This window comes from Colias eurytheme, chromosome 8 (assembly GCF_061535395.1).
Source record: "Colias eurytheme isolate Ceu_HAF_F1 chromosome 8, ilColEury1 Martin Lab GWU primary, whole genome shotgun sequence".
NCBI classification, from domain to species: Eukaryota; Metazoa; Arthropoda; class Insecta; order Lepidoptera; family Pieridae; genus Colias; species Colias eurytheme.
In genome coordinates, this window is record NC_142987.1 from 11,824,834 (window position 1) to 11,969,012 (window position 144,179).

The following is a 144,179-nucleotide window of genomic DNA, read 5'->3' on the forward strand; positions in this document are numbered from 1 at the left end:
TATAACTAGAGCAAATGTCCTTTTTGAGCTTGCATTCTTAACCTTACACAGGAACTCTACAATTAACTGTTTATTTACAAAAACCTTTGCCATTGTCACATTCAATTTGTAAGGTTACGATCTTTTGTATGGTCACAATCAGATCAATATCTTCTGTGATATTGATAGGGTTCTATGAATTATTAACTGATTGATTAAAAACCTACGTAATTATGTTTCTCTACATCTATTATTTGTACGTAATCGCATCTTTGTGCTTTAAAAACATGTACATTACTTCTGAGTGACGTTTTACCTATCCTATTTATTTACATTTAGAGAACACCTGTATCGTAATATCGAAGTACGCGAGAGAAAACACCAGCAGTTCTAGTTGATTATAAACGCATGTTATTCTTAATTCTACATAATATTTAAGTCACACCTCATTCGATTAATGCCACCTAATATTGCTTGAAAATCACGAATATCTAATTCCAAACCATGTTTTGTACACACCCTGCTCAAGCTCTGAATACAAGTTATATTTATCACCTATATGACCTCCTTTGTACATATCGATGTTGATTTTAATATATCTCGAAGACAATAGAAGGAGGTGCGTATGGTAATTGAAAGCCAGCAGTGTTATATCCAAGGATATGTTTATAGTTTAATTATAATCCGTTTTCATTTGCATTAAGCTTATGTACTCTCTTGCATATCTAAAATACTAATTATCTAAAGTCTATGCTATTTGCCCGGCTTAAAGATAAACAAATCTTCATACACAAGGTATTGATTTGAAAAGTTTATCTAGATATCAAATTTAGAAATTAAAGATTTTAACGGATTTTAAACGCCATTTTTGCCAATTTCGCCACTTTGCAGCGAGCGCGCGTGGTCACAGGTCTGACGTCTCCCCGTGAATCTTTAATTTCTAAATGTATAATACTCGTGTAGAAGTGTACACAAGCAAATACTATATAGAAATTATCAAAAACATAGCTCAGATATGCTTAGGTACTGCATTAATATAGAGCAGACACCTGAAAATATTTATTTTCATTAATCTGCTAGTGATCAGTGAAACAAGGAAACACGAAACATTTCTTTTCCACTTCTACATTTTTTTTGTGTGGTGTCTCTCAATGTTGGCCAGAAGGGCTTCTGTGGGTGAACTGAAGGTTCACCTTGGTAGCGACATGCGCAAGGGCGTCTCTCCTTGACGGGGATCTCGAACCTCAGCTTGGGCTGTCGCTTGAGTGGACGAGGCCGGAAGGGCCGTAGTCGGACCAGACACTTCTACAAGTTATTAAGAGTCACTAGCACTTACCATGACTAAAAATTGCATACGAATTCCAACCAACAAAGGCATGATGTCATTACCTTATCAAAATCAATGAATGCACAGCTCATATTATAAGGTACACTATTATTATGCTAAATCTCAGATTAATACCGCCACATGTCACCTAAGGGCTGGTTGAGTAACACTTACGTCACTGAGTATGATCTAATCGTTTGAGTTTGAGTGCGACGCCCGCGGTTACTCCAAATTTAACACTTGATAATCTACTTATATGAAAAGAGTTTAAAGTCAGCAGTTATCGATTTCAAATTAATCTTGGTCTAATGCGTTTGTACGTAATTTAAGGTTGGCTATATTGCAGTGAACTAAATTGTAAACTATTGTTAGATAATTCACATTGGGATTTTTTTATATTCTTCTATACAAGCTTTCCGCCTGCAACTTCGCTCGTCGTGTCTAAAACTTAACAAAGTATATACCTACTCTTGAATCACTTTATCTAATATAAAAACCGCATATGGACATAGGTACAGATATAGACGACTTTTTATACTATGTAGTGATTGAAATGACTTTGTTTTTCACGTCTTGCCCGCTGTTTACATTTGACTGAATTTCATGAAAACAGATGAAACCTTGCAGAAGGATTGGATAGGATGCTACTTTTTTTTTTAAATAGTAGCATTCTATCAACAAGGAGAATATTAAGAATTTTATAGCATATAAAACTGCGGGTGGATGCGTGGAATGTTAATTTATTCAAGAATCCACTTAAATATGTTATAATTAAATTAAAACCATATCCATCGAAGTAATAAAATATACATCAAAACCCCGCTAAAATGAGTGGCACTTTTTATTATTATTACCATAAACATAAATATACATACAAATGATCTATATTACACTAATCATATGGAAATAATACAATGTCAAAGGATTGAGCAATCCCACTTAGTGTTGCCAATGTGGATAATCCTGTTGCACTAAATAAGTTAATTTTATATTTTGTAACTAAGCACTTTCGAATTATTAATAAACTCGATCTTTGATACACGAAGATAAAAAAATATCCTACTTATATTATTATAAATGCGAAACTTTGTGAGGATGTGTGTGTGTGTGTTTGTAACTCTTTCACGCAAATTCTACTGAACCGATTACAATGAAATTTAGCACACATATAGAGGGTAACTTGAGTTAAGACATACGATAGGTTTTATCCCGGAAATCCCACGGGAACGGGAACTATGCGGGTTTTCCTTTGAAAACGCAGGCGAAGCCGCGGGCTCAAATCTAGTTAACTTATATGCTTTTAAGTAATGCAATTAATATATAATTTTTTAAGCATGCGTCGTTTCGATAAAAAAATATTAGCTCTACTTTTTAAAAATAATTCGAATACCTTTAAAATTATCTCTTATATATAAAAATGAATCGCAAAATGTGTTGGTAAGCGCATAACTCGAGAACGGCTGAACCGATTTCGATAATTCTTTTTTTATTATATTCCTTGAAGTATGAGGATGGTTTTTATGTAGAGAAAACGTAAATATGTACCACGGGCGAAGCCGGGGCGGACCGCTAGTTTAGTATAAAAACATGTTCACTATCATCTCAGATTATCATGACTCTATATTTATAATCTTTAAGGATATCAACGAAATGAAACAACATGTACATAAATTAAAAAATATATTTTATTTCATACATTTTAGCAATACTCGATAACTTACAACACAGTCTTATAATACATGTACCAAACTAAAATTTTGCGTGATTTTAATGTACATAGTAAAATATTAATTTGGATTTAAAGCGGGTTAAAAACCCAAAATGTAAGTCTTATATCACAGAAGATCACGGAACTTGCTCGTAGTATATAGTTGCGGTGTGAGGCGTGTCGTCTAATGTCACAGTCTGGAATCAAAGAAAATGTTATATTATCGTAAATATCTACGAAAATTTATTTTATAATGTAAATAAACAAAATACAAATACTAGCTTTACCCGTGGTTTCGTCTGCGGACTATATTACAATTTTGGTCTATAAGAGGTAACCATGTTCTGATTTTTAGAAACAAATATAATCTGTACTGCAATTTAAGATTAATCTTATGGTTAGGGAGCCAGGTGCAAATTTGGTTAACTATTTCCTCTCAAGAGATAATTCGTCAGACGCATGAGAGTATAGTATTATAAAGCCTCGTGAACGTCAGCTGGCGCTCGGTTGGGGGGGTGATTGGTTGTAGCCTCCCACGCACATAGGAAAAAAAATACATTCATTCATTCATTTCCTCTCAGCTAAAAATTTGTCAAATTGTAGCTAACCCAATATCTCAACGAAAAAAAATAGTCAGCTGGTTACAACATGGTGTATTATACGTCAGCTGGTGTCTCGAACATGAAAGTTAAATTTAAAGAAAAATTTATTTTCCGTTATTTCCTCTCAAACAAAAATTTACCTGATGATAGCTTATATGTAACTGTGGATATATATATATGTCAGCTGGCTGTATCTTGGTGGAAAAACCGTCAGCTGATACGGGAGGCTACAACCGCTCTTCCCCCCAACCGAGCTCTAGCTGACGTTCACGAGGCTTCATAATACTATAATTTGATGCATTTTACTAATTACCGCTTGAGAGGAACTTGGTCATAAAATCTGCTGCTGGCTCCCGGACCATTATATATAAAAATGAATCGCAAAATGTGTTGGTAAGCGCATAACTCGAGAACGGCTGAACCGATTTCGATAATTCTTTTTTTATTATATTCCTTGAAGTACGAGGATGGTTTTTATGTAGAGAAAACGTAAATATGTACCACGGGCGAAGCCGGGGCGGACCGCTAGTAACTACATAATATAATCTTTTTCATAATCTAAGTCTAAAATCTATGTTAAATAATATATAATAAAGTACACGTACAAGTGTATAACGGAAAGTGAACTCGTTTATTTTGCAAAAAATCTGCAAATTGTAGTAAATAGTGTTACTGAGTCAAGGTTATGTTTTAGAAATAATGTCAACCGGAAAAATGGCTATTAATAAAGGTTTTTTGAATACTTTTACGTAGTTATGTAGAAATTTAATATGTATTTACTATAATTAATGTAATGGTAGTAATTTATTAGGTATTTAATTTGATTATGTTATGTCTTTCATTATGTCTTATTAAGTTATTGCGAGTATTATAGATAATATTAAGGTTGGTACATATTTTTATTGATTTCTCATACTTTTAAACAATATTTAAATATGTAATTTTAAATTTTTAAATTTAATTTATACACAGAGAAATTTTATCACAATAAATTTATTACATAAAAATAACAAAAAATAAACTATACCACGAAATACAAAAAAAAAGGGATTTATTATAAAAAAAAATACCATAATACATTCTCTATCAGTGAAAAGTCGCCTGAAGTAAGCCGTCTTGCCGTCAGGTAGCTTGATGATCTGATGTAGCACGTTGTCGGATTCCAGCAGATATGTTATTCGTAACTGGAAATTAGGAAAAAATAATGCTATAGTTTTGGGATTAAAATTATTAGAGCCTGGAAAAAGAGTCTGTTTTTAAAGGACTTAGAATCATTAAATACGTAGGTCAATTTGCCCTCGAAATCTGTATATTTATTTTCAGTAAAAAAAGAGAGCTGTTTTCGAGATTCGGATTATAAGAAGAATTAGTAAGTAATAAATTACTAGATTGGTCGTTATAAGGTTAAAGGTATTAGATTAGATATATTTGATGAATGTATGTAATGTAATAGTTTTTAAATTTTTTTAATATTTCTGAATCAGATTAAATAGTTTGATACTAGATTAAGGTGAAGGTGAAGAAAATCATATCCGTACTATCCCTACTATTAATATTATAAATGTAAAAGTAACTGTCTGTCTGTCTGTTACGCTTTTCCGCTTAAACCTCTCAACCGATTTTGATGAAATTTGGCACAGACAATCTTTAGACCCTGAGAAAGAACATAGGCTACCTTTTATCAAAACACCACGCGGGCAAAGCCGCGGATGGAAACTAGTATTGAATAAGCTTCAAATTAAAAACAAGGATTAGGTTTACAGTTTTTTATTGGTATCCCATTATATAATTTGATAATTCAAATTGCATGTTTATCGTAGATATCGAATTTGATTATTCTCCGTAAAAATGACATTCAGTTTTAGATGTTTGATAAAAAAATGCATAAACTCCGTGTGTGTACGTGATCACCTCTTGTGTGTACAAATCTTTATCTAATATATAATCCTTTTGTATTTCTAGTTTCGTGCAGAAAGTAATCATAACTTAATATTATGATATACAAAATTCATCAAATCTCCAAGTTGTAAATACATACAGCCCTTATACCTAAATCCAGGGAGTGTTCTAGGAATGACAATCAAGGGTGGCCCAGAGCTAGATTGCATGACCTATCCGAAACACCCCTACGTGTGTCACGTTTGTATTTCTTTCACGTCGCAAAGGAGCAATTTTATGATATTATGATATTATTTCTATCTAGGTAGAAATAGTAAGGACGCTAAGAAGTGACAGATCATCATCAGTGAAAGCTCCATTTCCAATGAAGCTTCCTATAAAGGCCGAAGTAGCGGGCGAAAAGCTAGTTCTTTTCAATAAGCTTTTTATAAGCTGTAAAAGTCCGTGGGAATTAAGGATTTTGTTTCTCAGTCGAAAATCCAGTCTACCACACCTACATATTGTAATAAACAGTATGTTACATAACATCACCTGTCGTTAAGAACTGTTTACGACAGGCTCCATAATTAATTGAACAATATATATTTAAAATACAATGAGTACGCGGATTATACGTTTTGGGTCAGCGTAATGTATGGCGGTGGTCGGCGTTTTATTTATACGAGGTTTTTATGCTTAATAAATATAAATAAAATAGTATGCATTTTTTTAAATTTATATTTATTATTTATGCTTTGCGATTATCATTGGGTATTGTTAGTTCGTATATATTTTTTTGTAAAATATTGTTTGCTTCAACGCGCTAATCTCAGGCACTACTGGTCCGATTTGAAAAAATATTTGGGAAGGTAATCATCACGATAGGACCAATAAGAGCGAAGAAATGTGGGTAAAACCGCGGGGCACAGCTAGTGGGTAATTTTAGTAAAGCCACAGGAAAATAGTTATAATCAAAATAAAATACGTACAATTTTGAAGAGATTTTTCGTCTTTCAACACTATGAATTACCAGCGTGTGGGTGTGAAATTGTTTTGAAAACTAACCACTTCATTATAAAAGGTTCCATTAGTGGGAGTAATACAATATACACACAGTAAAACAAAGACATATGTCGCAAAGTAGCACTTGCTACGCATAAATTATTTTATTATGTTCATGTGCGTAGGATTCACTTAAATATAATCTATACATATAATAAATCTGTAGAAGGGTCAATTCTGTACATTGAAAATATTGAAAAAATAAATAGCAGGGGGTGTTACTGGATCGATACCAAACCCAAATATGTGATTAAAAAAATTTTTGTCTGTCTGTCTGTCTGTATGTGAAGGCATCTCGTAAAAACTAACGGTTCGATTTCGATGAAACTTGGTATAATTATACCTTATTATCCTGGGCATAAAATAGGATACTTTTTATCCCGGAAAAATACGTAGAAATAAATAAATCTTAATTTTTCCGCGCGGACGGAGTCGCGGGCGGAAGCTAGTCTATAATAATATTATAAAGCTGAAGAGTTTGTTTGTTTGAACGCGCTAATCTCGGGAACTACTGGTCCGATTTGAAAAATTCTTTCGGTGTTAGAAAGCTCATTTATCAATAAAGGCTATGGGGTGAAACCGCGCAGAGCAGCTAGTCTCAAATATTTTGTTATTACTTGTGTAATTGTGTATTTTGAACATTCTTCTCATATTTTAGTGTTAAGTTAATTACTATTTAATTTGGTGATTGGTTTACATTATGTATATGGAGCAAAATTTCCCACGTACTCTTGCGCTTCATTTAAGTAATTTTGTACTTTCAAAAAATTTAGAAATATCTGCAATAATTTTTGTCAGTACTAACAGGTTTGTATTAGCATTTTTTAATCTTAGACATGAGTATTTTTGTAAGAGTAGCGTAAACAGTTGTAAAGGAATTGCAGCACATAAAAATAAAATTACACACAAGGTCTTGGCATTGCGCATCTGATGTTCTAGATTATAAATTTTCATAGATCATCAGAAAGAGCTCATCACACTAAACTACTTTTTCCAAACATATATGAACGCTATGAAATATGTTATTTATATTGTTTATTTTAATGAGAAAATCAGTTTCATCAAAGTTCGTTATGTAGTTTTCGTATAAAATTCGAAATAACACAGGAAGACATACAGACAAAATATCCATATTTTTGGTTTCTGTTTTTTGTATGAAAATTCTACATGAATCCTTTTGCATGCATTACTTTTTATTTATCGGCAAGTTTGAGTAATTTTAATTGCATTTAAAACACACAATCTAAGTTTATTCCATGCAATATTGTATTATCAGTTAGGTAACATTTTGCACCAGTTCATGATGACAGTGAAATTCGATTATCTCGATTGGGGAATGTTTTCGCTTATATCCGAAAATTAATGAAAATATTTTAAAGTTAGTTAAGTAAAATGTTTTCCATTATTATACATAGTATAAGTTAAAAGGTATAGTATCAGAAATAACATTATTCTATATAATATATATATTATTCTATAATTATATAGAAATATTGAAAGCTAAGACAAACCGTCACTTATGTATTTTCGACTCAACCACAAGTGCATACATTATTAAGTTAACTACCGGTACTTACAATTGTCTACTTAATAGTTAGTGAAGTAATAGATACGTCATAACTCATAACATATCAGACCGGGCCTGTACAATAATCTGCATTTCCATTTAACAACTTTTAAAGGAATTTGAAGTCCACCCCTAATATATATTCTTCCATCCTCACCTTGCTGCCGTCCCTCCTCTCCCACTCCTGCTCCTCGCCCAGCTTGAAGCTGTACGAGAGATGGCGCGCCTCTATCCGCAGGTCCACCTGGAACGTGTGCTCGTCCAGCCGGGTGAAGCACACGGTTGGTGCGTACCTCCGAACGTGGCTATGTGGTGACATCCTCACCTTGCTGCCGTCCTTCCTCTCCCACTCCTGCTCCTCGCCCAGCTTGAAGCTGTACGAGAGATGGCGCGCCTCTATCCGCAGGTCCACCTGGAACGTGTGCTCGTCCAGCCGGGTGAAGCACACGGTTGGTGCGTACCTCCGAACGTGGCTATGTGGTGACATCCTCACCTTGCTGCCGTCCTTCCTCTCCCACTCCTGCTCCTCGCCCAGCTTGAAGCTGTACGAGAGATGGCGCGCCTCTATCCGCAGGTCCACCTGGAACGTGTGCTCGTTCAGCCGGGTGAAGCACACGGTTGGTGCGTACCTCCGAACGTGGCTATGTGGTGACATCCTCACCTTGCTGCCGTCCTTCCTCTCCCACTCCTGCTCCTCGCCCAGCTTGAAGCTGTACGAGAGATGGCGCGCCTCTATCCGCAGGTCCACCTGGAACGTGTGCTCGTTCAGCCGGGTGAAGCACACGGTTGGTGCGTACCTCCGAACGTGGCTATGTGGTGACATCCTCACCTTGCTGCCGTCCTTCCTCTCCCACTCCTGCTCCTCGCCCAGCTTGAAGCTGTACGAGAGATGGCGCGCCTCTATCCGCAGGTCCACCTGGAACGTGTGCTCGTCCAGCCGGGTGAAGCACACGGTTGGTGCGTACCTCCGAACGTGGCTATGTGGTGACATCCTCACCTTGCTGCCGTCCTTCCTCTCCCACTCCTGCTCCTCGCCCAGCTTGAAGCTGTACGAGAGATGGCGCGCCTCTATCCGCAGGTCCACCTGGAACGTGTGCTCGTCCAGCCGGGTGAAGCACACGGTTGGTGCGTACCTCCGAACGTGGCTATGTGGTGACATCCTCACCTTGCTGCCGTCCTTCCTCTCCCACTCCTGCTCCTCGCCCAGCTTGAAGCTGTACGAGAGATGGCGCGCCTCTATCCGCAGGTCCACCTGGAACGTGTGCTCGTCCAGCCGGGTGAAGCACACGGTTGGTGCGTACCGCTCGAACATGGTTATGATCTCTTTGGTACCTGTAAACAACTGGGGTTTAGTTATTAATAGTAAGTACCTGAATAAGAATAATGTCTTACTAGAGGCGAATGCCATGTAAATGTATGTCTTTCGCTGTTTTAAATTGTAGGGCTTGTCACAAGTTTTGCTTATGTATTTTTTTTCTTCATTATTTTACTTTTTGTGGTCGTATAATTTTTTCTTAATGCGATACAACATACGAAGTAAATCTAAATGTTGGAGAAATAACTCCCGAGTCACAGTTAAAACTAGTTCGGGAGTCCGGCTCTATTGTAAGTTTGCAAAAATAATTTTATTTATTTATTTGTCTTAGAAATATTCCCTTTCATAACATATTTGATATTTTGAAGGCCTAATACAACATATTACCAAATAGTTACTACGTAACTTATACATAAAAACGTCCAAAACATTAATTGAACAGTCATCATTATTTATTTTTATTCTTAACACTGAAACGTCTGCTATGTTTATTTTATAGTCTGACGTGGTTTGAATTTATTCCTCAATATAGGTGATTCTAGTCACGCGTTGTTATACAAATGAATCATTTCAAGTTAACTATCTTACGAAACAAGAAAATTATGGCTCTTGTAGTTAGTCATGTGTTTTGTTTTTGTTCTCAACACAATGTCCATTTTCATTGTTATCATTAAATGTAAATATTTAAATTAGTTTAGAAATTAAAAGTATTAAAATTACGGATGTTTATATTTATTTATTAATTACATAAGTTATAACTATTGTGTTTTTATATGAATCATGTGAAGTCAATAAAATTGCATATTTTATGAATCAATAGATATCAACAAATAATAGATTACCTAAGTATATTGGTAGATTTTCGGCATCGCTAACGAAACAAGACAACTTTTATGTCATAAGCATATTATGGTCATAAGTAAATAATTGATTAAAAACATCATCAGATATTAAGTATTTCGTTTACCACTAATTATAAAAATAATAACAAAACACACACAAATAAAATTTGTTCCAAATAAATAATTTTTGCATCCTTATTTTTTATGTTTAAAGGTACAACGTCTGAATTTGTCAAATGTAAGCAGGTACGCGAGGAATTTCCAATCATATACATATACGTACGAATACAAAACAAAAATCACTCACTAGATTCCTTCACTAGCTCTTCTATGTTTTCACATCGCGTACGTTTATAGTTTTTGCCGGAAAACGACATTTTCAGCAACAACAATTGCTGCGTGGTCGAGCGCAAGTCGCGCAATACCAATCATGTGTATTTAAGATTACAGTATAGCAGCGTCACTTTATTAACACAATGAGTCGGCACGTTTTTCACACTGATATTTTATCTATTTTCATCAATATCTCCCTTTTGATTATCGGAGGTGGGCCTCTTGCACGCTACCACTCGCTATCTGATAAGGACGCCGTTATTCACTTTGCCGTGAAGTTGGAGCGAGATGCTTATATCGGTTTGCAGGAAAAAGCGTGTGCACTGGACTTATATTAACTCTACTCTCTTAAAGTACATATATGAAGATTAAAAATAGGTATAATATAATCGTGTCGTTTTCCTCAAAGTGATGTGGCATTAATTAAAAATATTCAAAATAAAGCCGGCGTAATATGTGTTTTGTTTTTACTTTCATAAAGAAAAATTATCACGGATATATTATGTTATCGTAGTAGTTTTTATGTGAATAAAAATGTGTTATCAAAATTCAATTAATTAATTTTATCTTGTATACGTTACGTTACGGATTATACGTTTAAATAGCTTGATAGCTTGACTCTTATTCATAGAATACTGCATCGTCTATTGCTTATTAGACTGCAGATGTTTAAAATTGACATCATCATCAGCCCATATATTATGTCCCATACCTACAGGTTCAGACAACAGTCCACCACGCTGGCCAAATGCAGAGATTTGCAGATGTCACATGTCGCATGATAAACTTTTGATTTTTTGACATACCTCACGATGTTTTCCTTCACGTATTCGAGTAGTGGTGATGTTATCCACATGTGCAGATTAATCGAAAAAATTAAATTATTCTCTGCACGTTTGCCGGTCTTGAACCTTCGACTTATCGATTTTAAGTCCGAGGTCCTCACCACTGAGCCTCTCAAATCTCAATGCTCGATAATAGGATATTTGCGATTTAAATAATAGGTGAAAATATTAATAGAAGTTGTTGGCACCGTCCATCTTCTTATTCGACTATGATATTTAGGGAACAGGAAAGGTACTTTTTAATGCATAGTTGTTCATTTCACTGATTCATGTTTCTTGTTGGCAAGCCTCTGAGGAATAGAGCTTTTATCGAAATAAGGTCACATCACAGACATATAATAAATATTTTTTAATAACAATAAATAAGATTTAAATATTATAATAGAGTCAGAGAGTTTAAATCACGTTTAAATATTACATATTCGCTGTGAAACTTAAGCTGCGTGTGCCATACTCAATCGCTCCGGTGTGAATGATATCGAGGTGATATCTTCTTGCATAATAGTATTATGAGGAATTAAGAATTAGTAATATGCAGTAATTGCAAAGCCTATGTGAATATCACAAATAGAAATCCATGATTTTATCCCTGGAGAGAATATGAATATAGATATAGACAGGTATCCTGCTGAAAGGTCATTTTTATTTAAACTGCTAGGCTTTGAGGCCTAGCAGTTTAAATAAAAATGACCGTTAGTACTTATAAGTTATACTTATACTTAAATTGTTGAAAATTATCGTATTTTTTTAGCCTTTTCACTAATCCCAGGTTCACCAAAGTTAAAAAGGACTATAATTTAAACCTAATGTAACAATCAAAACAATAAGTTTTTTTTCATTGTATGTGACATGTGACGTGGTCACTACCTAAAGCATTAGCAACATAAGTACCTTTCTAGCGATGAAATTTTTTTGCAATCGATTCATTACTTCCAGAGGTTACTTCATACAAACAAACTTTACCCCATTACCCTACAAATTGAGACATATCTAAAATACATGTTTATCCATCGGCGGAAGCAGGTAAGGCGTGATTCATTACAATCGTCGATATTATATTCCGGATCTTATTCACAACTTGATCTATTAGCGTATGATGTAAGACGTAACTGATAACCATGTCGGTATCGATAGAACTATGTTTGTAGATAAAGTTGGTGCATATGACGAATCCTAATATCCTATTGACGTTATAAACGCGAAAGTTTGTAAGGATGAATTGAAAATATTTGCTCAATCTCATGTCAGCTGAAGGCATCTGTACAAAATTTGGTACAAAGATAGATTAAAGTATTTATCTAAGATAGTTTTCACTTTTTCAAGCGCGTTATCTGCAATCTTTGGTATGCATTTTGCTTCATATGCAAATATGTAAGTCTATAATATTATGAATACGTCTGTATATAGCGATGGAAGATCTACGACCAAATTTTGTTAGGAAATGTAAAAATATCCAAAAAGCTTTATTTTTTTTAAAGTATGTTTTTTAATTGAAGTTGGCAATTAACGCTTGCGGTGCGAAATACATTTTTTTCTCTTAAAAGTAGCTTGTTTTTTCAAATTCTGAAACGGCAATAAATACCATTGCATTTCGCAAACGTTAATTGATTTTCAGAGTAAATTCTTTAAATGTCCAAGTCGAGATTTATTGCGTGCAAAAAGTTCGCTGTCAGAAAAAAATAACGTCAAAGGATTACGACATATGCGTAAGAGTGACATGAAAGCATGCAAGCTCCAGTTACGAGTTACGGTGAGCGCGCGGCCTTCAGCGGCCACCACCGTGAGGGCGGGGGCGCCTATGAGTGTGACCGGCCGCGGCCAACCCGCCACTCGTACTGCGCTGTTCAAACAACCAACGCGCTTCCAAAATCAAAATATAGAATTCGCGTCCGGAATGACAGATTGATTTTTTTTAAACATGTGGCTATGGTTCTTGTTGGGTTTCGCCGCGGTGTGGTCGGCGGACGGTGCAGGCGCGGGCGCCGCGCGGCTCGCCTGCTACGTGGAAAGCGCGCGAAATTCTGACTTTACGGAGTGCACACACCTCGTTTACGCGGGAACGGCCAGAGGAGACAAACTCGACGCTCTTCTGAAGGACTACAGAAAACATAATCCCAAATTGAAAATTATTGTGCGCGTCACAAACGAGGATAAGGTAAGCTTTTTGAGATATTCCAGAGATATTGGTTATATACTGCACTTTTTACTGCTCTAAAATTGCATTGAGAACGTTCCTAAAATTTCTTCTTTCAAATAAAAAACAGAACAAAGACTGTGCTACGCATCTTGGAAAAGCTGAAATTTCAGTTTAATTCCAAAATAAATATCAGATACTAAAGAAATTTATTTTTAATTTATAATATTATTCTCTCATCGAAACTAAAAAAAAAGTCCTCTTTTGGAAAACTAAGAGCATGGTTTCTACCGTAGTATATTATTATTAGTCTGTGGTTTCTACTATGATAAATAATTAAGACCAATCTAACGAGCCCAAACTTTATGTGTTTACTACTATGTACTGTGTGTAATACAGGGTTTTGCCATCTACCTATCGTCAGCTCGATTGTACCATATTCCTTATTGTAATATCACCTGATCTACATCATCATATTTTAGAATGGAAGTGCGTGGTATTAAGTTAAATGTTAAAGCTAATCTACTTATTTATAAATCCTTAAATAGAGCGGCTAAAAATTATGCTTATGTTTATAATCAATTTCGACTAAGATCGCCAACAGATTGTCCTAAGATACCAATAATAATAGATAATCACAACCGGATAATGGGTACTTGCTCTCAGAGCTATTAAGGTTAACAGCCATTTCAAATTATGTAATATTTACTTACACCTAATCTCTTTTAAAATGACAGGTCGGTGGTCCACAATTCTAAACTAACTGTCACTGTAAACCAGTCTTTACTACCTATTGTTAGCGTCCAAATTCGTGTATGGAGGTGTGAAGAAAGTTCGGACGAACCCTGGACTAATGCACTCATTGTTTCCATTGATATGTTAATTAGTTACAAGGTGCGATTGGCGTAACATCTTGTTAAGAAACGTTTTTTTTTTCAGTAAACAAGAGCATCTCTGTAATTGTTATAGTATGTACTTGCACCAATAAAATTTAAGGATGAAAAATTGGAGCAGTGCGAGGCGCATTTTCGCATATTATACTTTGTAAAGACACCAGAAACAAATAGTTTTTATGGGGATTAAATCTTATGAAGTTAAATCTAGCATATCAATCAAAGAAAGCACGTATAAGGATGACGAACTACTGGTTTTTATAAACGTAAATGCTACGAGTATCAAACTTTAATCATATGCTTAATGTATATTATCAGCTTGATCTGAAATATCGTCTTACTTCTTTTCGTATTTGCAAATTATCGTTAACGTGCCAGCGATATGACACTCGGATAAAAGCCTCCAAATTAAACAGATTTCAAACCTTAAGGTCCGGATCCTCGATACTTATCCTTAATCGGATCCTTATCCGGACATTTTTCATTTATCATGTCTCGCTGATGAATATTTGTTTTTATTTATTTACATTAAAATTGTGGCACTGTTTTATAATCTTACAGACGATCAGTTGTTGAAGTGGTTCTTAAATTTCTCACAACTCCTTTACGACAAGTTTCTTTAATTGTTTACTTATGCAAGTAAAATTCTTGTGTCACTTGTACAAGTAACGTTTTTAAAATACTGATGAATCAACATAATGTTAAAGTCACTTTCTGACTGCAATTTTGACAGCTCCACCTGGTGTTCGAGGTCATATATTTGGTATGCGATTGTGACGTCATTCATATAATTAAGTTAATCTGATCATTTGACATATGATAAATTATTGATTTATACATATGTGTCAACGCTTTTCAGTACCGAAATCTCGTTTAAATTAAAAGCGGTTGGTATATTTAGACTACAAATGTGTTATTATTTCAATTTCCTCGTGGTATATGTAGGTATATGAATATGATAATCTCGGGTAGCGTACAATTTACATAGGTCGATCTTTACATCTCTACAGCTTATAAAAAACAGTTGTGACATTCCTTCAACCTTTACCAAGTTATATCTCCGATGTTTGTTCTTTCCTCTGAATCCTGTCAGAAACAATTCATGGAAATCAGAGTCAGCTTATTGTCTTTATATATAAAAATGAATCCCTATTTCCCTTGGTCACGGCATCACGCGTGAACGGGTGGACCGATTTCGATAATTATTTTTTTATTATATTCCTTGAAGTACGAGGATGGTTCTCATGGAGAGAAAACGTAAATATGTACCACGGGCGAAGCCGGGGCGGACCGCTAGTATAAAAATACATTCTCAGAGTTCGGCAATTCTTGCCTTTTCTCTTTTCTTGCGTGCTCGTGCAAATATCAATGAAGAAAACATATTAATCGGTAAAAACATAAACATGTGTTTTAAGATAATTTTCATGTTTTTCAGTAGGAAAAGTGAACTATAAGTAGAACGAGGCAAAACATAAGATTGCCAAAACAAGCCAATCGATTCATTAACCATTTATGGAATGTAACTTTAATATTGTTTGGTTTTTGTTCATACTGGATATCCGTTTCAATATAATATTGACATTTTTTTAATTGCTGTGATCTGATTTATGTACTGTTGTAATTTTATTGATATCTCGTAAACGCAATGTTTTTATACAGGTTTAACTTGTCGGTATTTTTTTGTGTAGTGTATAAATGTCGTAAGTTTGGTATAGACCACTTAATAGTACTTTTTGTTAATATGTGGTAGATTCAACAAAGAACAAGGTTTAACTAAAATGTCTAGAAAAATTATTCATCGAAGTTATTTCAATATTATTTTACATTGCGACTATTATAACGAAGGACTTTACGATTATCTTATCTTAAGCTGACAGCTTAAGTATTGCTTGGCTCCTTAATTTTGGACTCTCTCCGTTTCGCAACTTGCATCTTCGGTACATCGGAGTTAAAGTAAAGGTTGACAGTTGTGGGTATTTCAGTCTAGAGAACTTTTTTAATTGGAACCTGGCACCTGGTATTATGTTATTATCTGTGCTGTCTCTCTTACATATTTTATGGGTTTGGTGTTTTGATTTTGAATTCATGTTTTTTGAATTGACAAATACCTACTAACTCTCTCTCTCTCTATCTCTCTATCTTCAGCATTTTTCCGTCCACTGTTGGACATAGGCCTTTCCTAAGGCACGCCATAGAGCTCGGTCTTCAGCTTTACTACTAACTGGAACTAGTTAAAATATTGTGAGAAATATTATTGAAGTGAAACTTCTTTTTCGGGGTTGGAAAAAATTTAGTGTAACATTTTTTCGTTACGCGTGACATTTTTCCGTTATCTTTTTCTTATCCTTACCACGCGTGATTCGACGTATTTCTGTAAAGTTGCATATAGTAAATTATTTTTTTAAAAATAAGGTCATAAAGAAGTTCCCCTTCTTACGTGTGTACCTACACTAGTACACGCACACATTTTTTTATTTGATAATTTTCTTACGCAACCTGCATTTTTAATGTCTTTATTGGTACTTCAATAAGCTTTAGTTACGTTATTACAGATCTTTTATCGTACTTCTTCAAATATTGTGTACGATTAGTATCAATGTTAAACTTTCCCATTTCGCTTTATAATTGTGTATTAACAATAGCTTTGGGAATGTTAAACTTACGCAATTATTATGTAGGCCATTTAATTATTTGTTTGTAACTATTCTTGTACACTAATCTTGATGTAATTTATTTGATTAACAACCTACTCCCACATCTATTATATTTATATAAAATATAAAGTTGAGTTAGTTATACCACTTATAAACTCAAAATAATAGTACTCTGTATTTTAATTTTAAAACAAACATTACAACTAAATAAGACGTTCTATCTGAGAGAAGTCGGGGTAAGCATCTAGTTCATCTTTAATTTTGATCTAAATCAGTTTCCCGCTTTTTGATTATTAAGTATAGCGATTGCTCCATCACATAGTAAAACAAGTTTAACATTTAATATTAAAACATATTTTATATCAAGGTTCATATAATTTACCATATCACGTATCTGGGAGTGGAAATGACTTGTTTAAAATATACGATACATTTCGAAATATTTCAAGTTAAATAGTTTTCAACGTGAAGTTAAGATTACCTTGTCTTTTATAACACGAGTTATTTTGCACTATGTAGGTAATTAAAGGTTAGACAAAAACCTACATATTAAAAGTATAATTTATTATTAAGGTTCACCAACAACCCTAATTCAAAATCTTTAGAGTTACAATTCAAAGTAGGTACTCCTAGGGAATCTTCTCATGGAGAAAATGACACGTATTAAACAATGTAGTAAATTAACCATAATTAAATATGTAACTTGATGAAGACCTTATATAAATTAGCATTGAATTACTCATAAGCACTCATACTTCTTTTAGTAAAATTCTGCTCTCACAGAGGAAGGAACGGTTCTTATGCTAATTTCAATTCGTCCATAATCTTATCTCCATATCTGCTGATTTAATAAGCAGATCAATTTTAAAGAATGACAGATAGAATCTTTGACAGTCCAATTCAACTGCTACAGATAATAAATAGGCGTGATCTTGACCCAGCTTCCAAATTGCCAAGGTTAGCTTGAGTAACGATGGCAAATTAATCTTATAGACTACTTGATACAGATATGACAGTTTTTTAATAGCTTACTTAAGGAAGATTAGTGCAGCATTAAGAATTTAGACAAGGTAATAAACGCTAATGTGAACAAGACGCTTTTCTATTATATTTGCGAAAACGTGACAAGTAATATATTGCCATGCGGAGGCATATTACATGCATATCATTAGAAGTAAAAAGTTTGCCTCCTGTTCTTCAATAGTATAATCATATTATCTATTTAATCAATAGCTTTTCTAAAAACGAAGAAATTTCTCTCTTTTTTCATCTTTTCCTTAGGTAATCATATTTCAGCCACAGTACGTAGAATAAACTTCTAACAACGATAGCAACTACATACATAAATGAACACAAACACAAGTGGCGCTAGATGCCATTGATCCAGTTCAGTAATTAGTGCTATAAAAAGCAAGTAGTTACTGCGACGTGAGACGGGTTCCGGGTTACGGGTATACCTTACAATGCCGTCAGATGTATCAGGTTTGTCACATTGCTGACTGTCTGTTGCTTAGAAATTAAACTCAAAACTTAAACTCAAATATTTGTTTATTAAATTAGACTTCTTCGAGAAGCTTTTGAAACGTCATTACATATTTGGTCGCGCCAATATAAAATATACGTAAATATATTCTCGATATGAAAGTGGACTGTATTCAGATCTACGTGGTGTTAGCAAAGAGGGATAGACAGGATACACACGGCACGTACCTCGTCGGAGGGAGTAGCGTCCAGAACACACGCGCCGCCACGCGGTCAGGGTCCTCCAGCTCGCGGCGGGCAAGAACGGCGTCCAGTCCCACACTCCACACAAACACACACGCGGCGGTGAGCGCGACCAAGGGCCGGGGCACGGGATACCCCGGTGGTGTTACAAGGGCACAATGCCTGATGATCTAGAGAGCCTCGTGGAAGCTCTCCGGCGGTGGCCGAGTCCCGAACCTCGCGAAGGCACGGAGCGAACCCGACTGACTGCAGCGACAAACACGTCGCGTTCACGTCTTATTGGACGTGTCACGTGGTTAGTGACCACGCGATGATTGGTTGTGCTCGTATGTAGGGAAGGATGAAGGATCAAGGAACACACCACAAACAATAAATGTTTAATTTCTACATTTACTATTTTAATTATATTGGCGTTACCATATCCACCCGCCCTAAATGGGTCACCATTTAAAACCAATCATAAGATACAGCGAAAAACTATGACTCTAGGATCGCATAATGCGCGCGGGTTAATCAAAGTCCTAAGAGCCACGGCGGTAATATAAATAACAAGTTCTATGGCTCTAGGAGCGCAAAATGCGAGCGGGATAATAAAAAATCCTAAAGTCACGGCGGAAATATAACTAACAAATTCTATGACTCTAGGATCGCGTAATGCAAGCGGGGTATATAAATTCCTAAAGTCACGGCGGTATTACAACTAACAAATTCTATGACTCTAGGATCGCGTAAAGCGAGCGGGGTATAAAAAATTCCTAAAGTCACGGCGGTATTACAACTAACAAATTCTATGACTCTAGGATCGCGTAAAGCGAGCGGGGTGTATAAAATTCCTAAAGTCACGGCGGTATTATAACTAAGAAATTATAAACGAAAGCGGTGCAAAACTTAAAATTAAACTTAACTAACTGCGGTAATATACTAATGCGATATAACTATTGTCTTGGAAGCGGACATAAACGAACGACCGGGCGAAGGTAAGTTCCCTTGACGGTTCTAACTGTAAAAACGCGCGCGACGTCGTCCTTTGAAGGATGTACTTTCTCTACGACGGCTAAAGGCCAGGTTAGGGGCGGTGCATTATCATTTATTACAACCACGACCGTTCCAGGAGTAATAGGTGTGGAAGGCGTATTCCATTTCTGCCTAACCTGCAAACCGTGTAAGTATTCCAATCTCCAACGTTTCCAAAAGGACTGGACTAACTTGTCCAGTAGCGAATGCCTATCAAGCAAACTGACGTGATCAGATTTGACTTGAGGCGCGGGTAATGCTAGTAAAAGCGCGGTAATTAAAATAACAAGAAACAAATGCGTTATAATATTCATATGTTTAATATGATAATAATCAATGATCATGATAATTATGTGATCATTGCGCGGTGATATCACTGGATGCTTATGTGCATATTCCAGGGCGGAATCGCTTAGACGTCCAATAAGGATAAGTCTGTTGCGAATAAAAGGCCTCAAGTGATTGAAAGCCTGCGAATAAAATTTATAAAAGAGTATATTATAATACTCCTCTGCAAAATATTTATTTTGCAGGGCGGGAATAATTTTATTCTCAGCGAAATTAGGTTCCTCTACGGTCATCATAACACCGCGGCGGGTTAATAATATAAGGAACCTATAAATATAAAATACACGACGCGACGAGACGCGAAGGGCGGTATCGTATAAAGCGCAATGCTTTATAGGCGGGCACACAGTGTGTGCTAATAATTTTCGTTCGGGAATGTCTGCAATAGACTCACCATCGAGACTCCTAAGAGGCCATTCAGATGGGTCCGAACGAGCCCACTGGGGTCCGTGGAACCACAGAGGGTGCGAGACGAGATTTTGTGGCATAATGCCACGCGAAAGAACATCAGCGGGATTTTCAATACCAGAAACATGGTAGAAATTATCTGATGGGATGTTATACACGACTGTGGGAGCAACGAAGCCCATCATGTCCCACAGACGGGCGGTAATTGACAAGATGGAGTGCTTAGTGCACATCACATCGGCGGATGCGGTTATTTTAAAATAAAAACAATAATCAACAGTAGACCAATGCAGACCAAGTAATTTATGTTGCACGGTCTTATCAAACTCCACCGCGGAGGGTAAAAGTTTGTGCGAAGCGGGAAGATTATCTAACACATTTTTGCTATTACTATTCCATTTAATAAGATCCCACTGAGCTCCCTTAAACAAATCGATGAGCTGCTGCGACGCGGAAACTGCTTCACATTCCGTGGGAATAGAGAAGGCGATATCATCCATATACAACGAGGAAGACGCAATGCCACTCGCGAGCGGATATTTCGCGCCGTCATCTTCTACGAGCTGTCTTACCGTGCGCAGTGCATGATAAGGACTAGACTTGATGCCGAAGCAAACTCGATTAAATTGATCAAGAAGTAGCGGATCCTGCGGGCTGAAACGATATAAAAAACATTGAAAACGACGATCAAACTCACGCACGAATATCTGCAGAAATTGTTGGCGGCAATCGGCGGTCATGGCAATCGCGTGGAGACGAAAACCTAAAATTATTGTAAACAAATTGCCTTGTAAATTCGGCCCAACATGCAGAAGGTCATTGAATGAACGCTGGCTTCCAGAAGTTGCATGCTAGCATCTAAAACCATGCGCAGCTTAGTCGACGATTTATCCTCGCGCAGAACAGCGTGATGCGGTATAATATAAATAGGTGTAGGGTCACGCGGATCATACGGAGGCGCGGGTGATATATAATTTTTCGTTAGATAATCTTTTATAACGTCATCATATGCCAACCTTAATTTAGGTGAAGCTTGAAGCTTTCTTTCGAGGCACATGAAACGTTTTGCGGGCAATATTAAATGAGTCACCGAGAGTGTAGAAATCATCCTTAAATGGAAGCGAAACAATATATCTACCACTCACGGGATCGCGGGTTGTAGTTAATTTATAATATTCTTCACATTCAACATCATCGGGATGTTGAACGGGCGGTGCGGTAGGAAGCTCCTCGAGCTCCCAGAAACGCCTGACTAATGAGTCAATAGCGGCGGTCTCTTGAACGTGACAACACGTCAAGGGCGGTTTATGTATGTTAGGTATGGTGGGTACTGAACCCATTATTACATAGCCTAACACCGTGCGCAATGCAGCGGGCGCCGACGAGTCACGAGATGCATGAACTACGTCGGGGAGAAGCAGATGAGGGAACAGAGAAGCACCGATTAATAAATCGATTTTATTTGGCGTACCAAAACTCTCATCTGCGAGCGGTAAATGCGAAATATGCGATAAGACAGAAGTGTCTATAACAGCGGTAGGTAGTAAATCCGTAACATGATCAACAACTAGCGGTGAAATATTAAAAGATATGTTGTTGTCAAGACGTGAATAAAATTTTATATTTACGGAATTACTATTTACAATTTTTTCTGAACCACCGAACCCCTTAATAATAGTACGTTCGGTTTTCTGCGGTTTAATACCTAAACGTTCACAACATTCATTCGTAATGAAGTGACTTTGCGAAGCGGAATCTAAAAGCGCGCGAATAACAAGCCGTTCGCCTTTACAATTATAAGATACGACTTCAGCGGTTGATAATAAAATAGTACATTGTTTATTCGCGGGCGCGTTGCATTGAAATGCGTTATCAGTATCAGCTGTATAGCTAGCGGTACATAGCGCAATGTCGGAGCGGACGCACTCGCCCGACGGCGGTGACGGCGCAGGCAACGGCGGTGTGCTGCGCGGCGGGGGGTGAGACGCAGGCGCGGGAATGGAAGATTCGCGTTTCAAATGTAACATCGTATGATGTTTTAATTTACAAATGCGGCAATTAGAATTAGACGAACAACTAGAAACTCGATGTTTTATACTGAGACAATTTATACACGCGTTTCTATCCTTTACGTATTTCAAACGTTCCTGCGGACTCATTTTATGAAAACTCGAACATTTATATAAATTTTGATGCGTAATATTTGTACAAAGACAACTATATGCGGAATCAGCGGTTGTTACGTAAGACTGATACTTAGGCGGAGCAGACGAGATATTATTTGAACTGCGGTTATAATTATTATACTTTCGAGGCGGTTTATTTATTCCCGAATTTGTGGAAGGATGAATGCGTTCTAATACCTTCGCACGAGTTTTAATAAATTGAACTAAGTTATCAAAAGTAGGCATTTCACTACCAAACTTTGTCTCGAAAGCGCGAACAGTATCTGAATCTAACTTCTTCAACGCGATATGAACAATCATTAAATCTGTAATATTATCTAACTTTACATTCTGTAAGGCGCGCACTGCGCTAATAAAGTTATCAGTAAATAAATCAAAGTTTGTTGCGGACGGAGAAAGCAAAGGTTTAAAATCAAACATTTGATTTAAATACGCGGAAACTAACATACGTTTATCATCATATTTATTTTTTAAAGTTTGTAAAATTAAATTATAATTTTCAGCGGAGGGGGTTATACCAGCTATAACAGTTGTGGCCTTCCCCGTTAATTTACCTAGTAAATAATATAAACGCTCGGCATCTGTAAGGCCGGGATTGTTGTGAACAATTGATTCAAAATTCGAAAGAAACAGCGGAAATGAGCGAATATCACCCGAAAATGGTACCAACTCGATAGGCGGCAATTTAGGCCTATTTTTATGCAAATTATTAATATCTCCGTGTGACGGACTTGGTTGCGAATATTGCGATTTAATTCTTATAACTCTGCTATATAAAGACTCGAATGCAACGAGGCTTTTATAATCAGGTTTCGCGGTAGGTGTTAATAATAATAAGCGAGTATTGTATTCGTCTAAACACTTTTCAAATCTTTCACGTAATGATTCTATCTGCGCGGACTCGTCAAGGAAACTTTCCATAAGCGAGGCGTTGTTATGAACGTTTAAAGACAAATCATACATTTGTTGCACCATTTCGAATATAACTTCGCGTTTAGCTAATAACATGGATAACTGCGAATCATTTATATCTTCCGAATCATTAACATCCGAAGCGTCACTATCAGGTAACTTAGTCATTTTCTTAGGCGGCATTTTTAATAACAAAAGTATATATTCAAACAGAGAATGTTACAATACAAGTTACAATAACAAGTAATACGACTAAATAAAGTAGGTCAGCGACGCAAGCGTAATATGAACCGAGTATGAATTTTCAATATGGTCGGATTATAACAGCGGATCGCGGAATGACCTAGATAACGTTATAAATTTCGAACGCGGGTAGCGGATAAATAAATATGATGAAATATGTTCGATTTATAATGATTTTAGCGTTATAACTGCGGATAAACGATATGAATATAGTTTTAATTAACTATTTTAATAATAATATACGCGTAACTTAATGTTACGGGCGGAATAAAATATATTTTAAGCAAAAATAATAGATGACGCAATGTCGATCTATGCGGTTATAGTTATTTCACAATGAATGTACTATTAAATCACTTATTAGGGCCTACAATGAGTATCCTAATAAGGGCGGGTTTAAAATATATTTTATATGAATAGTAGAAGACGCATTGTCGTTCTATTATATGCGGTATATTAAATAGTATTTCGCATTGAAGATACTACTAATCGCTTATTAGGGCCTACACAATGAGTATCCTAACAAGGGCGGTGGAATCATCAGGTATTTATACGGAATGACCAAACAATGGTTACTATCCGGGTCGAAGGTACCACTCAATGGTCGCGCCAATATAAAATATACGTAAATATATTCTCGATATGAAAGTGGACTGTATTCAGATCTACGTGGTGTTAGCAAAGAGGGATAGACAGGATACACACGGCACGTACCTCGTCGGAGGGAGTAGCGTCCAGAACACACGCGCCGCCACGCGGTCAGGGTCCTCCAGCTCGCGGCGGGCAAGAACGGCGTCCAGTCCCACACTCCACACAAACACACACGCGGCGGTGAGCGCGACCAAGGGCCGGGGCACGGGATACCCCGGTGGTGTTACAAGGGCACAATGCCTGATGATCTAGAGAGCCTCGTGGAAGCTCTCCGGCGGTGGCCGAGTCCCGAACCTCGCGAAGGCACGGAGCGAACCCGACTGACTGCAGCGACAAACACGTCGCGTTCACGTCTTATTGGACGTGTCACGTGGTTAGTGACCACGCGATGATTGGTTGTGCTCGTATGTAGGGAAGGATGAAGGATCAAGGAACACACCACAAACAATAAATGTTTAATTTCTACATTTACTATTTTAATTATATTGGCGTTACCAATATTTTTAACATTTACCACCGATTCGGAAAGCAATATCTACGGAGATGAACCGGCAAGAAACTCCATAGTTGCTCTTTTAAATCATGTCAGTATACAATTTAATTTTACAAAATATGTAACTGCATATAAAGACTCTAACTGATTTTAAACGCGATTTATCAAACGATACGTCAAGTCAAACACAAGAAAAAGTTGTTGCTTGTTGAAAGGGGCGTCTCAATGATTATTTACTAGCTTTCCACCCTGTCTTCGCACGCGTCTTCAAAGAAAAACAGGCATAGTGCTAATCCAAGTTACTCTATGTGTGTTAAATTTAAATGTAATCGGTTCAGTAGTATTTGCGTAAAAGAGTAACAAACATACACACACACACATCCCTCCTCACAAACTTTCGCATTTATAATATTAGTAGGATGTGGGAGTTTTTCCTTTTCAAAGATTTGTGGAGGAAGGAAGGTGGAATTCCTCCATCGAAAAAGGGAGGATCCTCTGTAGCAAAAACATTTCGCTTCCGCGATTCAGAGCGAGGTGTCGCTACAGATTATAAAAGTAGTAATCTTTTATTATTTCTAGCTAATTATAGCGCAGAAGATTAGAAATTAGAGATTAGATATCAATTTCGCAATAAAGATCTACGGAAGCAGTATTATTTGATTTAAATGTCACGTAAATAAGCATTACAAATATGACGTAATCAAAGTAATTGAGGAAAATTAAAATGCTGTAAAAAAGAAAGTTAAGGACAGTTAGGTAATATCGCGTTTAAGACAGAAATTACGATATTTTAAAAAGCTAAAATATCGTAATTTCTGTGCTATGGAAATAAATATTTTTTTCGTATTTAATTCGAACTTTCATTTTTCTGTTCATATTATAAACTATAATTTACTCTAATGATAAGATTATTTTACGAAGTACACTTGATAACTGCATTTATTTCCCAGGCTGTGTTAAGTCATCGTTACATATAGTTTACATATTTACATACAAATAAGTTCTTGTATATAATAACAAAATTATATAGAACAACTATTATGCCCTAGTAGGTACATAAGTTAATATGTTTTAAAGGGCACTAGTATAGGTGTGGCTGATATAAATATATACATGTATCTGGATCAACGATGTCTGTCACACACTCATATGTAATGTATGGCATGTCAAGCCAAGGTGCTTTGCCCTTTGGGTCAAGGTTATGATCGAAATGTTGATTTGATGATCGCTTTTCTTCCGATTGCAAACAGTGTTTGGTTTTTCCAATGTCTTTGTAATAAAAAAAATGTAGTGGGATTCTTAAGCATTTGAAAATAAGAAAGTATCTAGTGGGGACTTGATATTGATAAACTTATTTCAGATGCCTAAGTTACAATTGGAATAATATTGTTAAATTAAGTAATAAATGAAAACAAATATTACGACGCGACGGTAAAAACAAAAACGCTTTTTTCGTTTGTGTTATTTTAATCCAATAATTTTATTCCTTCAACAGAACTTGTTTGCATAACAAATGATGTAGAGTTTAATGAATGAAGTTATTTTTAAATTAATTAAGCTATTAGACTAAAAACATTAATAAGTTTTATTTATTTATTGATTTTATTATGAAGTTACAATATATTACACAGATATCTGACACATTAAATTTAAAACGAAACAGACGTGATAAACTAAAATGCTCTGCATATTTCAAAAATTAACATTGAATTTAAACAGGGTCACATAAAACACATAAAAATATTACGCAACAGTGCACATTTAATAAAAAATCGGAAATAAAATTCAAAGCGTCACATGTAACATTATACCCATACAGAGGTCAGGTTAATATTCCTCATTATATAACCAGATATCTGATGAAAGTCCTTTAAAATAAAACATCTATATTAAGGTCAAGTTGGTCAAGCATTTTTAAATGTTTTCTTACAATGGTAACATGTGCCTGACAAACCTGCTGCATGGCCTAGATACCATCAAGGGCGGTGAGACCTAGATGATTTGGCTAGTGTCGTACGGACTGCCTAGCTTTTTTGGTATATACCGTTTTATATAGTGCTATATACTAGCGTTATTTTTCCGTGGTTGTATATGTATAAACTATTGTAGTGGTTATAATTACTTCAATAGCAAGAAATTTCAAATTATAAAAGTAATCAACATTGTATTACGTTATAGGTATCTAATATTAAAGAGCATTCTATAATTAAAAACACAAACAGATATATTTCAGTAATGTTTGCCACTCGAACTCGAAAATATTACAGTACTTAATAACTTAAATCAACATTCATTATACAAAATTATTATCTATAGGTAATATATAAAAATTTTAATAACATACCCGTCTATAAATCTTCATTTGGACTAAGTATCTTCATTAAAAGTAATTTCGCAAAATTTGACAGTTACCTCCTTGATAACAGTGATGGACTATGTGAATTAAATTATATGTAAAGGTATGGCAAATTTTAAAAGTTCAAATACCCATATTTAAGAATATTGCAATATTTTAAGTACGTATTTCCAAAGGTCAAGTAATTTAACGCACTGAAAAACTGACGCATCACGCACGCCAGCATGTTTCGAGTTTCGCGCGCTTTCGTTTTTTTTTTTAATTATCATCGCAATTCGCATGACACAGGTCACGTTCGACAACAGATAAAACATGCATTTTGTTTTATTTTTTTTAATTATTTTTTATTGTGAATCTTTTTAATATAGGTAACAAATAATAAGTGGATAATAATTAACATCAATCCTATTAAAATTTATAGACAATAACTACCTAGTACCTACATCCTGTAATTAAGATTCTATAAATAATTTTTAGAAACATCTTAATTGTATAGGAACGATAAATAAATGCTAACTAACCAGTTCATATAATACCTTGTACGTAATTAAATGTCATGCGTGTATTTAATCAATGTTGCCCTATATTATACACATTTTATTATCTGTATGTAGCCGCACGTGCGCAAATTTCGCAAAACGATTTTATCGATACAAAGCTAAACAGGCTGTCTATAATTAATTATCTGTGGGCACAATATATGGAACCTGTATTACTAATTTTTTAAATTTAAATTAAGAATAATGCATTCATTCTTAATTTAAATTTAAACAATTAATTCAAGTTTACAAAAAAATCCTGGCATTCCATAAAGAAAAGAAAATATATAATATTGTAACATCTTCTTGCCATCATGACAAGCAAAAAAAAAATATTCTCGGCTTTGGCGCGCTTTTATGCAAGTTAAAAAAAATATCGATCAGTCGAATTGTTACTTTTTATAGGAATGTCACTTAAATGGAAATCATTACGTGAGAACTAATTAAATATGCGCATAAACAATTAAAACCGCAACTGCACACTTATTGCAAGCAAGGAGTAATAATAAGAACAAATTATTATTTTGTAAGTTCACTTTAAAATATTTTTATTTGATACATTATTACATACGTACTAAATTAATAGTTATAAATTTTGCAATTTCCTCTTCTTACGAATCGATACTTTTTATGTAGGTAACGATGTGTAAAACAAATATTTATATATTTTCTCGTTAAAGTTAATTATTTGTGATTTTTAATTTAATCTTAAACGAAATAGGTAATCCCAACGTCAATGTTATCAATTTAAATTTTAAAACTTGTATATGAGTCAGTCATTACCATTCGGTCTAATTACCTAATATGGTGTGATGTAAAATGTATTGCTATAAGAAATCTTTTTAATTGAATTTATAGGTTAATGTTCGATTACTAATGAAAGGCCACCAATAACTATTATTTGCTTTGATTTTGTGAGATATCAACAGATTTTTATGAATGTTGTTACTTCTAAAATTTCCCACGTGTGTAAAAAATATTACAACGGAATATTTTTTTCATCTGAAACATTTTTTTTTCATTTATACCGTCGCATTATATGAAAATACGGTTGAATTGATAACCCAGAATTTCAAAAATATTTTTATAGTTATAAACTTTTCGACTTTTATTTGATAAAAAAATAAGAGTAGGTAAGAACGTTCTTATATAATTTAATTTTGACTACTACCCAAACAATATACAGGGTGTCCCGCTCTTGGTATACTAAGCGCGAAGGAACTTGTAGTTTTGCATATACTGATCACGTAAAAAATACTTAAAAAAAAATTACGTCCAAAATTTTTTGCTAAATTTTTCCTGAAAATCCATGTTTTCTTCTCTAGCTTCGCGCAGCCGGCATATACCGCTTCTCTAATATGATCATTTTATCTATGAAAACATCACGTGCTGGTGGCAAAGTTGGGCGGCTCGCTTGTTATGGGTGTACACATAGAGTTTTAAGAATTCATCTATTTGAAAAAAAAATGCGTCTGGAATTTTTTAATTATTTTTTACGTACTCAGCGTATGCAAAACTATAACCTCCTTTGAGCTTAGTATACCAACAGTGGGACACCCTGTATATTCGTTTAGTTAGACATGATTGATAGCGGCTAATCGAACCGATCTTATTGCTTTCGTAATACGCTCAATGAATCAAGAAGTTATGAGATATAGTGATACATTAATTTGTTTGAAGGTTTGAAATTACGCTAGCGAGGAAGTGTAGCAAAGATTGTATTAGGTAAATAAAAATTATATACCGGCCGAATAAACCTCCTCCTTTTTTTTAAGTAGATTAACAAATATCTGAAATTAGTGTTAATTCATAAGGCAGGTAATTTGAACTTATGTTGTAGATCTTATTTATACCCTAAATTTGTTATGATATCTACTGATAAAAGCACCACTCAAATAATCCCACCCCAATGCCCTGACTTTGCCTTTTGTTTCTGACGTGTTTTCTTCCTTTTTCAAATAGTTTAATCGTGTTCTAATCCTTATTCACTCTATGGGAGCCTAAGAGCTAGCGCGCAAGAGCAACTTTTGTCTCCGCAACTATTTTATCTCTCCCATCAAATCTATGGGCTAGTAAGAAAGTGCGCGCACGTAGCGACGCAACTCCCCATAGCTCTAAAATCATTTTCAAGACTAGCCTAATATGCATGTCTAATTACTCAATAGTTACATACTGGGAAAACCACATTGCAAAAACAAAACAAATGGGTCACTTCAATCACTGTATGACTGACTATGGAATAAATTGCCGTACTTCTAATTGAATGTGGTCAGTTTTTTAGTGTAATAAATACGCTAGGCGACATGTGAGATCTGTGACACGACGGGTTTTTTGTGAGCAAAAAGTATATTGTGTTGATTTCATTCTGCTGTGTATTTTATGGTGCATTGTTTTATTTTGAACCGACTTCAAGATAACTAGTAACTCGTATGTTTTCAATAGACTACTTATACGTCAAATAGAAAACATTTATGTTCTTTTTATTGGATAGGTAAAATTTTAGAGATTGTATTTAAACCATCACTTATCACTTAAATTATTTGAACGTGCATTTATTTTACAAAATCAAGTGTTGGTTGTCTGTCTGAAGATGGAGGAAACAAACTTAGTTATTAACAAAAAATATACAAAACGACAAAAAAGTAAATCTTTGCTGCATATTATATTCGATTGCTTAGTGCACAAAACGTGATTGATTTATCTCTATAGTTAACGGAAAACTAGTACGTATATTATTTCAAAGTAAAACCCACATTTTCCTCTTGAGCTTAACCGCTAGCTATAAATTGTCTAATCAAGTGCAACCGAAAAGGCAATTTAATGAAGCCGAACCGTTTTTTTCGACAGGATGTCCTGTATTTTATTCAGTTCGTTTATTTATAATTTATCTTTGGATCTGTTGCACAAGAAACGTAATAAATTATGAAAAAGAGGTCGCGTATGGCGGTGCGTGTTTGTTTGTTTTTGTGTCTTATGTATAATACTATATTATGTTTACTAGTAACTTTGAATTATGACAAATGATTATTTCTTGAAGCGCTTTTGTTTTGAGGTGGGTTTAATATCCAAGATCAATGTCAAATAGTGTCTTCTCGCTTGTCTGGTTATCCTGGAACTACATCAATCTATATGGCATGGCCTTCTGCGTTCTGGACACAACTAGATAGTTGATAAACATTAGTTATAAATCTTACATAACAGATGTCTTAGATTTTAGAATAATTAAGGTTTATTTATGTCTAATAATAAACAATAATTTTCTTGTCTAGCAGTAGACGTCCTATGGCTGAGATGAGGACATAGGTACATACTTGTATTAGAAGTACATAATAGGTAGACAAAATAAATTTGAATGAATAGTAGGTATTTAATTCATAAATAAAAATTATGATTAATTATAAGCCCGCTTATTATGATACATCGTGTCATATTATGAAACTTGAGTGGATAATAATTTAAGGAAAAATAGTAACAATTAAAGGAAAATCATTTAAATCGTGTTAATAATTTTAAGCGAAAGTACAAAGGTACAAAAACAACAACAAACGTAATATTTAAAAAAATAATACAGATAAGAAAGTCAATTGATTACACTTTTGGTAATCTGTTGTGACGTTAAAGATAATAATATTCAACAGGAAATTTATGAATTAAAATAAAACACAATTTGAATTACTTACTAATTTTCATTAGTCATTTGCGCTAATTTATATCATTCATAATTTTAATATCCAGCCTATTAATCAATCAAAACATAAAATATAATAAAGTAAATTCATCTTAATAATGAAATAAAATGGTCATTAAAATAAATGCCATATATTTTACACATATTTATTACATTTGAAGTGTTGAAATGGGCATAATTTGAATAACGTAGTCGTAAAATTAGATGTATCGTTACGATCCATGATTTTTGGTCTATCGCAATGTGGCAGAAATTGTGTTTTGAAATATATATTTCGTTGGGTACTAATTTATATGTAGCGATTTGAAATACGGTTTTGAATTTTTAATTGGTATATTTTTTTACTTTCAAAATTTAAAGAATATCATCAAAATTCGTTTTATGGCGTTAAAAATGCTTTGTGATAAATTTTTAAAGAATGGAAATAAATCGACCATGAAGCATGATTCCAAACCGCTCGTTTGTATTTTTTAAAGTGTAAATAAATAAATTAATTAAATAAACAGGACAAATTTCACACACGGCACGATCTGATCCCATACTAAGTTTTCGCTTGTGTTATGGAAACCAGATGGCTGATAAAAATACATATATATAATTTTAAATAAATACTTATGTGTGTGTGCTAAATTTCATTGTAATCGGTTCAGTAGTTTTTACGTGAAAGAGTAACAAACATCCATACATCCTCACAAACTTTCGCCTTTATAATATACTAGCTTTACGCCCGCGGCTTCGCCCGCATTTTTAAAGAAAAACCCGTTCCCGTAGGATTTCCGGGATAAAACCTATCCTATGTCCTTTCTCGGGTATCAGAATATCTCTATACCAAATTTCATGCAAATTGGTTAAGCAGTTAAGGCGTGATTGAGTAACAGACAGACAGACAGAGTTACTTTCGCATTTATAATATTAGTATGGATTTCCATAACTACACCATAACTCATCAACAACTATTTCATTTGATTCCACGACAGTTTACCCAATGTTTATCAAAAACCAGCTCCATAAATATGTCCATAATAACTGTACCTACCAGTGTCAATATGTAACAGTTACATGATGTAAGGTTTTAGATAAGACGCAACCTTGTGAAGCTTGCGAAACTGTCTCTAATGCTTTATCGGATTTGTTACGATACATATCTATCAGTTGGCAAGGTCAGTGGGGTTAGGTGACAAATTTATTTTATGGTAATGAGATAAGTGGTTCAGCGTTGCGAAGAAATATAGTTGAAAGTGTAGATTGCGCCTCGGGGTGCCTCAAGGAGCCGTTGTTGGTCCTTACTATTATTGAATGAAAACAACATTCATTGAAAAACAGTTTGAAAATAAAATTTTATACTTTGTAACAAAGTGATGTAAGTAATTGGCTATAACATAACATAAAAGAGGAAAACTAGCAAAAGCTCGAATGACACATATCTGTTGAAGATAAGGCCGTTTACAATCTGATAAATGATACAATACAATTTCTTTTTGTATTTTATAATTGGAATTGATTCCACATAACATTGTATAAACCGGTTAAAAACTGTAGCAAATTCCAATACTACAATTGATTAATTAAGAAAAATATGTGACCTTTATCAAAGACTACTTTTTATATCAAACACATTTTAATCTAAATATTTATTTGCAGGACTTCAAGGAAATCTTGAAATCGAAGTACATCCAAGGTCTCGAGATCCACGATGCCCACCGGACTTTCAATAGGACGAAAGTCTCCGAGTTGGTCGGAGAAGCGAGGTCCGCTGTCTCATCAGTCAACAAGGGACCACTTCTACTGGCTTTGCCTGCTCATCCAGAGCTATTGGCCAAATACTATGACCTGAGGACGCTGATCAAGAAGGCAGATCTGATGATGGTGCAGACCCATGCTTTGGGAATGGTGAAGAAGATGACGTATCATCCGAGTAGATTGAGCGGCTTGTGGGATATGATGAACACGGTAAGTGAATTGGTTTTTGGTACAGTAGAACGTAAGCATGGAAGATTGATAAACTTATTAATATTGTTATTGATATGATTTAAAACATAAGTGATTTATGATATTAGAAAAGTACATAAAAATTTAATAGTAATTATTATGCAATGAATTAATTATGTAGTGGAAATTATTTTACATTTCTTCTGCTTATTTTTAAATTCTGCTGTATTAATGTTTTGAATTTGAAATATTATCTTTTATTTTACAAAAGGCGGTTAAATCAAAGATTTTATTGATAAAGCATTTATAAAATGTAACATCATTAACATTGGATTTTGATTACTATATAATATGATATGTTTTATAATAATTATTAATGCTACACTTAATGTATCGAATTTTACGAGCATAGGAAGCCGGCACCCGGATTCCATCTGGCCATATTTAGATGTTTCCTTGACTTTTAAAATGATCCGATAAAATATAGATTTGCTCATTTGTTTCGATTACTATGTTTTTGTTTTAATTATAGAGGTGATTTATAAATCATGTCTAACAAACATACCGTAAAACGGACAACTTCGTTATTCCTATGTTCTATTTTCTAAGATCAGGGGCCGTATTTTGACCCCTTATTTCCAGAGAGATTACGCTGTGAATTGAACTGACTGGAAAATTCATAGATGGTTAATTATTATGGTATTATATGAATTTGCGAGTCAGTTCAATTCACGGTGTAAACTGACTGGGAATATGAGGTCATAATACGGCCCCTGATAATCCTTTGCGTGCCTTCTGTTAAATAATTATCTTTATAATAAATGCATATAATAATGCAAATAATTTTTTACTCACAATAATATAATAAACAAGTTTTCTTATAGTTAAAACATAACATAATTTATTTTGTACATCATAATTTACGTACAAATTACAATCCTGCTGCTCAAACGTCGAGAAGGTAAACGGGTTTTAAGAAAAATTAAATTAGCTTTTGCTCTCTATTTGTGGGAAAATATACCTTATTGCTAATGGAATAAGATTTAATAGGGTTGCAAATGTTATGTTGGTTATATGTCTACGTTTTAGGATATCTAGGCCACACATAACAGGTGCATCTGCTATTTGTAATCCATGTCAGGTTTATGTCTAGTAAGTTATTTTGTAATAAGTTATGTATGAAAGACTGCGGTGTAATTTTTAAAGAAAAGTAATGGTTTGATGTCATTGCTAATGTAAAAACTGCAGGGGTTCATTTTATTAATTTTCATGTTAATATGATTTTCTTTTGCGATTATTTTACAGTAATATCATAGACAAATATATGTTAAAGATTATGCGTATTAAAATTTGTCGGATTTGTGTAAAACATAACCCGTTGCGCATCTAGGTTCTGCCAGGATTAATTTAAAAAGTCTTTATTTCACTAAAAAATAATGTAGATCTTTCTATTGAAATAAATTCTGATACAATTCTAGCAGAAATTACTTCCTAAAAACAAACTCACAAACACTTTTAACTTATTTAGCTTTTATTAAATTCTACTTTCCAACATTCCAGGATTCCGTAGTAGACCTGGTAATAGGTCTCGGAGTACCACCCTCCAAGATCGTCATATCCTTACCAGCGACCGCCCGCCAGTTCACCCTCCAGAACGAAACCCTCAGTACTCCGGGAAGCCCAACCCTGGAGGAGCAGCCCAGGGAGATAGACCAAGGGGAACTGTGCAGACAGCTGCAGAAGGGAAGGTGGACCCTGGAGAGAGACCAGGATCTGTCCGCGCCTTATGCTTTTAAGTAAGTTTTTTGGGTTATATAGTAGTGCTAATTATTGACGAAGTAGTTGTGATTCATCATGCCTGTGCATTTTATTAGTTTTTTTAATGTTAAAGATTTCCAGCCTTTATAGTTTATACAATGACTAGCTTTTTGTAAAAAAATGTGTGCGTGTACTCGTGTACACATGTAAGAAGTGAAACTTCTTTATTTACTACATATATGAAACTTTACAGAAATACGTCAATCACGCGTGGTAGGGATTAAAACAAGATGGCGCGTAACGAAAAAATGTCACGCGTAACGAAAAAATGTTACACTAAATTTTTTTTTCAACCCCGATAAAGAAGTTTCACTTCAAAAAATTACCAAATATTTGGTTTCGTTTGTTTTGTAGTTTATCGTCGAGATATTAGCTATATAGCTAACATAAAAATAGAAACCTATGAAAAAACAATTAAAAAATGTACATACTTGGTTTATTTTAGTTATTACATTATTTATATATGGAAGTGATAAAGGAAAACCTAAGAAAATTCTTAGGAATTTGATTTCTGTGAAACCAGTTTTTGCAACCTTTTGCGTGCAGCTTGTAGAATTTGCCTAGTTGCATAAGGATGCCTAGACATTGAACTCAAAAATCAGTAGATCCTGTGTAACTTGATATGTATAGGAAATAGACATAGACATAGACATAAATAAACACATCATAATATAGACGAAATTAATTGGCTTTATGTTATAATTTTGATTTTTTTAATAAAAAATTAGAATCGGACCAGTAGTTCCCGAGATAAGCGCGTTCAAACAAACAAACAAACTCTTCAGCTTTATAATATTAGTATAGATTATTAGGCTTAAATAACATTCTCAAATTCATTTGTCTTATTTTTGCTCATCTACCAGACTGTTTTATCTCCTTATTGTTAGGGTTGCCTGGTAGAGATCACTAGCTAGCTATAAGGCCATTTTTTGGTGTTTTATGTTAAGGTTTTTATTTATTTTGACTAACCGGTTGGCTTGGTTGGTACTTGGTAGTGACCCTGCCTTCCAAGTTCCAAGCCAGGGGTCTTGGGTTCGATTCCCACCCAGGGCAAATATTTGTGTGATGAACAAATGTTAGCTCTGTGTCTTTATTACCTATTTATATAAAATTATATATGTTTATCAGCCATGTTTTCCATAACACAAGCGAAAGCTTAGTATGGGATCAGAGTTCAGACCGTGCCGTGCCAAAATTGTCCTGGAATATTTATTTATTTATTTTTTTATTTACGCGGTTTCACCCGCATTGCTCCGCTCCTGTAGGTCTTAGCGTAACCTATAGCCTTCCTCGATAAGTGGGCTATCTAACACCGAAAAAATTTTTCAAACCGGACCAGTAGTTCCTGAGATTAGCGCGTTCAAACAAACAAACTTCAGCTTTATAATATATATATAATATAGTATAGATTTATGTATTTTTATTCATTCATTCACCCAGGAATTCCACCTGGATATCCTTCGAGGACTCGTCCTCCGTGGACGTGAAGGGCAAGTACGCTCGAGTGCGAGGTCTGGCGGGACTTGCGCTGTTTGCCGCTGATAGGGACTTGGACTCGCCGTGTGGGAACACGCTGAGATATGCGCTGAATAAAGTGCTGAATCAGCAGAGCAGGGCGCCGAGGGCTGCTGTCTTGAGGTAAGTTTATAGGTATTGTTGTTTATATAAGTAGGGTTTTGTCACAGAATACATAATAGTAGCTAAACGCTACAGAACGGACACTCTCCGCCTCCCGCCAAAATTAAACACTTACCTCACCCCGCACGATCACGCTACAGATGGCCTGCATTTATCTGCAAGGACGATACGCAACGAAGATTGACAACATTATTCAGATTGACTTAAAGTAATTTTATTATTTTGGTATGTATTTGTGATTATCGTTTCTCGTAGAAAATTGTTACATATTGTGCTGTTTACGGATGTATTTCATCAGAAAAACGCGAATTTCTTTACGCTATTCATAAATGTACCAACCATAAACCGTTAACACACACATTTGCACTCTCTACAGTGTGACTGTCAAAACGATAATTTTGTATGGAGTGTCCGGGGTGTGGTTTTGTTGAAAGAAAGAAGGTTATGTTTTTCGAGTATAAATCGCTAGATGGATTTTGACTTAAAAAGTGTGATTATAAGTGTCAGTGGTAATGATATAGGCTACATAAATTAGTCATCTGGATTTTGTTTTCATAATATTTATTAATTAGGAAATACCTACATCTATAATTACAATAAAGAACTTAAAAGAAGCTGGTTGTTCTTCAATGTCTGTCAAACACTTTCTACTTTTCATGCTTCTCTCATTGAAGAAAAATAGAGAAAAGGGTGGAAAGTGAACGAGTAGACACGGAAATATATTATTTTTTCTTCGTAAAAAGTTTACGTTTATGTTTTTTTCTTACTTCATTAATTGAGAAATAGTAATAATAAAGAATTGTTTTAAAAAATATTTCGCTTGTAGGTCCCTCGAGAACGAGATCCTCCAGCCGATAGCTGGTCGAGCGTTAGATGCTCTGCAAGTGTCGCCCTACAGAATTACACAGGTTGTGGACGCGGATGGAGTTATACATAATATTAGAGAGGTACGTGTGTTGATGTTATTAATATTTATTGTTCATAATTTTATTTTTTCGTTAGATAAGTTTGTTTAGAAAATAAATTTTAAGAAAAAAAATATTTTAGCTTGAACCATAACATACTTTCATAAACATTTGAAAATTTTTGACAAAACATGTACATTCATTTGGTTGATGTTCAAAAACGTATATGTAATAAAAAGATTGGCAAACCGCCTAAGAAAAAGGAAGGAAATCCTATAATATGAGATCCTTTGTAAATAATTTCTCTCCTTTATGACCAATTCTAAAATTCTGATTTTTATAGCATGCAAATGTTTTATAAATATAGAATTTTCGCGATTATTATACGCGCCTTTGAATTCCGCATATAATTTTTCAATTTTTTTAAAGTTTAATATTTATCAATATAATTCATACATTATTAAATAATTCAAATACAGATTTTATTTATTTATTATAAAATAATAATACTTATTCCAGGACACCCGCACGGAGTTCTCCTGCTCCCGTCAGGGCTACTTCGTGCACCCGCGCTCGTGTGCGCGCTTCTACCGCTGCGTCAAGTTCGACCAGTACTCGCCCGACTATACTGTGAGTTGGTTGATTGGTTTTGTGAGTTTAGGGTTTGGTGTGAGTTGAGGGTTAGTGGTGTTGATTGATTGGTTGTGAGTTGAGTGTGAGATTGTAAGTGGGTGTGAGGTGTGAGTTTTTGTTTTATTCTGAGTTTTTTTGTTAATAATTATTACTAACTATAAATAATATGATATGTAAGAAATTGTCTGTTCATTATTTCGTTAAATTTTAATTGTATGATTAATTACCGGTAAAATGTTATTATGCAACTTTTTAGTTTTTAGACATTTTTGATTATTAGTTTAAATTGAAAATCTTACTTCAAAAGTTTCAAAATAGTTTTTGGAACATTTTTTTCAATAAAACGAGAATACTACAAATACCACCATATTATGTCATTCTGTAGACATTTAAAGATTACGATAACTATTTACTATTATTATGCGGTACAATTTGGTTCAGATACAATAACTGGTTTCCATGGCAGGTGTTCGAGTTCGACTGTCCCGCGGGTCTGGAGTTCGACCCCCGGGTGGAAGTGTGTGTGTGGCCCGGGAGCAGAGCCGGGGCTGGAGCTTGTGCGGGATCTGCGGAGATCGCACCTGTGCCGGCGAGTCGCTTTGTGTGTCCCAGTGTTGAAGGTTTGTATTTATTTATTTTATTTATGTGGAGATGGTTTGTGTGTGTTTGTGTACTGTGAGATAGGTGTTGGGAGTTTTAGTGTTGAAGGTACTGTGAGATAGCTGCTGTGTGTGTGTGGAGTGTTGAAATTATGTTGTAAGTGTTCTAATGTTTTGTAAATAAATAAATTATTTTTAAAAAATGTTGGAGGTGTGTACTGGAAGATAGGTTTTTTATTGTTTTTTATGTTACAGTATTGAATCATGAAACAATGTTTGAACATGAAATGAAACAATGAAACATGTTTCGAAGTGCTGACGCTTTTTTCATGACTTGAATGATATTGATAATAAAAAGAAATAAAAAGAATTACAATTATTGAATGGTTATAACCATTATAATATATTATTTATATTATTATATTATTTTCAATATTTATATTTTAAATGACGATTCAAAAGTGCTTCTGGAAGAAGTCTAATTGAATAAATAAATGTTTGAGTTTGAGTTTGAAATATGTAATTCATGTGATGTTTTGATTAATTTTTGGTATCTTTTCAACTACCTACCTATTGTGTGTGTGTAAAATGATTTAACTCTTCCAATTTGCAATACTTTTTAACAAAATACTTCCAAACTTATCATTAATGAAATGACCAAAAATAATGATATCCAGGTTTCTACGCGGACCCCGAGAACTGCCGCTGGTTCTTCGCGTGTTTGGACCACGGCACTTCCCCACTCGTGGCCTACGAGTTCCGCTGTCCTTTCGGTCTCGGGTTCGATGCCGAGCGACGCAAATGTGACTGGCCCTGGCTCGTGCCCGCTTGTAGGAACTTGGGCAGATATGAAGCGGAGGCCTTTGGGTTCTCTAATGCTGTGTTGAGTGGTAAGTTTGTTAGGAACTAGGAATAGCGGTGTTTATGGTATTTTTTAATAGTATTGTTTTAGAAGTGAAACTTCTTTATCGGGGTAGGAAAAAAATTTAGTGTAAGTAACATTTTTTCGTTACGCGTGATATTTTTCCGTTACGCGCCATCTTTTTCTTATCCCTACCACGCGTGATTCGACGTATTTCTGTAAAGTTGCACATAGTAAATTATTTTTTGATGAAAAATATTGTCATAAAGAAGTTTCACTTCTTACGTGTGTACACTAGTACACGCTAAATGAAATAATTTATACACAAATTATACTTTTAACTAGGAACTGTAAATATTTTCACATGTGTATAGAATCTGTCTAGATTAATTATTTTTTTACAATTTAAAGTCAATCTTTGTTCCGATTTACTTTCATTAATACGCAAAATCCATTTTTCTGTAGAAATTGTGAAATTGTATTCTAAAGTTTAACTACGTACCTACATATCGTAGTCGAGGTAGATCAAGAAGGAATAATAAATACGTACTATCGTTGTCAAACAATTATGTTGAAATAAACTAAGCTTTGTTAATTAATAAGTTAATCTAAAAAATTCAGACTCACGTTTTCAAAATAAAACTACACATATTAGTTCGGTATAATATATCAAAAATAATAATAAAAAAAAACTGTTTATTAACGCATTATCTTGTCATTTTGCAGGTGCGAACGGTTTCCAAGGAAGAACAGCAGACTCAGTGAACATCGCGGCTCACCAGAGTCTCCTATCCGGAGCCTCTCTTGACAACCTCGTGGGCTTACAGACCGGATTCCTTTCACAAAACGACGCACTTGACAACAACTTCATCGCATCACAAGAACTAGAAAACGCAAACTATGACGACTATTCAGCTCTTGGAAGTCAAGGAGAATACAGTGGACTTTCATACAAGGTCGTCGCAGCTGACGCTATCAACAGAGGACTAGTTCAAGCCACGAATTACCAGGACGAAGACAAATACACGAGTGGTTCTCTCATTCTTGACGAATACAGACTGCCCAGTAAAGCAAAGGCTACGGGCAAATACGTTCCAGTTGGAAACTCTGGAAAATATGACCCCGGAAAGTACCAAGTGAAAGCCAAGTACCAAGGCACAGCTAACAGCGGACAAAGATTCCAAAGTGGGGTCTATCGGAAAGACTTTTCCGGCGCTTATGTACACAATCCCATCGGAGATAGAGCTAAACCTTACGAGCATACTGAGGTTCCTCCCGTGCCATACAAACATACAGTCGCTCAATACACAGTTAACAATAACTTCGATAGAGGAACTTATTCGGGAACTTACGATACTGGGTCTTATAGCCAGGATGTGACAAAGACTACTGGTTACGACTATCCCAGACCAAGTGTGCAATTTAGTGAAGGTCTTTACCAAAACAACGCATATACTAATGACGCAGGTACTACTAGTGCTCAATCGACAAGTACTTTCCACGGCTCTTATGGAGGCAGTGAAGCTAATTATGTTAGTGATGACAAAGTATATCCAGGAGCCGCTCATACTCTTACTGCAGGAGCAGTTAATGTCGATTTAGTTGGAAAGACTACCCTTGTCGATGAATCTAATTACGGCTACCAATATAATCAGGGTTCTACTCAACAAGGGGGTATATCTCAATCTGGTGTGACTGTAACCCACGTGGGTACTAACAATCAAAATCTCGACGGTTTCTCATATCTGACCACTCCTACGTCTTCCGGTGTACCAACAACGGCCACTTCTTACGCGGTCACGACTTCTTTACCACCTACTTATAAAACTACGTATGTCCCTGAAGCTCCAAGAACTAGTATCAAACAAATATTCGGATACACACAACCCGCCGTTACATACGTTCAACCAACAGTTGTTTCTGTTACACCTAGTGTTACCGTTAATGGTTACAAAGAAAGTAATACACAAAATACAGGATATTCCACATTTAACACTGGTTCAACAAAATCGGCATCAACTGGATACGATTATTCGAAACCCAGCGTCAGTTTTGAAGAAGGCATTTCCTATTCTACGCCCGCGACAGTTACAGTGACTAAACAGAGGCCACAAAGCTTTTCACACAACCAACAAACATTCCACGGTCAATCTAGCTTTGATTACGCTTCCGCTACTCCGGTTACCGAAGAGTCATTTAAGAAAATAGTAGCATATACAACGGGAGAACCTGTATCTTATGAACAGCCGACAGCTCAATCATTCAGTCAGCAAACAATTCATAAAGTCGAATCTGGTAATGTTTACACGCAATCGCTGGATAACGGTGAAAGGTATACCAATACAGCCGTTTATGAAACTTCGACACCTCAATCAATTGCATCCGTAGAAACTCAATCCCAATTTGGACAACAAGCCGTTCACACAGTAGATGCGAATAACGTAAATAATTTACAAAGTCAGTCAGGCTATGAGTACACACGCCCCAGTGTTAGTGTGTCTCAATCAAGCGGATACGAATACAGACAACCGAGCGTTCAGTATGAAACACAGAGAGTAGTTCAATACTCAACTCCATCTACATATACTTATTCAACTACCGCCGCTCCGTCTGTTTCTACAGCGAAAACTGTTTACGAAAATCCATTATTGAAATACACCGTTAAAGCCACCCCGATTACATTCCAACAAACATATGTCCCACAAGTTTTCAGACAAAACCTTAATAGAGGAAGCGGATATCGCTACCAATCCACCGCTCAGCCTATCGTATCAGTGCAACCAACTGCATCGACTTATCAAGTATACAATACACAGAATTCGCAAGGAAATTACGAATCTGGTTATGAATACTCTCAGCCCTCAGTTACCGGTACAGTTTCAACTGTCGCGCCCGTTGTCGTCTCAACTGAAAGGCCGCAAGCTTACAGCCAACAAACCATTCACAGAGGTTCAGGCAGAACTAACTTTGGCTCGGGATACGAATACAAATCTCCAGCGCAACAAGTAGTCGCCGTTCAACCAGATGACGCATATCAATCACAGGAATATAACCAACAAAGTGAATCTGGATATGAATATTCACAACCAGCTGTTGTATTCAAGGAAACTGTATCAACAGCGGCACCGATCGTCGTATCTACCGAAAGACCTCAAGCCTACAGCCAACAAACTATCAATAGAGGTTCTTCCCGAAACAACTACCAGTATCAATCGACAGCTCAGACAACCGCTTCGACTTATCAAACACAGGCATACGAACAGAATGGTCAAGCAAACTATGAATCAGGATATGAGTACTCACAACCTTCGATAACTTTCAAAGAGACGAGACCAGTATCGACAGTTGCTCCTGTCGTTGTGTCCACTGAACGACCACAGTCGTTCGGTCAACAGACTGTACATAGAGTAGAACAACCCCGAGTTGAATTGAATTACCAAAAACCTGCAGTAACTGTATTCGAAAATCCCCTTTTAAAATACACACAAAATAATAAAGAAGAAGTAAAGCAACCTATTCAATATCAAATAGGACAACAATCATTCACACAAAATGTGCTATACAATCAAGGATATTCATATGACCAGCCCGAGATACAGCGGAATGTGGAAGTATCCAACGCTCCCGCTTACTCTGACGCAAGTCTCGTATCTCATCAAGTATTCCACCTTTCACAAGGATCTGCTAATTCCGAAAACAACGGCAACAGAGCAGTTTTCGTTTCGACGACTCCAGCCAACCTCGTCTATGAAGCTCATTACTCGGAATACGAAGCGCCCAAACAAATCTCTACGCTTAAATCAGATTATAACGATCAAAGAGGTCAAGAATACTACAGAGTTTCGTCTACCGCTGCTCCTCGGTATGAGCAAAGACAAACAGTGAGCCAAGCCTCCGTTGACATTCCCAGTAGAGTAGAATCAGTACATTTCTCATCCGTACCAAATACACAGTTCAAACAAACTAGATATGAATCGCCTGAAATACAAGTCGCATACAAAGCTGAGGAGTATCTGCCACCTGTAGTTTCGACATCTGCTCCAGTGGTTACTTCGACGTACAGACCGCGTACATACTCCACCACCGTTAGGGAATACTTGCCACCGTCTACTGAAGGATACACTGCGCCTGAATACTTACCACCACGTACTGAAAAGGTCGCTACATTAGAATACTTACCTCCTACACAACAATCTCGCGTAACTTACGATAACTACAACTATAACACCGGATCACAATCAGAAGGTTTTGATTACCAGCAAAGCTATTCGGTTTCATCAGAAGTACCGGTTTCGACAACAGCTGCACCCGTTACGAGAAAACAAAATATTGTCGTAGAGACTGCAAAGTCTCAATTATTAGGTTTCGGCGCAGTCGGACCCGACGCTGGTCTAGTTACTACCTTCAGCACCGCACGTCCGACCATCTCCACCGAAGGAACTTATTTCGTGCGCAATGAAGTATCGTCGACGGCCACTCCTGAGGTCGTCGAAGTGACTCCAGCACCCAGAAGATCACGGCCGAAATACTTCAGACCGGTGACAACGACAACCGAAGCGCCAGTATACGTAGAGAGCACTTCATATCAAGCACCAGAATATTTGCCTCCAGACGAAGGTCAAAAACAAAATATTTTCAACTACAATTCTGAGTCCTCACAAATTAAATACAACCCATACCAAAGTACAGAAAACACTGTGACCGTATCGTCGACGCCCACATATGGTAGAAAGCAAAACATCGTAGTGGAAAACGCAAAGTCTAATCTATTAGGTTTCGGCACGGTCGGACCCGACGCTGGATTGATTTCGCCCGCAACGTACTCTACATCAGCACCCATCGACGTGTCGAGCACGATCGGCGTCACATCCACATACGTACCGATAAGACAAGAACTGGTCGAAGTTACATCGGCGCGCGCTCCTCAACGTAGAACGAAACCAAAAGTAGCGGTCGTAACCAAGATCAACGATTTCAACCCGCTTCTTGTAAGGAAACTGGGAGCCGTGTGCAGTTGCCAGTCGCCCGTTTTAGTTCTAAGAGGCAAAAGGCCCAACGTGCAATCGCAGATCATCGACGATTATAGTGACGACGACGCGAGCGTAGATATCGACGAAGGATATACACAGAGAACATCCTACAGATCTTCTACTACGCCAGGAATCAACACGGTCACGACGGCCGCGCCAGTCGCGTCATCCACGTTCAACCCGATCATAGTGCCCGAGGACTCGTACTACCAAGACTACCCGGAGGCGAGCAACGACAACATCGTGATCACCCAAACGGGCAGAGGCCGCTCAGAAAACTACGTATCGAGCACCCCAGCCGTGTCGACGACGGAGCGCGTCACTAGAATTAGACCGAGAGTTAAATCCGTCACAATCGCGCCCACCTACAAAACCGTCATTTTGAATCAAGAGGTGGCACCAGCAGCGGAAAGCCTAGAGACAGTAAACGTGGAGACACAAACGTTCGACCGCTACGGGCCCGGCGGCTTGAGAAGCAGAGACGAAACATTGCAAGGGTCGATAGACTGCAAGAAGGCGGGTCTGTTCCGGCACCCGCGGCAGTGCAACAAGTTCTACGCGTGCCGCTGGGACTGCACGAAGCAGCGCTTCACCTTGCACGTGTTCAACTGCCCCGTGCAGCTCAGCTTCGACCCGTCGCTGGGCGCCTGCAACTGGCCCAGCCAGGGGCCCGCCTGCCAGCACGACACGCTGCTCGCCAACACGCTCTAATGTCCCACGAACATTGCTCTCCACGTGCCATCGACATTGTGATAACGTGTCCGCGAAACGAAAAACGATCTAATTGTAAAGGAATATTGTTTAAGTCGAATCGAGTCTCTCTCCCCTGTTTACCTTTAGGCTTATTTATTTGTTTTATTGTGTTAATGTTAATTCATGTTTATTTATTACTCATGGTCTTTTTAAGCTTTTTTAAATCACGTTTCGGTATTGTCAATTCTAGTTACCTTTGTCTAGTTCATTTAGATGTATATTTTATATTAAGGAAGTCATATTTTGTATGTTTATAAAAGCGCTGTAATGTAAATAAATCATTTTATTCATAAAAACGTATTTTTATTTATTACACGATTACATGATTCGAGTTAACAATGATGGAAAACAGTAATTAAATGCTTAAAGCTACCGGCTTCGCAACGTGGGCCAAAGAATCCTTGTATTTAGAGATGATAGGATCGACCTCCTCCTCTATGAACTCGGTGACTTGTTCCGGAGCTCTGCCGATAAACGTAGAAGCGTCCAAAATTTTATCCAATTGCGGTATGATCGGCTTGAAGTAGCCGTCGTTCTTGACGCGCTCGATCAAGTCATTGTCCTTGCCCTCTTGTTTAACCACGGCTCCGGCCTGATGAGACAATACTCTTATCTTCTCGTGGCACACTTGACGATCGCCTCCAGCCTGTACCATAGCCATGATGATGTTTTCAGTTGCCATGAACGGCAGCTCTTGCGCGATGTGGCGGGCGATCACTTTCGGATATACAACTAAACCTTGAGTAACGTTAAGCAGTGTCAATAGAGTAGCATCTGCAGTTAGGAAAGCTTCAGCAAGAGTGATGCGACGGTTCGCTGAGTCGTCCAGGGTACGCTCCAACCACTGAACCGCATGAGTATTAGCAGCATTCGCGTGTAAGGTTATGAGGTGACGCGCCAAAGCGCAGCAACGCTCCGACCTCATAGGGTTACGTTTGTAGGGCATAGCACTGGATCCAATCTGTGAAGCTTCAAACGGCTCTTCCAACTCCTTGCGGGAAGCCAAAATACGAATATCAGAACACATTTTATGCACCGTAGCTCCAAGTCCAGAAAGAGCAGAAATAACTTCTAAATCGACTTTTCGAGAATATGTTTGTCCGGTGACGATATATCTCTTGTCGAAGCCGGCGAGTTCAGCTACTCTTTTGTCTAGGGCGCGTACTTTTGCGCCGTCTCCTTTAAAAAGCTGAAGGAAAGAGGCTTGAGTGCCCGTAGTGCCTTTTACTCCTCTGAATCTGAGGTCATCTCTTGCGCGTGAGAGAGCGCGCTCGTCCATCAGCAGGTCGCTCAGCCAGAGAGATGCTCGCTTGCCGACTGTCGTCAATTGTGCGGGCTGCAGATGCGTGAACCCAAGGATAGGTTGAGACCTGGAAATATTAAATATTTAATTATTACGCATCCTTACTTCATTTGCTAAAGACATACATTGTTTTCAATAGGAAAGCAAGCTTTAAAGATAAATATCTAAATAACACGTTAAACTGTGATGTGACTTTACAGTAACACTTATTATTTAAAGTACCTAAACCTATATTATGACGATTTGAATAACATTCATATCACATCATATTTTCTTGGTGACTAGTTACGTAATTGAAAAACATTTTGTTCTTTTAGATTATTTCTCTTAACCAGGAATTGAACCCAGGACTGTAATGCTCAATGACAATGGCAATACATACAAATAGATACCTACAAGTAAGAATAATTTCTTCGCGTGTAGGAAATAGGAAACAATTCTTTTTTTAACAAACCATACACAATTCTATTCTATAACAGGCCTAATCTGAAAAAAAAAATAATCACACATTATAAAAAAATACTCACTTAAACTCATCAGCAAATTGCGCCAAGCGGCTGATCACAGCAGCTAGCCTCGGCAGCAGCAGGTCCAGACCATGTCGCAGTACAATCAGATCAGTATTATCTCCCACATAGCACGAGGTAGCTCCCAGGTGTATAATGGGAGCTGCTTTCGGGCAGCGCTCTGCTAGCGTGTGCACATGAGCCATGACGTCATGGCGGACTTGTTTCTCATGTTGGGCGGCGGATACGAAGTCTATGTCGTGTATCGCTGATTCTAGCTCAGCGATCTGCTCGTCGGTGATGTCTAGACCGAGCTCCTGGAAGGTAATGGGATATTATGTAGATATTTTGGTTGTAATGTGTCAAAATCGTGCATTTATGGGCCTGTGCCCTGCACATGATTATGCAAAATATTTTGATCACATAAATAATTATAGAGCGCAACAATTTCCCGCTATTATTATTAAGAAATATTTTTTTTAAGTCTACCTGGGCATCTAATTATTAAAGTACATATATCGAAAGTGGCGAAAATAGGTATTGTAAATTCTTATTTCGTTTAAAACAAAGCCGTAACAAATAACCGTCAAATCTGATCAGCTATTGAGTCTCCATGACACCAAACTTCCTTTAATTTCACATTCATTACATAAGTTAATTCGACGACTATAAAATTAGTTGCTATTGCATTAGTATCGAAATATTTTATGATACCACACGGAAGGAAAGTCTTAAAACATCATTAAGCAAACTACGTGTGTATCATACTTTACAACTCTTGAGTATATTTTATTACTAACGTCGTGAAATAAATGTACGCATTTAGTGTGGGTGTAAAAGTGAAGAAAATAAAACATTTTGTAGACTAACGACTTCACGAAATCTCGTTTACACTTGGAAATAAAACTTTTTGTATGTTAATGGTCAATAAAGACACTGTACATTTTTCGTCTCTGCTTTAGAATTGGTAAAATTAAATATGAAAATTTTTTCGACTTAAAATTATATTTAATTATAAAGTGACATTTAAATATAAACTGGTAAACACAACTATAATTGTTACATTTGAGGATACCTAACTATTAACCGTATTTGTATTTTCAGTGTAAAGCTTATAAATTGCGAAAAATTTAATTCTATTGTTATTTGATTTGACTCTGTTACGATGACTCGCTCTATATTAGATAAAAGTTTGTATAAACGACGAAGATTTGGTTATACTAATGTAAAAGTAAATCCTCCTGCTTCAATAACTATTTCTGCTCAGAATCTATTTGAGAGATCTATCTTATCTCATTTCATTGATACGTTTGACTAAAACCCAGCTACGTCATGTCGCTATTTTATTTTCTATGGAAATAAATATAAATTCTTCGAAATTTCATAACGATAACTTGTATCATCGCGAATGAATGTAACTCTAAACCTGTAGCTGATAGCTAACATTGTGAAGATAAAATACCATAACCAACTCTAATTGCGAACGAAAAACTCAAAGGACAATGCAAGCTGCCCTACTAATTCGCCGAAGCTGATAAGATAACAACAGTACCGCTGATAACAGCAAATGATAAAGCAAACGAACCAGTGACGACCCACCTGCTAACAAAAACGGACAAAAAGATTGTCAGTGAAAACTAAATAGATAAGTAAAGTGTTTTTTAAGGACTAAAGTGATTTAGTGACAATGGTCTCCGTTCAGACGATCGCCACTATCGTGGTGAAAGTATTCAAAATTGTGAGTAAAAACTGATACGTCATATTTCAGAAAATCTTCAAGAATAGGTTATACTTAGGTAAAAAATATGTTGTTCAAAGATAATAACGGAATGTTGATAAATTTAAACATTAAAATACAAAAGTAAAAGAATAAGTTAGGAATTGAGATAAAAAATCACTGTGGTGTATTGCTATTTGCTATCAGTACATTGACTTCGTACAAATATTGAATTATAATAAAATAAAATAGGTCAGAGAAATAAAGGTACAAAGTATGAAGGTTTGATTCCCTAAAAATACTTCTTGAAACACTTTATTTCACAATTTATTAGCATTATGCAGTTTCAGAACATCGAAATTAAACGAACGATGGTAATAATCAATTAATATTAGAATTAACATCGTAAACATTGCCTCTAGGTGGTCCACTAGCATTTAATAGTATGATACATAGCATAAAGATGACTAATGGCATGATTCATCTAATATAGGCCATATAGGATAGTGTTGAATGGATTGCGGTGAACCGGCGCTAACAGTTCTAATCAATTATTATTGATTAATATAATTAGCTTTATGATGAGCTAACATTCCTCTGTTTGTCATAATTCATGACTAATTAATTTATGAGGTTTAATAAAGGAATACAGTCATTTTGGACAAACAGGTCCATGGTTTCTTCAACGTTGTCTAACTTAGGTAAGTACCTATAGGTTAAATCAATGAACACATATTTAAAATATTGGCAACAAATAGTTGTGAATTACAATTACATTCGGTTATTAATTAAAAATTGTAACACTATCTGTACCTAGGATAATATTTATATTGGTTTCAATGACACACGGCGTCCCATTTTTTTGTTTTCCTACGACGAAGGTTGCTATCGCGGCCTCAATCACTATCAACTGATAACGCCACTCCTCTCATATAGGGCTTTATTTTCATAAAATTTTCAGCAGATTAAAGTGCTATATTATATTTAAGAGACTAGAAGTATATATAGGTAATTAACAAGTCGCATAAACCTGTTAGCTGCTGTTTATTTATTTATTTTATTTATACTGTTGATGTTTTAAGTCATCTAAACTATCGATGCATGTAATTAGCCATTGTTTAAAAAAATAAAATCGGTTTGATACAAGTCAATGTACGTTCATAGCTTTTTTTAATCTTAGTTTAAAGTTAATTTAACCAACAAATTGTTTAACTATATGGCTAGTTTAGTCATATCAGCGATAATTAAGTATCCAAAATGGATTTCGCAGTTAAAGCTCACTTATGAATAACTCTAAGATTTTTACACATTCTTAACTGTAAGGTAGGTATCTATAGTGTTCATTATTGCAAAACAAAGCTGATAACTTATCAGATACGAATGGGCCAGAACCGTGAGTAACTACAAGTTATGAGTTCACCAGAGACTTACGACACGAGTCAATATTTGCGTACGCATTATTTTCATTGAGATTCATAGTAGCAAACAGTTTCAGGACGCTATCGTGATAATATTTTATTTTAATCCCACACACAATATTTTTATGGTAGCTGTATTTATTTATAACTAGCTGCTCCGCGCGGTTTCACCCCCGTGGCTCCACTCCTGTTGGTCGTAGCGTGATAATATAGCCTATAACCTTCCTCGATAAATGGGCTATCTAAAACCGAAAGAATTTTTCAAATCGGACCAGTAGTTCCTGAGATTAAATATGCAACGTGTTTTTTATTATTTTGCGCTGATTTCTGTAAGAACGTTTGAGCAAACAGACTAAACATCAACATGAATGAAACACCCTGACTCTTGACCCATTGTTTTGCTATCCGAATGCCTTGCACAAAGGATATAAATAAATGAATCATAATTCTTATGCAATTGTAATTCTTATAAATGCAATATCTGAATATAAATTTCTTGTACCTATAAGAGTTATAATTGGAGGTTTTGACCTGCAGGTGTAATTGGTAATCAAAACTGTTAATTCTTCACTTATAAGAATTAATCATACGTTTATTTGCGTATTGATATATGTACCTACCTTAAACTATTCCAATCACGTACCTAGCTGTTTTATTTACTGTATTATTTTCAACTGTCATCAAAAAAGGAAGAGATTTATTGGAAGATACAATTTTTTTGATAATTTTCACATTTACGATTGTATAAGCAAATATCTTTGTACCATTACAGCGGCATTTGGAAAGTATGCTAATACAAACAATAGTAACATAAACAAATATACGCTGTCTGAATGCATCACACGTGATCCGCACGGAAGTGCTCGCCCGTAATTGTTACAATCTTGCCTTCATGCGAGATGCTAATTAACTCGATTATTACTGCACAGATAATTGTCAGCTGTCCAGTGCCCACCATAGAGTAGATCCACAACGGAACGAAACATATTTTCATATTATAAATTACAAAATAAAAATGAAATCTTTAAGGTTGTAAAAAAATAACAACAATATGAAACATAAAAAGAGTTTCAGTTAATAACTGCGCAAACCGTGTAGATATATAATTATTTCTACAGTTTGATTCTCGCTTAAACATACCCAAAGAAACAAAAAAGTTTGCAATTGGAATTAGAATGCCGCCTTTTGGCTCATGGTAATATTTTAGAACTTCATCTCAAGTAAAAGCTCATATTTCAGTTCAATAACGCTTCTCCTGCTATTATTATTAATTATAACAGCTAACGAAGCATAAATGTACAGACATGGTACAGGTCTGGCACAGTTCTGTCTGTACATAATCTGTGGCTCACCCAGGGGCGAGGAATATTGACTTTTGACTCTGGAGCTTGCGAGTGGCGGATGAGTCGCAGTCGGTCAATTGTTTTCAAGACGTACTAATTACATTCATACGTGTCTTGGCCAATAAACTTAAATGATTATAAAGTCAGTAATAGTTTGAAAATACTCACAATAACTATGATTCAATTTAGATACCTACATATTATTATACTTATTAAGCTAACTTTTTATAATGTTAGAATTTGTTGTTTGTTAATGTGTTATATGTAATTTTTTCATGCACATTATTAAACTGCGGATAACGAATTCATTATAGCTTTTTGCGTTAATATAACAACGGATTTAATTCATATCTAAAATTTACTGGTAAAACCTTAATTCCCACACTTCAATGCTGGATATATGTATTATAAACATTTTTAAAAGTTAGTTTATCATAGTTAGCAGTTACACATTCGTCAATATGATCTTCCAAATCTCACAAATCAATCAAACGTCACCAACGACTGTGAAACGGACAAATTATAGGTATAGCTTTTGATTTATTATTCTATGTTATATGTCATAAGTTCATAGTACCTATGTACCTATATTTATAATAAATTGTAATGAATTAATACAACGGATGAGTAAATAGTTGTGTCTTGTAAATAAGTGTTAATTTTCCTTTCGTTTGTTACGGCTTTCCTCAACAAGGTATGAAAATAGAAGTCATTGTGTATGATGAAATAGACAATAGTTTTATGAAAATTAATACTACCGTTAATGTGAATATCTTTATTGCTTTATTGAAATAGATTATATTGTATTGTATTTGATTGTATTGCTAACTATAATATAGAGTTAACTATAAAATATAAAATAACCAATATACAAACAAACAAACAAACAAAAATACTTTATTGTGCACCAATAAATAAAAATTACAAAAGTAAATATATAAAATAAATAGACACAGTTGAGCACAACAGGCGGTCTTATCGCTAAGACAGCGATCTCTTCCAGACAACCTGGTGGTCAAGGAAAAACAGTGTAAGTATTAGTTTATGGGCAAGAGGTGCATTAATAGTTTAATATACATATTATTATGTTATTGTAATTTACGAATGCACAACAATAGATACAATAAAATGTTGTATAGTTAGATAGAGTAGTAATATACAAATCTATATATTATAATAGTGATGCACTGTACTTCAAATTAATTAAAAACTAATAATCCGTCATTTTACAAATACTATATCTAACATCCGGTAAATTATGAGTCAACGTGAAGTTATTCAACTAGGTAATTAGAGAAAATTTTATCAGCACTCCTTCCGCGTAAACAGGTAGATAGGATATAAGATAATCAAAAATTCAAATACAAGTGCTTTGGGTGAAGTAGAAATATAAGAATATCTCCCAATACTTTCTCATATATTCAATAACTGACATAAATATATAAATGCTTTCTTTAAATGGTTAAACTATGTTATAGCAATACAAAATGATTCTATAATATTCTAATTGATGAAATTTCTAAGAAGGATCGATTTTTCTTTACTTAAACTAACCAATTCTTCTTATTCTTCAGGTTTTAAATATAATCATCGTAGTGCTATATCGTACGGGGTACAATGGCGAGTTCCTGGGAGTGGGGGGGACGTGGAACCTCAACGAGGAGAAGAACCCGGATGCTGAGATCGTGGCTTCTGGCGTGATTGTGGGGTACCTCATATATACCCTGGTGCAGGTCGTCACGTATCTGTTTGGTACTACTGAGCATAAGAGGTGAGTGCTCTTTTGTTTATGTTTATTATATGTTTATGTATAGGTTGTCTGTATAAATATAGTAGAAAGTATTATTAAGCTTATAGGATGTCGTAAGTGAAATGTAGGTAAATATGGCAATAGGCGAGCGAGATATTTAAAAAAAATAGATTTTCAAAAGCTTAGATAATAAAACAAAATTTATCTATTTTCCAAATATGCTAGAAACTTCCGATTTTATAAATTATCACGTAGCAAAATAATAGTGGATACGTATAAAATCTGTAATTTAACAATATGTATGATCTACACTTCCTCTAAACGTGTAAAATGTAAAAGTGTATGACGGAAGATATTTATATATGATTGATTTCTTCCCGCCTCTAGACACCGGTTCTGCGATACTTTTACCCTGTTTATGGATAGGTATGCTAGTTCACATTTTTCTTTTATTACTCGTGAGTAAAAAGCTATCGTTTTCTACGTCTTTAACGTTTTTATGCTTGTGAATAAACATGTATGTACTAACTAATTTTATTATTAAAATTAGATTTGAACTATCAACTATTTTCTTTTCAAGCAATTATCAGAATTTCAAGGGCATTTTCGCAAGTTCAAGACAAATTTTAAAAACAATTTTTACCGTATAATAATTTTATTAAGTTTTCCTATTTCTATCTAAAACAAAAATTAGAAATAATAGAACTACAATTATAAAGTCATTGTTAATATTGAGGTTTCTGTTGCTTAAAACATGCTGCCACGAAAAATCTCAACAACACTATAATATGTTCGTTCATAAACTCATCACTATATAATTCAAAAATTCTATATAATAAATCTGTACATTCCAGGGCGCTCTCCGAGATAGTGATGAACTTCGTGGGCGTGTTCCTGTGGCTGGCCGTGGGCGCCGTGGCGCTGCACTACTGGGGCGGATACCAGGGGGAGCACCAGTTCCAATTCGTCTTCGCAGAGAAACAAGTACGTAGCATTTGTTTCAAAAACCATCTTTACGAATAATAAATAAACCATCTTTAAGCAGAAGAGTTTGTTTGTATGCGAGTATCTCAGAAACTACGGGTTCATTCTTTCAGTGTTAGGTCCATTTATCGATTAAGTCCAAAAAAGCGCCGCTGAGCGGGTAAAACCGCGGGGCCAGTACTTATTATTCATCAATGTGGAGGGATTACAAAAACGAAAAAAAATATAGAGACCATTATTTAAAAAAGCTCTAAAATTATTAAAAAATTCACACATTATTTACATACTGCATACGGCCTAACTGAATATTAATTTCGCGATCTAAGTTACGTACTTCTTTTAAAAAGCAATAATTAAAAAAAAAATACTTGAATGGTATATACTCAAAAGAAGCAAACTTATTGAAGGAACAATTTTAACAAAATAACAATATTTTTTTCAGGTCGGTTTAGCAGTTGGAGCTCTATGTGTGATCCAGGGAGCAGTCTACCTCCTGGACACGGCTCTATCCGTCATACACTTCTCTAAAGAGATGTAACTTAAGCCTTAGTTAGTTCTAAGTTAAGTAACAGTTATGTTTCACCAGCTCTCAGTTGAAGACATGAGAGGAATAAACGATATAAATGAGACCAATATTTTGGGAATTATTACATTTATAATAATTTATTCCCAAAATATTGTCACAGACACAACGATAATAAATCGATAGAATAAAAATGTTTTTATATAAATAGGTATAATTAACTTATTTATGAAATTTTATTTTGAAATAATTTGAAGACAAAAATATAAATTATTAAGATTATTCTTCATTTAAAATTATCTTTATGAACTCACGTCTTCCTTTGGTCTTCAGTGTCTCCCACCTTAATTATTTTTTATTTAATTAGTGCAGTTTGTAAAATAATGACAGTTTAAATGTTTTATAACGATATGATTAAATAAATAATTTTAATGTTTTTTTATTTGTGTTATTTTTTCAAACCTTGTCAACCCAAATTCATCCATTTACAAAGTTTACTTAATTTTAAGCCGTATTACAAACATATTTACTGAAAAATGAAAAATAAATTCGTATATGAAGTAACCGTTAAGTTATCTTTAAATAATGTAACTAAACAATTTTGTAATGGTTTTGTTATTTGTCATCTTTATACGACCTTAACAAGGAATATTATATGGTTTGATAAGCGTCTTTTGTGTACAATAACTGAACTTGGTGTGTATGATATAATAATATGCTATTTACTAACACTTTTATTCTATAAAATTATTTCTTGTCAAATATATACTATATTTCAAATTCAAAAGACACAATATTATCTATCTACATCTACATTATATTATATACACGTAATAAAACCAAAAAAAACATATACAATTTATTTAATTATTATCAACTTTTTGAAGTACCTACTAATATATATAGAAAATAAATACATTTCAAAAATCTCTCATACTTACAATAGCGTATACATTTATAAGGTATCAATGTCTTGTATTACAAATAATTATCACTATTTATTATTTTTGGTGTAGTTAGCAAGTTAAAAATTGGTTTTCTAAACCCCGGATCGCTGGGAAATAAACATGACGAGTTTCTAGCCGCAATCATGCGCCACGCTGTAGATATTATGGCCATTAATGAGACCTGGCTCCGCGCCGGCGAAGAGGGACGTGCGCCAGCGGTGCCTGGTTACCGCTTGCGCCACCGCCCACGCCCGCCTGATGTCCGCTCACGAGGTGGTGGAGTAGGGTTTTATGTCCGAGATGGTCTGACGATTCATGTTTTAAAACATCCTGAGGTAAACACGGTTGAACAGATGTGGCTCAAATTAATTTCCCGGGGTAAAAAAATTGTTATCGGAACCGCTTATAGACCGCCCTGGCTAGATATTGATACCTTCTTCGCGGCCCTCACAGAATCTATCAGCTCTTTTGTATGGAGTGATTATATGATATTGGTAGGCGATTTTAATATTAATATACTAAGTGAAAAAACTACTGGTTTTATAAAATTTAACAATTTCTTAATAACTACAAACTTGAAACAACATGTGACTAAGCCCACACATTTTAAAAGCGATAGTGAGACCTTGTTAGATCTAATATGTTCAGACTGTTCAGTATCTCGGGTAGAAGTAGATTACATAAGTGACTTAAGCAATCATGCGTTTGTAACTTGTATTTTAAATATTATAAAGGAAAAACCTAAACCTAAATGGATGTCAAGGCGCTCTCTCAAAAATATTAATATAACTGATTTCAACCAATCTTTAATCTCCTATGACTGGGACGCGATACTTTCAATTGATAATGTGGACGAAGCTTTAACTACCTTCACTGCCAGTGTTCTAGCTCTGTATGATATTCACGCACCGAAAAAAACATTCAAAGTTAAGTCAGAACAATATCCGTGGATAACGCACAATATTAAACTAATCATGAAGAATAGGGACGAGGCACAAATTCGGGCGAGATTAACCAAAAAAATGTCCCATATACGCTATTACAACGAGCTCAGAAATTATGTTAAAGGTGCTCTCAACCGAGAAAAAAAAGCCTATTTTGATATTTATATTAATGCTAACACAAGCAACCCTAAGGTCCTTTGGAAGCATTTAAAAAAACATATACGGATAAAGCCGCAAAGAGAACCGCTCTTACCGCCCCATTTGCGTGATCCTGATAGTATTAATATGCATTTTCTGAACACTCCAGGTCCTAGATACTCACCAGCGTCATACATATCGTATTACAAATCACATCGATACAATAATGATACTGTCCTTGGTTTGAAGCCAGTTACTGACCAAGACGTATGGAAGGCTATTCGAGAACTAACATCCCAAGCTGTAGGTAGCGATGATATCTCGCTTGATATGCTAAAATTAACCACACCTACAACTTTAAAAATAATAACACATATAATTAACATATCAATATCCTCGAACACCTTTCCTGCGTTATGGCGGAATGCTCTAGTACAGCCGATACCAAAAAAAGATCATCCTGATTCATATAAAGATCTAAGGCCAATCAGCATTCTCCCGTGCATGTCAAAAATACTGGAAAAAATTGTATACAAACAAGTCGTTGAATACCTTGAGATGAATCAAATCTTACCGGATTTACAATCGGGCTTTCGACGGCAACGTGGAACTGCTACAGCGCTAACGGATGTAGTGGATAACATTATTAGAGCACAGGATAGAGGTATGAGCACAATCCTTGTATACCTCGATTATTCGCGCGCATTCGATACGCTGAACATACCTCTATTGCTGGCTAAACTATCCTATTATGGTTTTACACAAAATGCAGTCTCATGGTTCGGCAGTTATCTTAGCAATCGAACTCAAACTGTTATGATAACTGGGGAAAACGGCGCGGGGTTGTTTTCACAGTGCAGATCTATTGAACGAGGTATTCCCCAAGGCTCAATTCTGGGGCCGCTATTATTTATCTTATACACTGCAGACATTATTGATAATATTCAATGTTGTAAATTTCATTCCTACGCTGATGATATACAACTTTATCTATCTTTCAAGCCCGATGATACACAGAATAGCTTAGTAAAACTAAATGGTGACCTAGATCGAATTTCTACGTGGTCAGCAAATAATACCTTGCAGCTAAACGCTGACAAAACTAAATTCATGATACTAGGTACACCAAAACAGGTAAAAAGTGTCGAGCAGCAAAATCCTGTACTTAACATTCAAGGCACTGTCATCGAGCGTGTACGTGAGGCTCGTAACTTAGGGGTCATATTCGACGAACAACTTAGATTCGAAAAACATATTAATTCAATAATTTCAAACTGCTTTTACCGCCTGAAAGTGTTGTATAATATTAGGTCATATTTGAACACAGACCTACGTTTAAAGCTTTGTGAATCACTCATACTATCAAAATTCAACTATGGCGATGTGATGTATGGTCCTAGATTGCTGGTACGCACTAAAAACTCCATACAGCGAATACAAAACGCCTGCGCTCGTTTTTGTTGGGACATACCAGCTCGGACCCATATATCACCCATCCTAAAGTCCAACAAAGTTTTAAATATGGAGAGTCGTAGGCGACTGCACCTAGCCTCCCTACTTTTCAACGTGGTCATGACCAAGGCACCCGCCTACCTCTACAGTAAACTCACATGGATGGATGATGGCAATCGCATGTATGATACACGGGCGTCCATGTATAAGCTTTCAACCCCCAGAAACTATACAGCGGCTTTCAGGGGAAGCTTTACGTACAGCGCTACTAGGTGCTGGAATAACTTACCTCCGCCAATAAGAAATTGCAAAACACTGCACAGTTTTAAACATCAGTACAAAAAAGTTATACTTGCTGAATTTCTTAACCAGCCCTAGTAGCGTTGAATGTATAGCCGTATCTATTTTATTTTATTATGTATATATTCACTCTTATACTTATCTATACGTATAAATTACTTCATTACATCTATTCCTTAACCCTTTATATTTAAATAACAAGTACGTACAAGTAAGTTTATATTATGTATTGACAATTTTATTTAAACACTTCAATATATTTATATTCTCCTATTTTTTTAAATTTGAAATATTTATTTTATCAGCTTTTTATTTTACATCACAAAAGACCGTTCTGGTGCTCCAAGCGTAGCAAGTCGAGGGGACTACTGAAAACCGGCGCCTCTCCTCTAACACGGAGAGGCAAATGCTGAGTAGTCCACCTAATCACGAATACCGACTAATATTTGAATGTATTTATTGTATTTTAAGGTTTAAAATTTATTAATGTGTATTGTTCTCAAAAGTGTATTTAGTTATAAGTGAAAAATTGTAATTAAGTATTTGTGATTAAATGTATTTTCTTTCTTTCTTTCTTTCTATATAGATACCATGCACATCGAGTCATGGAATCTCTCAATTCTTGCAATTAATTTTGATATATTATAATTCATCTTCTTTTTAATAATGGCAACTATTAAATTACCCCTGGGATTAAAACACTTGACAAAAATTAATTAATAACGCTAATAAAGCTAAGAAACTAGAGGTCAATATGAGTGTCAAATTATAAGGATCAGGGGTCAAGTAGCACATCCTACGTGAGGTCAGACACTGTTGTGTTAGGTTCAGTTCTGCCACATCTACTAGACTTGACGAACATTTTGCGAACTTATTACAAGTAAATTAAAAATTGTAACCTAATTTTTGGTTGAATAAGGCAAGACAATTCTTAAATATCGCCCTTTCTGCAGGAATTATTGCTGATAACGTTTAAGCTTTTTTCAAGGCAAAATTAATTTCCTTTTGCGTTGTAAAGTGACGGTAAAAGTGAATTGTGTAAAAACTGGAGTTCATATACTCCGGCAGCCTGGTCACCATCTCGCCCGGCTCTAAGGAGTTCCTTTGCGTCGATCTGTACGCCGTCAAAATTGCGCCTCTCACGGAAAACGTAAGTTATATTTTTTTGTACATAGTGCGATTTTTTTATTAAATTTATTTTCATTATAGCACGTGAAAAAAATATCTATGAACCTTATCGAAAAAATTTGCCCAATTTTTTACATTTTATAAGAGAAGCGTTCCTTTCAAAACTCATATTATGTAGTAATAATTAACGTACCCTCTAATTTTAGAAGCAATTTTTACAAAATGCTGTATTTACTCTTTCATTACAATGTGCCACATCTAATAAATTTGTAGTAGTATTTCAAAATAAACATTAACGTTGCACAAGGTATTGGGAACATGTATCGCATTACACGGCCCAGCGAGCTTGGACTGAGGTGCAATTATATTATGGGATTCAGTTCATCCATACAGTAATATGTATGTTAAGTCAATACTTGTGTAGCTACTAGACAATAAGGGAGTGAATAGACTTTGTCGATTGTATTTGAACTGCGAGTTACAACTAGGTTTTATAGAAATTTAGTTTTTAAGCTATTGCATAGCTTCTATCGCGGGCCTTGAGCGCGGCGACCGTATGAAAAATTCCGTAACGAAAAAACCTAACGCCCTAACCTATTTTTTTAGAAACGTACTTCTTTCAATTTAACTTGGATTTGAATAATATATCGATCGTTATACTACTAACAAAATATACTAGCTATATGAACTAAATTTTATCCGAGAAATATTATGGAAATAAATTACTTTCTCAATTATATCAAGAAAAATATGATTTTCCACTATGGCGTGATGACAACGAGTCTAAAATAAATATGTATAGCGTATTTAATGAGTATGCAAATAGGTTATATTTTGCGTGCATGGCTATTGGCTTTGCATTTAATTATAGAACTTGCATGTATGAGATTTGTAATAACATTAAGCATAGATATTAATGTTATTACACATCTAAAAAAAATTCATATAATAAATCACACTCATCAACACTACTGCATATTATAATTTACACAAATTTAATATTCAAAGTTCAAACACTGAAAAAATACGCATAAATTCATCTAGACTCTAGAGTGAAATAATATAGAGTTCAGGATATAATATAGAGAAGACATGTCTCATATTCATTAAAAAAAAACTTGTTTTAAGTTTTTATGCTTTAAAACATTTCTATCTATTCCTTAATGAATAATAGGACACCTTAGAATCACTAGAACCTGTGCTAGAACTCTAAACAAATAATTTTATTTTAAACAAAAACAAATAAAAATCGTGCGCACATTGGTCACATGGTCAAATTTCAATCGCTCGTTACAAATTACAATAAACTAATGAAACATGTAAATCCACGGTAGCAGTGTATAGGCGAGGCGTGCTGGCGAACAATGCTGCGCACACGACGCGTTATTGCTTATGAGCTATTGTTGCCGTTGCCATGCACTCACCGATTTTGAGGTCAAAAACTGATATAAGTAAATCGTGGAATTAATAAACATAGGGTAATTTCTTTGTGGACATGACTTTTTTGAAAAAAATTAAGCATTCACATACTTATGTGTTGAATACGCATATATTGTGAATAATTTTGTTGATTTTGTTTGATCTCGCTGCTAGATCGTAAAAATAATTCGCTTTCTGATAACGAAAGTTATAATTAAACTTACGTTACATTTGTTTTGAGAATTTTGTTGTCATACAATTTTACAATTAACGACGAATTTAATTTTTATGGAAAATTATCTTACATATTTTTAAATAGCAAATTTTTAAATATGTGTAGTTACAACTGCATTTACATTATATTCTCGCGTTTATTTCTATGGTTTCCACGTACCTAATAAGGTTGGTACTTGGTACGTATGATTCGGAATACATTTCAATCTAGTAGAATGGTTTGTTTATTAAATTAATTTAATTAAAGAGAATCATTGTATTATGAAAATACGAACCTACCTAATTAAGTAATATTTTATTCGTCGATGACGAGTAGTGAACTTAAATAGTAGGTATCTACCTACCTGTTTAACACTTGAAATATAAATTCTTAAAAATCAATCTTATCCAGCTTTATAAATTATTAAAAATATATTATTAATTTCATGTTAACATTAAAATAATTCTAGTAGGCACTATACTCGTATCGTATCCCTCATCGATCGCCCTCTCCCGCCAGGCCGCCATCTTGTCGCCGAATTGGCGCCAAAATTCCCGGCGGGGTGCGTTCGTGAAGGTGACCCGCTTTGCAATCCTTGTCCCCTTGTGTTATGGCAACATTGACTTAGATTATTGTTCTTGCACACATATTTTTAACTAGCTTTCCGCCCGCGGCTTCGCCCGCGTTTTCAGAGAAAAACCCGTTCCCGTAGGATTTCCGGGATAAAACCTATCCTATGTCCTTTCTCGGGTATCAAAATATATCTATACCAAATTTCATGCAAATTGGTTCAGTAGTTCAGGCGTGATTGAGTAACAGACAGACAGACAGAGTTATACTTTCGCATTTATAAAATGAAGTATGGATTTGTCGTTTTTTTAAATTTTGTAAATTTTCTTCTATTCATTTTTGACAATGAGCACAAATTTTGTTTTTCGAATTTACCTACTTTGACATAACTAATGATTTCTCGTTTTATTTTTGTGACAATTTCATACCAATAAGTAATAATTAAGAAATAGGCTGTTAGATTAACGCATTCTGCAATAAATTTTCTAATTCAAATTCAAATAAACAAATTGACACTATTTACGCTGACTTTAGCAAAGCTTTTGACAGAGTTCCACATCACATCTTGCTGCAGAAATTATGTAGATATGGACTCTCACCTTTGTTTTTGAAGTGGATAAAGTCCTATCTAAGCGATCGTTCATTTTTTGTAGCTGTTAACGGGTTTGATGCTTTGCCACACAATGTTACTTCGGGAGTTCCTCAAGGTTCACACCTAGGTCCTGTTCTTTTTAACTTCTTCGTTAATGACATTCCAGAAATATTAGTTAATTCACGTTGTTTCATGTATGCTGATGACCTCAAGTTCTGTAGAATTATTGATTGCTTTGAAGATGCACTGAAACTACAAGAGGACCTTGATAAGTTAGCCTTATGGTGCTGTAGGAATGGTATGGAATTGAACACTGAAAAATGTTTTTCCATCCGCTATGCTAGAAAGTCTAAAACTATTCCTTTCAAATATCACATAAACAATATGGAAATCCAGGAGAATTCTGTTACTAAAGACTTGGGAGTGCTATTTGACAGTAAACTAACTTTTGTTAATCACCTTGAATATGTTACGAATCGTGCTTCAAAGATGTTGGGTTTTATTGTAAGAAATTCTAAAGGATTTCATAACTCCAAAACTAAGATTATGTTATACAACAGTCTCGTACGTAGTATTCTTGAATATTGCTCGGTTGTCTGGAGACCACATTACGCGACTCACGTTTTAAGACTGGAACGCATACAAAAGAAATTCTTATGGCACCTGAGTTACTCCAGCAGGTTATCTCATAAAAGGCTCACCTCTTACCAAAGGCGCTTGTCGCATTTTGACATTTCATCCCTCGAAAATCGTTACATATTTTCAGATATTGTTTTTGTAGCCAACATTTTTCAGAATAAAATTGATTGTCCGCAATTGTTAAATAAATTTAATCTCAGAGTTCCTTCTAGATACCCGCGCAATAAAATTACACCTTTGGTTCCTCCTCTGCGTAGGACCGTTTTTGGCCGAAATTCCCCCGTCTGTAGATTAAGTAAACTAGTCAATGAGTATGCCAATTGTATTGATATTTTTCACGACAACTGTCATAGAATACGTAAATATTTCAAAGATTTGTCTTGATTTGGTTTGTATTCTTTTCCTTTTGTGACGTGACTTGACTCAAACGTAATTATTAGATATTATTTTTTTTTTCCATGTTGTGTTGTCCTATAATTGTTTGTCACAATTGTCAAAATTTTTTATTGTAACTTGTACCTATATAATATGTATTGTTGTGACAAGTGTTGGATGACCTCAATAAATAAAAATAAAATAAAATAAAATAATTGATTTTTTGCTGGTGAAAAATCGAATCATTACATATGACGTCATTATTATGTTCTTTTACAAGCGATTTCCAAGACTTTCAAGCTTCATTTACTTAGGATAAGGAAATTATATTTTTGTTTCTTCGTTTTCAAATAAGTTACTCTTCTGATTTTGAAAATAATTTGACCTGTTGATAGGTAGGATAAAAGTTAATTCTTAGCAATTTTAATCCTTAGTTTTAGAGCATTCAAATGCATTATAAATGAGATTTTTTTAAATAATAGAGAATTTCACACTTTCTCAATATTTCCTCTTGGTAGCTAAGTCTAAAGGCAATTTATATTAACACCAAAGAATGTGTTAAGCAAACGCCAGCAAACCTACAAATTTAATATATGCTAATATTATGTCCCTAAGTGCGTCTCTCATTTGGTGAGGTGCCGTTAGCTGCACACACCACACTGCTGTTCTAATAACGACCACCATATTTATATTTGGACAAACGGACAAGACTAGACTCAAAAGAAATAATATGTCGGGGTACCTCGGAAATAAATTATTTATTTTTATTTAAGTACCTATGAATTTATTTTTATTGTTTTTATGAGGGCAGACGAAAATAGGCTCTACATTAATTGTATGAAATAATTTAATTTTTGTTTTCCCCGACATGTACATATTTCTAAATTTACCCTAGCCTAGCTGTAATATGTGCATAATCTCGTAAATGCATATTTTATGAATAAGACGATCGATTAATGCAACGATTAAAGCCTTGAACAGATGCTATCTTAAGAGACTAAAAACTTCAGCAAGCACTATACTAATAAGTTGTTATAATAATAACATACCAATGAATTATATTTTACAAAATACGATTAAAACAGCATAATATTTTGAAAATATTTAATTAAATGTACTGTAATATGAGTAATAGCCACATATTGACGCAAACAATATTTCATTGTAGTGTTGAAGCAAACGCTATCAACGGGAGGAAAACTGAATTTCATGATGTTTTCAAAGAAGTCGCGGTTTACTTGTAATTATTACAGTTTCTAATTAAACATGACTCAAGTTTGAATAAGATCACTGAATTAGGGCAAGTTTTTAGTTAATCATATTGTATTGTGAAGTTGAGCTCTACATCGTACATTAGGAACCTAAGGAAATGATAGTATCTTCACTACATAGTATAAAAAAAGGCGTTTTCTCTGTCCCTATATCCCTATGTATGCTTAAATCTTTAAAACTACGCAACGGATTTTGATGCGGTTTTTTTTAATAGATAGAGTGATTCAAGAGGAAGGTTTTAGTATATAATTTATTATGTTTTAGACAAAGCGGGTGAAGCCGCGAGCGGAAAGCTAGTTAATAAATAATTCTTCAAAATGAAAGATAACGGTTCATAATAATATTATAGTGTTAGTATAACTATTGAAAAATCGTGAAACTAGATAGTGCTGTAGAGTCCTACAGCAATTTCTAACAAGAAATTGGTTGGACTCAAAATGTATAAAAATATTTAATCAGAATGTCCACTAAACAGTTATGGAATATCATAACTATATTCCAATAATGTTTTCGTGGTCGTGATCGTGCGCGCGCGCAGTATGCAGCTATGCACGCCTTCTAGACCGGAAAGCGCTAGAAAGTGGCTTTTCAATTCGCAAATAGCTACATAATATTACACACAGCTTGGTCATCTTAGTTTTTTTTTCAATGCTATTTCAGTAGCTCATATGATATTAACTGTTAGAATATTGGGAGTAATAAAACTTCGCTCTACATAGCAAAATTTAAGATGATAGTCTGTTAAAGCATACGCGCGTTTAATAAAAAAACTGAAATATCATTCTCAAAATAGACACAACGACGCACAACGTGTAATATTCTTAAATATCCTAAATCAAGTAGTACCTACCTACATTTTACCTACCAACCTACCTACTCACTACTGTAAAATAACCTTGCTAGTAGTTTCTTTTTTTAAGTTTGCACTCTGCTACTACATCGTCAAGCATGATTTATTATATCTTTTAAACGATGGGTGAAAAAATGTCTTCATTTGCTCTTAGAATACCATAATCACTTCCCCCTTATATGTATCTCACTAACCAAAGTAAGTCACTAAGAGCCTTGAGACAAAGGACTTGACAAAAGAAGTAACCTTAACGCACGAGTGCCGTCCGCTTGTAATGTAACACGCAAAACGTGGCAAAACATTGTCCTCTAAATATACAATATATTATTAAACAAATAAAATGGGGATTATGATCTAGTCTTACAATAACATCTAGATGCTATACATTTTTTTAGTTAAGTCGAATTTCTTTGCTCATTGTATCACGGTACGTTGCTGTAAAGAAACCAAGTGTGATTGAGACGTAGCTGTAGTGTACTAATTTTAATAAACTAAAAAACACGCTTTAATAAGATGAAATTATTATTTTTTACCGATCATTGATAAAATATTAACAAAGTTGAATTAAATCTAGTGGTTTAAAATAGAGTAAAAGGAAACCGACTCCATACAAACATACAGGTGAAGCTAGTAATTTTATAATAAAAGCGTTTTAAAATGAAAACGTTTAAATGTTTATTATCAAGCAATTTTTTAAAGGAAGTCATTGTAAGTGGACATAGTCATATTTGTTTTGTAAAACATAATTTCAAGGGTGCGAACCCAGATGTAAACGACGAAAACCTATTAATAAATGTCTACAAATTGTCTACTTTATATCCACTGCTATTTTAATGATAGAAGAAAAGAAAAAAATGTTAAAAACTTAAAAATCGCAACAATATGCAAGTTTCTTCAAATACCTTATACAAATATCACAATTGTTTAATTCTACGTCTTGTAGAGCCTTTAATAAATATATAGTTTTTGACCCGATTACAAGTAGGAATTCATCGTATCAATAATGAACGGGAAACTTAATGTAAAAAATTCATAATGTATATAAGAACTATTGCGTAAACACTTTTAGACGAAGCAATAGATATCACGGAAAATTTTAATCGAATTTTGTCAATAAATCAGCTCCGAAAATAAACTTTTGATGTACTCTAAGGGCGCACTTGAGAGAAACCAGACTACAATAAACGTTACGAAACTATTTCAGCCATTTTATTTCAATCTAATGGTTATTAGTGCATATTTAGAAAGTAACCATCTTCATAGAGCAAATATCAATAGTAATTGATTATAAATTGATAAATTGTTAAATATTATGCCATTTTTTCAAAAAAAGCGTCCCAAAAATATTTGACGTTTTTGTAAGTTGTATTTACAATATTATTGTAATATGGTAACTTCACAGAGCATTAAGCTCGCGCAACGCTGTGCAAAGTTAACTGGCGAGTAATACCGTATTATCACACGTGCGATTATGTTTGAGAATTAGTGTACATAACTGCTCATAATGAATGGAAGATTGTGCACTCGCCTTAACGTAGACCAGTGTTAGTTGATCCCCCACGCCTCTCTACAAAGGTTAATACCGGGGTCTCTATGGGAAAATTCTGGTAGCTGCCATAGTTCTTGATAATCACGGGCGATGAAGTGTAGAGGTGCAGTATAGTAGGACGCGCTGTAGTCGACTCGCAACGAGCACACAGAGCGCCCGTAGCTACAGTTCCGTAGTGCATTGGGAAACTCCGCTCCCGCGCTTTTCATATTTCGAATTTTTCAGTGATTTGTTTTTTTTTTTTCGGCCAGTGATACGATTGGTGTTTTTTGATCAGCCAGCGGACTGTTTATATTCGAACTTTTTGGTAAGGATTAAATTTTGCTGTATTCATTTATTTTAATATTTTAATTGAATTTTATTATTGTAAGTGATTAAATGTTGTAGATAAATAAATATGTTGCCAAAAAATATTCCTTTTTTCCGTACCACAGACAACTTACAAGTATCGTATAGATAACGGAATAATCACAATAAATAATACGAAGTACAAAAACATACGATGCTGTGTAATTTAAATAGAGCGTTAAGTATTAATAAAACTGTAATTAATTAAAAGTATTAAGGCTTAATGAATTAAAGCTTATGAAGATATGTATTGAGTGTACGACGCCACGTAGGTACGTAAATTTTTTGTTTTGTTTTGAAATTAATTGAGCTCGATCATCGACTCACGGCTATGAGCTTGGATTGCTGTGCTGCATTTATACGTTGTAAACATGTTGTTTTCGTTACTATGAAATCAATTTAACCTGGTAAGGTATGAAGTTCAATATGTACTTTTATATATTATCTAGTACCTAAGTACCTACTTATTTTGTACATATAAGTACTTATAAAAATTTGTAATTTATTTATTTATTTTATTTAATGAATTATTTTCACTCAGACTCTAAACATTTATTGTAGGGATGTAACGATACATGATTTTGCCGATACGATACAGATACCGATATTTGTAGTAATGTATCGGCGATACCGATACCGATACCGATATCGATGGCTTGGTAGAAAAATAAATGTGAATTATGCATAAAAAGTTACCAACATTTAACAGAGACTCAACTGTTAATCGTATTCTTTTAAATAAAAATGCCAAATAAAAAAACAACAAAACCATTTATTTTAGTATTATTATTTTACAAAGTCAGTTAAACTTTAAGTAATACACATACAATCAGTACCTAATAGAAGTTTACTATTGGTAGAGTTTTTTCAGAAAACAAAGTGCGCACGCGCGGGCGGCCTCCCGCATCGTTCATTGGGCGCGGTTTTTTGAATTGTTTGATATCGGTATCGGTTGTTTTATTATCGGCGATACCGATATATCGGCTTGCCGATTATATCGGCCGATATATCGGTATCGGTATCGGTATCGTTACATCCCTAATTTATTGATTCAACAGATTTTCAGAAACGCTTTTAAATCGCAAAAATAAATAATTTTATATTAAGCATTTTACAAATAATTTTTTTACAAATAATAAAATAATGTTTATTATATATACATGCATGTATCTTATACTACGAAAGATAGTCACGTAGAAGATAAACATTTACGTTGTATAAAAATGAAAAGATTGAGAAAATAATTAAAACTATAATTAATTACTTACGCAGTAGAATTATTCAGTAGGCAAACCATAAATTTTAACGATAAATATATCTTTATATTTTAATCAACAACACTACGTGACAGTGCAGGACGTCAATAAAAAACTAATACCATTAAAAAAGTAAACAGTCCATCAAAGCGACGCAGAGCAAACTCATAAACATTAATTAATTAATGAGACAGTTTCACTGCGCGGTTGGAAAGTCGTGGACATGCGATAATTCAAAAAATCCGCGTTAGAGCAGCATTGGAAAGTGCGCACGTATGCGTTCCGCGCCACCGGTTGGCATCCAGCGGCCGCGGGACCACCGCCTGCTTATGCGCGCCTGGTACTTACTCATCATACGCACTTTTTTATTATTATAAATTAATTTTACTTAAATTATGCTTCAATAAAATAAAGTAATAAGGACGGTCATTTTACAAATTAGAAGGTAAGTATAGGATAAGGTAAGTATTTTAATTTCTCAAATGTCTAAAGACTAAATTGGGAAATCACGGAAGCATACAATATTTCCTAACACATAGAATTTCCAAAAATCGTTCCTTAAAATGAATCTAAAATCGTAAAACCCTTAATTTTAAATGATTGCAGGCAGAATCAGATAGGTTCTGAAAATAATTCAAAACGGTATAACGACATGGATTCAGCCTTATTCAGCATATTTCTTTAGTAATAGTGAAACTACCCTATACATTTCATGTTCAACCGCCTAATCATAATCATTTTAACAGTATTATTTATTTTTCAAGGTATCGGAGTACGGGGGCGGAGCGCGCGTAGTGTGGGCCATGTCGGGCGACCGGGAGGCGGAGGCGCAGGCCAAGAAGGACGAGGGCTCCGGCAGCGAGCGGGACACGCGCGCCGCAGCCGCGCTCAAGCGCAACTGGTGCGTGGGCCTGCGGGCTGTCGAGCTGGTGAGTCTACCTACAGGAGTATAATATATACTGCTGACACGGAAATTCCCATGGAAACGAGATGTTTCAACTTTCAACGCGGTTAAAAGTACCCTATATAAAGATTCATCTAGCCTCCTAACTATATCCTGACGAAAATCAAATCACTTCGTTGCGACGCGAGCGTGAAAGAAAGACACAGGACAGATTGTTACCTATTTGCCGTTTATTTACTTGGTTAAAATGTGACACATGTTTTCATTTTTTATTACATAAGTAATCTATGCATATTCCAATTAAATCGTTTATATACGTCATTATTAAATAGGATATAATTTCTATCAAAACATTGAATACTTTAACTTCACTACATAGTATTTAAAGCAAAGTCACTTTATCTGTCTCTATATCCCTGGAAATATATCCCTACATCCCGAGCGGTAAGAAATAAAATGTTCATTAGTCCCGCTTTTACAAGAAAGTACATCCGTCTTTTACAAAGAAAAGATATGAAATAGACCGATAGCTTTCTTAAAATTAATCTAACAATTAAATTGAAATGTAGAGCGGAAGAAAAACGATTTCCTATAAAGCAGAGGAAGTAATTTGTCGAGTGTTAGCTGTTAATTAATAACGGATAAAAGTGCTCTTTGATTAAAGAGTTTTTATCAAAATTAAATAATTAATAATTGTGGTGTACGCTATTCGCATTTTTATTTTACATACGTCAACTAGTAGTATTAGAATAATATGAAAATAAAAATGCCATTGGGGCCCCGTTCAATTTCATCAAGATTTACATAAGATCAATTTTGTTTAGAAATGCTGCTAAAATGTAGCCAGTTTAGATTAGGATATATAGGAATAGGAAATATGCCGATTAATGATATGAGAAAGAAAATCTTCCTATTTTTCAAATGGAAATTAAAATTTATTGAGTCCGTGAAGGACTAAATCCTCTGTAAATCCTCTGTGTAGTCCTCTGATTATAAGACGCGGTCTGATCCCACTAGGACCAAATAAGTAACAATTAAACTAAAGATACTATACGTTGTAACTTGTAATACAATTCAAAGCACACAAGGTTAAATAAAATTGCAGATCGATCGAAATAATTACAAGGAAATGCACAGTTGGTGGCCACCGTGGGAAACAACGTGTTGTCAAATTTGATTTGCATACGTTGGGAACAGACATAAAATAACTTGCCTGGGGCTTTGCCCGCCTACACTTCATAACGTAATCGCGCGAAAGAGTTTTCCCGAAAAAATATTTAAAAATAATTCTAAGAAAGGTACCATGAATCTACGTTCCCCTAGTACCAAAGCTCCTTAAAAAAATGAAATGATATTGTCGGATAATTTTCATGTAACATAGTAGAATCGACTTATAAATAAACATAGATCACTCAGTTAATAATTATAAAATTACCTGAAGCATGTTATATTTTCCGCGTCCTTGGTGTCACGTGTAAACAAACATAATTGTCGTGTGTGACTCATGCGCAGGTAATTGTGGTATATATCTATTTCTATAGAAAATGAGTAGATGCTGTGACTCTTTTTATGAACCTTTTTCAGTACCTACAAGGTGTTGGTCAATTATTGCTCTCTAATTATGTCTGCCCAAGGTCTGCCCAATGTCTGCCTATATTTCGTATTTTGTATTTGATGCCATTTTAAAATGAGTACTTATTATGTGTCTAAATTTTTAAAACTGAAAGTAATTTAAATGTTATTATAAAGAGTGAAAGCATTTTTCATTGAACATCTTCATTGAAGCATCACATACAGGTCACAGATAATGTAGAAAATTTTACTTTCTCTCCGTTATGAATTCATTCACAAAAAGTTAAAACTAAAAAGTGTCTTAATTTATGTAACGCTTATTTTTTATAGTTATTATAACCATATTTTTTACTATAATATATTCAAAGATCACATCAAAGCTTACGCAGCTGTACCTACTTATGTAGTGTTCTGTATCTTTGCCGATTGTCCATAATATGAAAAGCTTTGTTATTTTGGCTCTAGATGCGTACTATAAAATGAATCAAAAATGCGTCACATAGTTTTGAATCACTTTTTATTATACATAATATACCTACTATAACGTCTACTTAAATTGAGGAAAAAAAAGGCAATTTGCTCACTGTCATCTCAGGAAAATAGTTATATTATTAACTATAATAAAAACAAAATGGCTGCCAACCATTATGTCCCCAATTTTACACAATGATTAAAACAAGATCACGCATACAAATAGCTGTTATTTATAATCTGTGGCAGGTACGTGGTTGACATGCGAATGACATACAATTCTGCCCTTCGTACCGACTTGGGCTTACGTTTAGGATGACCGTAATATTTGTCCCAGTTAGGCGTCTAAATGCATTAACGCATAGTATGTTCTGTTGACACACTTTTGTTTACATTTTCTACGCTTATGTTTTAAACATGTAATGGATAGACTTCAAAATACTTAAACGATTGTTAAAATTCGTTCAGCAGAAAGCTACAATACTATGTTTAAAAAAGTTTTTATCTAAATAAAGAAATGAAAAATCTCTCAAATGTAAATTCGTATTTTGATAGATATTAATCCTTAGAAATCGTTACCTAGCTATTTTTCCATTATTTTGCGTTTAGTTTTAAGTACCTAATGGTAATGATTTTTAGCAAATTCTCTAACCTTCCGTGAATTTAAAATACATAGATTTTTGGATAAACATGAAATTATGTAAACGGCAAAAAATTTCAGACTATTACGACGCAAATTAAACCTCAATTCCCTCCCTTTTAGGTGCTAGCAGTGATCGCGATCGGGCTGATAATCAGCGCGCTGTACTGGCCCCAGGTGGTCAGCAGCGACCACCGACACATCGCACTCATCTACTCCACATATTCCAGTGAGTAAATTATTATGTTCTAACGTTGGTTCTAACCAAATATTGTATATTACAAGTAAAAAGATGTCCAACCATTGGCTCTTCAAAAACGTTACACTAGCCACACGATCAGACGTCAAGGATGGCATGAATCAAATATCGTGAGCGAAAAAGAAACATCTAAAGTAAAATTTGGCTTATAAGCCATATTATGTCGACGTACCATATATTTTATTTTTATAATCATAAAAATAAAAGGTGTGGATCTTCTAACAGTCTCTAACAATGAACCTGACACTAACTAATATCTACATTTATAAGAGAAACTTTTCCTTAGTAGTAACCGTGTTAAAATTACTGATCAGTTTTAGCTGTTTGCCTTATCCTTGCTGCATTTATGATTAAAGCCAAAAAATCTTTTGTTGACGTCTATTTTACTGTTTTTGCTCGTTTCAAAGGAATTACAAGAAAATTGCAAAGTTAGAGTATATTTAAACAATTGAGTAAACCGTGACCTGATTGCGACAATGGATTTTGTTGTAATCTTTCAATTTAACAAATTATTGATTGTGAGGTCGGAACTAATGAGAGCATTCTTGAAACTCAATACTGAACGAAATGTGTAAACTCTAGTTAGAGTTTTTTCAATGTTGTTCGCAAATTTTAACTAAATTAGCCCAAAATTACGTATTTTTACTTTGTAGAAAAGTTGTGACGTAACTAGTAATTGTTCCTACGGGCTTGTGAGGAGAAATAATGAAATCTTTAATAATAAGAGTATTATGTAACTAAGCCAGCTTGAGACTATATGAATGTAGATAAATATATAGGTAGAACGAACTCTAACTATATTGGTCTTAGAAGCGGTATGATGAGACGACGCCTTGGAGACAGGAATAATGGAAAATAAAACTCATTTCGTAAGGTTAAGAAGCAGGATGAGGCATAGACAAACAGAGGAGAGATAAACGCAATATATTTAATCTGTTTGTGCATTAGAATCAAAGCATATTCTTATGTCAACTAATTCAAAGGATTTATGAGACAAGCGAGGATCTTTGTATTCAATTTAACTGTGTAATTGAATAGCTTATTATTAAAGTTGTTGAGGCATTGACACTTGTATGAGGCAAGCAATTAAGAGCAGATTAGTAACGTCAAAGTTAATTAAGTTCTCAATCAGACGATGATTGTCCCTGACTTGGAACCGAGGTCGACTGAATTCAAAAGAAGCGAAACATAGCCTCTTGTTTTAACGAGTTATATGTTTTTCATAGACAGTTCATGATGCTTTTTAAAAGCTATTAGGGTAATTTGGTGATGAATGATTTTAATTACTACAAACAGAAGACATGACAATTGATTAAATCGGGATTTTACGTACGCAACCTTTATAGCCAGCTTCCATCTTTACGTTCAGCCTTACAACATGTTACTCACTTGGTCGAAGTTATTATACTTATTTAGAAAATGAATGCGAATCTCGCATGCAATCACGTTGAAATTTGACAAAACATTTCAAATGTTAATTCAGTTTTGCGAATAATGTTAAACGAGTGGAAATCAATAACATTATTATCATAATGCATTATGCAACTGCGATCAGTTTCACTTCACTGGAAAATCGATTTCGATCTTGTGAAAGTTGATTACTAGTGAATTATATCGATTATTTAGCCAGCCAAATATGCACTTAGGCCTTCTGAAAATAATTGGCCATTTGATAGCTACATGTAATTTGCTTTTCGTTGTATTTTTTCTGTTACAGTAATTCTACTTAATGCATTAAGAAAAAGACAAACGAGAATGAACGTTTTTATTCAATCTTTTATCAACTATTTTTAAATATTTTGAGAACCATATGAAAAATAATGTTAAATGGAGAACTTATTAGGCTTGATGATGATATTGTTTAAACATTATTTTGAAACATTGGCCAAATAAATTTTCAGTTATTTAATCACAATTTCTAATTCACAATTCTCTAGCTAATATCTACTTCTACCCTAGCTATTAATTTTGATTCAACTTATATTTGTTTGCAGGCTTCATAATAATAACAGGGGTGTTGATAATCGCGCGCCTGTTCGGCGAGTCGGCGGGCTGGCGGACCTCGCTGGCCTTTTCCATCATCGGAGTCATCATGTTCACCGCCGCAGCTGCTGTCATATTCTATGGTAAGTTTATTGTAGTACATAATATATTCTTTGCTATTTCTTAAGTTAAGACATCGACAGCAGCATCTTAGGAAAGATTTCCCCACTAGAAAAAAAAAATCGACAGCAGCAGATTTTATTTTGATTGACTTCGTAATTTTTTTTGTCTTCGTTAGACGATTGAAAAACATTATATAAAAATGAAATAACAAGCAATTTTCATGGTGTGTCCACGGGAATTAGGCAAAAACGAAACCATGTACGTAAATAGTGTAGATTTATACGTCATGAAGATAACGGTTATCCAATTTTTTACTTTACCCATGTACTGACATCCTGGGTCAATAAAGTTGCCATTAATAATGAATCTTTGTATTTTTGATGCTCTAGCTTCAATACAACGCACTAAATTTTAATTACAGGTTAAACCCCACACCGCCATATAAAGATTCTTTACCATGCGGATAATAATTCTTATTAAAGTAACGGCCTATTTATAAAATCTTAATGGGCCATTGAGTTGTAACGTTACATGTTGCATGAATTGTGTTTCAATGCGATTGTGTTGCTGTAGTGAATATTAATTTTGTTATTCATAACTATATTAGTTTGTGAAGATGAATATATTATATTTTATAGAAGTGCAATAGACTATAGATTATTATCAAGAGCTGTTGGATGGATATTTAATACACAACGCCGAAACACCTTCGACGATTCTACGTCACCTTAACTTCATACGATTCTAGATTAAGTTTGGCGCTCATTATTATTATTAGGTAGAGCAGGAATTCCTTTTCTAAAAACGCATACATTTAATTTATTTGTCTATTTGTTACAGATTGGCACAGGTCGTACTACGCCAACGTGCGACCAAACAAGGCTTCATACGACCTGCTCATATCGTCAGGCGTGTTTGCTATCATCGACGCAGCGGTATTCCTCGTACACGCTTTCCTCACCTTTAGGAAGGAAGCAGATTATTAAACCCACGTCTAATGTCACAGATAATACAATATTTATCGACACATTATAAAATTTGCACAGATTATACATAGGCATTATTTAAATTAAGATTTATTAAGTTAGAACATTTATCACTTTTTGTTTACTCCAAAGTATGAATTGTAAACGTTATATTATATTTGTATTATGAATAAGATAGTTATAATGTATGTGAATAAGTTATAATGTTGTCCTCGAGAGTAGCTTTGTATAGAACATAGTATTATTCATTAATATTGTCCCAAGAGCAGCTACATTTTACGGCCGAAGTGCAAGAATCTTAGATATTAATGCACTCATTATTTTAGGTTTAATTTTCAATTACTGGAACATTCCCATGTACTATATTCTAGAATTAAACTTTATTTTTAGCCTTTACGAATAAAACCACCGCCAATTCTTTTTACTTTTATTAGAGTACATATGCACGATAAGGTATTTAGTTTTAAGATAACGTAAAATATATTTATATTTTAATTAGTTAAAGCTTTATTTAAGTTTATAAATGGAAATAGGGAAACCAAAGCAGTAATCAGTATCCGTCCAGTGGTAGATAAGTTTCATTTATATGCCTATCATCTATCCACCAAAACATTTAACGAAGAACAATCACATTAAAAGGAATTAAGAACCTCATAAGTTTTTGCGATCTTTGATGATAAATATGAATAAAAACAAATAAAACATACAGTTTAAAATTTAAATTCAAATTTTATAAAGAAGTACCTACCTAATTAAATGTTTTGGTACCTAATCTATTGCCCTTCTGTTCTCTATGAAAGATCTTATAGATTTAATTGATGCATATTCCCGCGCTTTTTATTAACATTTATTTTTTCGACTAACATTTAAATAATATAACGAGATTTTATTTTAATTATAGAGTAAGATTATTTATAGCAATGATAAGTTATGCTTTTGCGATTGATGTAACATATTATTTTAATATATTCGGCGCTAATGTTACCTTATCTGCAGTAATATACGGAAGGTACTCGCGTAACATAGATATAATTATTTATTAAATACTTATTATACACAGAACTTCGGTTCTTTAATGTAAAGATACTGTTATATATTGTATTGATATAATTTAAGACATGTATTCGTTGTATTTTTATTAATAAATACTACATCGCAATTATCGTTTTATTTTTTCACCTGGTTTTAACATAATTGCTAGTTTTATTTGAAAAGAAGAATTTTGTACCAGTTTTAGTGATTATTGTATGTACCCTTCTTGTATGTACCTAAACAGCACATGATGGGACGTCAAAGTGAGATGTAAGAAAGCTATCGTGAGAAAAAGAGACACCACAAGTAAAATGTGGCTAATTAGCTACATCTCAACCTGGAGCACTAATATTATGTAATAATAAACCTTTCAATAGCTTTAGACTTTTTAAAAATCATGAAAGATAACATTGGAAACGAGTACACCTCTACACTTTTTTATTGAATAAAAGAAGTGTTAATAAAAGAAGGTTATACAAATGATAGTACGACTATCCGAATAGATGTTCTTTCAATAATGACACTGACAATCAACAAAATGTTGCCATTTAAAATTTTCACCCGATCTGCAGGGTAGAGGTGCTATTATCGATACCATATTGATTTACAATTATATAAATATCAATTGTTGAATAAAACTGAAATTATCCTTCTGTTGCAATGTGTAATAAGAATGACCATAGAGACATTAAGTTGTTTCAACAAATTGAAAATCACTAGTAAGTATTATTCTCTCGAATTTCTCTCGAATCACTAGTAAGTATTATATCGAAATAATTCGTTCATTTTTATGATTTTATTATATTTTCGTTCAATACACGTAAAAATATAAATTATGAATAATGAATAATATGCAAAATTTAGATTTTAGGGTAATAGAATAATAGGAGGTTGCAACACTGGGAGCAGAAAGCGTAAAAAATAACCTAGAATGAATTATGTACTTGCATAGGTTTTATATCCCAATAAAGAAAAAAAAACAACGATAATGTTTTAAAAATAAAATATTTCGCTTCTTACCTTTTCCGCTTTTGCCAAATAAATCCATAGTTTTCTCCATGTCGAAAACTTCTTTTGATCACTAAAGTTATATTGCATTTCTTTAGAAGCATAGCGAGTGCTTAGCGGGGAACGATAATTACAAAATTCAGAATTTTGAATGTCTACCGGAGCGTCAATAGAAAACATCGTGTTTATTTGAATTTGTTACAAATAAATTGTCTAACGTTACCGCAAAGTATTTACATCCGTCAGACCGTCAGACTGTGAATTGAAAATTGAAATCTATGTATTGGGCAGTAAACACGAGCCCAAGGCCGACCAAGACGCGGGAGAATTCAATTCTGATAACGAGGTTATCGAAAATATCTGATGTAACTTCATTACTGACTATAACATTGTGATTGCTCTTATGAAATTTATCGCAATTTGTTATTATTTTTACATGTTCTGTTGTTACTTTGCAATCAAATAGTACCTAGTTAAATTCATGTTCGTCTTAATATAATTAGGTTTCTTTTTGTTAAATCATTGCTTTTACTTTAAATAAAGTGCCTATGATTCTAAAATCAGATGATAATTTGAGTAAAATGGAATCAATATTTTTTTAGGTAAATTTAATAGTGATAAATTGAAAAAAAATTGCCAACTAAATACTTACAATTTTTGAAGTGGTCACCACCAACATCATATTCATATATTTTCTTAATTATTAACTACTAGCTTTCGATTCGCGGCTTCGCCCGTGCAGTCAGAAAAACCCGCATAGTTCCTGTTCCCGTGGGATTTCCGGGATAAAACATATGTCCCGGGGTAAAAAGTAGCCTTTGTCCTTTCTCGGGTATCAAAATATCTCTATACCAAATTTCATGCAAATTGGTTGAGTAGTTAAGGCGTGATTGAGTAACAGACAGACAGAGTTACTTTCGTATTTATAACATTGGTATGGATTAGGATGGATTCTCAGAAATAAAACACCAATTTATTACAAAGTTTATTGTATTATCTAAAAAATAATACATTCATAACGTTTTATTGTATTGTCAGTAGGTACAAAAATATATTTATGTACAAAATACACAAAGTTGTTATCATTTAAATGTTTGATTTACATAGAAGTGGTTATATGCATAAAACAGATTCTATACTTCATTTTAATACAAAAATAGCCTCTGCTGCCAAATTATTATGCATAGTGTTTTTATTACAATTATTATACAGTTCTATATGTTAACTTCAGTGAAAACTGGCATCGTAAAAAGGATAAATCTTAACTTTATAAAAAATAAATATATTTCCATTCTATACATATACAGTTCCTTCGTTAAATTGACTGATTCCACAAACAATATATTTATGCACTAGTATATAATTTACATCTTATTTTTGAGAGACTTCATCATTTTCTCTAACTTCATGGCTTTCTGCAGATCCCCTTTGATCTTCAGTTTTCCCATCATGAACGCTGTGGTGGGCTTTAATTTACCTGCAAAACATAAAATATATAAATTATTTAAACTAGTTACCACATAGCTATGGAATACATAATAAATAATAATATAGTAAAAACTTCTTATAAAAGGAATTTGTTCATTATTTGCCATAGTTCATGAAATTCATAAAAATAATTTTGTCAATAATTAATAATTTCAAATTTGTGCGGTTAAAATTAATATTTTGATACAGAAAGTGGCCATATTTTTGAAGATATGTACATTTTAAATATAAAAGTCATAGGTAAATGAAGTAACTATCGATTATATAAGTTTGCTGGTAAACACGGTAATATTTTTAAATTCTACTAATATTATAAACGCGAAAGTTTGTAAGTATGGATGGATTTCATCTCTGTGTGTGTGTGTGCCCGCTTTATACATGTGCCTGTCACTATATGCTTCTGTATGTATGCATACATTTGCATCTTTGCATGTGTATCCGTCACTCTATTTGTGTGTGTGTGTGTGTGTGTGCTCACCGGCGAACATCTCAGCGAAGTGGTTGCCGTCCATAGTGAGCGTCGCGTCGGGCGCCGCTTTGGGTTCTCCGGCGCCGCACGCACCATCGCCGTTCTTCAGGTCCAAGTGCCAAATGCCTTCCTCTTTGCCTGCACACACAATATATATTGAACACATACTAAAAAAAACTTATAGGCAAAATCATGAGCTGAACTCGGGAGTTCCCCTTTTGGCACATAATTATATAAGGAATAAAAGAAATACAATTGATCAGGTGGGATCATGGGTAAGCGAGCGGTAAGGTGTCGGAACGGCGGAAAGACGCGGGTTGTAATCTGATAAAAATTTGGAATTAATTTAATGGATTTTTTTCTATGCAAAAAAAATACACCATCGATTAACATAACCAGATCAGTTTAAACACTTAGCACTTACAATTTCGATAGAATTAAATTTCTAAAAATAAAATTTTTACCTTTAACATTAAACTGGTATACCGCTTGTGTCTTCTGCACCAGTTCAGCTGATATGGTTTTGCTGATGGCATCGAACAGAGCTGGGATCTGACCGCCAGATTGCTCCGCCTGCAAATTTTAAATGTCTATATAACACATTCATTTCATAATTTATCAACTAATAAGAAATAGGGATTGGTAAATATAAATTATAATGTTATAAATATATTTTAATTAATCAAATAATTAGGTTAAAAAGACAAATTTATAAGAAAAGGATACTTTGATGGATAGGTATGATATTATGATAACGATAATGTATGATATGATTAAGCCGTTTAGCGATTTACGAGATAATAGTAACAATCGCTCAAACTACGACGACATCACAGCCTTGTTGACCGGCACTTCGATAAGACGCGCCTCTGGAGTCGGTGCGTTGACTCTACTAATTTAATTATAAAATACATATTTTCTTTTGTCTTCGATTTCATATTACCGACAGTGCACTTGTTTCTAAGAAATAATTTTTATATCCTAGTAACTTAAGTAGCTGACCACTGTTCGTTGAGCGCGAACAATATTGTTATTGAGATATTATAAACTAATCTTTTGAAGTTGTATGTTGTTTAAAATTACTGGTTAGTGTGCAAAGGTGGACTTGGTGTCCATAGCGGTCAACATGACACGTTATCTTTATATTATAATATTAAAATTAAACTGATGCGAAGCTTGTAGTTAGTAGAGTTTGAGACAGTTATATGGTGGACAAATAATTTCCTAATGAAAATTAGGATTTAGGCTGTACAAATCATGGAATAAAGATGAAAAGGAATAAAAATGAACTATGTTCTATGTGAGCATTTCCTACTATCGGGAAAGTATTTATTAAAACTTAAACTAAAGTGCGTTGCATTTAGTACCTTGATACCTAAGTAACGACAAAAAATAATATCGCGCAATCATTTTCAAGTTATCGTTGATTAATTTATTTGTTTTTCTTCGTATAAACGTACAGATAATGTAACTATGTATTTTTATCTATACTCTATTAAGGTGGGTAGTTACAAGTAAATGATAAATCTGAGTAGGTATATAGTTTATCAAGTGTTTTAACTTTTGAATTAAACGGATGCACAACTGTCGAATTAATAAGGTTGTGACGTCACAAACACTTTTGTAAAGACATGAATAAAGTAAATACACAGGTTTTTCTCATAATTTTTTGGAAGATTTATTTGGCATGCACTAAGTATAAAAATTAAAAACGTTTGTCAGACCCATTATGGCCATAGACATACATACATTTTAAAATATACAATCATATACTTTATTTATTATCAACTATTAATTCTTTTTAGTAATTTTTCGTCAACTAGAGTCACTTCACACCTTTTTGGGAGCCTTCTCAGTTTGTCCGGGCACCTCCAAAAAGAAGTCAGGTAACAGATTGTCTATGTTATCTGCAACAAACACATCACAATATATTTTATAATTAAAGTCCATTCTGGCACTTACATCTGGAAAAATACATCAAATATAACACGGTAATAAAATACAGTAAACTTTTTATGTCTATGGCCATAAATAACAAATATTTTTTAGAACTTTGCTCGTTTGTTTTTAGTGTTCAAATTTTTGACGATTAGTTTTTCTACACTACAATATTAGTACTAATGAATGACGTGGTGGAGATGTTTGTTTCTCAACTACCTATAAAATAAATACTAAAGGAATGGGATGATTTGACAAGGAAAATGAAGGAAAGTAATATCAACGTTACTTAAACTTAGCCAAGATTACTTATCTCGTAAAAGACTAATCACTACATAATTAATAATGTTCTAAAGCCGTTTGTCCACCACCACAGAGAGTACTTCAAATAACAACAAGCATTTAATCAAATCTTTATAATGTACTAGCTTCCGCCCGCGGCTTCGCCCGCGTGGTGTTTTTTCGCAATAAAAGGTAGCCTATGTTCTTTCTCAGGGTCTAAAGATTGTCTGTGCCAAATTTCATCAAAATCGGTTGAGAGGTTTAAGCGGGAAAGCGTAACAGACAGACAGACAGAGTTACTTTCGAATATATAACATTAGTAGGAATATGTGCAATATTATATTATATCGTAAGTATATTGGCGAAATTTATTTTTATTTTAGACATTAAACTAAAATCATTTTTCATTTTATTTAAAAACCTCACAATATTTTTTTTTCTACACCTCTGAACTAAAACCAATTACGATCGACATCAATTTAACAATACTCTAATAAAAATACATTTTAATGCTAAACTAAAAATTATAGCTTTACAACTACACTAACTAAAACCCTAGTGGTGGACAACCGGCTCCATCAAACAGGCACCTGTTTAAACTGTGTAGCGGTGGTATGATAGCCGCGTCGCTGTGTGGCCGAGCTGACCGTGGTCGAGTGGTGCAGACGAGACTCTTCATCATCCAGGAACCCGTCCAGCAGCAGCCAGTCCGCGTTGGCTGGGCAGGTAGACCCGTCAGTCAAGTGGGACCAGTGATAATAGTCAGTGGCCATTTGACCATTGACCACGTCAATTATATAAAAAAAGACGGGTTGCACTCCGGGAGTGCCGGCAGAAGTGAAAACTTGATTATTAACGTTGAGCATGTTTGATATTTTGGAATGGTATCCGTCTTACGCTTTTTCGATCAGGTCACGTGTCCTGACGCGAGTTTAAGATTTTATACCCATTACAGAAAAAGTGCTCAACGCCGCTAAAGAAGTTTTCACTTCAAAAATGTACTATTTCAGAGAGCGTACTACAGTATTCAGGAATATATGGACGATAAAAACCCATGGAGGGTTGTCGCGTAAAACCACAGGACAGTTCTTTGGCATGTTATTATATGATGTTACATATATATTTTGTAAAACTGACATGATTTAAAAGAGCAACTATGGAGTTTCTTGTCAGTTCTTCTCCGTAGATACTGCTTTCCGAATCGGTGGTAAATGTTAAAAATATGTAATGACGTTTCAAAAGTGCTTCTATAAGAATCTATTTTATATTAATTATAATATGTAAAGAAATCATGAATACAAAGCAATCAAAAGAGAAAATTTGTCTAGATGTTTTGTGCATAATTTTATGAAAAATGTAGCAAATAATTCAATAGTTTATGAGTGTAACAAACATCTCCACATAAAATGAATTCACAAATTTATTTCGTGTTATGTCAGTAGGATTTATGTAAGAATAATTTTATTAGAGCTGTTAGTAAATGGAATATTGGCAAATGTGACGAAGTTTTTATGCTAATTTAGGTATATAATCATAAATATGGGCAAGAGACAATATTATTTACATACAATAGAAAAATAACATGATCGTATAACAGTGCTTGTCTGTCTGCTTAAAACATCACATTTATTGAGATATACAAAATGACTAGGTAAGTAAAGGAATAAAGTCTGTGACATAGGATTTTCAAAATAGATTCAGCAGTTTTTTTAGTGTTTACGTATAAATAAACATTAATCAACTTTATCTCGATAATATTACTATATACAATTATTACTGTATGTAATAAAAATATCTTACCGGGATCACAAGCGTAGGGCTTCAGGTCAGTAACACCGGCGTCTCGTACTACATCTTCGTCGATCGCGAAGTTGCCTGTGTATGTGCGTGGGTCTCTGTGGAATGAGTATATAATTTATATTTATGGAGGTCAAATAAATATATGTAAATAATGCGAAATATATGTGTAGGTAAAGAGTGGTTGTAAGCGATTAATATTAGAATTTAGAATATAACAGATAGTGTGTGGTGTGCAGTTTGTAGCGTGTCGCATTTAAAAAGGTAAGAATGTATATTTGTAGCATATGCTGAAGTATATACTTCAACGTTAGTTCATGAAGTATATAGCCTGAAAAGCAGCGAGCAGTGTAGTGATAAGTTTTGTGTAAAGTGTACTGTACGTGGTGTACAGTGAAGCATAGTGTATTTTTAAGCTATTGCATATCTTCTATCGCGGGCCTTGAGCGCGGGGACCGAATCGAGAAATTCCGTAACGAAAAAACCTCACGCTCCCCACGGGGACGGGCGCGGAGGTGTGGCTTGAAGGCATAGCATGCAATAGCTTTACCGCGGCAGTCCCCGAGTGCCACACGTCTTTTTTGTTCTATATAGGGTGAATTGTAGTGTCATATTATACACTTACTTGCAGAGCATAGCGTAAGCGGCGTCAGAGACGATGTCGGGCTTGCGGCTGGTCGACGTGTCGCCTGTTAGCATCTCAATAGCTGCCGTCGCGATCGCTGACAAGGAAAATATACATATGTGTATTTTTTTTGTTTCGAAAACATTGTTTGTTGTGTAAGTACTGATAGTAACAATTTATTTTATTAATACTGGTGCTCATTGTACAATCCAATCTTTTATTTCACAAAAGGTTAAATTGCAAACAAGATCTAGAAACTTAACTTGTAAAAGTAGTTCAAATTCTTTCTGGTCAAAAATGCCACAATACTGATGATCAAAAATATCACAATATAATTTCTAAGTGGTTCTAAATTTGAGCTTACATGAAAATCTCTAATTTTTAAGACAAGTAAAGTTTTAAGATATCATACCTGTCCTAGGCCACAGTGCGTTAACACCAATATTGTAAGGCTTGAACTCCTCGCTCATGCCGAGCACACACATCGACATGCCGTACTTCGCCATCGTATACGCCACGTGGATCGAGAACCTGACACGATAATATTCATTTATTATTTCCTAATGTGTTATTCTTTCCTAACTTGTATTCTAGAAATTTAAGAATCCCTTCATTATAAAAGAGTGTCAATAACTTGCTTTTATATAGCTATAACATAAATAGATAGACGGAAAAAGACAAAAGGCATTACAAACAATAGATTTTAATTGATATATAAACAATTTGAAAGATTTTTCACAATGCTAATGCATTACATACCAGTATGGGCTCATGTTGAGTGGTGGGGACAAGTTCAAGATATGTGCATGGTCACTGTTCTTCAACAGAGGCAGACACAGCTTGGATCTGAAAAAATTGATTTATCTTTTTGTAATTATATTTTAAACTAGCTTTCCGCCCGCGGCTTCGCCCGCGTTTTCAAAGAAAAACCCGTTCCCGTAAGATTTCCGGGATAAAACCTATCCTAAGTCCTTTCTCGGGTATCAAAATATCTCTTTACCAAATTTCATGCAAATTGGTTCAGTAGTTAAGGCGTGATTGAGTAACAGACAGACAGACAGAGTTACTTTCGCATTTATAATATTAGTATGGATACAAATGAATAAAAATCAAACTTTTTAAAATGTCTGAATTTAGCTTCTATTCATACTTGAAGAAAATTGCTTCAATGTGTAAAAATGTTGGAAAAGTAATATTCTCGTACAGCCTCAAATTAAACAATATTAATTTCACTATTTTTTTTCACTAAATCAAGTTTAAGGAATACCTTTTTCAATTAATCACTCTCAAGGCATGAAAACCAAATAAATAAAGTATGTTTCTACTTAAACGTCAAGAGAATATATCAAAATCTCACGCAAGGAAGGTGCCCCGTGTGTTGATATTGTGCATGAGGTCGTATCTCTTCATGTCTGTCTCCGCGGTGCCCGTGAGAGAGATCGCCGACGCGTTGTTCACCAGAATGTCTATACCATTGAACTGTAAATGTAGTTTATTTGTTAGTCTTCACAAAAGAAAGTGTTTCAAAGGTTACATTTTTACGTCAGTTAAATGTACAAACATAATAATTGTAATGGTTTGATTTGTCCATGTAAAGCCAGTTTGTTTAATATATAAATAGTATTTTTTAGTCCATTAGTTAAATTGTATTGCTAAATTTCGTACTGCCTTAATAGGCATATTTTCTGTTATTTCTTAATTAAATGAATTGTACTTAAAAGTTGGGTAATAAATGTTACCTAAACATGGTAGTATGTACTTGCCTTGTAAGGCAAGGTGTGTTACACTTTATACATATTTTATTTAAATAACTAGCTTTCTAACCGCTTTTTTAAATATTTCTGTAGCATATTATTTTTAACCTGTGATAAAATTTAATTGTAGAAATAATTGTATTTTCTTTAGCCAAGGACACTATAAAATAGCACATAATAAAAAGTAGCACATGTCCTAATCAAGTATAATCTTTCAATTTAGTTATTAAATATATTTGTTGCTATGGATTTTTTTCACATATCAGTTACTATCTTCAATGACTCAATTTTAAAACATGATATTTAATAAATTGTAAATTAAAAATTAGTTTTAAAAACAACCTTTTTGACAGCTTCATCAATGGCTTTCTGAACCTGTTTCTCATCACGCACATCTACTATGCATGGGAGAGCCTTTCCACCAAGAGCTTCAACTGAAATCATCAAAATTAGTAGAGACATTATAATCAATTCATCAATTAAAAGGAAAATATATTATTTAGTATAATGTATATACATAAATCAGTGTATTTATGTTTATATTTGTTGTGACAGCTTTTAAAAAAACTGAAAAGAGATAAACAACTTGACAGAGCAAAGGTCACACTCACACCTGTGTACAAGTCCAAAGTTCAAGACACTGTTTATAAACGAAGGTTAAGGGCAATACACAAATGTAGAATACATTTAGAATGAAGAGAAAAGAGAACTAACTTTCTTCGGCGGCAGTATATATAGTTCCCGGGAGTTTTGGATGAGGTTCCGCTGTTTTAGCGGCGATAACCACGTTCGCTCCATCCTTGGCGGCTTTCAGAGCAATAGCCTTGCCGATGCCACGGGAGGCACCGGTTATAAACAGGGTACGGCCTGCGAGCTTCCTAAAAAAGCGTTAAATTAAATACCGTAGCCAAATGTGGAACACAAACACTTTCTCCTTATTATAGCCACTTACCCTGTGTTGGCAACTAAACTCATGTTGATCAAATTAAGTATTTACCGAATTTAAAACTAAAAGTTTTTAAAAATCAACCAAACCAACGATGACAAAAATATTTATTGATAATAATTATGTATCAGTGAAACTTTGAACTCCACTGTCTCCACTGGTTATGTACGATTTATGTACATAACAGTTATCATATGAATGTCACAAGTGACAACTGACAAGACAGACAACTCACTTCCCGTAAACTTCAAACTTGTCAAATGTGAAATGACGTGAGTTTTCTTGGATACTAGCTTGATACTAGTACAGGATACTAGGTAGTTTGATTTTTTTTATATAGGTTAAAATCACAGGTTATAATATTGTATCCAATCTTGATTCAATCATTCTCTCTTTCAAGAATAGGAAATATGCTTGATTTTATTTATCCGATAGTTTAGAACATTTTATAACAATTAACATTTATTTTTATATAAGGGATATAAATTTCGAAGCCAAAAAGTAATTAGAAGTATAAAAAACGACGTGTGGCACTCGGGGACTGCCGCGGTAAAGCTATTGCATGCTATGCCTTCAAGCCACACCTCCGCGCCCGTCGGAGTGGGGAGCGTGAGGTTTTTTCGTTACGGAATTTCTGGATTCGGTCCCTGTGCTCAAGGCCCGCGATAGAAGCTATGCAATAGCTTAAAAAATGTTGTAAAAAAACCCCAATCAAACAGTGCCGTCTTTAGGATCAACGAGGCTATGGGCCAAGGTACTGGCTGGGGCCTATGTAAGGGATGGAAAATCCTTAAATTTTAACTTTATCATTTTTCAGTTTACAATAACGCAATAGGCTAAATCGTAACCCCGTCTCTTAACACCCCACATATGAGAGTTAAATCTTGTTTCTATTTTACCAAGTGTGTGATTTGATATTTTTCTTATTATGTTATAAAATTTGTTGTTGTATATCGAAAATTTTCAGAATTGTGGGGCCCCTGCCTACCTCGGGGCCTCGGGCCAGGGCCCTGCGGGCCCTGCCTTAAAGACGGCACTGCAATCAAATCGACAATTCAAACAGTAATTAGGGCTACATTTTGTGTAGACCCCGCACATCTATCAGGTATTTCTATCAGATATTGAACGGTCGCAATGGAGGATGCACGTGTTTACTTTGCACGGCAAGAAAAGATGACAGAAATGAAAGATTTGAATAAGGAAATTGAAAAATCCATAAAGTTACTAATATTATAAATGCGAAAGTAACTCTGTCTGTAACTCAATCACGCCTTAACTACTGAACCAATTTGTATGAAATTTGGTATAGATAATAGAGATATTTTGGTACCCGAGAAAGGACATAGGCTACTTTTATAGCATAGGTTTTATCCCGGAAATCCCACGGGAACGGGAACTATGCGGGTTTTTCTTTGACTGTGCGGGCGAAGCCGCGGGTGGAAAGCTAGTGAAAAATATATAATTTTTTAATATAGGTATTACATCTATCATGTGAAATTGGCTATCATGCAATCTTCTGCAACCGAGTCGATAATCCCGGTATGGCACCTATTTTACAACGACAAAAACGTCTTGAAATAAAAAAATTATGTCTGATGGATCTATCTTAAGGCAAAAGATTAAAAATTACGCGTTAAAAATGACTATAAAGTTAGGATATTTTCCTGTGCAGAAAAGATACGCACTAATAAAGTCAAGAACCACTACCGCCAGCCAGACAGCACAGACTCTAACCGAAAGAGCAAGAGAGACAGTACAAAAAACCAATATATAAAAAAAATGTTGTGTGGTTTTATGAAACCACGGTAAAAGTGAAACACTGCTTTGTGTAGCGCATGTCGCGTGACGGTCGGCTGCCGAGTAGGTATACCTATGGCTTTGAGCCATAAGGCCGCCATTTGTACATTTTAAATGGTTTTGTTTTATGTAAGTACTTTCATTTTAATATGTTGTACAATAAAGAGTAAATAAATAAATAAAAATAAATAAATAAATAAAACTCGGCAGCCGCGATACACGCGACATGCGCTACACAGACCAAAAAGTTTGAGACGATGTAATAAAAGTTTCACTTTAAAAAATATAATATACTAGCAATGCCCTGCGGTTTCACCCGCATAGATAGCGATATCTTTACAGTGAAAAGTCTACTATAGGTCGGACATGAAAATCACCTTTACCCCGTCCCGCACTACGGCCTTTTTTTTTTGTTTTAGTGGGGAAATCTTTCATAGATACCCACGGCCTCCAGGGGAGGGGCCGTGGGTTATGTCGGATTCCTACCGACCAAAACCCCACTGTGTTCCGTCAAGACGCATATTGGTAGAATTCCTCCGTGAGCCCCGCACTACGGCCTGCTCGAACAGTATACCTACTATTTTCTGTAGATTGACACTTTTAAATTCGTTATATCTTTTGAATGGAATATCCAATTCTTTTCATTTAAAAAGTATTTTGCTGGTATTGAAACAGTCTATAATAAAACATCATTTAATGGGATAAGGATTAATATATGTGTATGGATAACATGGTTTGATTACTGTCGGCAATTCTATTTACTTTGAAAACGTAAAAAAGTTGTTGTAGTAACATAACTACTGAAGATGGACATATGGTATCGCGGACTTTCTTGTAGATATTGATCCATTCTATAATACTGTAGAACATTTTTTTGTTCTATCTTCAATAGATTCCGCAGCGCACGCGATGACAGAAGTTTTATTGAGGATTTTTTTACACCTTGGGTTACATTATTGCATTTTTGGTAAGGATCTCTAATTTTTTTGAAAATGCAATATAGCCTATGTTGCTCAGTAAAGATGCAGCTTTCTAATGGTGAAAGAATTTTTGAAATCGGTCCAGTAGTTTTTGCGTGAAAACCATACATACATACATACTTACATACATACTTACAAACTTTTCCTCTTTATAATATTAGTATAGAAGTATAGATATATCAAAAACCACCTGTTCTAAAATCATCTCTCGAAAACGTTGCTACCTCACCTCCAATACTATAGGAGGCTCGATATCCTATGGGCTGGCACATAATTAAGTTTAATGATTTTTGTGCAAAAGAAATAATAGAAATAAAACAAATATAAGATTTGAAATACATTTATTTTTGTGCAATGTTTCATCCACTCTTCTAATTTCTAATATACAACACCGCGACTGGGTCAATACCAATAATAATAAAATAAAACACATTTATAGTAACATTTAAATTCATAAGACATTTACTTAGGCTTTATAATTAATTGCGATCTAAGTATGGCTCGAATCGTTGATAAAATTTTATTTTCTACATCTAAATACATAATATTTCATCTGACTACATTTACTGTACAATTCGATTTGGTTGTAATGAGAACTTGAGTATTTGAATTTGTCTTTACAATAAATTTGGTTTTACACATGGAGTGAATAATTCGATGGTTTGACAGTCGTATGTAATATGGCTATTCAATTTACATATATAAAAATATTTAGATTAATAATACTTTTATTAAAAACAATAATAAAAGGTATGCTTAAATAATATTTTTGTTACTTAAATAATAAAATACATTTTGAGATTGTATATAAAATATATTATCATCATTTTGAAGCTCAACACACAAAGATTTGAATTCAACTAAACAACATATAAATTTATTTATACAATACTGTAGGGACTAGTCAATGAACTATCGCTACAAATGTATTTTGTATTTTCATCAACATAATACTTAATATGATACTCATTTTGTTCATAAGAATTCAGAGATATGGTTTAAAATCAGTATTTAAGCACCATAATTTGTGTTCGTTCCCTAACTTTACGAATATACTATTAAAGCATCAACAAATAAGGATTGGCACCGAAATTAAACTACTGATAGCCTCGATGGACTATAATTTAGGGCCAATTTTTCAATCCTTGGTTAAAATTTATCCGTCCAATATAAAAGTTTATTTTAAAATGTCACCTGTAAACTGTCAAACGGACAATTATGTATTAGAATACATTTTTGAGATGGTACTTTAATACGTTTTTGGATGAATAAGTTTAAACCAAGGATTGAAAAATCAGCCCTTAACTAATGAGATAAGTTGTTACACCTTGCGTTGGACGCGGACGAGCGACGTATGACATACAACATGGACACTTTCATTACAATAAAATGGTGTTTTTCTCTCACTCTATGTCTATAATTAATACTTTATTAACTAAAATAACTGTACTCTACCGCATATTTATTTGATTTACAATTCATTACAATTTGATAAATTAGATATTATGTACAAGTATATTGTTGTTTAACAGATATCTTAGCGGAGTCGTCGATCTTATTTATCAAATGTATTGTATACCTACATTTATTTTATTAACTATTTAAACACGGTTACGTACAATAAGAAAAGTACTAAATTACAAAGTATGATATTTATTAGGTAGGATTCCGTCTAGCAATCTGTCTCTTTGGAAGTACGATAACGATTTACTATTAACTTAATTTTGGTCGTACAATTAACGCGTATTATTTTCATAAAAAATATCTCTTTCAGAAATTGAGCATAATGTATGGAACTTCACATAAACTATAAACGCAGCCGAGCGACTTTCCGTATTATTGCGATAATCTATATTAACACAACCTTCTGCTCCATTCGATGTCACTGCTAAATTAATCTAGTTTTCTGTACCCAATTTTTCTCTTTCACGCTTGGTAATAAATGAAGATATTCGATCCAACTGAGAATAGGAACGACTTGCCGCCATATTGTGACGTCATACCTATTAATTCAGTCTAATTAACGTTCGTATTTAAATTTAACATAAATATCAGAGCAAAAAGCAAAGAGGATATCTAAATAAATCCTATTTTTCAAATGTTAACTTTACATTCTCAGTTGGATCGCATATTATATAGGGAGAAACAGATCTATATATAGGCGGGCTGTTTAGCGGAGTGCTGTATCGCGGCGAGCACATCATGTTTCAACCGCACATACAAGCGACCTCGACGCCAAGGGTTCTGCAGCTGTAGGGGTCGGAAGTCATCCCTCAGACACCTTTCCCTTGCTCCAATAACCGCTACAAGGCAGAAATCCTGCAATCTCTCTGGCGGGTACACAGGACCGGGTTTGCCCTTGAGCACGGCGGCCATGTTGAGTTGTTTGACGACCAGGTCGATGACTTCACGTGCGGTGGTTCGTGGAGTTACATGTAGCTTTAGGGATGTGCCCGCGGCTAAGCCTGTCTCGTAGGCTGCGAATACCTGCAAGTTTTAACAAATAATAGCTTACATGCCAAAAATGGTACATACAGATACAACGGAATATATTAAGTAGACATAACAAAAAAGAAAATAAAAACGGTCTCTCTGAATCATGATTGTACATAATACAAAAATAATAACTAATAATAGGGCCATCCAAATAATAAAGGGTTTACTTTTTTACATCAAAATATTACTTTTGCGAAAATTTACTTATGGATATTTCAAAATCCTCAAAAGAACCAAATATGTAGTTTATTTTCTAATCTTACTTGTAATATTCCCGGCTGGTCGACGATCCGCCTCTCCGAGGTAGGGTCGGTCCGCTCCTTTGAGTCCTGCGTCTCCTCAGTCTTCGGCACCTTCTTGTTCAAATCTTCCTCCTGCGTCTCCAATAATGGCTGTCGCTTCACACTATGACTCTTCACCTCTTGCCCAGTATCCGTGAAATCTATTTCGGGTGATTTCACATTTGTCATGCTTTTAGACGGCATTACGGTTCTGTAATTCGGTGGGCGTAGTTTGGGACAGCTTTGGCTTTCTGAATCAGAAGATAAACTTTGCGCTGATTCATTTCCCGTTCTAACACTAATCATACTGCCTGAATACATATTGTGTTTCACAGTTAGTAGAGGACTCGAGGTCGTGGACATGGTCGTGTTAATGCTGTGTGGTCGCGGTTTCGGTTCTATGTTCTCGTTTTGCAGAACCAAAGTGTCCTCGCTTCGAGATGGCGGTAAACGGTTGCTGTTATTACTCGTGTGGGATCCAGTGGATTTCACGTCGAACTGTGAATTACTGCTCATAAAGTTGTTGCTCATTGCACTAGATTGCGTGTATTGTGAGTCGGCGCTACCTTTCCGCGCGAATTTGCTGTCGGTGAGGTATTGAGAGCTACTTAAGTTGAGTGTCGATACGGACGCTTGTCGGGGAGCTATACTGAGTTGTTGTTCCGATTTACTAAATTCTGGGTGCAAGTTTGCGTGGTTTCCATTCCCCGCCGGGCCCGGCCACGAGCCCCTTCCTGGCGACGTTTTAGTTATTTTTCCATCTCGGCAAGGTATCTGTAGGAGATCTATTTTCAAATTAACATCTTTATCACAACTTCCCGAGTCTGAGCAAATCTGGGACGGCGTCTTTTCGAGTACATATTTGAGCAAAATTCCTGAATTAGGGCCCGCTTTGTCTTTGTCTCGCGCGAAACTGATCAAGTCCATGAGCCACCGCTCCGACTTCCACACCAGGTTCAAACTGTTCTGCAACTCTTCGAGCTTCGTAAGCTTCTCCTTCGTAGTTTGTAGTTCCGTACACGAAAAAGCTTCCCGATGTGAGTGCGCGGCCATTGCGATGTCGAGTTCGAGCACGCAGCTCAGTTTGCAGTATTTGTGTAGGATGTCTGGGTGGTAGGTCTGCAGGTGGATCATTTCGAAGGCTTGTATCGGCAGACTTAAAAGGTCGCCCCGCTGGAGGAGCATCTCCTTCTGGCCGGGAACAGAGCAGGCCTGCTCCGCGGGGGGGCAGATCATGATGAAGGTGACGTCACTATTGAGCTCGATGACCTCGAGGTCGTATATCCGGTGTGCGAGCGCGTTGTCAGCGGACACGTCCATGTCGCGGAGCAGCTTGCGGCACGCTGTAGCAATTTGTTCTAGGAATATTTGTTGAGATTCTGAAGGCTTGTCGTTGCTGTTTATCGATAGATTACTGATGGCTTGGTTGTCTTCCGTTCTGCCGGCCTGTGATCTGAGGTACTCCCATTCTTCTCTGTGATAAGGAAACTTTTATTAGTTTTTTTAAGTTCGTAGAGTCGTATAAACGTATATGTGCGAGTGTAGGTTTCTTTGTAACAAATTAGTATTATATGATTTATTTATTTTATTTTTGGCCCAGTTAAAGATTACAATTTAAAATATAAACGGTAACTTTCAAAAATACCTAATCAATATCAAAATATAGCATTCGACGCTTCGCTCAATATAATAAAAAGTGATATTTAACATTATCTTACGGTTAAATATAAAAAACTATTGCAAACACACAAAAAAGTAAGTATTTATTAAAATAACAATGAATTAACTATAATTAGTAATATATTTTAAGAATTTAATCGTTTCACAGCGTAACTACTATGTTCTGTCTAATTTATTTGTTTGTTGAGAAGTCAAAGTATATTTTACTTTAAGTCACTAGAGATTATGTAATAAAGTGTAGCCTAAAGTGTGCCTGGAAGAGATTATTTTTACGTGATAAGGCCGACTAATAAATTATACTGTTTTTTGTTTTGTATACTTATATTAGCAATAAGTTTTCTATGTATAGTTTTATTGAAGAGTAATAAAATAAAAAAAATGTGTGCGTGTACTAGTGTATACACGTAAGAAGTGAAACTTCTTTATGACCATATTTTTCAAAAAATAATTTACTATATGCCACTTTACAGAAATACGTCAATCACGCGTGGTAGGGATAAAAACAAGATGGCGCGTAACGGAAAAATGTCACGCGTAACGAAAAAATGTTACACTAAATTTTTTTCCAACCCCGATAAAGAAGTTTCACTTCAAAAAGAAATAAAAGTGTGTGCACTAACGCGGAGACGTGCGGGTTGTCCCTGACGCGCTGGTGTGGCGGCGCGGCGGGCGCGTGGGCCGGAGCCACCAGCCGCACGGCGTCCACCGAGCTCTGCAGCTTGAGGTAGCCGGCGTACAGGCCGCGCGCCAGCCCCGCGCCGGCCGCGCGGCTGAAGGCCAGCTGCGCGCGCACGGACGCCAGCAGGCGCTCCGCCAGCGAGTCGTCGTCGCTGAGCGGGCGGCGCCGCAGCCGGCCGGCGGGCGCCCAGCGCGCGTTCAGCGCCGGCAGCTTGGGGCCGCGCGCGCGACCCACCAGCGACAGCACCAGCGTGCCGTGCGCGTCGCGCAGCGGCCACGGGTACACCTGCCCTGAGACCACACACAAACACATTAGCCGCGATTGCACAACGACTAATACGAAACAAAAAGCGAGTGTATCAAGCGAAAGTGTCAGAAGTGAAACTTTTTCGACAAAACAAAATAAGTATGTAATACCAAAATCATCGCCTTACTCCATGACGTAACGGCATTACCATGACGCGACCTAAAACTTTTACTCTCAAAACGCCTAAAGAAATTTCATTTCTAAAATAATGATACAGTAATATCTCGATTTACGATTTTACACAAATTCGAAATTGCTCGGATTTACTTGCTAACATCCGCGCGTCATCAATATAGGAAATAACGAGCCACTTGAACTTAACGACACTCGAATTGAACCTGTATTTGATATATAAATTAAATACTATCAAAAATTCTGAATGGAAAATGAAGATTCATGAAATGGCAAATAAATTTGACCCACCAATATAACATTTTAAACGATTATCCTACCTATCGTGTAAATTCAAGATACTACTGAATAACATAACTAACATCACAAGAAGCAGTGTATATGTTACAGTCAAAACCCTGAACCAGTCAATATCCTTATTAACGGTTATTAAGGTTATTGACTAAGGGCGTCGGTCAATATCCTTATTGACTGATTTTATCTGACAAAATCAGTTAATAAGGTTATTGACCGACACCCTTAGTCAAAAACCCTATTGACTGATTTAAAGAGCAGACATTCAGTCAATATAGGTTTTAACCAACGTACTGAATAGATTTTAACACTTAAATCTTTCTGTAATGGGCTATTCAGTACGTCGGTTAAAACCTATATTGACTGAATGTCTGCTCTTTAAATCAGTCAATAAGGATATTGACTGGTTCAGGGTTTTGACTGTAGCATATATAAGTGGTCAGTACCGAGGTCGTGCAGCGCGAGCGCGGACTGCAGCTGCGCGGCGGCGGCCAGCAGCTTGAGGCGGAAGTGCGCGCTCGGGCCCGCGTGCCGCTCCAGCGCGCCGCGCAGCGCCTTCACCTCCTCCCACGCAGCAGTGTATATGAGTGTATATAAGTGGTCAGTACCGAGGTCGTGCAGCGCGAGCGCGGACTGCAGCTGCGCGGCGGCGGCCAGCAGCTTGAGGCGGAAGTGCGCGCTCGGGCCCGCGTGCCGCTCCAGCGCGCCGCGCAGCGCCTTCACCTCCTCCCACGCGCACGACACCTGCACACACCGCGTTATATGAGTACGTTCACACACAGACGCGTCACACACACCCCACAGTATAATATGAGTACATTCACACACAGACGCGTCACACACACCCCACAGTATAATATGAGTAAATTCACACACAGACGCGTCACACACACCCCACAGTATAATATGAGTACATTCACACACAGACGCGTCACACACACCCCACAGTATCATATGAGTACATTCACACACAGACGCGTCACACACACCCCACAGTATCATATGAGTACATTCACACACAGACGCGTCACACATCACGCACATCCGGCTCGAAGGACCGGACGCAATGTGTAATACAATAAATAATAGCCCGTTTATTTCCGATCCACAAGAAAAGTTTTGATAAGAGTAGTTTACATACTTATATAGCTATTATAAATATAAAAATGTGTACGTGTTTTTAGTGTACACACGTAAGAAGTGAAACTTCTTTGTGACCTTATTTTTCAAAAAATTATTTACTACATATATGCAACTTTACAGAAATACGTCGAATCAAAGATGGTGCGTAACGGAAAAATGTCACAAGTGAAACTTCTTTCTCTAGTACACGCACACATTTTTTAGATTCAATTTTGGTTTGGACAACTTGCACAATGCATCAAATTTCTAAAATATAACATAAACTCAACTGAATATAATTCTTATTATTTTCATCATATTGAAAATATATAAGAACATTTATAATATAAGAGATGAATTCGATAAAGTGAACTTTTACATTTTTATGATAATTTCTTGCGATTTTAACATGTGTAGTGTTTACCTTCATGAGCCAATGGAAGTCGGTATAGATGCAGGCGGGGTAGGTCTCGTCGACCTCCACGACGGGCAGGAACTCCTCGCCCGTCACCAGCACCTTGTCCTCGTGGTACAGCACGCACGCCAGGTATACACCGCTGTAGTGGGAAATCATTATGTTATGTAGGTTATGTACTAATAATGTAAATATTCAATGCTTGCAAATTTATTTATTTATTTGATTTGCCAACAGTTGTACATCTTATATTAATTATAATCGAATCAGATGGTCAAAATTAATATCTGTACTATGCGATTCAGCTGGATTCAGCTAAAAATAGGAAATTATGGATCATGTCAAATAGTATAAGAAAAATAGATACGATTTTCTACACGTGTATTTAGAGAAGTGTGTCTATACATATACACGCACATACGTGTTTAGCATGCGTGCATGTGCGCGTGCACTCATCACCGTAAATTCTACGCACACACACGCACTTTGTGCGTACTGCACTGTCACTTACCGTCTCAAATTCTTCTGAAACTTAGTATTAGCAGTGAACAACTGGCGTATAGTAGCAGCAGTTTTCCGTGGAGGTCGTGCCGGTGGCGGTGGTGTGGGTCTGCAGCGAGCGGTGGCGGCGGCTGCGGCGAGCGCGTCGAGGCGTTCCGACGCGGTGGAGGGGGAGGGGCGCGGGGGGCGGGACGACACGTCGCGCCAACCTGCGGGGTTGGCTAGTTTTGTAACTGTGGCTAATTCATTTGTGACGCTTCGTAGGGTTATTAAAGTGCGGGTTTTATGGATTAATATGTCTTGCACAATTAAAGATTTATTTTCTAGCCAAGAAGGAAAAAAACTTGTATTAATATTACAGATGGCATATGATTGAATAATCGATAATATACGTATATAATGTGATATACAGGTAACTGTGATTAACTAAAAACGTGATGCGACTGTTAGACAGCTATTTACATGTAATGAAAATTTTTACGTGTAAATGAACTTTAGTCCCATTCTATCAATTCCATTATTTAAAAAGGAATTAAATGCTTGCTATAATACTCACTGCTCGGCACAACGCTCCGCGGCACGGACACAGTGCTCGGTCCCCAGCCCTTCACGTTGCCAGCGGACACGCGGAAGAAGTACCGGCGGCCCCGCGTGAGGCCGGACACCACTACCCGGCCCCCGGTCCCGCCCTTCCCGGTGAGGGAACACGCCGGGACCTCGCGGGTGCCGCACACGTTCGAGAAGTCCGCGCGGGAAGACCACTCCACTGGGAAACGAATTTATTCGTTACATACGTGAACCTTAGTTTGATTGTTTAGTCACTATTGCACTCTGATATAAATAGTACATGATTTAATTTAAAAATTATTATAATATTAACTGGAAATCGAATGACACAAAATGAGAAAAAAAAAATGAGATATTTTCATGAGGATGTAATATTTGATAAAATATGAAATTAGAAGGACGATCACACACTTCTTGTTTGTGTGTCTTTTACCATTCTACTTAGTGAGTAGGGACGATGGCGGTTGCGACGTATTACAATATGAAAGATCGTGTGCAGGATGAAGTATATGGTATATATGGTTTTGTGTGTGTGTTGGTTGTCGTGCATGTATATTGTGTATGTTTTACAAATTTTTACGTGCATGTGTATTATTTTTATCACTGACTAGTACCGCTTCTTGCGTTATGAATCATGTGTAAACGTGGTAGGTCCATCTCTGTGTGTCCGCCCCATACCTCGATACTTGGTGACGATGGCACTGTGTGGTGCGGGCACGTCGAGGCGCACGGTGACGGCGTGCCCCCCCTCCACCTCCAGCGTCGGGCCCGCCCCGCCCCCCGCCACCCGCGCACTGCCCCACCCGGATACTAGCCGCCTGCAAACATAACAAAACAAATATATTTCAAACAAGTCAAAATACAGATTATACAAAAAAAAGACGGGTTGCACTCCGGGAGTGCCGGCAGAAGTGAAAACTTGATTATTAACGTTGAGCATGTTTGATATTTTGGAATGGAATCCGTCTTACACTTTTTCGATCAGGTCACGTGTCCTGACGCGAGTTTAAGATTTTATACCCATTACAAAAAAGTGCTCAACGCCGCTAAAGAAGTTTTCACTTCAAAAATACAGCAAAATTTGATCTTCAGCTAAGTGTTAGTGTAAAGTGTGCGTGCTCACTTAAGTGTCCGATGCCGTCGGTCCCAGTGCTGCGCCTGCTTGTCTTTCTCCGACGCGCTCCCCGCGCAGCCTGTCGTCCCCGCCTGGCCGCTCGCTGATGATCTGTTGTATATTTATTAGCATTTATGAGGGTATTCTTAAGATAACTTAAAATGTATTTTGTCTATTATCTGTTAATATAATTAGTAATTTCACTATGCACGATGTGCTCTCTAATTTAGCTGCTAGCTAGAAAGCTGTTTCTCCTAAACACAGGTTGTCCAGTAACCTAGCTTTGGAAACATTGGCTTGTATACATTGTTTTAGTAGCCTTTTTTATATTTCTATACTTTTACATAAATATAAATTGTAAATTGTGATAATAAATAAATAATTTAGGAATTACACCGCAAATGTTTTATTAGTAAATAGTTTTTAAGCCTGTTTGTGTCAATTCCAAGTTGTGAACCAAAAAAAACTTTTATTTATATTTTAGCTCCTCTCTGTGTATGTATGTGTGTCCACTGACCGTGTAGCTATGTGCGCGGTGCGGTCGGGCGTGGCGTCGTGCAGCCGCGCCTCGGCCTCGCGACACAGCCGCCGCAGGTGCGCGCCCAACGCCTCGGGGCTCGTGACTGCATCAATACGTTATTAAAAAAATGTGAAGTGAAAATTCTTTATGACCATATTTTTCAAAAAATAATTAACTATATGCAACTTTACAGAAATACGTCGAATCATGCGTGGTAGGGATAAGAAAAAGATGGCGCGTAGGAAAAATGTCACGCGTAACGAAAAAATGTATAGCACTAAATTTTTTTCCAACCCCGATTAAGAAGTTTCACTTCAAAATTAACATTTTCTGTTACATTGCATCCTATATTTTTTTACGAAAACAGGCATTTCATACAAACAGATAAAAAATTACGATTTTTTTAAGATATCACTTAATTCCCAATAAAAAAAGATATGAATCAAAAAAGCAACATGCATTTCATTTTTTTTCACAATTTTTTTATGTATAAGTAAGTTATTGGATTTTGCTTTGCTCAGAGTAAAAAATATTACATATAATATGAGCCATTTATGAACACTAAAAAATATTCTAAAATTGACATTTCATATAAAAATGCACAAGCTAAGCGAAGCTAATTTAAATTTTCCGTCGGACACATAAATATCTTCTTTTAATTACATACACATCTGCACTCTGCATATAAGCGTTTAAACAAGTTTTTATCGCAAAACATATTCAACCAAACTTTCTTAACATGTCATCCAAGTGTGTAAAAATAAACCCAGAAAAAGGTTTAATCAGGTAAAGCCAATAAGACAGTAAAGTGGATCGATGTTGTTTGTGTAGCCCTTGCCCTCGTCATGTTTGTTGAGGCGATCAGCCCCGAGCTACTTACACACTAAGGGAACTCATTGTAAGTTCAGAATGGTTTAGTTTATGCTTGTTGGTGTTTGAATGCAGTTTAATACGTAACTGCTTCTTCTGATTATTATATTGAAATCTAAAGTATTGTTTCTATTTTCCGTAGATACATGACTTGTTCAAAAGGTATAATCGCAACCAACATAGAAGCATTTTGTGATATAGCTGTGTTTTAGGAAGTGAGTTGGATTTTTTTGCCATGGTCATTTTGGTTTGCAATGAAAATTTCCATATTTTGAAGACAATTTGATCGTACTAAGTTCAAAATCAGTTCCACTTTTCTTTTCAAAAGCAAAAGAATGATTGCAAAGTCCACACCATTTCTCATAAAACCACAATCCAACTCACACTGGTTCCCCTCCTTGGCGCCGAACTCCATGAGCATCTTGGCGAGCGGCCGGTTGCCCGTCAGCACCGCCACGTCGAGGGGTGACAACCCATCTGTGTTAACGCTGGAAATGTAAGAGATTTTGGTGAGAAACATAAGGATAGTGTCCAAATATACTACTTAGGAATGTTTTAAGTTCCTTTTTTGACGCTCAAAGAGTTTTTTCCTGTCACTGTATTTCTATTAAAATTCTTATTAAATTGGTATCTAATCTTTTTTATTAAGCTTTTGTTTAACTGTGTCTTAGAATGAGATGAATTTGATGTGAGATTAGGTTTAAAGGATATTTGGAGGTTACAGGAAAAAACATCATTGAAGTATAGTTCATAAATTAACGAATATCCTTATTTATATTATAATGACTTGCACAAACAAAAGTTTGGAGGGATCTCCCAGCTAATGACATCGAATAGCCGTCTCTGGCATAAGGCATCGTTAAGATAACGAGATTTTATCATCTAAATAAGTATAATAAAACACCGCAGACATTTAAAACAGTTGTAAAAGTTTTAAAAGGTTATGACTACTAATATAATATTAATACAGTAAGCGTGGAATCTCTCAAATAAAGTGTGATACTGATATGTTTTGCGTCATCTTTTGTATGAAATTGTGGATTTAAAAAATTATTACGACCATTTTTAATGACAGACTTTTTAGTAGTATCCACTTTATAAAAATAAATATTTCAATGAAAACTACCTGTTAACATCGACGTCTGTGGATTCCAAGATGTTCCTAGCTTTGTCGAGGTAGCCATGTTCTACCGCTGCGAATAGAGCTGAAACCGAGAAAATAATACATAAAAACATTTTACTTTCATATTTTACACATATTTTTAATGACGGTACTATACGGACCGGTGGCCGGACAACATAAATATTGTCAGTCTACGTCCGACCGTCAAGCGCGCAACATCCTACCAAAAAGTTTAACAGGATATATGTTTGTGTAGGAAAAGAAAAAATGATGATAAAACTTATAATAAGGAAAAAAATCTAACAAAAAAACTTAAAATAAATAAAAAAAAGAACAAAAAATACCCTGCAGGTGTATATTAACAGCGGCGATCTTGTCAGCTGGTCGCTCCTTCTTGCGCTTGTCGAGGTGCGGGTGCGGAGCGCACGCGCTCAGCGACGGCAGCTCGCCCCCGCACCCCTCCAGCAGCGCGCCGTACTGGAGCTCTATGTGAACGCGGGGAAATAAGTATTAACTAAATAAAAACAAAAATAAAAAAGAAAAGTAAAAAATGAAATTTGAACGTGATGAAAACCTATTACAATATCTAAAGCAATTTTTTTAACATCGTAAATTTTTGACATAAATATAATAACAAAAAAAATAAATAAAATGTGTGTGACTTTATATCTTAAAAATTACCATAAAGAAGAAAATGATTGAAATTACACGTAGGTAATTGAAATTAGTATAATTGAAAATATTTAACAAATTGATAGTGAAAAGTGAAAACCAATTCTGGTAATTTGTAAATTGGTAAAGTACATTTTAATTAATTCCAATAAAATTAATATAAAGATAGCCTACTAAGTGAAATCGGTGTTATATATTATTAAATTAATAGGGATAATACTTGTTAAAGGAAAATTGCATTGACGTCAATTCCAACCTTGAACATAATATTATGTACGTAAAATTAATAAACCATAGAAGTCGCCAAAACAACCAAAGAACTCCGTAGTTAACAATTTTCAAGTTTAGAAACCAAATAAGTGTGGCCTTTAACATTTACATAATGCGCATAGAACACCGAATTATAACAATTATATAGTTAGCTAAATAAGCCGATACATAATTAAGCCTTATTAGGAACAGTCCAACTGGATGATTGATCCGTTATCTACGCTTCGAGTTGATTGAGATCTAGTGACCCTTTAATCTACCTAATTAACATAAGTGTACTGATTAAAGTGTCCACCTTATCAGTCTTACTACTAATATATGCTAAAAGCAATTTTTGGCAATATAAATTTGTTTATTTCTAATAAAAAAATTGGTAAAGATGTCCGTTGAAATTATTTAAGGAAATGCTCAAGGATAGAAACCAGGTTATACCTTATCCAGTAAAAATAATGATTGAAAACTGTAATGTTTATGCTAAAATAAATTGGGAGGACGACTACCAAACAATGACATAATATTATGATGTAGCTTTTGCTATAACTGTACCACGTCTTGATCTTTCACCACGTGTATTGTTCAAAGTTCAAACAGACATAATCAACGGACTTAAGCGGACAGGAACTGCGCTTAGATAAAATAAAATTTCTAACATTAACTCCAGTCTCCACTTATGGTGAAATCAGTAAAAATGTATCGGCCATTACCAGTCCTGCTTCAATGTCGCATTGTATGGTAATTTGCGACCAAATACGTGCTTCGTTTCCACACTTCTCTCTATTTCCTTTTAATACATTCCGACATGGCGTCTAAGCAAATTGACTTTTTATGAAAATCGATAAAAAAATATAAATTATTTATTCTTTATTGCAATACAACACAACTGTTGAAACTTATATGGGCATAATACAATTTATTATTATAGCTTTCGTTCATTCTGGACGGAGTATCTTCTTCTCTAGGCAAGAAACTAAATTGGTGTTTCTTTTTGCAAATAATAACAAATAGTGACTTCAAATTAAGACAATCGATTTTATAGCTGCTTACTAGCAGCTTACTATAGCTTTAATATACATTTTAAGATACTACAAAATATAATATACTGGTACGTATGTCCAACATGATAATTTTGTTACACTTATTCTTAATGACCGGTTGGCTTGGTTGGTAGTGGCCCTGCCAGAGGTCGTGGGTTCGCTTCCCACCCGGGGCAAATATTTGTGTGATGAACGTAGATGTTTGCTCTGTGTCTGGGTGTTAATTATTTATATAAGTATTTATTTAAAATTATATATATGTATGTTTATCAGCCATCTGGATTCCATAACACAAGCGAAAGCTTAGTATGGGATCAGATCGTGCCGTGTGTGAAAATTGTCCGGGATTATTATTTATTATTTTATTATTAACACTTAATTCAGTTCTACTAAACTCCTACGTACACCGAAAACACCTAGGAAATATTGACGTGACCATTGATTTATCATCATCATCTAATGGCATTGAATGTTCGACAAGTTACATTGCCTTTAACGTGAGCGGGGTGAAAAAATTTGACCGCACATTTACCAGAGGAAATTATATCCTATGTCAAAATAGTAAGGTTTGATATTGCGTATCAGCTGCGAAGGCTTCGACCTTTAAGATCAAAAGCCTTATTTGGCACATGATACATTACGATCCGAATCAAGGTTAAGTCACGCTTAAACATATTATGTTATGTCTATTAAGTTAATACTTGTCATACGATTCAAATGGAAGCTTCTAGTTTCAGGATAAGCCATATAATTTTATACTTATTTCATTTGATTCGGTCTCATTCTTTTTGGTAATATTTTTTTTGGAGGTGGATATGGAGGGTTTGATTTTTCTAAATTAAGATTGCTAGGAGATAAAAATTTGTATTTATGTTAACAAAATTTGAAATTATACAATAATTTATACCGAATCAAATAATATTCAGTATTGATTCATTTGAGTTCTCGTCTCAGAGGCCAAGACCCACTTTGGGGTTTCAGCGCCAGAGGAGTAAGTAAGTAGTATTCATTTGATACCCTAAAACGGTATCGATTTTTAAGTTTACAAGTACCTGTAGGGGGTCAGGAGTTAAAAGTTTTCGGACATGATTTTAAACTCAGTTTCAAGTTGAATAAGTGATCACCTCTTCTGATGAATAAATGAAGGGCTTTTGGTCCCTTGTGTCTTTGTTTAAACTAATAATAGTAATCGATATAGTATAACTAAATTATTTATTGATTTTAATCTATAGAAATAGAAGATATTGCCGCTTATAATATTTTCTCTGTGGAAACTGCTTTGCGAAACTTTTTAATAATGGTAGTTCTCTCACTCAATTTAAATTAATTTTATTATCGATGGATTTTAAATCTTTCAACAGTAAAAAGATTTATCATTATCATGTAACATAGGATTTATTTTTATTTCTATTAGACAAGTGGTTAGTATTAATACCATGATTTTAACGCCTGGTTGAAATAATATTTGTTTAAGTTTGAGCACTGCAAGTTGCTTGCTACATTTGATATTCTCTTGAGAAGATTAGAGTACGTAACGCTGAAGCTTTGTTTAATTAATGGTTACACAGTAACAACTACTTGTTGCACTTTATACTGATAACTAAACTACGATTAACGCTTATATTCTAAAGTCTACACAATTACTTAATATTGTGAGATATTTGTATTATATTATTTGAGTTCTCAATAAATTTCAAAATACCGATTTAAAACTGTTATTATTATGTTATTTAAATCTGAAATAGTACACTAGACTTGTAAATTATCTAAGAATTTTCTTTAGCAAAAGTTACATCTTCGTACATCGAAAACGTAAATAAACAAGTATAGCGTCATCTGTTTCGTTAAAACGGTTAGAATGCCACGTAGTTGTGGCGAAAAAGGCGACAATAGAATTAACATAATGCAAAGAAACTAGATTTGGTCCAATGTGACGTCACGAGCGACTTCACGTGGTCCAAACCGACAAGAAAAACATCTATGTAAGTATGTAAATTATACATTCGTTATTAACTTTTTATAAAAACATCCACGTTATTAATTCAATTAGCGTTTATTTTTAAATATCTATTTATTGAAATTCTATTTCGATTTTTTTACTAGATTTTACTCAAACATATCTAGTAATAAACATAAAAAATGTTCGCTATAAAATAAAGAAACAATCTTTAAAAATTAAAAAATCATTACACAGCATACTCAAATCGTTATCCTTCCGCATTATAGGTGTACATACATTTCTGTTTCAAAATATCCAAAAGGCTTGGTAAAAACCTAGTTTCCACGCTGAACAATACCAATGCATACCATATGTAGTTTTCTAGGCTATGAAAAGGGAAAATGAGTGAAATGAACACATACACCATAAGCAGAGCAATACGCAATCGATTCAAGTCAAGTAGTCAAGCTATCCCACCATTGTTCAACACTTCTCACCAAATAACGAATTCAACCATTATGTGGAAATTATTTAATTCCAACAACCTTACCCAGTTCGTAGGCATTTGTAATATGTTGGTTTGCGAAATATTTTATTATTTCGACGTTTTCTATTGTTACCTCTACAAAGTTAATTACCACACCGTTGGTATAAATCCAATTAAAATATGTATTTATTCATGACAACTTTTAAAAACACTGCGGCTATCTATGGTTGGTACGTTAGAGATATATTTTGCGATCTTTCTGCGTTGTAGCTAAAATATAACTTTTAAGTTCCTTGCCTTGCCTTGACTATACTAGGTTGAAACGAGCTACCCCCCAATAAACGGACACGGGGAATATTTTTCTAAAATACACTTAGATGGGCAAAGAGGCAAGGCAAATTCTCGTTAACTCATGTATTGTCTTGTAAACAATAGCAAATTCGCTACATGTAAAATGACTTTAAGCTTAAAGATTTACATTTTAAGAATTAAATAATAATAGTCCACAGATTTGTAAATTGAATATTCCTACATTGTTTTGTTCCTAAAATTAGACAATACTTCTCTGGGACGCAAATAGAGCCAACTTAAAGTTGGTTGGGACACAGAAACTTGAATTTGGTTAAATATTTAAATTGTAGTCAATATTTAATATCCAACTTCGCGATCTAGCAAACAACTTGAATGTTTGAAACTTTAAATAATGGCATTTTATGGAAATGTCTCTCATTTTCCAGCTCTCCACAATGCTTAAATTTTCTTTAATCCTTTGTACTTAGTTTTATTGTTTAATGAGTTTAATCTGTATACTTACAACAATATTTAAGACTTAATATTTGTCTGCTTTTCAAATAACTACTAATAAAAGTTATATTTCTGAGTTTTTTTTTGTTTTTATCACGGCTCATTTCGACTGAACTGGGTCGCACCATAGTTAAAATATCCAATGTAATTCTATGAAATCATTAGCCGCACTTCCAAATTCAATTGAAATCAAGATGGCTCGGAGACACGCGTGAATAATACATAACGCAGTTAGTTATATTGCGTGGGCGCGCAACTCAATTACGGCAAAAAGTTTGAAAGTAACATTGGGCCGGAAGCGGCCCGGAACACAGGCTCCGACGCACGACACGACATTGTTCCGAGGAAGTCGTTGCTTCTAAATGTTACAAACTAGCTCGCCTCGCCTTTAAGTTGATTGTGGCTGAAATTATCCTATGTATTAGTTTAACTATCGCCAAGGTAAGAGCAGAGATTGGACAAGAGATTCCTACAGTCGTAAAAAATATTCCAAAATTGCGCTCCAGCGTATAAAGTAGGCAAATAGGTTAATTATTATGAAATTAACTATCAACAAATGAAATAAAAGTACCAACCACATTTGAAAAAATCCAACTTCATATTTCAGGTCTCACTTAACAGTTAAAAAACAATCACATCATACACACGATACCAAAATTATTAAACGATACAGTTATGTAGCCTTTTTCGTCTATTTAAATTTGGAACACTGGCAGCTCACAAGAGACGTACAAAAAAGTTAAATTTGAAAATAGAACTGACCGCATGTCAAGAAGTCTACCATGTCACTCCATTGCAGTATCATTGTTGCAACTGATGCGGTCGCACGCTTTGATGGACCATTGTTTAGAATGAAGATGTGTGTCGTCATCGCCTCCCGTTTTGCGAAAGTCTCGTTAACTGGGTCGAGTGTTTACTCAAATTAGACCCTAAGGCGCTAACACAAGTGCACAAACACGGTTTGTGGGGCAATTAATGGAACCAGACCGCTGCATCAAAAATTAGAGACAACTAGATCTTGGGTCATTGCGCACTAAAAATGACTTCAAACGTATTATGTAACGCTTAATCAATATTTGCTTACAACAACATTGAAATACATATAGGTGCAGATATTTAAGATGGAAGTAATATAGGTGCAGATATTCAAGAAAAATAATCCAAGTTAGAAAAAAGGTGAAGGCCAATTCTCAAATAGTTAGTGGGTAATTATGAATCGTTACGAGTTGCTGAGCCATCAAACGATCGTCAGGTTACTAACGAGAACGGAAAGGTCAATGTTTCAGCTTTCGAGATAATTGTTATTTCGCAACGGAAGCCCACAGGCCACATTGTCCAAAGCAATCCCACACGGGCCTTATGTAACTCTTGCATTATTCATACTTGCCGCCAAGTAATTCGGAGGAATGTTATAATTGTACTTAATTGGTAAATTTTGATTGTTTATGTTAATATTTGCACCTGTATCAAAACTGGTAAATGAGATGGCGTAATCAGTAAAAATATCCAGATTTTTAAGTTTAGTCAAGTGTATTTTCGAGCATATCAAGTGTTGAATGTGTATCGGTATTACAGACCTCATTCAGATGGATTTCTTGGTATTTTTTGGATGAAACGTAAGAAAATGGTTCAACATTGAATTACTGATAATGCAAGCTATACTTTATAAACTGCAGAAACTGAATTTTCTACCAAAAATATTATTTACCATCGCATTCATATTAGAAAAACTGAAAGATCTAGAAACTGCGATACGTGAGGCAATAAGAGTACGAAATTGTTTATCATAAAGTCGATGTGACGATGAATGCGTATACTGATTGCTGTGTCCAAATTGACAGAGATCAACATGAATCCCACTGTTTGCCGAGATGCGGCTCGTGTTTTCTCTTGTGATGTCATCATTTAATCGTAACTTTTTATCATTACCTTGTTACATTTCATTCATAACTCTGCTAAAACAATGGTATAATGGACTTCGGATTACGCTACAGTTAACAAAAAGACATCAAAACTCATCATCAAGAGCATCTAACTTAATATGAAATTGAAATTACCTTTTAAATGGCTTTCACATTTGCCAGGATTGCTTTGAGCAATATTCATACAAACAACGGAAAGATTTCTCAATGAATGCTTAATATGAGTAAACGTTAGATTAAATATTTTGCTGGCGTATAATATGAAGTTTAACAATTCATCTCTCTTTAATGCTAAATAAAGAAACTATACGGCCAATGTCGTGAAAAATGTAGCTGTGTCTTATCACATATTTAAATTGATGGATAACTGTGTGTCGAAACGAAATCAGCATGGCGGTAGAATTCACCGCAATCGGTGTTTTCAATTGATCCCAATCGATGACGAGATTGCACAATCTATTCAATTGCCGACACTTGTACCGATACAAGAAACACGCCTTACGCTGATTTCTTATTGACTCGATGTTTTGATATTCGAACCAAATGAGATAAAATGTGAGATACAATTAATGCAATCGTGAAATCTTTTCCAGCATTAAATAATATTATATGAAACGCAATTACGCTGCCACGATGATATAATGATTGAAGCTTAATTAAGTCGAACCAAGCATTGGCCAACATGACGTGAATTTTTGTCTACCGTCAGAAAATTTCAATAATAGGGATGTCTATTAAGTGGATTACTATTTTCCTAATGTGCGCCTATATACACGATATTTATGACTTGATCAATACATACAGCCGTCGGTCATAATAAGGAAGGTATGTTGATTGATTGATTTTTTTGTGTTTCTCCTTGTTACATGTATTGTAAGAATTTCCCAAGTTTAAGGTTATCGTGCATGGCTGATAGGCGGTGTCTGGAAGATAATGCTATCGGCTGAGATTTATGCTATTCGTCATTAACTGACTGATTTGACAAGTCATTGATGTTTCCGCTCGATTGGAAGTGCGATGGCTTGGTACCGAGCTTCTTTATTTCATATTGAGATTTTTGTCTCAAGTTCACACGCGTAATGTGGGGGAAGGAAGGAAATATGTCGTCAATGCAGGAATAATAAAATATACTGTAAAAATTTAAACTAACTATGTAAAAATGCAGCTTCATAAATTCCTTCATGATTAACTGAATATTTTTCGCGCTAGACGCTCTATCGAGTTATTAAACATTCTCTATCGCATAATATTGACGTTAAATTTTTGCTGAGGGAATGTGGCTAGACAAAATCTGAACCCATAATTGCGGCTACATTAAAACAGACATTCATGCACATGGCCAGTTATTTGCGAGCCCATTAGCCTTTCTATTGAAACGAAAATGACGGAAACAATCACACACCAAACCCCGCTTATCGAAGTTCCACGCCATCAAGGCGTAACTTTCTCCCACTAATAAATAACGCGAGTGGAAAACACGAAATCAAAAGTAAGAAAATGTGAGTTTCACCGTCGTCGACTGTGGGAACTTTTGTCTGCGAAGTGCAGAGGAACGACCTGCCACTTGTCAGAACAATCGGCTTATGTTTCTCGCATAATTACCAACTTGTAAATAATGAAACAGCCTATAATTACAACTAGCTCGTGGTCTATTATGTATTATTTTTTTGCTTCGGTATAATAAATCAGATTGGCATGGTTCAGTAGGTTTGACATATCTACGTATCATTTGTTTTTTTCACCGCTGATACAAAGTAATATTTCGATTTCATTTGATTATAAGTAATAAAAATAACTCAAAAAAGAAAAACGAAATTTTGTTTTGATCTTTCAAGTCACCATATGTACATGTTCTATGATCTACACTGTAATTTTACGCCTTTATCATGATATATTCAACCACGTAATAAAACGAAAATTTCTTTTACATCTAAAGAAATAATAAAAGATTAACATAAGTTGACGCGTAAACCCTCAGTCGAGATGAAACTCATCCCTCGAGACGTCTCGGCTTTACACAAGCTGATTTGATAAGGCGCCAGCGAAGCATGCACGGAGCGAGTAAACCAGCGCGGTATAATCTTAATTAAGGAAATTACACCGATATTACGAAACACGCGTTAATTGCTCTATAGTCTACTTAACGCGTAACTTTGTTTAGCTATCGTGGGATATTATGTGCTAATTTTTTCGGTCCACTGCTAAACGACGAGTCCATATAAACGAGTATTTCGACGAAGTGGTCAATAATTGTTCGTCACAATATTTCTCAACCGCCTTTCGCATTTTGTTAAAAAGGGTGTTTTCATCGAGTTTTCCCAAAAGCCTGGCTTTGAAAGCGAAGTGGATTGGAAGTGCGGAGCTTATCGTATTTTTGAGCCGCCAGACACTGATACGGTTAGACTTTTTGTAATCACAAACACGTCGGACATTGTTCTCTGCAGAATGAACTCTAGATATTTGCGTTTGGAGAAGTGGTGAAAATGAAAATGAAAACAAAAGTTAGATGTTCATACTGCGATAACGAGAAACGCTCCAATTAAAAAGTTGCTATTTGACGAATTTTAAAAATACAAAATACGTCCAGATAATGACCAGAATAATTGGTTTTAGGTTTCACAGGAGAGTCAGATTGAAATTCATGTACATTTATCCCGGTACGAGCTCATATTATATCACAGCTTCAAGAAAATTAACGTGAAAGCAATTTAGATGAGTTAATATTATGTTACCTTCAACTTGCCACTTCGAGCATAAAAATGTTATTAAGTAGTCTTTACTTAGTTACTGCACAATATTATAGTATTGTTAAGCGCAGATGCCCTATATAACGCATATAATATGTTATGAGTGTATACTAGTTGATTAATTTAGCCTAATGTTCGACTGCATTACGAAATAAAACAATGTTTATTACCTCTATATATGTATTGTTCAACTGTGTACCGCTATCAATGAATTACAAATGTCAATGGGGGTTAGCTGAACTGTATTTGGGACAATTTTCACGAATATAACTCTTATCAATATGGGTGTAACAATTTCACGTTATACGGGGTCAAACACAAATACTATATATTAAAAATATTCATTCTCTGTACGGTTAGGGGCAAGCAGATCCACCACGTTGGCCGACCATGACCATATTTAGTAGTGCCCGACTAACCAGTAATTTGACCAGTGCATTGAGCTTTTGTTAATGCTTGCTGTTTATTTATTTATTACATAACATGTTTGTTGAGGCGTATATTGTAGAAATTGTTGATGACTCAAAATCAGGTTCAATTAGTCTTGAATGAAAAAATACGTGTGGCACTCGAGGACTGCCGCGGTAAAGCTATTGTATAGCATCACATCGTTGTGCTGGTTGGAGTTGGGGGTGTAAGGTTTTTTCGTTACGGAATTTTTACATTCGGTCGCCGCGCTCAAAGAGATATAAGCTATGCAATAGCTTAACTTTTCTGTTTGGTGTGCCTATACGTAAATAAATTTAATAACTACGATATTAGTGTATTTGAATACCTAAATAATGTATTGTGATAACTGATAACAAAATAACGACGAGTTGAACATATTATAACCTATTTATTATATTCTTGGTAAATTTGTGGCTGAGTCAATTCATCATAGTACGAAGTCGAAGTATTCGTTCGGTAATCGGTATCCATTAAAATGGTGTCAATCAACAAAGGCAATAATTAATAAGGCCTGATACAATCTTATCACACAACAATAAGATATTTGACGTGTTTTACTGCTTCTATACAAACTACGATTAACTTTAAATACATTGTGTATTTATATTGTGCATAGTACGGATTTACTCGCGTAAGAGTATATTTTATGAGAATATAAAAATATTTTATGTTGTAATCATATTCATTGGCATTTACGCTAGGTACAGTTCGAAACCTACCAGTAAAAATTGTTAAATTAGATTTGATATATTATTGATACAGCAATGTTGCGTGTAAATTGTACATTCAAAGTTTATACCACTAAAATGGGATAGCACAGGTCTGTAATCTCGAGTGCGTGTGATGGAGCCGTCGGGCGTGTATGGACACACCAGTTATGCTAATCGGTTCCTCAATCGGAGCGTTACTCGCTGTTTTTGCGCCAATTAACCGACTGCTACGTATTGTGTGCGCCTAGTGTACGCTCACCGCTACACCGTGCGAGTGTAACTTCCCTGTATTATCATTTTTGTACTGTGCCACTTGCCTCTATTTTGTGTCATTCAGATATAGCCAAATTATATTGCCAATACGTGCAAGTTTGTAATAACGACAATTTCGCTAAGTGCTCTAATTCCTCGAAGTTAACATGATATACGCGTGCTAGTCGTATGAAGACATGTAATAACTAGGCTACTGGCCAAGGCTTAAACGTCGATGTTTCTATGATAACAGAGTTTACTGCTTTCTGACATGAAACCGAGTTTACGATGTTCGATTATCAAACATAATAATGTATCGGTCGCAAATAGCTCTAGATCGATATTGTTAACATTGATGAAACTTCTTATGTATTTTGATGAATGGTAACTATACGTATTACGACAGATTATTAAAGAGTCTGATAATTAGATAAACTTATCGATATATCGTGATTGTTTATGTTTATAAATAGAGTATACGTACTTATAAAGGCAGAAGGTGAGAGGGGGTGCTTCCTGTCCTTAGGATCGATATTGTTAACATTGATGAAACTTCTTATGTATTTTGATGAATGGTAACTATACGTATTACGACAGATTATTAAAGAGTCTGATAATTAGATAAACTTATCGATATATCGTGATTGTTTATGTTTATAAATAGAGTATACGTACTTATAAAGGCAGAAGGTGAGAGGGGGTGCTTCCTGTCCTTAGGCGGAGTGCTATACACAAAGGCGTGGTTGACGCAGCCCCGCGCCTGTGCGCACATGTCGCCGTCGGAGCCCCGGCGCGTTCGCCGCCGCGCTTCGGGCACCAGCGCAGTCTCCGATTTGCCCAATACTTTTAACTTTTTCTTCCCCTTATCCGGGGAGTGTATGTGCAGAATCGCCGCCGCTTTCGGCGGAATCTTTTCGGGCACTAAAAGGTCCTTCGCAGACACACTCTTCTGCTTCTTATTGAACAGATCACTGAACTTCTTCTCCGCTTTCTTGGGACGCTGGGGCTTCAGCATCAGGTCGACGTCCCCGCTCTTCTTGCGCACCCGGGGCGGCTCCTGTTTGCGTTTGGCCATGACGGGGGTCTTGGCGCGGTACGTGCCGTCGACGCCCGCGTAGGCCACGCCGTACTCCTTGTCGCCGAAGGGGAACAGCACCTGGTCGCGCTTGAGGTCGGGCTCCTCGTCCTTGGAGCGCCAGCGGTTGCCGATCAGGCGCAGGGAGGCGCGCACGGAGCGCGAGCGGCGCAGGCCTCCCTGCTCCCGCTTGAACTTGTCGAGGAGGGTCTCCATCGCCCTGCGAGGGGGGAGTGCGGGCCGCCGGGCATGGCACGCTTGTCGACTACGCGCACGCTATTCACTCGATAGTTACGTAAGTCGTTCTGCTTCCGACGTTCACTCGCAGCGGCGTCGGGCGGCGGAATGCTACAACCGAACAACAAACACTTCTTGCAGTACCGTCTACCGGTACGACCCCGGAGCTCGGAAGCGGCTCCGTGCGCGGCGCGCTCTTTTGATAAACTGCTCTAATTTGCACAATCTGATAGATAAGATAGGTACCTCACTATTTGGATACACTTGTCACCGGCGAGATTTCGTGACGCATGTTTAATGAGATAAAAATAAGGCGATAGCGTTTTATTTGTGAATAAATGAATGCATCGGTTTGGTGGATATTGAGTTTCATATCGGTTCGCTCCGAAATTGAATGCTTCCGTACTCGTTTGATTAATGTCAACTGTAACATGTTGCAGTGTCTAGTTTGAAATATTTTTTATTTGCGCCGTAGTTTACACAGGGATTTTACGTGAAAACGTTTTTGATATTTATTTGTATGCATTGCGAATGTGTATTTTTAAATTTATCTCTGAAATCGTATTCCGTAAGGTGTTCACATAAATCGTAGAGCTCTATACGTCCGCATATAAATCCCCGACGGTACGAACGACGCCTTAATTAACATAAGCTTTAGAAAAGCAGAACTATTTATCGCGATGAAAAAAGTTAATCCCGAGAAATCCGCTTTTAGAAATAAACGCCACATCCATAGATGGCATATTCTAATGAATAGAGAAAATTGAAATGCAAAAGGTAGCTGGAGCATCCAGGGAATGTGTTTCAGTGCCGGCTGCACGGCGCACGCCGCTGCACAGTTTTGTCTTTGCTTAGCGCATATTTACTTTGACGAATTCACAGAAATCGCTGCGATGTAAAATCAAATCTGAAGCCAGCCATGCGATTATGTCCGCGTTTATTTTTATGTTTTGAGAGAATTTGTCGCGAGGGAATTACATTTTTAATGGACTTTGAATTTACTAAATTACGGACAAACTGAATTAACGATGCATAAATACATGTCGTCTCATAGAAGATGGGTGCTTTGAATGCAATATAATTAATTTCCATAATATTACTCAGTTAACAAGTATAAATTTACATTATTGTATTTCTGGAAACGCTTCATTTTCCTTAAAATAACAATGCAGCTTAACATAACCTACTTATCGCTTTCTTAAAACAGGAATTGCATTACCAAGAAAACACTTGATGGATTACTTAAAGCTCGATGTAGTTTGGTAGATAATTGGATTAAAAAATTACAGACAAGTTGCCTGAAGTTAAAAGATAAGTCCGTATTCGCGAGGAGTTGGCCAAGTAGATAGAATGTGAAGTAAAGGCAGCATGTGGAGGAAGTTCTTCTTTGAACTAATTTAGTTAACTTGTTAACAGCCACTTCATGGAGGGTAGTGTTACACGCTGATTGCGAACTCTGGGGAGGATATCTTTTAAACAAGTAAAACTATGGGTAGTTTAAGTTTAACATCTGTAGTTGTATCATGTATGTCTGGACTTTTTAGTATGGTCTATCGACCGGATGATTCAGTTAATTTAGGTAGTTATTTTTTTTTATACAAAATTTGTATGATGGTCATTTGGAAATTCAGAATTGTATTTATTCCGCTATCACACTGCACCGTCTAAGCTAATGATTACATAATTATGTGAAAAGCAGTTATAGGTACACTGCGTCGATATTTTCCAAAATAACATCATCTCTAACTAGTGCTCGCACAAGACAATTTTTTTAAAGTTTTTAAATAATTTCTAGTTATCAAAACAAAACAATAATTAGAAAAATTACACTTTAGAGCAGTAGTTAATTTTACATTAAAAATAATTTTATTACGCTTTCGTTATGTCAAAATTTCATAATATCGTGCTCCACAATTTTACATCTCGTTTTTCCACTTTAAAATATTCTCAAAATTTTATGGTTTCTAGCGAGTAGCGAGTAGCGATAAAATAGAAAGTGGTTTAGAAACTGAGATTATAATAATGGTAATGATTTTGTAATAAGTAGGTAATTAATTATTAAATCTCTAAACGAATAATAATTAAGTAGACTGCCTAGTTATACACCAATAAAAAATATGTTATCAGGTGTTACATATACACTTTCTGGCTTAATTTATGATAACGGTGCTTTTTAAGATACATAATTCAATACAAGTTGTATTATTAGATAACGAACTAAATATCTATACAAGAAAAGACGAAGAAAGACGAATATTAAAATATTTTCAATTATAAGGCAAAATATCATATTTTTCGCGATAGATACTTGAAAATTACAGAAAAAATGAAAACATTTAAATTAATAAATGAACACAGGCTACATAAATCTCTCTCAGCAGTGTGGAGTGCGTGGCTGTCGCTGAGTATCGTACTATTTTTACCCTGACCATTTACCTGGTTTTCATAAAAGCCATTAATTCGAAGTATGTCAGGGGTAGCACGAGAAATGTTTAGCTGCCGGGGTAGCGAGCGGGGGGGGGGGGGGTTCGCTCAAAGCAGGTGCGGTACTTTTCAAGTTATTTCGTCTAAGATATTTTCCGACGTAATTTACTTCTAGAATGTTTCGCTTGTGTTTATCAAGTTTTGACATTGAAGTGCTAAAATTTGTAAAATTTAATATGCGAAATACCGAAAGTAATAAAATTAGTTATCTAAATTTTTGTCTAGTTATATAATTGAAGTGAAACTTCTTTATCGGGGTTGGAAAAAAATTTAGTGTAACATTTTTTCGTTACGCGCCATCTTGTTCTTATCCCTACCACGCGTGATTCGACGTATTTCTGTCAAGTTGCATATAGTAGAATATTAAAAAAAAATAAGGTTATAAAGAAGTTTCACTTCTTACGTGTGTACACTAGTACACGCACACATTTTTTTTTATCTATCAAAAATAGACAACAAGCAAAAATAACTTTTGCTACCACTATATATGTACTGAAAATCTCACAAGACCAAATACTATACTGTAAACCTACAGGGGAATTGGGAACCTTTAAATACAAGTCTTAACAAATCTCAAATACAAGAGCACAAAAGATGATCGCAGTTCATTTAATTCTACGAATCTGTGTACCTGCGTGTATTCGAGTAGCCCTTCCTAACGGGCAGGAAACGTGACAGGTGCACGAAGGATTTCAATTATTATGTATTGCTTTTAAGTTTTTGACGGATTATAAATCGTAAAAATATGAACAGAATGCTATTGCGTTTGATAATGGTTTTTCACTATTTTAACAATATAACCACCAATCAAGTTCAATGAAAATCGTCAATAAAGTGTAGATATTTATATTCATTAGACATTAAAAAATATACAATATAGAGACATCTCTACAAACATAATTTTTAGACTGGGGTAGAAGCCTTTGAAAATAATGAAAAGATAAAAAAAATCGCAGTCGGATGAAACCCATTAGAAAAGGAGGGGAATATGATAAAAATGTAAGGAAAAATAAATTACGGTCAATCCGAATTCGGGAAGCGGGAGGGGGGAGCTTTTAAGAGAAAAAAATGGTTTCTCTCGATTTCCGACAAAACTACAAGTCCTATAGAAAAAAGTTCAATGGCAAAGTTGTAGGTAATTAAAAGTTCTACTAACTACTTTTGTATTCACAATTTTTTCACATAACCTAAAAATTTAGGTGAAAAATTCAAAAAACCAAGTTTTTGGTCTTTTATTTCTATCTACTTCAAAATTTATTTTTTTTCTACGAAATTTGGTGAAAACTTACTTTATTATGTCCCAAATACACTGTAATTTATTTGATTGAAAATATTTATTTTTTCGCCTTATTTTGAATGAATACCAAAAAAACAACCTAATTTTCAATCGAAAAGTCACCCGTCAAAATATCAGCTTTTTTCAAAAACTTGGGGTGCCTTTTGTTCATTGAAATCTCTACTTTCATATGGTGTAAAAAAAATAAACACCACCATAGTAAATGTTCTCAGGAAATGCATACAAACAGTGTGATAATGAGCTTTTACTAAATCAGGCACACTTCTTGAACTCTATATCTTCTCTTGTATCGGCTTTTCGGTAATATTTCAAAAGAAAAATAATTATCTGTTCTAAGTTTAATATTTTACAGCATATTCAAAAGCAAAATGATGTCGATAAAAACATTTCAGGTAGTTCGAGAAGTGTGCCTGATTTAGTAAAAGCTAATTTTCAGACTGTTTGTATGCATTTCCTGAGAGCATTTACTATGGTGGTGTTTATTTTTTTTACACCATATGAAAGTAGAGATTTCAATGAATAAGAGGCACCCCAAGTTTTTGAAAAAAGCTGATATTTTGACGGGTGACTTTTCGATTGAAAATTAGGTTGTTTTTTTGGTATTCATTCAAAATAAGGCGAAAAAATAAATATTTTCAATCAAATAAATTACAGTGTATTTGGGACATAATAAAGTAAGTTTCCACCAAATTTCGTAGAAAAAAAATAAATTTTGAAGTAGATAGAAATAAAAGACCAAAAACTTGGTTTTTTGAATTTTTCACCTAAATTTTTAGGTTATGTGAAAAAATTGTGAATGCAAAAGTTGTAGAACTTTTAATTACCTACAACTTTGCCATTGAACTTTTTTCTATAGGACTTGTAGTTTTGTCGGAAATCGAGAGAAACCATTTTTTTCTCTTAAAAGCTCCCCCCTCCCGCTTCCCGAACTCGGATTGACCGTAATTTATTTTTCCTTACATTTTTATCATATTCCCCTCCTATTCTAATGGGTTTCATCCGACTGCGATTTTTTTTTGTTTCAAAAATTATCTACTCTAGTCTATTTAAGTAAAAAAAATAAATAAGTTGAAATAGATATTAAATTTTAATGCATCTGCCCCTTTCACCATTCCAAATATATTGACATCGTTGTATAATCACATTTCTCACACAAACGCATAGATAACTTGACCAAAATAGCGTAATGGGTTCGTGTCGATCGTCACATAATACAGCCGTGATGTAAGCTTTTAATTTCCCATTGTCCTGTACTGCGCCGGGACACGCGATACCGTCTCTGTGCTAGATATCGCTACTTTGCGCTAAATGCTCGACATTTGAACGTTATTTTATTTTTTACACGTGATTATAAATTAAATTATGTAGATTTTCAAGTTTATTTTTAACTTGTATTTTTTACCTCTTGAGCCTCAACGTTTAAAAATACACTAGAAACTAGTTATGTAATTGGCATTTTTATGTGTAACAAATTATATTTAGACAAAATGATGTTTATGTAATTAGATTATAGTACTCCTACTAAGTAACTTCAAAATGTATATGAACATCGTTGTAATTTGCAAAAGTTTTTCCAAAAGCGCATGTCTATTCCATGGCAGCTACTTTTCAGTTTTATTTACTAAATCCTGCTTTGATTAGGGCTAACGAAGTGTCCTGTTCATTTCGGGCTTTAAGCTCTGAAATATAAACCGGTACTAAAGTTTAGCTGAAACTTTAGTGCTTGGCCAATCATTACGTTAATCGAATAACATGGACGTTGTAGTTAACATGGAAGTTAATGTACTAATAACAGACAGGATTTTGCTACGTTTAAACAGGAAGAATTGTCAAATGTATAGCTCAAACCAATAAACAATTCAAATTATAACAGTATCTAGCCATGAGACTACTACCAATTTTTTCCAGAAAATGAGTAAAGATTGTATAAACAATAAATAAAGTACTACTGGTCGGAATAAAGTAATTATCAAATATTGAAATATCCTAATGTATTCATAATATCAAGCAGAGAGACATAGAATCTGCGGATGCATCAATTACGAATGATTTTCCTGCGCTCACGCATATACCAAGTACTCAACTCTATTCTATGTAAATTGGTAATGATTAAACTTTTGAGGCCAATGACGGACAATGTGTCGGAATAGTACTTATTTGTGAATAAACATGCGCTTTATTACTAGTATTGATTGCTTTATCAATGAGGTCAGGAGTTAATTTCTTTGTTCAGACGCTTCTCGTCAGAAGATAAAAAACCTGTTTCCTTGTGGGGCCGATAGTCAATTTACGGTACATTGATTTTTAAACTTAAACTTCCCGAGGAATTACTAAGGGAGGAAGGTTTCGATTCAGACCAAGCTTGTATAGAAATTTTTCTATCATCAGAATTTAACTGTGATGTTCTGCAGTCGTTATCCTTATGATTAAAATGTCTATTGCGATATAAACCCCAAAGGTTAGCAATATTGATTTCCAAATTTTCGTTTTCTTGATTTGGATAAGCATAGTGTAGTATTTAATTAAAAGCAATATTAAGTACCTATTTATGTAACAGCGATAGAAACGTCAAAACGCAAAGGAATAGAATCACCCTTGGAATCACCCTACCAACGACGACAACGACCACGAATAAAATTATTTTCATCCATTTTTCATTTTTCTGATTGTGTTATTTGAATATTTGAACGTCTGTCTGTTAGGTACGGTGCTGTATTTTCTTACGTCAAAGACAGATTATAAAAAATCGTGTACCTACCCTTGTAAGTTTCCTGAAAATGGCGCAGAGGTGCCCTTACGATATTAAAATGTAATAAATTGACATGATATTAAAAGAGCAACATACCTACGGAGTTTCGAATTTCGATCCCTTCTAGTCCGGGATACATCGCCCATTTTTGCAAGTGATTACTATCAAGCTAATTTTTCGTGAGTAGATTTATTTTGATGAGATGCCCAATAATTTCATGTACGAAACTCTCGATTGTGGTAGCTACCAGAGGAAACAAGGATAAAATATTTTGATTTGATGGTTCTCAAATATTTATTACGCAATTTGTAGGACAATATGCGAATACGAAAAATTTGCTTGATAGTAATCACTTGCAAAAATGGGCGATGTATCCCGGACTATTCTGCACTCTGCTCCGAATCGGTGGTAAATATTAAGTAGTCAACTGTAAGGTACCTATGACATTCAAAAGTGCTTCTAGAAGAAGTCTAATTAAAAAAATAAATATTTGAGTTTATTCAAGCAAATCGAACTTTGAGCAGATTTTCCTTGTATTTTACCATGGATGTGTCTATCTGTTGTCAATTTGTTCGGCTTATTATAAAACGCATTATATTTATTATCATTAGTTAGCCGGTAACTAAACATGACCAGTGTGGGCTGATAACGTTTTTGTTGACCGTCAGCAAATAAGGTCATATTTATGATAAATTATCCTCGAGCTAATTTATTTCCGCATTTTAATCGCTATGTTTGCTGCATTATTGTGCCTAATTTGTAATTGATTAAGTGGAACAATAATTTCAATATAAAATACTAGCTTTCCGCCTGCGGCTTCGCCCGCGTTTTCAAAAAAAAACCCGCATAGTTCCCGTTCCCGTGGGATTTCCGGGATAAAACCTAGCCTATGTCACTCAGAAATGATGTAGCTTTCCAACAGTGAAAGAATTTTTCAAATCGGCCAAGTAGTTTCGGAGCCTATTCAATTCATACAAACAAACAAACAAACAAAAAATCAAACCTTTCCTCTTTATAATATTTGTATAGAAAATAAAAAGTGTAATTTACATTTACACGGTATTTAATTTTAACCATATCCTAGGTATTTATGGTATTTACTTAGTTATTTGTTACTTTTATACATGTAGGCACCTATATTAGGTAAAATCTACAACCGTCTCATACCTACCTACATCACGATGTCCAACCCTATCTAGGTATAAGTTTTTACTTTTTAGTAAAACATTAAAATAGGTGGGTAGTGGGTACTGGGTACCTATTCTTTTGTTAAAGATTGTTAGCCAGTTGTGCTAGTTCACACTTCACAACATTCCCTGCAAGTAAAGGACCGTGTTCAAAGCGATGTCAAGATTAGTAATTGGTAATTACAATTAGTAATTACCTTAATGAACATCGACAGTTACCGAACGAGAGGAATCTGTTATGACGTAACCGATAACTTTGGTGTTTACGAACGTTATCTCCGCTGTAAGTTTCAACCGACTTCAAAAGGATCTCATACATATGTGAAGCGATTCTTAATATTGGCGCCACTGAATCTGATGAATATCTTGAGTGTAGGTAGGTACCTATTTGATATTTGTTATTTTGGATTTAAGACAGTCGTTGAAACGGGTGAAACATGTTATATAATATTATACTGGAGAATCTCATTAGGATAAAATAACACGACACAATTTGGCGCGTTATTTTATTTATTTATTTATTTATTTATAATTTGAGAAATACGAATACCAATTACCAAACCGAATGCATCCATTTAAAACAAAACTATGAATAAAACCTATACATACCTGTGTACCAACGTAGCTAGGTATGTTATAAAAATTAAAGGGAACTTGTTTAGAACAAATATAATTCATAGCTGTAGGTCTTGGAGAGCTATTTTGCCGATTATCTACTAAAAAGGGCCTTCTCCGAGGTCTACTAGATTACTAGACAAAGACCAGGGTCGTACGGGTCGTACAAGTCACGCTATTTAATTAAAAACTTTTTTTTACCTTCGAAAACCGCTCGTATTTCATTTTCATCAATCACTACACACAACAAACGTGTTCATTATTAATTAAGAATGATTACAATATAAGATTTCAACAACACAATTATAAATCGTTATTAATTTGTTTAAATTTAAATTCAAATAACAATACACAATTTATTATTAGTTTCGACTTAACCACACTTTCACTGTATTAAAATACACCGCATTGTCTTATAAAGCACCATTTATGACACAACCACTATATATAACAAAGGGTTATACCGTATTTATTATATTTTAGACACTTTGTGCTATTTATTGTTAAGTTTACAACTATTAAAAAAAGTTTTTATCGAATACGATTTAAAAACATGTAACGTTCACTATAAAGTATAAACAACTGTTTGAGTGTGAAGTTCGTACGTCGCGTCAAGGGCACCAATCGGCGCGACGCTTGCAGGCGGCAGGGCAGCCAACATGGCGGCAACGTACGCTCGTCGCTCAGTCAACGGCCTTTGTGAATTAATGAATGGGTCTGACGAACCTGACTTCAGGGCGATGTGATTGATGCACTTGCTCTTGCGCAACTTACTACATCCCATTACAGAGATCGATTATTATTTCTATTAGCTACATGCCTTGGTCTACCATTAAAAAAACATTTTTTGGATGAAACAATATCTACCTATCCTAGATTATTATTAGATACTTACAAATGTTTTTGTTTATAAAAGTATGTATTACCTAAATACCTACCTACAAGTTTAAGTAGGTACCCTACTAGGAACAATTTTGTAAGTAACATAATTTTGTGTAAATTTAATTATTATAATTTATAGGCATTTGAAATTAGTGTTTGTAGATAATATTCGTTTCTTACTAAAAATAAATCAATATCTACTAATAAATAATATCAATATCTGAAAGCGATATCATTTTCTAATTTGTGACGGATAATTTATTTTAATTTATAATTCTGTCACGTAATAATATGGCATTTCTCGTTCGTGAATCAAATTTCTTCAGCATTCTGAGCCAATTAAGCGTAATTATTGTTTCAAACTCGTGATTAAGTTCCTTGACCGAATATCTGAAGAGTACCTAAATAAGATTTATTGCTTCGTCGTTATTATAACAAGATTTTAATTCAATTGTGTATAAACTTAATATTGAAATTTTCAGGCAACAAACATTTTGTAGCATCCAATAACGAGACTTCAGTTATTAAGGTGTTTTTTTCTAAAAAAAAAACAATATCAATGAATGGAAGTAGTAAGTAATCGTAAAATTTCATTGAAAATAGGTAGGTACTGTAAGCTTTAAGTAGGTATTTAGGTAATAATATGTTACTGCGAAGCCGGTCGGAAATTAATTTTAATTTCCGCATAGCCCTAATGTATGTATCAATTATTAAATACACAATAATTATCAAAATGTCAAAATCTTATGACTGTAACGTAAACAAACGTAAGTGCAAATTGCTCTAGTAATTACAACGATATAGTAGGTACGTCAGTGATCAGTCGTCACTGCCGGCCGCCGGTGAAAGTGAGCGTCGCAGTCGCTGTGTTATGTTACGTGATTCTAATTGTTTACTTTTTTCTAGGGATGTAACGATACCGATACCGATACCGATATATCGGCCGATATATCGGCAAGCCGATATATCGGTATCGCCGATAATAAATCAACCGATACCGATATTTTTTTATTAAATTCTTTCTTTTCTTTTATGTTTTTGCATTGTATTGATTCATATTGTTTTATTTCTGTTTGTGTAATAGTGTTAAGGAAGAGCGGAACCTCCTGACATAAGCATTTTATTTGCTTACTAGGAGTGTTCCAATCACAAATTTGTTTATGTAAAGGAAAGAAATAAATAATTTTGAATTTTTTTAATTTTTAACGTGATAACGTTTTTAAAATCGTTTTAGTCGGGTGACATGTTCATAAACTTGTGTCACACCAAAACCTCACGAGCGCGATCGCAGGTATAACGAGAGAGAGACGGACCGATCTCCCGTTTCATCTCGAGCGCTGCCACTGCATTATGTTATCACGTAAACATCTCGATCGTAAACCTACTTTACAAACAACCAATTTTTTTGATATCAAATAATTCAAAAATCCGCGCCCAAATCCCAATGAACGATGCGGGAGGCCGCCCGCGCGTGCGCACTTTGTTTTCTGAAAAAACTCTACCAATTTATAGTAAACTTTTATTAGGTACTGATTGTATGTGTATTACTTAAAGTTTAACTGACTTCGTAAAATAATAATACTAAAATAAATGGTTTTGTTGTTTTTTGATTTGGCATTTTTATTTAAAAGAATACGATTAACAGTTGTCTCTGTTAAATGTTGGTAACTTTTTATGCATAAGTAATTCACTATTTATTTTTCTACCAAGCCATCGATATCGGTATCGGTATCGGTATCGCCGATACATTACTACAAATATCGGTATCGGTATCGTATCGGCAAAATCATGTATCGTTACATCCCTACTTTTTTCATTCAATAATAAGTATTTATTGAGGTTATTGTATTAAATATTATAATAAAGCAGCGGATTTATATCGTGAAAAATAAACAAATAAATCGAGCCTTCTGATTTTCTGAATGATAGAAATAGATTTCGAATTTCGAATAATTTAGGTACTGTTATTATTCTTTATCCTACTTTTTTATAAATATTCAAATTATTATTTACAAGTTTTTTCAACCAACTTAAAAAAAGGAAGTTATTTATCAGTTTTTCAGATTTTGTTCAAAAATTTCTGTTAATAAGAAAAACAATAAATTTATATACATCTATGTTGCTAACATTTAATTCGATTTTCAAAATGAAGGTAAGATAATAATAATAGCTCAATGTCATTGCTCAATCTAAGAAAATGGTTGTTTCTTTTTGTAATTACGACTCTTATCAAGCTCACAAGTTAGAGTAAGTCCACACGGCGCGTCGCGTCAGCGTTCCGTCGTCGTAGCGCTGTCGCTGCGTCGTTTTACATACAAATAACCAAGGTGTTCACACGGCGCGCTGCGCGGCGCAACGCACACGTGACGGACAGCAGCCCCCAAGACGAAGCGGGAGGGGGTGTCAGCGCTCAGTTGTAGTAGTAGTAACGCTGCGATGGCGCAGCGCCCGTGTGGCCGGCTATGCGTCAAATATTTGCGTTGCGACGACGCAACGCGCCGTGAGTTGAATTTTCACCTCAACAGATATCGGGTAACTACACGAGCCGGGTCAAGCAATTATCAGAAATTTACTACAATTCCCAGAATATTGGAACAATATTGTATTACATATATAATATTATTTCATACAATATGATCTAAACGTGTAGGTACCTATACATAATTGAGTTCGCGTTTGAGCTTTGAGCGCCTATTCATAAGATATAAGTAGTGGGTATATTTTATAATTATTATATTTCACACTGACATTTTGTGGTTATTTATCGGAAATTCCCAAAATGTTCATCACGCTAACGCTTGTCCGGTTACCTTTGTATTTTTCAAAGTTTCAATCGAATTTCTATCAAAGCGTGACATTATGAAATACCTAAGTACTTATTACAAAAAATACAAAACTGAAAAAAAGCCCGATAAGTAGAGGTAAGTTTCATGTTTAATTAATTAATTTACTTTTAATTCTATCCATAAACATAAATGAAGTTAAGGTTTGATTGTTTATAATTGAACTGTTGTGGCATTCGAACATCGTATTGTTTGCCTTCATTACAGCGAAATTCAACATACAAACAAGTTGAAATTGCAATAATTGGAGTTACCATTTATGTTAGTAACTTCGAGTCCCCCTTTGTCAAGCAATGACGCGACTTGGCTCCGAGTTCACAAGTTTCTTGTATTGCCTCAAACTACATTAGTTTGATTATTGGTACACATCTCGGATAAAGCAAGTAATAACAGGCCTTGTGGTAATTTTTATACATATCTACAAGTGTTATCTCAATAATAATATGTACTTATTATTAAATAAGAAACTTCGTATGGCGCAAAAATTATTATTCACGAGCGCTTGTAAAAGTTTTAGTTAGGGTTTAGGGCTGCGGGATTCAATAAAGTTATATACTATCTGCCCGTGACCACAACATAATATTATCACAGTATTACCATAATAATATTGTAATACTGTGATATTATACTGAATAAATCACGCTGTAAATTCATTAATGCCTATATTAAGTACTAGCATTCCGCCTGCGGCTTCGCCCGCGTTTTCAAAGAAAAACCCGCATAGTTCCCGTTCCCGTGATATTTCCGGGATAAAACCTAGCCTATGTTACTCGTGGATAATGTAGCTTTCGAATGGTGAAAGAATTTTTAAAATCGGTCCAGTAGTTTATGAGCCTATTCATTACAATCAAACAATCAATCAATCAAACAAACAAACAAACAAACAAACAAAGTTTTCCTCTTTATAATATTAGTGTAGATGTAGACGAGTTAAGTTATTAAAAATCGTCAAATCTTTCTAAAATGAAACTTTAGGAAGGTTCATAAAATACTGCTTTTTATAACGAAGAGTAAAGTGTAATTAACAGTGGAATAGATATAGCATTGTATATACTTCTAGCTTTAATTTCAAAGCCTAGTTCTCCCTCACTTCGGTAGCTAGCTAATATTATTCTGTGACGGTGATGTAGGTCGACGAGGGTATGTCGTGTTATGGTCGTGTTATATCTAGTCTTCATACGTGTACCTTGTAGACTTTAATTTATTCGCTAACTGCTCTCGAGGCGCAAATAATTACTGTTACAATATTCGTATAGACTGACATGACAGTCTGATACCACTGAGAAATATACCCTCGTCTAAATTAATATTTTATGTTAAAATTAATGAACCATTCTAATCTATATCACATAATTTCCTTTGTGATCTATATTACAAAATGTTAATTATTAATAATGATTCGTGACTTATTAAAATGTATGATCATGGGATTGTTTTAAATGTTTTACCTTACGAATAGAATCTTAGACGAAGAACACCGAATTTATCTCTTTTTAAATAATTTATTATTCTCCTCCTTTGGATTATAAATGATGCTGTGAGCGATTTTTCCTCGAAAAGATAAATTGCTCTCTACCAAGCAGATAATTTTCAATTTTCTGACAGGAATTTAATGACCGCCAATCACTATGTTAACAAAAGTCATAGCCTAAAAGCCACATTTAAGAGTCAAAGATCACTTTTTTAGCGCGTTCATACAAACAAACTCTTCAGCTTTATAATAATAAAAAATATAGATTAGAGAACGGATAGAACCGCTTCATAATTACCTACTTCATCTACAATCTAGACGTAAACTCAACTACACGTCTAATTATTTCGATAAAACCAACAAGCCAGCAATTATCTCGTTGGAAATCATTTAGCAAAGCATCAAAATAGTTTTGCTATGAAACACATCCATCGTACCACAATGGCGTAGCAAGAAACCAGACATAGTACGTAATTACTGGGAAAAGCCACTGTATTTCTCATTATCCGAGTATTGAGTATTGGCGGTGAGAGTTTGTTGCTTCATATTGAAACTAAATTAATTAATATTTATCTACATGTTATTATTACTGAGAGCGAAGTTGGTGAGAAATAGGGACATGCACTAACTAATTAGGTAGATATTATCTTTGTTATTTTTCTGTTGCGTTTGATTCAGCAGGCGATATAAACATTGTTTTTTTTGTGGAAAGAGTACCTATCACATAATATTATGAAGTAGACTGATGTTTACAACGATATAAATTACTAGCTGTGTCCCGTGGTTTTACCCGCAGTGCTCAGCTCCTGTTGGTCATAACGTGTTAATATATAGCCTTCCTCGATAAATGGGCTATTTAAAACCGAAATAATTTTTGAAATCGGACCTGTAGTTCCTGAGATTAGCGCGTTTAAACAAACAAACTCTTCGGCTTTCTAATATTAGTATAGATGTGTAAGTATGTATTTACTTAGTAGGTATTATAAAAAAAAATCTTATTAATTCTTACAGCTTATATTGGCAAAGTGCGAAGCTAAGATAAATTCAAGTTGTATTTGGATCATTAAAACTTCACTTTGCTTTTACTTATAAAGTTTTTTTAATTTAGTTAGTCTGCGGACGACACGCTTCAACTTGGTATAACTTATTAGTTATTACCAAATGAAATGAGCTCAAATATTTTAAAATAATATATAAGTAACTAGCTTACCGCCCGCGGCTTCTCCCGCTTGGTCTAAAACCATATAAATTATATACTAAAACCTTCCTCTTAAATCACTCTATCTATTAAAAAAAACCGCATCAAAATCCGTTGCGTAGTTTTAAAGATTTAAGCACACAAAGGGACATTGGGACAGAGAAAGCGACTTTGTTTTATACTATGTAGTGATAAGGAAACCTAGAATAGTATTATTTATTTTGTGCGGTAAAACTTATAAAAAGCAAGGTCTGTCCGGGCGGAAAAGCAAGATGGAAAAGCTATAGATTATAATTTCACGATTTAATCCCCAGAAATATTATATCTGAAATCTTGGATTCGATACCACCTAGCCCTCACCCGATTTAACACCGATTAATATTTAAAGTACATACATAATATTATAGACGTTTCGAGTTCAATAGTTGCCAAACCTTACTGCAGCGATTTTCATTACACAACAAAAGTCTGGTATTTGAATACAGAGAGATTGAATACTAAACACAGGTTTAAATTCCGTAGAGGAAGCTCCGGGCCGGGCCGGAGGGCATCACGCGGCAATTCATTACACGCTGCAAAAACTCGCCATTAACCTGTCTTGAACAACTTGCATGCGAAGGCAGATTATACCCGAAAGGCTAACACGTAACGATTGTTATATATTTATGTTTTTCATAATTTTTCCTATATCTGTGCTTTAAGACGTTGCTTCGTACCAAATTTCAAGATTCTGTGTTCACGGGAAGTGCTCTGTAGGTTTTGATTCCTTTACGAATGTCAAAAATTTGCAGCATAAACTACTAACTATATTATATCTCTTGATGGTGTTGGCTTAGAAGTTTGTTTTTTTTTTCTAGTAGCTGCAAGGGACAATACACCTGAATATTTGGAAGAAATAAACTTGACAGATAGACAGACGGACAAACAAGAAAGTGATCCTATAAGAATGACATTTTTTTCTTTTTGTGTTTCGGTACTCTGTAAAGAACTATACTACTCAGAATAACTAAAAATCCCGGAGTTTATTCAATGTTTTCTGTATATTATTCGCAAGACGTTAATTTGATAATTTAGGAATATAGAGACAATTATATTATGGCCTTTAATATTCAGTTCTTACAGGAAGGTTTGTAGTCTTATTTGTAGTATCAGATACTAACGTACCCAAAATTTACTTATTATATTATAATTGTACAGACTCGTGCTTTCAGACGTTCGTGCCTAGACCGCCTATGAACAAGTCTTTGAATTACAATTAGTTACTGGATGTAGTGTCCGTATATGAAGCTCTCGATTAAATACTTATTTATTGCTGTTAATTGTGTCGTCGTTAAAGAGTTCATTAGTGCAGTCTAGCATTTTAATGGGCTGTAAAACTATTTTGAAAAACATATCCCTAGAAGCGCAAGCTTTAGACGCCGGAGATAACACCATAATTGTGATATCTGATACTATAATCATTCTGCTGTTTATAGATTGTTCTCAGTATAGACAATGATAATAATTAACTCAATTCCCATGACCTTACCGTATAGTCAGTTATGTTTAAAACTTATTTAATTTCCTTTAAAAGATGTACCTTTTGCAGTTAATTTAACTAAACAATTTAATTGCTACATTTTACGGCCAGTACCTTAATTTAATGAAGGTCACGATCAAATAAATCGTTAAATAACTTTTATAATATACTTGATATAAAGGATCTTTAAATGTCTACATAAATCGAAGTAAATGTCGCGGAAGCGTCGTAAAACAAAGAGTATTGGACTGAAAGCTCGGCTACGGCTCTTGTTTTCACTATTTTACTGTGGTTAGTGAGCTTTTTTCTTCTTATACAATTTCTTATTTAATGTTAAGGCAACAAAAATATTACGATGGGTTCTTAAACGATAATCTTGAAAATCATAATTATAATAAACTAGCTTTCCGCCCGCGGCTTCGCCCGCTTTGTCTAAAACATAATAAATTCTAAACTAAAACCTTACTTTTGAATCACTCTATATATTAAAAAAACCGTATCAAAATACGTTGCGTAGTTTTAAATATTCAAGCGTACAAAGCGACCTAGGGATTAGGGACAGAGAGAAAAATTTTGTTTTATACTATGTAGTGATATGCTTAAATCATCGTAACAACAGTCACAATAATTCTTAATATTGAGCAATACTCCGAAAGGAAATACAAAAGGTTGATTCAGCTCTGTGACCCAGTATATTAGCACACGTCTGCAAACATTAGCACTAACCGGGTTTACTGAAACAAGTTTGGTTGTATTCGGCACCGGACAGTCGACACATGTCGATGTCCTCCCGGAGGAAATAGCATTCCTCAGTCCTCTCCTACACTGCTATGCATTTCGAGGTTCGAGTGTATTTGCAAGAGTAGTTGACGTTTAATTATGCACTTTAAATTCAAATCACTACGTAATTTGTGTTGTATAGAAAATCAAGTAAATTAAAAAATAATTCAGGTCTCTAATGATTAATTATTTATTGATTCACAATATTAATCACAGCTTATTATAATATAAAAAATTTCATAAGATCTAGCTGCCTCTTAAAGGTAAAATATTTTTTCAGTGTGTAGGTAGTGTGTACCTAGCAGTTACCTGTAAAAAACATAGTTTGTGGTCACCACACCGAATACGTCATATTATAACGTTGATATTTAATTAGAGAGAAATCTCTACAAATGATTAAGGTTATCTTATTGTGCAATAATAACGTAATTTCCATAATGTAGTACAAATATAGTGTTCCAATTTACTCATTACGTTTAACTGAAATCATAACAATTAGGTAATATACGTATAAGGCATTTAAAATTACCTGTGTTATCCGCAAACAAATTTTGCTTTATTTTTTTAAGGATTAGTACCCTGTATAGGCTGTATAAATTATAAGCGTAATAACAACTGAAACTTCTGAACTATTTTAAACCTTTTTTATTTAACGTACTAAAGAACTGTGATTAAAGTATACTAAAGAAAGAAAACATCTATTAAATGAATGGGATAGGAAAACCGCAACCGACCTGGCGCTGGTTTTCAATGCTTTATTTCGCAATATGCAACCACGTTTGAGTTGTTTATTTGGTCTGATTTAGTTCTAAAGAACGCAATTGCCAATTTCCATACGAAATTGGACGTTTAAAGGAAATGTGTGAGACATAAATAGCGAGGAGATAAAAGTCGGGATACAGGCAGTTAACTTAGTGCTGTAGTGTCGATAGCGCAAACTTTGGTAATCACGTGAACCTGCATCGCTAGCGTTGTGTGCTCCGAATTTGCCGCACTATCCCTTAGATCTATTGTGGATTCGATTTATTATCTACTTATTTTCCACTTATTTCAACTACAATGAGCCATTCAAATATTATCCAGGTTATTGACTCCATTCGTATTTGTAACTAAATTTATGTCAAGTCAAAATGACGTACTAAATCGTGAATAGAAACGTAATAGAATAAAATAATATAGAAGTCTTATAAATTCATTGAAAAGGAATCTCAATTGATGAAAACACAGCTATTATCTTTTCAAATATATTTTAAGAAATTTCTGATAGGTAATACACCAACAAAGAAATGTTGAAAAAATAAAGATTAAAATTATACCGTAATGAATAAGAATCAAGCATTTTTTTACCTGCTCAGTAACCAGGTATAAACTGTAAAGTAATTCCCTTAGACACAGATGTTCTATGCGGTAAATGGTAAGGAGTTTTTTGATGAACGCTACAACATACTGAATTATTCAGAGCTTGCGTTTTTCTCTCCGGTGAAGCTGTTACTGGGAGTACAAAGTGGGATCTTTTGCGCTTTTAAGGAACGTGTAGTACAACATTTACTGTATTCAGATGATTAATTGAGACAAATTACCGGGACGCTTGAAGCAACCATTACAAATTAATATTACTCTAGTATATTATTCGTGATATTATCTATACTAATATTATAAAGCTGAAGAGTTTGTTTGTTTGAACGTGCAAATCTCGGGAACTACTGGTCCGATTTGAAAAATTATTTCGGTGTTAGAAAGCCCATTTATCGAGGAAGGCTATAGGCTATATATCATCACGCTAAGACCAACAGGAGCGGAGCAATGCGAGTGAAACCGCGGGGAACAGCTAGTGTTCTTATATCGCTACGGTTACGGTTAATTAAATAATTATTAATCATTATAGAGATCAAATAACCATCAATGAGCCAAAAATTGACGTGAGTTTAATTTCAATTATAACGGATTGTAATTATTTCTATAATTGTAGGTGGAGCTGTTTCGTAATCTTTAGCTATGAGCATTGAGCACAATTCTGAACCGAAAGCCAATTACTATTTAGTTCTGGTTATTAGTATTTATTGTATCTTAATCGTAATTTTAATTAAGCTACTGAACATTTTATATTTTATGTCCGTAATTTGGAATCTTTCATTAAAGTTAATAATTTAAGGTTCATTAAATAATGAATTGCGTTAGAATTACCTAATTAAATAGTTTATCGTTAAGGACTAAGGTAATGTACAAAATATAATTACTTATAAGTGTATATTATCGATCAAAAATAAATTAAATCTTTAGCTATCCGTATACTTTATTCAAGCAAAAGCGATCTCTTAAAATTATTTTTTCCTTTTTAATAATTCCTTGTTTTTCGAAGGCACCCAAAAGCAGGATATTAATTTTAGTGACAAAGCTTAACCCGCCATAAAGCGTGACGTCACAGCTCAATGGTAACCGTTAGAGGGGACCTTACAGGACCCAAGTCATCCGGGACGCCCGGGGTCCCGTCACGTTGAGCACACAAATATACAATTACCGGGGTAATAACTTATTACTTCCTAATACAGCTTGAACAAACAATCGATACAATTCTGCTTCCTTCACGTTATTAAATTTGTTGGTAATACGGTGCCATTTTTATTGGAACTAATTGATATTTCAATGTAAGATGTAAATTTTTAAATATTTTAGTTCATAAAATAGAAATGCCTTTTTTGGCTTGATAGAGAAAAAAATATTATCATTGTCCAAGGTATAAGCACAGACTAGAAATAATATACAACGTATACAAGTATAAGCTTATCTATACTAATATTATAAAGCTGAAGAGTTTGTTTGTTTGTTTGTTTGAACGCGCTAATCTTGGGAACTACTAAGATAGCCCATTTATCGAGGAAGATTATAGGCTATATATAGGCTATACCAACAGGAGTGGAGCCACGGGGGTAAAACCGCGCGGAGCAGCTAGTATGAAATATTTCCTCTTAATATGAATTTAGTAGTGCTAAAAAAACGTTTGTTAAAAATTTACCCATTAGTGGAGAGAGCTAACTATAGCATGAAACATGCAAATGAGAATTATTATCGTATCATTACTTCCACGTGTAATCGAAAATATATTACTTTATAATCATGTGAAACTGCTGTGTTCATATGTTAGTGAACTTAGCAGATCATTTTTAGCAGATCAAAAAAAATGTGAGTTCTTATCGCGTGCAGTTGAGTTCTACAGTTCCTGATACTTTTTAGAAATAGTTCTGGCGTTCTTACCTTAAAAAACGACATTTGAAAAAATAATCTGCCAACTTCCCGTAGCAGATCATTTTTAGCAGATAAAAAAAAATGTGAGTTCTTATCGCGTGCAGTTGAGTTCTACAGTTCCTGATACTTTTTAGAAATACTCGCGTAAAATGAAACACTAGAAAATTTATTTATGTCATATTTCATCACGCCGTAGCACCATGCCGTAGCACCATGCCGTAGCATCACGCCGTAGCATCATGCCGTAGCATCATGCCGTAGCATCATGCCGTAGCATCATGCCGTAGCATCATGCCGTAGCATCACACCGTAGCATCACGCCGTAGTATCATGCCGTAGCTTCATGCCGTAGCATCATGCCGTAGCACCATGCCGTAGCATCATGCCGTAGCATCATGCCGTAGCATCACGCCGTAGTATCATGCCGTAGCATCATGCCGTAGCTTCATACCGTAGCTTCATGCCGTAGCATCATGCCGTAGCATCATGCCGTAGCATCACACCGTAGCATCACACCGTAGCATCACGCCGTAGCATCACAGCGTAGCATCACGCCGTAGCATCACGTCGTAGCATCACGTCGTAGCATCACGTCGTAGCATCACGTCGTAGCATTGCGTCTTAGCATCACGTTAAGCCGGGTCCAGGTCGGGTTTTTTCAAATGTCGTTTGTTAAGGTAAAAACGCCAGAACTATCTAAAAAGTATCAGGAACTGTAGAACTCAACTGCACGCGATAAGAACTCACATTTTTTTTTGATCTGCTAAGTTCACTAACATTGTGTTCATGAGGTCAGCTAAGACTCCGACTGCACTATCTCCTTTGAATTGCATTGCTCATAAAATATACTTGTTTCACCGTTATTGATACCTCATTTATTCCTTTAATCATAGTTTCGTGACCATCTGTTAATTGATTCAAAACCTGCTAGTTACTAGCCTTTTTATTGCGTATTTAACATGAATTTAAATACTGTTAAGTGCCCTTATTATAGGATAACTGCGTGAAGCTTTTGCTGTTTATTTGTTTTAAACCTATCCATTTTAACAATTTTGTTTACTTAAACTTTAGTTATGCAAAAATCAGAATGTATTATTTTTGTGTAGCGAAATTAAATATAGGCTTAAATTTTACACAAAGGATATACTATATAATAGATAAACATTTAATAAAATAAAAGGGTATTTTGTATATTTAATTATATCATACTAGCGGACCGCCTCGGCTTCGCCCATGGTACATATTTCGCAATAAATGGTAGTATTATATGTTCTTTTTCAGGGTCTAAAGATTATCTGTGCCAAATTTCATCAAAATCGGTCCAGTAGTTTATGCGTGAAAACCATACAGACAAACCTTTCCTCTTTATAATATTAGTATAGATTGAATTCCATACGCTCTCGTATATAAAAGTAAGGGTTAACAAGACTTGGTTCAATAGAGGTTATTTCTTTATATCTGATATGTGAAATGAATAATAAGAGATCGACTTTTTATTAACGATTAAAAAGGTCAAAGTAAAATCTCCAATGAGCTAGTTCCACGAAGGTCAGGTAGTTGAGGGATTATCAGCTCGTTGCAGGCCTTAGCCCGGCCTTATTAGTTCGCAACACGGATTAAACAACCCGACCACAGGCACTATACAACAAGTTTTATTATCCTACCCCTTTGTTGTAGGGATGTGTGTAATATCTTCTTCATTAACCCAAATTTTGACTATCACAACTGCCTTAATTGCAATCTTACTGCTTTTATATAAAGGTAAGGATTTAGGAGAAAATATTGAATGAATATATTTGTAATACGTGTGACATTTGGCTTTTAATCTGGATTAACATAATATAAGATATTCTGATCCCAGTTGATCTCTGCCAATCTTAGAACGGGTATCTAATACAAAATCAATGTAATCGGAATTCGGAAAATAAGAACTTTTCCATTTAGATGAGACGTTGTACCCCAAAATCTTATAAATCAAGCACTAAGCCTAACAAGAAATGTCTATTGGTTTCATTTTTCCATAAGCCCGAGTCATTACTGTTACTGGCTGCTTCTAATATTTATTTATTAAGATTGTCTTAATATATATTCTTAATGAAGATATATTATCTTTGCATGAATTGAGAACTTTCCTACTGTTCTCTACCTACATGCACGTAAAATGTATACAGCTTACTTTTTAACGGGATTACCTAAACATTTATGTTTAATCAAAATAAAATGGTTACGTTAAAAATAATATGTAAGTTTATTTTATTTACCGTTATTTCTTATTAAGATTTCGATATTTGGAATATGAAACTGCTTCAGTTGAATATGCTTTATAAATGTTGATTAACACACCTGTCTTTTTTTAAATAATTACTTACACTTGCATGCAACATCTGCTGCGTGCCTCCGAGCGTGACGCGTGACGCGACAGTTGGCTGCACTGATGAGAAGCGGCGCCTTATGGTTTCCCATGTGTTATTGCTTGTGGGATGTTGTTGTGCCATTCCTGTAGATATCGCTTATCGGATATGCATCTTCTAATGTATGTGGGAATGTGGATTTAAACGCGATAAGGTTGCATACCGAATATCGTTAATGTTGAATTTTAGAATGAATTTTTCTGCCTGTGAAGTTCTACTATCCTTCCTACTAATCTTAATCTTATCTTAATACTATTATAAAGGCGAAAGTTTGTAAGTATGGATGTATGGATGTAAGGATGTATGGATGTTTGTTACTCTTTCACGTAAATACAACTGAACCGATTACAATGAAATTTAGCACACATATAGAGGGTAACATGGATTAACACATAGGATAGTTTTTACCCCGGAAATCCCACGGGAACGGGAACTATGCGGGTTTTTCTTTGAAAACGCGGGCGAAGCCGCGGGCGGAAAGCTAGTAGTCTATAAGATTATAATACATGTTTATTCTTAGGCGCGGGACATATACAAGCGGCGCGGCGCGCATCGGGCGCACCGCGGGCGCGCCAGCCGGCGCGCCGCGGGCGCGCCAGCCGGCGCGCCTCGGGCGCGCTGCCGGCGCGCCTTGGGCGCGCTGCCGGCGCGCATCGGGCGCGCTGTTGGCGTCCGAAAATGATATTTATATAGAGTGGTTAAATGCATTTTCTTCATGCATAATTTAGTAAAATTATGTTTTTTGTGCTAAAAGAGATTTGAAAGTAACGTTAATTTGAAAGTAACGATTTTGTTTTGATAATTCCTTGTAAGTAAATAGCGAGGATAACCCCACGATTGCAAATATATCTTTGTTGGAAATGTTGGAATTTACTTGGAAAATTTTATAGTACTTTTAAAGTAATTTTAAAGTAGTACTGGTGTAATGATGGAAGAAAAGAAGGTTAAAATAACACAAAATTTATATTGTACTAGCGGTCCGCCCCGGCTTCGCCCGTGGTACATATTTCGCAATAAAAGGTAGCCTATGTTCTTTCTCAGGGTCTAAAGATTATCTGTGCCAAATTTCATCAAAATCGGTCCAGTACCTAGTTTATGCGTGAAAACCATACATATATACATACATACATACATACATACATACATACATACAAACCTTTCCTCTTTATAATATTAGTATAGATAAAATATGGTTTTCAAACACAGGTTTACATTTAAACCATATAAATCTTATCATTAAAATCTCAGTTCAAAAGTATTTACAGTACTGATCATTCCACAATATTATTACAATTACAAATAAATAAAAAACACAATCAAAATCAGGATTATCTTTATTTCTGACATTGTAAATACATGGGAACTTTCATTATGCTCTTCTTCATTTTCACTTTCCCTACTGCCATCACCTGTGTAAATCATTTCATCGATTAATTCAATTCACCTTTAAAAACAAAACGAAGAAGGGTATGTAATAGCAGCTCTATATAATTCCACACAGAGAGAACACATTTTTGACTGACAGGCTACCGTCTCCTATAGACCGGGAGATACTGACACAAAATTTCGAGTCATTTGTAACAGGATGGCGGTTCTACAGGGGTCTTAGTACGCAATGACAAAAAGAAAAACGATGGTGTGAACGCTGGTACCGTCGGCTTAGTCGCGTGGGCGTTAGTCGAACTCGTCGGAAAAATAGCGAAGTCAAACGATTTGTAACACAAAAAATTTAGAATTTACCGATAGCCCATAAAAAAGAAGTAGGCGGTAGTGTCATGCCATACTTTTCCGGTGTGACTTACAGCCCGCCATACCGACGCGAATGTGTTGATTTAAAAAAAACAATTCAACCATTTGTACCAGGCTAACTTTTGCACAGGTAACCATCGTCGTGCAGCCATTTACGAAAATCGCCATGCCATACTTTTCGGACGATTCCAAATGGTCGCCATACCGCCGAAAATCTGCAAATTTTTTTTTTGTAAAAATTGTAACAGACAAATGACTCGAAATTTTGTGTCAGTATCTCCCGGTCTACTACCACCCGATTTGTTTTTGATTGTGTATGACCGTGAATTGACCTCTATTTGGATGCGTTGGGGGAAGCGCGCCTGCGGTACGCCTGCGGTACGCCCGCGGCGCAACCGTGGCGTGCCGCCTCGTCGCCTTTCCAAAATTCTTTCATACAAAATGTATAAGAAGGACGTGGTGCAAAACAGATTCAAGAGGTGCGCTTATGGCACGCCCGCGCCCGCGCCGCTTGTGTTTGACCCGCGCCTTAGGTAGCCGTTTAATGTTGAACGTAAGCAGGAAATGCCACTTCATATCGTTAGTTACTACATGACTTTCAGAATTAATATCAAAAGTATGTAACAACTATATAAGTGTACTTAATCATATAGAACACACAATCAACCAAACCCTAACCAATAACCAAATGATATGTCAATAGCTTCAATTATATCTCAAAGAATACTAAAGGAACAGAAATAAAATCGTTGAAGCATCGATTGGCTCGTCCAATGGAATCACAAGGAGCAGGATAATGAATGCCGAGCTTTGAGCAAACTAAGTAAGGTCTCCGCACACTTTAGCAGAATCTTTGACCATTTATTGCTACATAAAATTATATTTAAGTGGTTAAGTATTTGTATTTCAGAATATGGTTACATTTTAAGCTGACGATACATTTGAATTTCAATTTGGATTTTGCATTGTTTGCGCAACGTTTCATTTGGTAAATATGGAACTTTTCTGGGTGTGTAGAATATATTTCGTGGATTTTTCGGAAAAGCTGTGTATTTGAAACTTCAAGTTCTTTTTTCAAGTAACTGCTTCATTTAGGTTTTTGCGCAGATTAAATAAATTCTAAGAACATTGATTCTTTTAACGTTCCTCATTTTCTTTGTACAATGAAACTCAATTTATTGGTTTCCGTGCTGAAGTTATGGGACTCGTTTATGTCTCTACGTAGGAGGATCTAATGGCTGGTACCTCATATTTTGTGACCTATTTCAAACGGCAGTCTTTCACAATACGTGACAATACTGAATAGCAAAAATTACCATATAAATTAGCCTATAAATTTTTTTATGATGAAAACAAAATTGGATTTTCAACTCCATTTTTGTACACGTATTAGACTAAGATATTGAATATTAGTACCAAATCAAAAAAGACGGTTATAATTTCACACAATATAGCGTGAGGATACGAGTGCAGAGGTATGGCGCGTGACGCGTGACGCGTGACAGGGACACGCATGTAACAGTTTTGGTGACCGCTACGTGACCTCGAATTGAAAGTGCACCATATTCACGTAGCAACTGTTATACATATTATTATTTTAGAAGTTACATTTCGTGTATGCCGTATTATCTAAATATGTTAAATTTAGTAGAATGCAATTCATTCTCTGTATGAGTTATTTAATGAATCTTCAAAATCAAACTCAAACATTTATTTAATTATACTTCTTTTAGAAGTCCTTTTGAATCGTCATGACATAGTCATATTTTAAAATCATATAAATTTTTCACTTAAATTGACATATATCACATTTGTATGTAATTAAAATATGTAACATGATTAGGTATTAAACACACCTTATAAATTAAACTATTTATAACGACGAGACTAGCGAGGAAAGTAAAAGTAAAAAATAGCAAATCGAACAAACAATTATATGTTAATTGTTAATATAAATAAAACATGTCAAAACATTAGTTTTTCTTTCAATTATCGCGTGTTATTTAAGTATAACAACAACAAACGCGCTATGTTTTTGAAATAAACTAATTAAAATTAATTCAGTTGTGAATAGAGATAATAAACAATCGCATAGTTGTTTATATCAAGTGAAATATAATTTCAAAAATAATAACAAAGGTTTATACTTACCTAAATAATTTGTACCTATTTGTTAAGCTAATATGGCTGCTTTCATTAAATTTGTAAAATCGTTCTTTTCCATTGATCAGAATATTTAATAACAAATTATTATTTTCCTGTACTTTATGACAAACGATTGCACGTTTCTCATTGAATATAACTTTAATATAAATCAATATTCATGTTTTAAAATTTATTTTAACTTTTCTCACTTTCAGTTAGCTCGTTAAATTAAATGCTGTAATTTTAGGAAAATGAAAGATATAAAGTCAGTTAAATAATCCGTGTACATTACGGATCGTCGTTAAACCTCAGATAGAGTCATAAAGATAACAATTTGTTTTGCTTTTCGCTTATTTCACAAGTTTAAGGGTGTGTAACATAAATACAGATGAGATGTAAATGTATGCAAAACTGTTCGTCTGATTTTGCAGTAGTGTCATAGTACTCATAGTATAATGGTAGTGAGTCGAAGCTAGCGGTTTACTATTCGCCTTTCTATTCGCATTTCAAGGAATTAACGAGCACTTAAATTTTTTATTGAGAGTGTCATTTTCGAACTTATTTTAATGTTTATTTGCGTTATCTTTTTAGAGATAATAGATTGTCTATTAGAAGAATGTTATATTCACATTTTGGGGTAAGTGAAGTTTTAACACGTCTGTCTGATAAAGGAGATAATTTCAAATGTACATAATATATGTTAGTATCTAAAACCGCAATAAATTTGTGGATAATTTGAATATTATAACGTTAGTATATTAAAATCTCGTTGCAATATAGTATAAACTCAGCAAATAATAAAATATACCGACTACTTATATAAAATTACATTTTAAAAGTTTGTAACAAATCTCCGGTATCAGGTTTAAAAAAGGAAAGATTTATAATTTTATCAAGTCAACAATTAAAAAATTCACAAAGTAAAATTTTACAACCAGAAAGTGTAAGTTTTCTTTTCAAAATGAATGTTTTACAACCGGCAATGAAAAAACGCGTTTACTTTGGCCTCAAATAACAGAGTAGGCTCGTCAGGATTTCCCTTAGGCTGACAGAAAGCCTGCGAATATTTCTTTTGGGGCTTTGTGCCAATTTACACGAGACCAAGATTATTGCTCACTTCTTTCACAATAAAAAGGTTTAGACGATGTAGGTTTATATGTGTTGAATGATATGGGTGTTGTACGTTTTAAATGTTTTGTGTAATCTTTATTGTGTAAAGAATTTTGAAACGTAGATTTGTTGCTTTCAATAAAAAATAAGTCTCACTTGCTCTATGATCGCGCGTCAATGATCATAGAATAATTCGAAAATTGACCAATGATCGCAAAATTATATTTTACCACCAATTCACCTTTGAGGACATGCGATAGTCACATTTTATTCTAGAAAGCTTACTTATTAATTACCTATATAAAACAAAAATGTAATTCTAGTAATGTCACAACTCACTAGGGGTCTATATTTTGTTCAAACTTCCTTCATGACTAACTTTTCCATTATTGCTAGATTATAGCTGTAGTGGTGGTTAGTTTACAACTAACAAAAAGTTATTAGAACTTATAGGTTTTTGGTAGGTAGTTACTCCAGAAAATCAATTGATAGATAACTAGATATCCGAAGGAATTATATAGTTCCCGTCCCCGTAGGATTTCCAGGATAAATCTTATTCTACGTCCTTTGACCTTTCTCAGGTCTCAAAAAATCTTTGTACCAAATTTCATTCAAATCGGTTTAGCGGTTAAACTGTGAAGAAGTTACGAAAGAAAGACAGAGTGATTTTCGCATTTATAATATTACATTAGGATATACCTGAAGTCAGTTTCCTGAATGAGTTTTTCAGCAGAAAGTAATGACGTCTCGGATACTGTCGTGCGCACGCTTTGTTGGCTTTAGGGAAAGAGCTTTTACGGTAATGTCTCTTTTTATATCATCTTTAAGATATTTTAGGAATTCTTACTTAGCAACGAACGTATTATTTTATGAACCAAATTTATATATTAATAACTCTAACGATGAGCCGTTCCCTGTACTATACGGTAAAAGTGGACGTCAGTTTAATATTAATAGCGATAAAATATAAAAGAGGCAGATTATTGAAAACTTGATAAAATGCAATAGTTGTCGATAACTATGCAAATGAGGTATCGTCTTATAAACCGCTCCGAGGGTCGGAGCGTCGCAGCGGTTCTAAAGTGTTCATTAATTACCCACTTATTAACACTTTGGCGTCGAGATTCTATGTTTAGTTCCTATATTTTGTTAAGATTAAGAAATTTCACTGAGATTTATACATTCTACGGCACGTTTGAGTTCTACCTACGAAAAAAGCTTTCTAGAAGTAGGTAGGTACCTAGGTATCATTTAGGTCATCACAGGATTTACGAAAGAAAACTTTAAGTCCCTTTGAATTACTTAGAAACTCTTTACTGCTTAGATTCGTTGTAAAA

General features: G+C 34.9%; 7 protein-coding genes and 1 pseudogene across 8 annotated transcripts; 3 read left to right on the forward strand and 5 right to left on the reverse strand.

The window, feature by feature from the left end:
• Window positions 1-3,020: 3,020 nt before the first annotated feature.
• Window positions 3,021-10,827, reverse strand: LOC149906817 (cellular retinoic acid-binding protein 2-like). Its single transcript, XM_090105012.1, has 4 exons — window positions 10,588-10,827; window positions 9,289-9,455; window positions 4,687-4,800; window positions 3,021-3,211 (listed from the first exon to the last, which is right to left on the reverse strand). Exons 1-4 carry the CDS (start codon window positions 10,655-10,657, stop codon window positions 3,152-3,154), a joined length of 411 nt encoding a protein of 136 aa, XP_089961138.1. The 5' UTR covers window positions 10,658-10,827; the 3' UTR covers window positions 3,021-3,151.
• Window positions 10,828-13,263: 2,436 nt separating this feature from the next.
• On the forward strand, window positions 13,264-46,165 carry LOC149906818 (uncharacterized). Its single transcript, XM_090104990.1, has 9 exons — window positions 13,264-13,613; window positions 33,344-33,652; window positions 35,192-35,427; window positions 36,890-37,087; window positions 37,914-38,034; window positions 38,512-38,622; window positions 39,092-39,245; window positions 39,902-40,114; window positions 40,813-46,165. The coding sequence occupies exons 1-9, from the start codon at window positions 13,377-13,379 to the stop codon at window positions 45,825-45,827; spliced, it is 6,594 nt and encodes a 2,197-aa protein (XP_089961116.1). The 5' UTR covers window positions 13,264-13,376; the 3' UTR covers window positions 45,828-46,165.
• Window positions 19,216-22,998, reverse strand: LOC149906819 (uncharacterized; annotated as a pseudogene).
• On the reverse strand, window positions 46,138-78,658 carry Adsl (adenylosuccinate lyase). The gene is made up of 3 exons (XM_090104991.1): window positions 78,397-78,658; window positions 47,700-47,995; window positions 46,138-47,239 (listed from the first exon to the last, which is right to left on the reverse strand). Exons 1-3 carry the CDS (start codon window positions 78,562-78,564, stop codon window positions 46,225-46,227), a joined length of 1,479 nt encoding a protein of 492 aa, XP_089961117.1. The 5' UTR covers window positions 78,565-78,658; the 3' UTR covers window positions 46,138-46,224.
• Window positions 49,247-55,855, forward strand: Ssk (smooth septate junction protein snakeskin). The gene is made up of 4 exons (XM_090104989.1): window positions 49,247-49,416; window positions 53,731-53,927; window positions 54,761-54,890; window positions 55,333-55,855. Exons 1-4 carry the CDS (start codon window positions 49,366-49,368, stop codon window positions 55,426-55,428), a joined length of 474 nt encoding a protein of 157 aa, XP_089961115.1. The 5' UTR covers window positions 49,247-49,365; the 3' UTR covers window positions 55,429-55,855.
• LOC149906822 (uncharacterized) lies at window positions 67,951-77,504 on the forward strand. The gene is made up of 5 exons (XM_090104988.1): window positions 67,951-68,109; window positions 70,171-70,335; window positions 73,117-73,222; window positions 75,247-75,378; window positions 76,199-77,504. The coding sequence occupies exons 2-5, from the start codon at window positions 70,210-70,212 to the stop codon at window positions 76,342-76,344; spliced, it is 510 nt and encodes a 169-aa protein (XP_089961114.1). The 5' UTR covers window positions 67,951-68,109; window positions 70,171-70,209; the 3' UTR covers window positions 76,345-77,504.
• Window positions 78,659-79,365: 707 nt separating the features above from the next.
• Window positions 79,366-87,858, reverse strand: Hsdl2 (Hydroxysteroid dehydrogenase like 2). 2 transcript variants are annotated; one of them, XM_090104994.1, is made up of 12 exons: window positions 87,690-87,858; window positions 87,452-87,615; window positions 87,080-87,171; window positions 86,341-86,462; window positions 85,743-85,829; window positions 85,396-85,514; window positions 84,984-85,080; window positions 84,362-84,456; window positions 82,178-82,248; window positions 80,806-80,914; window positions 80,351-80,479; window positions 79,366-79,861 (listed from the first exon to the last, which is right to left on the reverse strand). In XM_090104994.1, the coding sequence occupies exons 1-12, from the start codon at window positions 87,710-87,712 to the stop codon at window positions 79,749-79,751; spliced, it is 1,221 nt and encodes a 406-aa protein (XP_089961120.1). In that variant the 5' UTR covers window positions 87,713-87,858; the 3' UTR covers window positions 79,366-79,748. The 2 variants fall into 2 exon arrangements, with proteins under 2 accessions (XP_089961120.1, XP_089961118.1); XM_090104992.1 differs by lacking the exon at window positions 82,178-82,248 and adding an exon at window positions 83,152-83,279.
• Window positions 87,859-92,046: 4,188 nt separating this feature from the next.
• On the reverse strand, window positions 92,047-115,270 carry wake (ankyrin repeat and fibronectin type III domain containing protein wide awake). Its single transcript, XM_090104997.1, has 14 exons — window positions 114,523-115,270; window positions 102,905-103,045; window positions 102,564-102,642; window positions 101,822-101,925; window positions 100,580-100,670; window positions 100,057-100,146; window positions 99,612-99,751; window positions 98,923-99,132; window positions 98,377-98,575; window positions 97,875-98,007; window positions 96,775-97,072; window positions 95,538-95,886; window positions 93,220-94,711; window positions 92,047-92,947 (listed from the first exon to the last, which is right to left on the reverse strand). Exons 1-14 carry the CDS (start codon window positions 115,136-115,138, stop codon window positions 92,612-92,614), a joined length of 4,278 nt encoding a protein of 1,425 aa, XP_089961123.1. The 5' UTR covers window positions 115,139-115,270; the 3' UTR covers window positions 92,047-92,611.
• Between the last annotated feature and the right edge of the window lie 28,909 nt (window positions 115,271-144,179).

Bases quoted from the DNA above. Each gene is read 5' to 3' on its own strand.
- LOC149906818 (XM_090104990.1), top strand. From the start codon at position 13,377: ATGTGGCTATGGTTCTTGTTGGGTTTCGCCGCGGTGTGGTCGGCGGAC. The intron at 37,088-37,913 runs GTAAGTTTATAG...TTTCGCTTGTAG, and splicing joins CCGAGGGCTGCTGTCTTGAG to GTCCCTCGAGAACGAGATCC. The intron at 38,035-38,511 runs GTACGTGTGTTG...TACTTATTCCAG, and splicing joins TTATACATAATATTAGAGAG to GACACCCGCACGGAGTTCTC.
- LOC149906822 (XM_090104988.1), top strand. From the start codon at position 70,210: ATGTCGGGCGACCGGGAGGCGGAGGCGCAGGCCAAGAAGGACGAGGGC. The intron at 70,336-73,116 runs GTGAGTCTACCT...CCTCCCTTTTAG, and splicing joins GCCTGCGGGCTGTCGAGCTG to GTGCTAGCAGTGATCGCGAT. The intron at 73,223-75,246 runs GTGAGTAAATTA...ATTTGTTTGCAG, and splicing joins CATCTACTCCACATATTCCA to GCTTCATAATAATAACAGGG.
- LOC149906817 (XM_090105012.1), bottom strand. From the start codon at position 10,657: ATGTCGTTTTCCGGCAAAAACTATAAACGTACGCGATGTGAAAACATA. The intron at 9,456-10,587 runs GTGAGTGATTTT...AGTTGTTTACAG, and splicing joins AGAGCTAGTGAAGGAATCTA to GTACCAAAGAGATCATAACC. The intron at 4,801-9,288 runs GTGAGGATGTCA...CCTAATTTCCAG, and splicing joins AGAGGAAGGACGGCAGCAAG to TTACGAATAACATATCTGCT.
- Hsdl2 (XM_090104992.1), bottom strand. From the start codon at position 87,712: ATGAGTTTAGTTGCCAACACAGG. The intron at 87,616-87,689 runs GTAAGTGGCTAT...ACGCTTTTTTAG, and splicing joins AGTTTAGTTGCCAACACAGG to GAAGCTCGCAGGCCGTACCC. The intron at 80,480-80,805 runs GTAAAAATTTTA...TTGTGTGTGCAG, and splicing joins ATACCAGTTTAATGTTAAAG to GCAAAGAGGAAGGCATTTGG.
- Ssk (XM_090104989.1), top strand. From the start codon at position 49,366: ATGGTCTCCGTTCAGACGATCGCCACTATCGTGGTGAAAGTATTCAAA. The intron at 53,928-54,760 runs GTGAGTGCTCTT...TGTACATTCCAG, and splicing joins GGTACTACTGAGCATAAGAG to GGCGCTCTCCGAGATAGTGA. The intron at 54,891-55,332 runs GTACGTAGCATT...TATTTTTTTCAG, and splicing joins TCGTCTTCGCAGAGAAACAA to GTCGGTTTAGCAGTTGGAGC.
- Adsl (XM_090104991.1), bottom strand. From the start codon at position 78,564: ATGTTTTCTATTGACGCTCCGGTAGACATTCAAAATTCTGAATTTTGT. The intron at 47,996-78,396 runs GTAAGAAGCGAA...ATTACCTTCCAG, and splicing joins ATTTGGCAAAAGCGGAAAAG to GAGCTCGGTCTAGACATCAC. The intron at 47,240-47,699 runs GTGAGTATTTTT...TAATATTTCCAG, and splicing joins CAATTTGCTGATGAGTTTAA to GTCTCAACCTATCCTTGGGT.
- wake (XM_090104997.1), bottom strand. From the start codon at position 115,138: ATGGAGACCCTCCTCGACAAGTTCAAGCGGGAGCAGGGAGGCCTGCGC. The intron at 99,133-99,611 runs GTATGGGGCGGA...TTCGTTTCCCAG, and splicing joins CATCGTCACCAAGTATCGAG to TGGAGTGGTCTTCCCGCGCG. The intron at 92,948-93,219 runs GTAAGATTAGAA...TAAAACTTGCAG, and splicing joins ACCAGCCGGGAATATTACAA to GTATTCGCAGCCTACGAGAC.